Source organism: Equus asinus, chromosome 13 (assembly GCF_041296235.1).
Source record: "Equus asinus isolate D_3611 breed Donkey chromosome 13, EquAss-T2T_v2, whole genome shotgun sequence".
NCBI lineage: Eukaryota > Metazoa > Chordata > Mammalia > Perissodactyla > Equidae > Equus > Equus asinus.
The window spans coordinates 4613588-4735483 of NC_091802.1; the positions used below are offsets into that span (position 1 = coordinate 4613588).

At 39.1% G+C, this 121896-nt stretch overlaps 1 protein-coding gene, 1 non-coding gene and 1 pseudogene across 2 annotated transcripts; all 3 read right to left on the bottom strand.

The window, feature by feature from the left end:
* Positions 1–23428: 23428 nt before the first annotated feature.
* On the bottom strand, positions 23429–23500 carry TRNAW-CCA (transfer RNA tryptophan (anticodon CCA)). The gene has a single exon. It is a non-coding gene; the product is annotated as a tRNA-Trp (tRNA).
* A 17553-nt stretch (positions 23501–41053) lies between these two features.
* Positions 41054–80345, bottom strand: ZNF624 (zinc finger protein 624). The gene is given in 7 exon segments (XM_014864216.3): positions 41054–44791; positions 44793–46897; positions 53656–53751; positions 54499–54625; positions 64037–64102; positions 66071–66159; positions 80230–80345. Coding segments are annotated over 6 exon segments (2586 nt in total). The 5' UTR covers positions 66158–66159; positions 80230–80345; the 3' UTR covers positions 41054–44686.
* A 9110-nt stretch (positions 80346–89455) lies between these two features.
* Positions 89456–117632, bottom strand: LOC106845731 (zinc finger protein 624-like; annotated as a pseudogene).
* Between the last annotated feature and the right edge of the window lie 4264 nt (positions 117633–121896).

The window sequence follows — 121896 nt, forward strand, 5'->3', positions numbered from 1 at the left end:
TACATCAAAAAGATTATACACCATGATCAAGTGGGATTTATACCAGGGACACAGGGATGGTTCAACATCCGCAAGTCAATCAACGTGATACACTACATCAACAAAATGAAAAACAAAAACCACATGATCATCTCAATAGACGCAGAGAAAGCATTCGACAAGATCCAACACCCATTTATGATAAAAACCCTCAGTAAAATGGGTATAGAAGGAAAGTACCTCAACATAATAAAGGCCATATATGATAGACCCACAGCCAACATCATACTCAATGGACAAAAGCTGAAAGCCATCCCTCTGAGGACAGGAACAAGACAAGGGTGCCCACTTTCACCACTCCTATTCAACATAGTACTGGAGGTGCTGGCCAGAGCAATTCGGCAGGAAAAAAAAATAAAAGGAATCCAAATAGGTAACGAAGAAGTAAAACTCGCGTTGTTTGCAGACGACATGATCTTATACATAGAAAACCCCAAAGAATCCACAGAAAAACTATTAGAAATAATCAACAACTACAGCAAAGTAGCAGGGTATAAAATTAACGTGCATAAATCAGTAGCATTTCTATACACTAACAATAAACTAACAGAAAAAGAACTCAAGAACTCTATCCCATTCACAATCGCAACGAAAAGAATAAAATACCTTGGGATAAACTTAACCAAGGAAGTGAAGGATCTATACAATGAAAACTACAAGACTTTCTTGAAAGAAATTGACGATGACATAAAGAGATGGAAAGACATTCCTTGCACATGGATTGGAAGAATAAACATAGTTAAAATGTCCATACTACCCAAAGCAATATACAGATTCAATGCTATCCCAATCAGAATCCCAAGAACATTCTTCACAGAAATTCAACAAACAATCCTAAAATTCATATGGGGGAACAAAAGACCACGAATTGCTAAAGCAATCTTGAGCAAGAAAAACAAAGCCGGCGGAATCACAATCCCTGATTTCAAAACATACTACAAAGCTACAGTGATCAAAACAGCATGGTACTGGTACAAAAACAGGTGCACAGATCAATGGAACAGAATTGAAAGCCCAGAGATAAAACCACACATCTATGGACAGCTAATCTTCGACAAAGGAGCAGAGGGCCTACAATGGAGAAAAGAAAGTCTCTTCAACAAATGGTGCTGGGAAAACTGGACAGCCACATGCAAAAGATTGAAAATCGACCATTCTTTTTCACCACACACCAAAATAAACTCAAAATGGATCAAAGACCTAAAGATTAGGCCTGAGACAATAAGTCTTTTGGAAGAGAATATAGGTAGTACACTCTTTGACATCAGTTTCAAAAGAATCTTTTCGGACACTGTAACTCCTCAGTTGAGGGAAACAATAGAAAGAATAAACAAATGGGACTTCATCAGACTAAAGAGCTTCTTCAAGGCAAGGGAAAACAGAATTGAAACAAAAAAACAGCTCACTAATTGGGAAAAAATATTTACAAGCCACTTATCCGACAAAGGGTTAATCTCCATAATATACAAAGAACTCACACTGCTTAACAACAAAAAAACAAACAACCCGATCAAAAAATGGGCAGAGGACATGAACAGACATTTCTCAAAAGAAGATATGAATATGGCCAATAGACACATGAAAAGATGTTCATCATCGCTAATCATCAGGGAAATGCAAATCAAAACTACACTAAGATATCACCTTACCCCCGTTAGATTGGCAAAAACATCCAAAACCAAGAACGACAAATGTTGGAGAGGTTGTGGAGAAAGAGGAACCCTCATACACTGTTGGTGGGAATGCAAACTGGTACAGCCACTATGGAAAACAGTATGGAGATTTCTCAAAAAGTTAAAAATAGAAATACCCTATGACCCAGCCATCCCATTACTGGGTATCTATCCTAAGAACCTGATATCAGATATCTCAAGAGTCCGTTGCACCCCTATGTTCATCGCAGCATTATTTACAATAGCCAAGACGTGGAACCAGCCTACATGCCCAGAAACTGATGATTGGATAAAGAAGATGTGGTATATATACACAATGGAATACTACTCAGCCATAAAAAAAGACGAAATTGGCCCATTCACAACAATGTGGATGGACCTCGAGGGCATTATGTTAAGCGAAATAAGTCAGTCAGAGAAAGACGAACTCTATATGACTCCACTCATAGGTGGAAATTAGTATATTGAGAAGGAGATCTGATCGGTGGTTACCAGGGAAAAGGGGGGGTGGGGGGAGGGCACGGAGGGGGTAGTGGTGTACCCACAACATGACTAACAAAAATGTACAACTGAAATTTCACAAGCCTGTAATCCATCATAACATTAATAAAAAAAAAAAAAAAAAAAAAAAAAAAAAAAAAAAAAAAAGCGCAGTGAGTTACAAGAGAACACAGATATAAAACTAAATGAAACCAGGAAACTGATATATGAACAAAATGAGACTGTCAACAGATAGAAACCATAAAAACAGAAATTCTGGAGTTGAAGATTACAATAACTGAACTGAAAATTTCACTAGAGAGCTTCAACAGCAGACTTGCTAAAGCAGAAGAAAGAATCAAAGACCTTGAAGAGAGGTCATTTGAAATTATACAGTCAGAGGAGCAATATGAAAAAAAATGAAAAAGGGAAGAAAGCCTAAAGGACTCATGGGACGTCAATAAGAGAACATATGCACATGGGAGTCCCAGAAGGAGAAGAGAGAGAGGGGAAGAAAGCTTATTTAAAGAAATAATGGCCCAAACTTTCCCAAATCTGGGAAGGGAAATGGACATCCAGTTCATTAAGCCCAAAGGATCCCAAATAGGATGATCCCAAAGCCTATGATGTTTCCCAAGAAACATTATAATCAAATAGTCAAAATTCAAAAACAGAGAATTTTGAAATCAGCAAGAAAGAAGCATTTTGTCCTGTACAAGGGAGCTCCCAGAAGACTGTCAGTGGATTTTTCAGCAGAAACTTTGCAGGCCAGAAGGGGGTGGGATGATATATTCACAGTTTTGAAAGAAAATAACTGCCAACCAAGAATACTGTAACTGGGAAAAGTATCCTTCAGAAACGAGGAGACGTAAAGACTTCTCCAGACAAACAGAGCTGGGGGAATTCATCATCACTCTACCTGCCTCACAAGAAATGCTAAAGGGAGCTCTTCAAATTGTAAAAACAGGACACTAAATAACACAACCGTATGAGAGTAAAAAACTCACTGGTAAATAGAAAGACAAATACAGAATGCTTTAATACTGTAGTCTGTTGTTGGTGCTGTCAATTGATTCTGACTCCTAGTGACCCTGTGTATGGCAGAGTGGAACCCTGCCTGGTCTTTTTGCGCCATCCTCTCACCTTCTGGCTCTATATCAGACAGTGCTCTGCTGCTATTGATAGGGTTTTCATGACCAATTTTTCGGGACTGAGTGTCCAGGTTCTTCTTCCTAGTCTGTCTTGGTCTGGAAGCTCTGCTGAAACCCGTCCACCATGGGTGACCCTGTTGGTATTTGAAATACTGGTGGCAGAGCTTCCAGCATCACAGCAACACACAGTCACCACAGAACGACAACCAACAGACAGGTGGTGTGGTTCCCTGACCAGGAAATGAACCCAGGCCACAGTGGGGAGAGTGCCAAACTTAACCACTAGACCACCAGGGGTGGCTGTAATGCTGTACTAGTGGTGTGTAGATCACTTAATTTAAATTTTTTCCCAATTTTATTGATATGCAATTGACATATAGCATTTTATTAATTTAGGGTACAACATAATGATTTGATATAGGAATAGATTGAGAAATGATCACCATAAGCTTAATTAACATCTATCACATCACACAGTTACAATTTTTTTCTTGTGATGAGAACTTTTAAGATCTACCCTCTTAGCAAGTTTCAAATATACAATACAGGATGCTGTGCATCACATCCCCAGAAGTTATTTATCTTACCGCTGAAAATCTGTACCCTTTGACCATTTTCACCCATTTTCCCCACCCCATACTCGCTGCCTCTGGCAACCACCTATTTATTCTCCGTTTCTGTGAGTTTGGTTTTTTCCTTTTTAAATTTCACATATAAGTGAGATAACACAGTATTTATCTTTCTCTGTCTGACTTATTTCATTTAAGCATAATGCCCTTAAGATCTATCCACGTTGTTATAAATGGCAAAAATTTCCTTTCTGATGGCTGAATAATATTCCATTGTGGGTGTATGCATATATATTTCAATCACATTCTTTTTATCCATTCATGTGTCAATGGACACTTTTTCCATCTCTTGTCTGTTGTGAATAATGCTGCAGCTAATAATCCCAATACCATTGCAGATACCTCTTCAAGAGAGTGATTTCAATTCCTTTGGATGTACACCCAGACGCGGAATTGCTGGGTCATACGGGACTTCTATTTTTACTTTTTTATTTTTTAATTAGTTAATTTGCTGAGGCAGAGTCACCCTGAGCTAACATCTGTGCCAATCTTCCTCTATTTTGTCTATGGGATGCCACCACGCCATGGCCGCTCACAAGCGGTGTAGGTCTGTGCCTGGGAACCAAACCTGGGCCACTGAAGCGAAGCGCACCAAACTTGACCACTAGGCCACAGGGCTGGCCCCTCTATTTTTAATGTTTTGAGGAACCTCCATACTGTTTTCCATAGTGGCTGCACCAGTTTACATTCCTACTAACAGTGCCCAAGGGTTCCCTTTTCTCCACATCCTTGTCAACACTTGTTAATGTCTTATCTTCTTGATGACAGTATTTCCAACAGGTGTGAGGTGATATCTCACTGTGGTTTTGATTTGCATTTCCCTGGCGATTGGTGACGTTGAGCACCTTTTCTTATACTTACTGGGTGTTTGTGTGTCTTCTTTGGGAAAATATCTGTTTGGTTCCTCTGCCCAGTTTTTGATCGGATTGTTTTTGAGTTTTTTTGCTATTGAGTTGTATGATTTCTTTCTCTATTTTGGATATTAACCTCTTACCAGATAAATGATTTGCAATATTTTCTCCCATTCTGTAGTTTGCCTTTTTATTTTGTTGGTGGTTTCCTCTGCTGTGCGGAGCTTTTTAGTTTGATGTAGTCCCACTTATTTATTTTTGCCTTTGTTGCCTGCTTTTGGTGTTAAATATAAAAAATGGTTGCCATGACCAATGTCAAGGAGCTTATTGTCTGTGTTTTCTTCTGGGTGCTTTGTGGCTTCAGGTCATACATTCAAGTCTTTAATCCATTTCCAGTTGATTTTTGTGTATGTTGTAAGGGAGCAGTCCAGTTTTCCCAATACCATTTGTTGAAGAGACTGTCCTTTCCCCTTTGTATATTCTTGGCTCCTTTTTCTGACCATATGTGTATTGGTTTATTTTTGGGCTCTCTCTCCTCTTCCATTGATCCATGTGTCTGTTTTTGTGCCAGGACCATAGCTTTTGTTACTATGACTTTGTAATATCGTTTGAAATCAGGAAGCATGATGCCTCCAACAATCCTTCAAAAGTCAACTCAAATGCCCCACCTTCGTCTTCCAATGCTTCACATTGCTCTAATGCACCCCTGATCATGTTTAAACCCCTAAAATGTTCATCTACGATCTCAAGGCGTCCAAGATGAGGGCTCTTCAATTCTATCCACTCACTGCTGCTCCTATCATCAATTCCAGGCTGTGCCTCTGTGGTTATACATCTGCCAGGAATGTCCTTTTGACTCTCAAGGCAGGGTCTGATGGACCCTCTGGGCCCCTCTCTCTCATTGCTGTTTGTGAGTCTCCGGGTCTATTTTCTCCATCCCACCCCCAGCCAGAGAGCTTCCCAGGATCAGAGGCTGAGCTGCGTCCTTCAGCCTTATCCTCTATCATCCTGAGCCAGCCCTGGCCCCCTTGAAGCAGTGATCTCTTTTTGGGCTGTTCTAGTTTATTGGATACCAGAGATTGGCTGAACTGTGTGGCCTCAGGTGTGTCCTACAGCAATCTGAGCCTTAGTTCTGTAAAATTGTGTTGTTTATTTTCATATCTCAGAGATGTCTCAGGATGAAATGGCACCCCATCATTTTCTTCTTCTGTCATGTCCCTGGAGAGGGAAGCAGCTGTGAGATTCCTCTCTCCCAGGAAGGGCCCCTCTCTAGAATTCAGTTAATTTACATTTATGCCCTCAGCTCTCTGATGGATGTTAAAGTGGTGATTTTGTAACAAAAGTGTAACTCTCTTGCTGCTTTCTATATCCTATCTGGAAGCAGTTCAACTTTGGAACTCTTTGATTAACTTAATACAAAAAATTTTGTTAAAACGTTTCAGATTTATCAAAATATTTTACATATAATTATATATATGAATTACTAAAAATGTAGATCAATTTGTAGGGCAGAACTTGTGGTAACTTCCATTTATGGTGAGTTCAATTACTGTTTTTGACCACGGTTTTCAGAAATGTATCTCTGAGATTATTTTGAAGTACAATCTAGGGTCGGAAAAATGTCCGTCATCCGATGTGAAACTGTGGGGCAGAGACTTTTAGGAATACAGCCCAGTAAGAAACAACAAATTAAGAAGCAGTGCAGAGCGATAAGGTCCGGGACAGGGAAGGTGGTCCGAATGGGCCAGGCAGGAGCCGACATCCTCTGGGTGGTGAGACCACGCTGGGTGTGTGGGAAATTCTGGGGTGTGTGGTAGCAGCGCCAACAAGATCGCATCTCATTCTCGGAGAGAAGGGGCTTCCTCCAGCGCAGGTATAACTTCTTCAGGACCAGTTCCGAGGATATTTCACCGGACACCTTGGATGATTCCATAAGGCCGAGTGGAGGCCCATCCTTAGAAGAAGGCCCAGATCTTTCCACCAGAAAGGAGGAAGGTTTGCCGATTGGGACAACTTCATTCTCTGGTGTTCACTTTTTCCTCTCCAGAGCACTGAGCCAAGTTTATTTCATTCTCCCTTTTTCAGCTGAATTCCTCTGGTCTTTGTTTCCTGCTGTTCGATGGGTCTTAGGAAATTTCTTCCAGAAGTTGAGGAGTGGAAGATTTTTACTCCAGGAAGATTTCTGTTCCTGACTGGTGGCACGTTGCACTGAATCCTTGATCCCTGCAGCCTTTCAGCCCAGGGCAGCCATCAGCACCCAGGCGCCCTGGACCTTGCATCCGTCAGACAGCCCCAGGTGGACCTGGACAGAGCATGGCCGCAGGTGAGTTAGAGCAGGGCGGCAGCACTCCAGCCAGGGCTCACATGGATGGATCAGGCAGGGGTGCACGAGAAACCCCAGACCTGAGCCTACACCTCAGAAGGGCAGACTGGGTAGGGGAGAGGGCCTGCTCAGCAGAGTGCACGCTGAGGGCGTGTGAGGCGGGGGGCAGCGGGATGAGCCACCTGCACAGCTCACCTTCCCCCTAACCCTCTAACCAGAGCCTGTCCCAAGGATATGCTTTTTATTAAATTTTTTTTTTTTCGCTGAGGAAGATTTGCCTTGAGCTAACATCCGTTGCCAGTCTTCCTTTATTTTGTATGTGGGTTGCCCTCACAGCATGGCTACTGGTAAATGGAGAGGTGTAGCTCTGTGCCAGGGACCCAACTGCGGTCAATTTCAGAGCTCGTGGAACTTAACCACCCAGGCCACCAGGGCTGGCCCTTTCTTTTTTTAAAGATTCCCCATGAACTAACATCTGTTGCCAAGCTTCCTCTTTTATCTTTCTCCCCAAAGCTCCAGTGCATGGTAGTATACCTTAGTTGCCAGTCTTCTAGTTCTTGCACGTTGGCCTCTGCCACAGCATGGCAACTGACAGACAGGTGGTGTGGTTCTGCGACCGGCAATGAACGCTGACCACCAAAGCTGAGAGCGTGGAACCTCAACCACTAGGCCATCAGGACCGCCCAGGGCGGGCTTTTACCCCCTGCCTGCGCCCACCTGGCGGCCAGTCCCAGCCTAGGCTCCGCTTGCGCCACAATGGGTCGTTTGTGACGTCGTGCGTTCCCCTCCCCACGTGATCCCATCCCCGAGAGTTTTGCACAAAATTCCTCCGCCGGGCTCTTTGCCCAGAGCGACTCTTCCCTCGACGGCCCTTCCCCTTCCAGCCGGCCCTCGGGTCACCCCGCCACGCCTGTCCTTTATCCCTTTTGGAATCAGACGTCAGTGCCACCGCTGGCAGAGGGGTAGCTCCTCCAGCCGGTTTAGCAGCGCCAAGCGGCCTCCCACGGGCCTCCTGCCTCCCGAGGCCCAGGGCGCGGGCTTGAGCCCGAGTCCAGGAGCTGCCCGGCGTCCCCGTGCACGGTGGGGGGCGGGGCTCCCCCTCTGACCACGCCCCTCCGGAGGCCCCGCCCAAGTGCGGGCACGCGGTTTCTATGGTGACGGCAAACAAGCCTCAGGCCGCCTGTGGCTTTAAGAACCCAGCCCCGCCACCCCTTAGTCCCGCCACCCCTTAGTCCCGCCAATAAGGTGATCAAGACTGACGGCACAGATGCCCACATGGAGTGACCTGGAACACCGAGAAACCGCCCGAGTAGGGCCAGGCCAGGGAGGGGCTGCCTGGGAGCCCAGGACAAGGAAACGTGAACTCTGGGGACCCGGCGTGCAGCCCTCAAGAACAGGCAGTGGCAACTGGCGAACCTGGGCTTGAGATCTAAGGAAGACGATGAGCAGCAGGACCCCGGTGTTACGTGGGCCCAGGCAGCAGAGGTGGGGGAAGGAGGACGCCAGGAGTGACAGGGGCTCATTCCTCAAGCAGGACCTTGTAGCCCTTCCCTGGGCCGCAGGCCGCCTGCATAGGAGGGGCTCTCCCAGGCTGGGGGTGTGAGCTGTGGACCCAGTGCTGCCAGGAGCAGGGTCCCGGGACCCACGCATTGCAGGGGGGTGCCGGGCACAGACTTTCAGTTTATACATCCACTAGTGAAAGGGCTAAGTAGCTGTCGAATTCTCTATTAAGGAAACAGCGCCTCCATCCCCCTCAGTCCATTTCCTTCTCTCACGGGAAACCATTTTCATAGTTTGGCGCTTCTTTTTTTCTGAGCGCCCCCACGTTGATTTCACCTCCTGTTGTTTTGCCTGCTGCCTGAGACCTGGAATCTGTATATTTCTCTCTCTCATATACACACACACTCGGGACAAATGTGTCGTTTACTGAATGTAGAAAGGAATCGGAGGACGGCTGCTGCCCATTGCCGTGTCTGAAAGGTGCTTTGGAAACAGAAAGCAAAACTCTGACCCTGGAGACAGAGATTCTCCAGGAAATCTGTGAGCGAGAAAGACGCCCAGGCAAGAATAGAGTGCGGTGTGCATGAACGTGGGGAATAAAAGATCGCTTAATGCAATTTGTTTGCCTTGTATTATATTTATGTCTATTATTTATTATTTCTATTTATTTCCTCTATTATATTTATTATATTCTATTATATTTATTCTGTAAAGCGTTGTCTTTCTTCCTTTCAGCCTTGATTTTCATGATGGGCATTTTCCTTTCCATCCTAACTGGCTGGTAGAGCGTAGCTTGTAATTGCTTTGGGGGAAGGGTGTTCTGGTACCACCAGTTGCTGCTGCTCAGCTGGTAAGGCTTTTTTGATGATCCGTTGGTTTTTGCTGCTCCATCAAATATTTCACTTTGCTTTCTCTGTGACCAAGCTGCCTGATTGGCATTTCTCTTCCATTTGTTGTATTGGCTTTCAAAAATCTCGAAGGATCGGTGCAAGATGCTTACGATAGAATAGCATCTTCAAAATGCCCGAAGGACTGCTTAGCCACCAACGGTGTCATAAGCTTTAGACTCAGTAGAAGGAAAATATTCAGAGCAAGTGTCACACAGTGTCACGGAGGTGGGAGGAGTGAAGTTTTGAACATGCAGAGACCTCTTTGCAGGGTGTACTTAGGTAATTCATTACTCTTCAGAAATATAAATCTTGTACTTGGACTTCAGTAAATTTCAAACTATTATGATTTTATAGTGCATTTTGAGTTCTTGCTCCACAGAAATACCAAATCATTTCTCTGAAAATGGGCTTTCTGTGGCCATTGCTGTTGTCTGCTCCCATACTTTGTTCTTCGATGTATGTGGCAGTTTCTGAGCAGTTATAGTTTAATGCTTTGTCATAGCTGCTGCCTGATGCTGGCAGACACTGAGACCAGAACACTAATTTTTCCCACATTTTCTGCTCACAGAGCCAGCACAGCTTTTTTCTTTTTTTCCTATTTTATTGAGGTTCATTTTTAATGTTTGGCCTTCTTGAGAAACATATCTCATTTAAGTTTTTTTTAAGTCATAGGTGTTTTTTCTTTTGTTTGTTTTCTCACAGGGGAAGATGCACCCTAAGCTAGCATCTGTTGTCAATCTTCTTCCACTTTTCTTCCTTCCACCTCACCCCCCAAAGCCCTACTACATAGTTGTGTATTTGTAAGTTCTCCTGGTTCTCCTGTGTGAGCCACGGCCACAGCATGGCTACTGACAGAGGAGCAGAGTGGCCCTGCGCCTGGGAACTGAACCTGGGCCACTGAAGTGAAGCGCGCCAAACTTTAACCACTAGGCCATCAGGCCTGACTTTTTTTTTTAATTGGAAGTAATCTCTCTCCCCAATAGTCATTTGGTTACATAAATGGCAGTAGTTTTGCTTCATGATATGGATTCAGCTGCTGCAATGCCCAGTCACTCCATATTGTTTGCTCTGATTTCCTTTCGATGTAAACATGTAACAAAAGTGTCCGAACGTCCATTTGCTCTAAGTTTATAACAGCCGCAACTTGCTGACCACCACGGAGGGTCCTCTTCCACACCTCAAAATGAGAGTTCTGGAGGCAAAAGGGTTTTGTTTCTTTCAGCGGGATCTTATTTTTCCCTGCACACATTTCCTCTTTTATAATATATCTGTGGCCCCTGATGACTATATTTTAATGTGTGTCTGCATCTGCGTGTCACTATGTGGTGAATACAAACTTTTCTTCACATCTCATGTATAGATATCTGAATTTAACTGTATACGCATTCTCATAATTATCTGTTCTTTCTTCATATGGCAGGAGATGAATTTTAATAGAATGAGTGGACTTTGCCTTATCATTTGCAATCTGAGCCGAAGCTGGATGAACCTTAGTGTGACATGTAAACAAGTGAAGACCTCTAGAGGATCTTCCGTGTGCAGCTTCATTTGAACCGTGAGAAGAGTGAGCATGTACCAGGCATTTTGGCAGATACTCTCCTCATGTACTTTATCTCTTCTTCCTCGTAATGACCTCATAAAGCCAGTATTACTCCCATTCCATTCACAACAAAGCGGAGATGCTGAGCAGGTCCCACAGAAAGTTGGAATTAGGGTCTGAGATGACAGGAACTCAGGCAAAAAAGATTCCAGATATTGTGCAGTATGCTTGGGGATGCACAGCTGAGAGTTCCCCAGGATGCTGGGGCCGCAGGAAGACAGAGCTGGCTGGGCAGCTCATGAGTGGCTTGAAGTTCCACACTGAGTTTCATCCTCAGGCCCAGGCTGCTGCTCGTCTGCTGAGCTAGATTCTATCTTTTTGTGTGTGTGTGATGAAGATTGTTGCTGAGCTAACATCTGTTGCCAATCTTCCTCTTTTTGCTGAGGAAGTTTAGCCTTGAGCTACTATCTGTGCCAATCTTCCTCTATTTTGTAAATGGGATGCTGCCACAGCATGGCTTGATGAGTGATGTGTAGGTCTGCACCCGGGATCCTAACCTGCGAACCCTGGGCCACCAAAGTGGAGCACACGAACTTAACCACTGCGCCACTGGGCCCCCCACTAGATTCCATCTTCACTTTCAGTTTCATTGGGGCATAATAAACTCAGGCAGTGTGTCATCTGAGAAGCAAAATAAACTCCCTAAATCTCCAAGGTATCCTTTCACCCAGATCCAGAACCTTCAGAATTCCAACAGAAACAAAGTCAACCCTATTTCAGACCATGAGCCAAGAGCTTTAGGGCAACCAAGAAGTTTTCATGACGGTAGTTCCGTTGTGCACTAACTGTGTTATGTGAGCACTCATGCAGCAGTCCTGCACGGACCTTGTGCTTGCTGGCAAACCCACTCCCAGGCAACTTGCCATGAGCGGAATGCCCGTCCGGCTCCAGCTAGTTAAGTTCAACCAACATCCATTCGACTTCTCAATTTTTCCTCTCTTCAACACCTCCCATTTATTCCAGGGGGATTCACAGCTCCCCCCTTATACTAGGGGGCCTGCACTGGCACTTCCTCTGTAGTGCTGCGTGCTCTTGAACGTGCATCTCTCTTAGAGGATATTTTAAGCTCTTGGAATTTAGAGGTGTGTCTTACCAACACTGAGTGCCGTACAGGGCTGATGGTCAGGGTGCAACTGCATAAGTGATATTTCTGGTTTCTATAAACAACCTTTTTCTTTGTGCACAAGAGACACCTGCTGCCCAACTCAGTTTGAGGAGATGATGCCATGTGGCGTGTGTTGTAAGAAAATTGAGAAAAGTCACTGTGTCTTCAGCCAGCAGGCTTGCAACTCAAAGCCCTGCGGTAGCAACTGTGCTATTTTCTGCAAGGAATGGAAAGAAAGAGGGAAAGGATGGGCGTGCTATACGAGTCCACCGATGCTGCTCAGGTCTTCGAGGTGGGGCAGGAGGCTCATGGCCCAGGGTTGGTGACCTCCCCTGAGGTAACACTTGAAGGGTGATCCTGGGAAAGGAAGGCACCCTCCTGGAGCCTTATTAACCTGCAAGGAGAAGAAGTTCAAGTTTTGAAGTACCCCAATACGACAAATGAAAGCCCCAAAACAGCAGCTGAAATCCAAGGAAGCAGGTGTCAGCGCCTGGCACCTTCTGCCAGGTGTCACAGGAGGAGCACCAGGGCCGGGCACTCTACCCCTCCCCCACAGTCCCACCCACAGCTTCCGGGGTTAACGGACGCCAAGGGGTGAACTGCTGTCACCACACGTGTCACTGCCTCTGTCTGCAAATTGGAGGAAAGACAAGGGGACTGTCTTGATTAACAGAAGTAATCCCCAAATCACAAAGGACACATATTCAGAAAGACAGGCATCTATTTGCAGGGCCCACGCCCTGTTCCCCCACTTCCCCATATTAATGCAAAGAAGGAGAGAAAATGAAAAGTCCTTCCTTTACACATTAAAATAGCAACTCTTCAGAGACCTTCCACAGGCCTTGTGTAGAACCAAACTAGAATGGAGTCACTCATGTCAAGGACAAAATGGAGATGGTCGACGCAGGCACATAAAGGAAACTGAACCTAACCTTACAGGAATTGACAGATCTCGGAAATCAGCAGAGTTCACCAGCCAATCCCCAAATGCCAAGTCCGTTCACGCCATCTCTGGACTTCCCCTGACTCAGCTACCCGGATCCAAGTAAGAAAGAAGACTGCTGGGCCACCGATCAGCTGCAGAAGCCGAATATCTTGTGCATTTATCCCAGGAAAATCCCGTGGTCCGTGAGCAACTTGGAACTCACTGCTCCCATAGCCTTGAGTTTCCTGGCTTGCCGGTCGAAAGCCTTGCAATAAACTTGTGCTTCTGCTTTGTTTTATTCAGTGTGCAGAGCCTGTTTTTGGACACTCTCCTATCTTGTCTCTGACTCTCAGAGCTCTGCATGTACGACTATCTGGCTCTGAATGTAGGGAAACAGAGGCCCAGACAGGCAGCGGATAACTGCCCGGGGGCGCACGGCTGCTGGGAGGCCCTGCAACGCCTGCTCCCGCCCCTGCTTCCTCCCTCCCGAAGGAGTCACCTCTCTGGAGGGGCTGCCTGGGCGCAGAGATCTCTCTTGTTCCCAGAGTCCTGCGGGGGAGCTTGGAACGTATTTTCTAACGGAAAAAAGGTTAGGTAGAGAAGTTTGTTAGTCACAGCTAACCCACGTGGGGAAGGGTTTGTTTCTCGAAAATGGATAAGACAGTAGAAGTATCACAGAACCCTCCACCGAGAGGTGAGGCCAGCGCAGAGGGTAAAAGCCAAGGAAAAGAGGAAGGTTTCCTGAGATGCTTGGTTACAATCGTAAACCAGCCCGGCCCTGAGCGTGGCCCTTCCCCAGCTCGGGGCCCGGAGCTTGCTGAGCAGCGGCTGCTCCCGGAGCTGCACCAGCCCCGAGTCTGCGGAGGCCGAGGCCTGGGGGAGAGTTCTTCGGGCTTCATATTCCGTGTGGAAGAATCGCAAGCCTCCACCTCCTTCCTCACCAGCTGAGACTTTCTCACACCCAGGCCACTGCTCCGAGGCAGAGCGTCTCCAGGTGCCTCAGGTGACCCAAAGGACAAGGGGAGGCCCTCTCCCCACCCTTCAGGAGGACACCACAGAGCTCTGGCTGCAGGTCCTGGTGTTTTCACAACAAATCTACCAACTGTGGACAGGTCACGGCTCGACTCTCTGAGGACTCAGCGCTAAAGACCCAAGACGCACCAGGGGAGTTGGCTCAAGGTTCACTCGCAGAGGAAGAATTAGAATAAGAGCTGCCGTGGGGAGGAAGAACGCAGCGCAGGGCACTGAGGGCGCACTGGCCGGACCCTTCTGGCCCAGGAGGACTTTTTAAAGCTTTCAGCCTTCCATGTCTGACCCGATAATATCTAAACATTTATACTCAGAAATGGACTTACAGACATGAATATTGTGGTAAAGAGAAAAGGAATGATCTCTGGGGAATTAACAGCAAAATTTTAGGGCTACACTTAACATTACAGGAATAAAATTACATAGAAATTTGATTTATTAATAAAAGACTATACTTCACATTTTAAAAATTAAAAAGAATAAGTATCCACAAATGTAAGGGTAATTTAATGCTTGCTGTCTTAAAGCAGATCTTCAAGTAGGCTATTTATCCCCAAAGACAAATTAAGAAACTTTCTTCATTATTCTGGATATACAGCCCACATTGGAAAACGTCTGTGTTAGGTTTTTCAAATAAAGGAAAATAAACCCTTCAAACAGTTTAGTGGAAGTTGGGAAGCGCGCTTACTCAGTCCCCTTCAAAAGGAGTAACCCTCGGGCCCGCCTGTCCATTCTCAGTATGACTCTAACGAATCCTCCTATATTTATCTCCCATCCAAAAGCGTTTTTCTTCCTTTAATTATATCTTTCGCCTGTTTCCCGGGTCTGGGACTGCCCATCATAGGGCAGGATCATTTTTACGGCTTGTGGTTCGTCCTGCACCAAACTGTCCTCTGATGGAATCACGAGTTTCACCCGGTCCTGGAACGTTGGCGTGAACCAAGTTCCCTCACAGTCTGGCCAGAAATGGAGGCCAGGACATTTTGGTAACTTAGCATTATTTTCATATGATGGAAGGTTTTTTCCTTGTGCAAATTCTCTATATTCAGGTCTTTTGACAATTTATGCTATTTGCGTCTGGTCAATGCATCAATGGTAAAACAAACAAAGCCGACAGGTGTTTCATGACCTCTGATGCTTGGTGGCTGAACTCACTGGTGATTCCGTCGTCCTCGGCAGCCCGCGTCGCTTTCTCTGTGCAGCCGGGAGCTGACTGCGTGCCATCTGGCTGCTCGTCCCACTTGTCACTGATTTCCGCTGCAGCCCGGCTGGAAGGCAGTAACCAGGGTGGCCGCGCTGCCGGCATCGCCCGCACCGCCCGCACGGACGCTCAGGGGCTGTTCCGGCCTCGGCCGCCAGAGGGCGCGCGTGCGCGGGAGGGGCCGTAGTGCTGCAGGCGACCTGGCTGCCGGTTAACGACCCGGCGGCAGACGGGGGCCGCGCCCACCTCTCAGCGCCCCCGCAGCACGACGCCCCTCCCCCGCACGCGCGCCCTCTGGCGGCCGAGGCCGGAACAGCTGCTGAGCGTCCGTCCGGGCGCTGCGGGCCCCGCGGCCACCCTGGTCCCTGCCTTCCAGCCGGGCTGCAGCGGAAATCAGTGCGCGATTACCGCCAGGATAGGACCACCAGATTCACCAAAAAATAGACCAAAGATTGCACGGGACATGCTAATACTAAAAAGGGACTGGTTGCTAATGTGCGATTGGAATTTAACTGGGCGCCTTGTATTTTATCTGACGAGCCTAGCATCAGGGACGTCTAATCTAAAAACGTCTAACAGGAAAATTACGTAGTTTGGGGGTCTCTGGATGCCCCCGTGATGTGCTGTTTTATTTTTCCATACCCAGTGCCTGCTGCCAAGTGCTCTGGAAATAGTAACTCATCGGATCCTCAGAACAAGCCACATTTCCCCCATTCCACAGTTGAGGAAATGGAGCTACTGGCAGTTCTGGGTTGAATGGCAGCCTCTTCCTAGGTACCCCACAAGGCTCTGAAAGGCCTGGATCCATGCCCTTCAGGTCCCAGTCCACATTCCTCCTGTCCAGCTGCTTTTTCCACCAGCCAGGTGCCCCTGTGGGCATCGCCCTCTGGGGCTCAGCAGTGGGCAGAGTCCCTGCTCCGTGGGGGTGGGGAGCCCCGGGTGCAGACCGACAAGCCTACACACGAGCCTGCTTCCGGCTTTGACAGTAGAAGAAACCAAAGCAGGTGGCGTGACAGTGATGGGAGGTCCCAGGGCTCTATTAAGGGGGATGGTCAGGGAAGGCCTCTGAGGAAGGCCTGAGAGACAGACAGGAGCCACTGGGCAGACTCCGGAATTCGTTCTGTGTCCTATGGGAGTCATTCATTGACAGTCAGAATTGGCAGTGCCATGATCAGATAATTGTCTGTCTCTTCAGTAAAAGGTGTTGGGAGAATTATCCCCACGCCGAAGAATGAAAGTGGACCCCTATCTTACACCAGAAACAAAAATCAGCTCAAAATGGATTAAAGACTTGAATGTAAGACCTGAAACCATAAAACTCCCATAAGAAAATGTAGGCAATAAGCTCCTTGACGTAGGTCTTGGCAATGACTTTTTTGGATTTGACACCAAAAGCAAAGGTAAGAAAAGTAAAAATAAACCAGTGGGACTACATCAAACTAAAAAGCTTCTGCACAGCAAAGAAAACCATCAACAAATGAAAAAGCAACTTAGAGAATGGGAGAAGATATTTGCAAACCACATATGTGATAATGAATTAATATCCAAAGTATGCAAGGGACTCAATAGCAGAAAAACAAACAACCCAATTAAAAAATGGGAAAAGGATCTGAATAGTCATTTTTCCAAAGAAGATATTAAAACATCAACAGGTACATGAAAAGGTGCTCAACATCACTAATTATCAGGGAAATGCAAATCAAAACCACAATGAGATATCACCTCACTCCTGTTAGAAAGGCTATTATAAAAAAGACAAGAGGTAACAAGTGTTGGCAAGGATGTAGAGAAAAGAGAACCCTAGTCCACTGTTGGTAGGAATGTAAACTGGTTCAGCCACTGTGGAAAACAGTATGGAGGTTTCTAAAAAAATTAAAAATAGAACTCTCATATGATCCAGGAACACCACTTTTGAGTATTTATCCAAAGGAAACAAAATCATTATCTTGAAGAGTTATCTGTACGCCCATTTTCATTGCAGTGTTATTCACAATAGCCAACATATGGAACCAGCCTAAATGTCTGTCGATGAATGAATGGATAAAGAAAACGTGGTATATATATGGAATATTATTCAGCCTTAAAAAAGAAGGAAATTCTGCCATTTGCAACAACATGGATGGACCTTGGGGGTGGCATTATTCTAAGTGAAATAAGCCAGACAAAGACAAATACTGCCTGGTATCATTTATATGTAGGATCCTTAAAAAATAACAAATGAACTCGTAGAGACAGAGAATAGAATGGTGGTTGCCTGAGGCTAGGGAGTGTGGGAAATAGGGAGAGGCTGGTAAAAGGGTACAAATTTTCAGTTATAGGATGAATAAGGTCTGGGGATCTGATGTATAATATGGTGACTATAGTTTATAACACTGTATTATGTAATTGAAATTTGCTGAGAGTAGAAAAGTGTTTTCACCAAGAAAAATAAACAGTAAATATGTGAGGTGATGAGTGTGTTAACTATATATTTGACGTTGATACAATAGTTTTATATATCCTATTGTCCATATTGTAGTTTTGTCAAATGACTTAAAATGTCTTTTTTTTCTCTGTACGGTACAGGATCTGGTCTACTTTTCATTACCCAGTGTCTTTTACTCCTTTAGACTAGGGTATTTCCACAACTTTTCTGTGTCAGTTATGACATGGCATGTTTTAGTAATGCACACCCCTCTTCTCATTTTTTAAAAGAAGTTTGCACAGTTTGGATTTATCTTGTGTCACTCATAATTAGGTTCAATTTATTCGTTCTCAGTTGAAAGACGATATGGGTGATCCTGTGTCTTTTTCAGGGTTTGACAACTGGAAGTGAAAGGTGGCGGCATAGCCCATCTAAAATATGCCACTTTGACATATTTTGAGCTAAAGGCACTTGAAAAACGGCACTCTGATGCCCTTTACCTCCTGAAAGCAGGAGATAAAAGTCCCATGTGACCGATGGCCTCCCTGTACCAGGAGGAAAGAGACATTGTCATCACCACAGACTGGCTCAGAGAATTCTGCACAAACAGACCTTGTGAAAGTAATTTTTATCCTCTGGTAGCCTTGCCTTATATTTACTTTTCCACGATTGCCTCTGTTTGTTCAACCTAGAAAAACAGCATTTAGGATTTGTCACTTCTTTGGATCTTCATTTTTTCTGAGAGCATCAGTGTCATGTAAAACTTAAATTGAATGAATTTGTATGCTTTTCCTCTGTTAATCTCTCTCATGTCAATTTAATTCTCAAGTCCAGCCAAAGACTCTAAGAGGGCAGAGGTGAAGGTTTGTCTCCCCTACAGAGGTGCACAGTGTCCATCTGTCCATCAGGGTCATTGATAAAAAGAAAAAAAATCCTTGGTAATAATTTTGATTACCTAGTGAAGGTTTTATCCCATATCTATAATATACGATTGGTGTTTTTGCCCCTGCAACCAGTCAGAAGCGTGCGGAGAGATACTTCCAGACAATGCAAACATCCTGCTCCTCAGTATAATTTCCTCCTAGTTTCCTAATGTTTAACATTCATGGATGATTCTTGCTTGATCAATTTTCACTATAATGATGGCAAAATGACAAATTTCCAACACCAGCCATCTCCCCATCTTTACACGTTGGCCCTTGGTATTGTCCTTTAAGCAGGAGTCATCCCACATTTATCATCTATATACCTATTTATTATCTGGTAATCATCGCTATTTAATTATTTCTCTGCTCGGATTGTCCTGGCTGGGGCTACTAGGCACCCCTTTAAGCTGATTTGCTTCTTTGTGACATACCAAATAGTTTTTGTTTGTTTGTTTGTTTTTCTTAATAGTTTTTTGCTGTGTCTCTGAAGAGAATGTTCCAGGGTTGTCTAGTCTCTACTGTGATCCAGCCCTGAAATCAGCCACACTTTGTGTTATGGACTGAATTGTGTACCCCCCTAAATTCATATGTCGAACCCTAACCCACAATGTGACTATATTTAAGGAAGAAATTAAGGTTAAATGAGGTCATAAGAGGGAAGTGCTACTCCCATAGGATTGGTGTCCTTATAAGAAGAGGAAGAGACACCAGAGATCTCTGTGCACACACACAGGAAAGCCATCTGAGGACACAGCAAGAAGGCAGCCATCTGCAAGGCAGGAAAAGAGGCCTCACCAGAAACCAACACTGCTGGCACCTCGATCTAAGAGCCTTGACTTATTAGTGCGGAATATTAGAGACCATGATCTGGTCACTAGGTGTGCTCATTGCCAGTGGGGTGTCCTTGCCTGTCTTCCCTTATAGTGGATAGAGCTAGGAAATACATACACATATATGCAAATATTCATGCACATAAGCATACACGAATTTGTATAGATGTGCACATGTGCATGTAAACTCTGCATTTGTTTAGATTTGTAGAGATTTACGAGCGCATACACTACAGCTGCCACTTTAAGACATAGATATCAGGCAGCCAAAGTGAGTCAGGAGGCAGGTAGATCACCATATAGAATTGGCAAAAAAATGTAGTGGCTGAGAAACTGTTACATGATTGAGGTCCTCACCCGTATAGAGAGTACCAAAGGGTCCTGCGAAGAGATTGAAGAGAGCTTCTAAACTTTTGGAGAGAGTTTCACAAAGGAAAGGGGGTGGGGAAGTTGCTTGCCCTGTAGTTCAAACTCAGTGAGAGAGGCTTTCACAGGCCACCTGGACAGCTTGATATGTGTCCCAGGAGTTCGAGGTCTCAGTGGCCTGATGTATACCTTTGCCTAAGAAACGTAAGGGGCAAGAGATGATGAAGTTGAAAGAAGGTGTCTGCACACCTTTGGGAGGCAAGTCTAGGGGCAAAAGATGCATGAGTTCCTCTCATGGTCTAGACACGACCCTTGTGCATGGGGTCCTCTTAGGTGCTGTCCACAGGGCTGCCTGGAGGGCTGATCCGATCTCCTAGAAGATAATGCTTGGTGTTGACCCAGTAAAGAGCAACCAGCTGAAATAAAAATATATTCATCAGGGCTAAGTGAAAAGCAGCACTGAGGGAGTCTCAGAATTCCACCGAAGTGCCAGCGAGAAACAGCCCTGCGGATGACACCAATGACCATGTAGACTCTGCTGTTTATCCTCCCAGCCCTGCTCTGACTCTGAAGGGGCCAGAGACGTGGTTAGCGATCTGTGGGAGGAGAGGTGGAGGCGCAAGACCAGGAGGGAAGGGGCCATAACCTTAACTCTTGTTCAGACACTTGACTATTACATAGGATGGATGTTGTAATCACAGCCTGGGGAGTGTTTCTTATCACAAAGTGACCAGAAAACTCATGGGAATTGTCTCTCACTCTCTTCACACCTGCTTAGCTCCCTCACCCATGAGAAGGAGGACTAGCAAACTGAGCATATTTTTAAGGGATGATATAAAACAAAGTTACTTTATGGTGCCATCTCACATTTGTACTTGTTTAGAATGTCCTCTGAAACACTGGGTTCCATTTGCTTCCAATTCAAACTCCTTGGAGATGAAAGGCAGTTGGCTTGGCATCTGTCAGGAGAGCATCCCTCTGGCTGGAGGAACAGGTCACGTGTCCCAGGCTGGCAGGAGCTAAGGAAGCACCCTCAGTTGGAGGGACAATGGGTCAACAAAATATATCAAATTCTGTGTCTGCAGCAAGGCTCTGCCATCTTCAAATTTTACCTTTTTTTTTTTTTTAAATACAGCAATATAGTCAGTTTGGTATGGAGCAGGAATGTGCTAGTAGATTAATAGAACAGAATAATCTATAGGAACTTTTAAAATTTTGAAAGATATTTGATGTATTGATGCAGGTGGGATTAACCTCTGAAATTAAGTGTAAGGTAATTTTTCTATCTTTTCCTTTCTCCTCATGTCTACCTTTCCTTTCTAAGAAGTGATACTTTGCCCACAAAAAATACCCTTGCCCCAGTTTTTCTAAAAATGCATGCTAATTTTGTTTTCTCAATGGTTGGGAGAACAAGTGCTTATTCATCTGAAATAAATGAGCTGAGGGTTAAAAGTGATGACTGAAAATCTGCTTTAATAATAAAAAGGAGATTGTAATGGTAAAATATTGTCTGGCAAGTAGACTTTTTAAAATTTGCTTTATGAATATATAGGAAGAGAATTTTATCAATTCACATAAGAAACTTGAAAGACATCATTAAAATTTTAAAATTAAAAAAGTTCAAATAGAACCAATTTTTAAGCTATAAGATCCACAAAAGAGATTCTTTAAAGGTAAAATTCTTTTTTCTTTTAAAGATTGGTACCTGAGCTAACATCTGTTGCCAATCTTCTTCTTCTTCTTTTTTGCTCTTTCTCCCCAAAGCCCCCCAGTGCATAGCTGTATATTCTAGCTGTAGGTCCTTCTGCTTCTGCTATATGGGACGCCGCCTCAGCATGGCCTGATGTCTGTGCCCAGGATCCGAACCAGCGAAACCCTGGGCCGCCCAAGTAGAACATGTGAACCTAACCACTCGGCCATGGGGCCGGCCCTGAAATGTAAAATTCTTGAAAGGTGGGAGAATCTAAGGGATTTCAGAGTATTTGTTTGGCATTAAATTAAAATATTAATTATAGAAGATTTAAGTGAATAGAAAGGTGTTGTTTCTGCCCTAGCCAAGGAGGCAAGATCCATTTAAGACATTCAAATTAAAACTCACACTGAAACGTGGGATCTCTAGTTTACCGCTGATTTCATGGTGGTTGTTCATTGTGTTTCACTGGTTCACGCAGCAGCAAGGGAACCATACAAGAGAGGAGGGAAAAATGACACTGCAATAAAGCCCTAGGAGACAGCTCCTGAGCACTGGAAATGGGGATGGGAGATGCACCCTCGACCTGCCCTCCAGCTAACGGATCTGGGAAGGGATTTGACCCCCAGCAACGAGCAGAGAACAGGACCGAGCGTTAGCCACATTTCCCATCTGTTGCCTCACGCTGAGTCTAAACAAATTTCGGAGGATGAGTAAGAGATAAAAGCAAGTTGTTCGTGTTTCTAATCCTGCAGAACTAGGAAAACGGAATAGTTCCCGGTAGAAGAAAACACCATTGCAAATGATGGAAGGGTTCAGAAAAAAGATATGAGGCATCCTTCGAAACATGGCCTCTGAAATGAGGCGTGAAAAGCCGCATAGAACAACTGGCTGAGTTTAAAAGAGAGGAGAATAAAACATGGCAACACCTTAAAGAAACTAAAATTGCAATGGTAAAATCACAGTGCACTCTGTCGAGGGGCGAGCAGAGCTGAAGTTGCAGAAAATGGAATCCCAGATGGTGGAGAAACCTGAGAAGATACCCCAAAAGGCAGGGAAAACGTGAAGACAGAGGAAACATTTTCAGAGGAGATGAGAGATGCAGAGTATAGAGACGCATAATTATCCATCCATTTGATGGTACTTATTCACCATATAGAAGGGTAAATGACATTCCTGGAAAAAGTCTAGAACAAAAGGAACAGAAGCAATATTGAAAAATATACTAGAGAAATTCTCTAAACTGGCTGAATGAAAAATAATCTTTTATAATTATCTTAATTTCCTCTGTTCTCCTATATAGCTTTAAGGATGTGAGCAATGCAATGTAATAGAGGCTTTTTGAGCAAAGGCTAACCAATCTCATAGGTTAAAAATAACTCACTGAGTTTTCATTTTAATTTGCATTTCTCTTAAAAGAAAAGATTTCTTTTCACGTTTAAAAATAACATTTCATCTTCCAATAAGTGTTTTGTTCTATACTTGTTTCCAATGATGTTGTTAGTCTTTTATTATTATTTTTTAAATAGCTTTTCTCGTGAGACGTTTTGCGACAGGAGGAAGGGGCTGAAGTGCACGGGGAAGGAGACAGGGCAGCAGTTCCCGCGGAATTGCCCAGGCTGGAAAGCAGCGCCTCGTGGCGTTTCCTAGATCATCTTCTTCAGATCCGAAAATGACACTGCCCATTTGTCCTCAAGCTCCTCCGACCTCTGCTGCAAAGGAGCAAGGAAGGAGCAGGAGGATGGCCAGGTGTTCTTGCAGGTGGAAATTACAAGTGGCCCAGACCTAGTTCGGTAGGTGGGAAAACGGAGAGCCTTGACCCCGACGTGACTTGAACACGCAACCTTCTGATCTGGAGTCAGACGCGCTACCATTGCGCCACGAGGTCGCCGATGCAGGACCACTTTTCATCTTTTAAGGCTCTTTCGTCCTGCACGTTCCAGTCGCTTCCCTGCCTTTGTTTTTCGTGTGAACTTCTGGTTAAAGAGAAAGAAAGTGAATGGGCGGGGGGCTCGGTTGAGCGAGCCCGAGGGGACCCGCGCCGCGCAGCCCGGCGCCCAGGGGCCCCCGCCCGCAGCGGGAGCGGCGCTCGGCCCGGCCGGAGGGAGGCGAGCTGCAGCGGGCGCGGCGGCCCGGGGGGCGGGGCGGGCCGGGTCTCCGCCGTCCCGGAGCCGCCGAGCTGCGGGCTCCAACCGACTTCGCGGGCGGGGACCGGGCGGGGCTCATCCCGGCCGTGAGGCCAGACGGCTGCGGAGGAGGCGGCTGGAACACCTCACCCCGGCTCCGCGCGGGGAAGCCAGGGTTGGGAGGATGGAGTTCTTGTCCCCACGGACATGACTGAAGGGGGGCGGGGCGGGGGACAAGACTGCGGTCACGCTTAGGTAGTGACTTTGAAACAGCATAGGAAGAGAATGTCCACGAGACCCCCCATCCCCCCACCCCCGTTATAAAACTGAAACTCATTTTTGAAAACTTGGACATTATAGAAAAGTGTAATAAAAATTAAAATCAATAACCCCACCACCCACTGTAAGCATTTTGATGTATTTCTTTCCAGATTTCCTTCCTCCCAGGTATACACAGGTGTCCAACTATGTTTGTTAAACCTTTTTTTACCGTATAGCACAGTTACAGGAAACTGCACAGAACATAGATACAGCTTAATGAAGTAGCACAAGGCGAACACCGTTGCCGCCACCAGCCCAGCTGGGCAGCGCTGAACCTCTCAGTCGCCCCCAAAGCCTCCGGCTGTCCGCACCCGGCGTCCTCCCCCAGCAGCAGCCACTCCCGACCTTATGGAAAGAGCTTCTTCGCTTTTCTTTATAGTTTTGTTACCCAAATGTGCATCCGTAAACACTGTAGTTTCATTTTGTCTGATGTGTAGTCAGTTTTAATCTGGTGGTTCCTCCTCCATCCCTCTTTCCCTCACATCCTCCCGTCGCCCTAGCGAAATGATGCTGTGCCTGGCTCAGCACAGCGGATCAGGAGGTTCGTGTTGTCAGCCGGTTTTATTACCGGTGGTATTAACTTGGATGGTTTAGTAAATATGGAGTCTGCCGAGTTCCTCCACTGTAAAGCTACTATTTCCCCTTTGTAATTAATATTTTGGGGTAAATGCTTGTGACTTTGCAAACGTCCTGTTTCTCCTCAAACTTGCACCCACTAATTTTAGCATCCGTCTTGCCTGCAACAGTTATTACTGCGGTGTTTGCCTCATGGTGATTTTCTATTTCCCTCGTTCCTTATACATTTCTCATCTAATTCTGTAAGGAAGAGCTGGTTGTTCTCTCCTATTTACTTATATATTGTATATTCAATTATTTGCATCAATACAAACTCATGGATAATTTTTAATTCTATAGGTTTAATCCATAGAATATAATTTTTTATATTGTTTCTGAAATTGTTCTGGGTTTGGCCATTATAAGCTCCTTCAGACTGGTTTATGTATCCTTTTGACATGCCCCTATCCTCTTGTTAGCATTTCCTTACTTTCTGGTACAAGATGGTCCAGGCTTATCTTGTATTTTCCCTGCACCAGCCCTGGAGTCAACCATTTCTTTAAGGAGCCCTAGTTGCTGTTATCGGAGAATGGTGTTTAGAAATCAAGATCTGGATGTTAAGTGTGCTCGTTCCAATGTGGTGTTATTCCTCTTTTCCTCATTTGTTGCTTCTCTCTCTGACACTGAGAAACCCAGGTCTCATTAGCTGTAATGTGTCTATTTATTATAAATATATGGATATGTATGTGTATATATGAATGTGTATATATACACGTGTGCACATATATGGATACGTGTGTCAGAATTACTAACCCATATATCTGTAAGAAAAGACTTACGAAGAGGATGACATTATGTGACCAGTTCTTTTTGTTTTTAGCTTTTGTCTTTAGCTTTACAGTCAAAATATTGTTTTGCAAAGTTATTTACATTAGTTCTCTTGTCTGAGCTCTTCACTCTTGGTTACGTTATTCATTCGTAATACAGTTAGGCTGTTACTTTTGTATTCCATTTCAGGTTCACACCTGCACACACAGCCTGATTGGTTTTCATTATTTTCTTTAAATTTTCGCGTATGTAAAATAGTACCATAATTCAGAGCTATATAAAAGGGTACGCTAGAAACCATGCCACTCCCTCGTCATCTCTGTTACCTAGACCCATCTCGTCCTTCCTCCCACCCTTCACCAACCACCCCTGTAGGTAACTAATATTTCATTTTCTGGTTGATCCTTCCTGCACTCTTTTGCACAAATGAGCAAATACATAGTTATTTTCTTACATCTCCTTCTTTCTTCCATAAAGGATAGCATACTATAATTACTCTTTTGCATTTTGCTTTTCTTCTTTCTCTTTACCAGTTTATCCTGGAAATCACTCCGTGTCAGCTCATTGAGATTTTCCTCAACTTCTTTTTTTTACAAATACATAGTATTTCATGATGTGGATGTAAGCATAACTTACTCACTACTTTCTTGTAGTTTTGGCATAATGTTTTCAAGGTTCATCCATGTTGCAGCATATATCAATGCTTCATTCCCTTTCATTGCTGAATAATATTCCATTGTATGGACATACTGCATTCTGTTTATCCATTTGGTAAAATTAAAATCTACCAAAAAATCAAGTGGAGACTTTTTCAAATCAAGTGGAAACCAGATACTCCACCTTCACAGAGTTTGCTCTTTTTTGATTGCTGAAGGCTGTAGTAGTCCATTTCTCAATGACTTTCTCAAATTATTTTTGCAAAGACTCTATTTCTTGTTGTGTGTGGTGCCTGAAGTGTCTCTGTTCCTTAGCTTGTTTTTAGCTAGTGTTGTGACAGAGATTTCCTTGAATTCCAGGTTTATTTAAAGAAACAACAACAGCAGCAATGCAACTCTCCTGTTCTTTTCAGATTTGCTCTGTGCTGGGCCCTCCTTCAACAGTTAGCCAGGCTTGTGCTAAGCCTGGGGATAGCCCAAGGCGAAATCTCTTCTGAGTATGTTTCTTGCTGTCAGCATGCATGAGGCTTTCTGAATTCCCCTGTATATACAGCACTTTCAAATGCCCTCATTTCCCAAAGAAACTCTCCCCAGATTTTGCTCCTGGGCCTCAGGTGGTCCAGGAAAGGGATGGGACAAAGGCAAATAAAAACGCCACAAAGTTTTCCTACTGCTTTGAAGTCACCCCTTTCTGGATTCAGCATCTACCTGGTTGCTGCAAACCTTTGACTGTTTTCCAGAGTTTCTGACAAATCTGGTTCTGACCCTTTCTGCTTGTTTTCTGATGTTTCTGCGTGGGGATGAGAGCTTGCACGTTCCTACTCAGCCATTTTGCTGATGTCACCCATCTGCCTTTAAAGAATATTTTCTCTGCCTATAGAATGCTAGTTTGGAAGCCTTCTATTCTTTTATATTTTAAAGATGTTACTTCTTTGTCTTCTATCTTGCTTAGCTTTTAGTTGATAATATAATGTCTTTCTACTTTTTATTTTCAGCAGACCATGATTTGCTAAACATATTGATCTTTGTAGCTTTTTGGGGATGGCTAAGCTTGCTGAATTTGTGGGTTGACATCTTTCAACAAATTTGGAAATTTCTCAATATTTGCAGTTCTAGAATTTCCACTTGATTTTTTGTACATTTTAATTTTGTTTTGAAATACTCTATCCCAGCTTTTTATCAATTGTCACCCTCTTTTCTTCTATTCTTTTAAACATATGAATCATAGCAATTTTGACTGCTAACTCCAACTTCTGGGTCATTTCTGGATTTGTTTCTATTGAGTGTTCTCTCTCTTTACTATTATTCAACTATTTTTCCATTTTGTGCATGTTGATTAAATTTTTATGTTTTTCTGGGCAATGTGGATGATAAACATAAATTGTAGAGGTTCTGAATGTTATTTTCCTCTAAAGACTGTTGTTTTATTCTGGCAGACAATTCAGTTATTAGTGGATCATCTAAATCTGGTCAAAGACTGGTTTTAGGTTTTATTAAGGTGTGTCTATTTTAGTTTTGTCTTTATCCCTTGGGCATAGCCCTTATTCTTATAGCATGGACTTACTCCTATGGCGTGGGCTTTTTGGGATCTCAATGCCCAGGGTGTTCATCAAAGTCTATTCTTCTGGCTGGGCCCAAATTGCATCATGTTTCATCACAGTGTACCCTCCAAAATCTTCACCCACTTTTCAGGCTCCCCAAAACTGCTCTCTGCCAGCCCTCTTGGAGTCTAATCTCTTACAGATGCAGCCCAGCAGTTGGCCATGGCCCACGGGCAATTTTTCACACGCATTTCTGAAGTGCCCTCTCGGTAGCTCCCCCTACTCTGTCACCATGCCTCTTAAATCCAAATTACAACCGCTGAACTTTGAGCTTTGATCTTTGCTTTCTCTCTCCAGTGAGATGCTGTTCCCTTTTGGGCTCCAACTCCCTGCACTGGTTTAAAAAGTGTTACCAGGTGAAAGCCTAGGAAAATGTGGGCCTCAACTAATATGCTTTCCTTTTACCAAAGATCACAAATCAAAGTGGTTGCCACACTGGGGGGTGTGGGAGTAGGGAGAGGCTGGTAAAAGGGTACAAATTTTCAGTTTTAAGATGAATAAGGTCTGGGGATCTAATGTATAATACAGTGACTATAGTTGATAACACTGTATTGTGTAATTGAAATTTGCTAAGAGAGTAGAACTTAAATATTCTCAGCAAAAAAAAATTAAATAAATATGTGAGGTGACGGATGAGTTGATTAACTCCATAGGGGAAATTGTTTCCCCCATGTGTATGTATACCATTTCATCATGTTGTACCCTTTAAATATCTTATAGTTTTATTTGTCAATTATACCTCAACAAAGCTGAAAAACAAAGGATCACAACTCTGAATTAATTGTTGTCCCTTGCCTCCAGTTTTTAAGTAATATTTTGTCCAGGTGTTATTGTTGATGCCAGCTACTCCATTGTTGCCCGCACCAGAAATCCCTAGTTATATTTTTTCCAATATCTTATTGTGAAAAATCTCTAACATACATCCAAGCTGAAAGACTGGGGCTTTGGGGAGAAGAGGAAGAAAAGAAAAAAAGAAAAAAAGAAGATTGGCAGCAGATGTTAGCGCAGGTGCCAATCTTTAAAAAAAAAAGAAAGTGAAAATTAAAACCACAATGAGCTATCACTACAAGCTCACCAGAACAAAGACCGACAACACCGAATAGTGAGGATGTGGTACAACCAGAACTCTCAGACGCTGGTAGAACATAAAATGAAGTTTCTTATGAACTAAGCGTATATCCACCCAACCATCAGTAATCCATTCCTGAGTATTTACCTGAGATAAATGACATTAAATGTCCACAAAAACACTTATACACAAATAATCATGGAAGCTTAATTAATCATGACCCCAAAAGTGGAAACAGTCTGGGTGTCCACATATGCTTTTAATGAAATAATGTATTACATACTTTTATCAATTTTTTTCACTTAAAACTGTTCAAAAATTATAAAATATTCTTCCATAATAATTTATAATGTCTTGATGGCCATTTAATGGATTTCAATATTTTACTCAACTAAGGACTTGGTTTTAATCATTAAAGTTGTTTTTTTTTCTCATTTTGACTATTAAAGTAATTATAATATAATAGTCTCATCTGGTTGTTTACAAACAGGAATCACCTTTATTTATTCAATAAATAAAATATTTAAAAGAGTAGTGAAATACCACGGGTTTTATATACAGCCCAGGTAAGGATAGGAGAGTGGAGTAGAGCCTGGGCCGGAAGGGTTTTGGTGGAGGAAAAATCCAGGACTAGGCCCAGGCAGGGGAAAACAGAAGTCCCGTCTGCGGCTGTGGTGGTAACACATCCTCACCCTCCCATCCACCCAGAGATTCATTCTGAGGGTGTAAATGGAGAGCCTCATGTGGTCACACATGTGCACAATGGGGGGGTCCATTTGTCCTTTTTTGTACCAGCTCGTGGAGTCCTGATGCCTCTATAAAATAAGTCTGCTTATCTTCTGGACTCAACATCATACTCCTGCTAATAAGGTCATATATAGATGGGAAAGAGGAGAAAGTCCAATATTATGTGAATGTGGTTTATTACGGCATTGGTTGGGAGAGAGTAGAATTGGTGAGAGGACGTGGAAAATTATATTTGGAGTCCTAAAATCTTTGTGATTCTGAGTCAGTTGCATCTGGGACATTATCCAGTTATGATGTGGGGAAGAGCATGTGGCCAGTGGCATCTCCTGATATTCTTCCAGTCAAGTGGTCTCTGCTTCCCGTGTTCCTATCACTAAGTGCCTTGTCATCTATTTGTCAACTGAAATAAAGAATTTTGATAAATGAAGGAGTTTATTTGATAATCAAGAAGGAGGCACTCGAGCCTGAGAAGCAGTTCAGCAGAGTGCTCTGAAGGAACTGCTCTGAGGTCTATAGGTCTGAGAGCAGCTTATATATATTTTTTTACACAGCAGTGTCCATGCAGAAAGGGGCTTACACATCAAATGTCAAAGGGTATCTGTTTATCCATGACAGGGTACATCTGGTTCTTCTTTAGATTATACATTAAAGATAAAATTAACAGGAACTTCTTGGTTATACATCAAATAAATCCTGGAATGTGGATGCTATCTGTTTGTGGAGGGAAGCAAGTACCAGGGACACTAATCATTCTCTCAAAACAAAAACAAATGCAGCTAGGGGATATGAGAGCCAGGAACCCTTTCTCTCTCGTTGCGGATCTTTTCCAGCTGGCGTCTTCAGTCATGCCATGCTTCAGTCATTCTGACGCAGGCTTACGATGACCTGCAAGGCTGCTTCACAGTACTGCATAGATTTTTCATTGACTCTAAGCCAACACAGCTTGCCTGCTAGTTTTGCTTTCTAGACCGGGGAGTGGGGTCCCAATTATTGTTCACATTTTCACGCTGTATTAGTACCGGGAGGCTACTGGGGTTCTCTTGGGAACAACTTTTGCTGTTTCCAGCCTTGTGACTTCAACAGAAACATGCCATCCATGCTGACCTTTTTGGACAAGTTAATCATATCCAGAGGTGTAATAGGTGGTGGCCCAAAAAGGAAATCTGAGAGGTTTAGAGAAAGCTCTTCCCTCAAGCATTTCTCATACAAAAAATTCCTGTTTTGGAAATCGTTAGATCAATTCCCTTTTACTCATGAAGGTGTTCTTCTTCTCCCAAAGGCTCTTTGGACATAAGAGTGGTGATCTCAATGTCGCCATTCACTTTAGAGAAGGAGCTTGGGAACAATGGGAATTCCAGGAATGTCCTGGGGGATTTTCCAGGAGCAAGCTCTTATAGAATTGGTCAGAGCTGGCCACAGACATCATTTTCTTATTCCTTTTGCTCTGCATCAACCCCAGCTTCACTGATCACTTATCCCCACTGGACAGAGAGCTCCCAGAGAGTGAGAAAGGGATAAAGGACCTCAAGTCTGTGGTGTGGATTCAGCTTTCACCTGATTACACTCTAACTTCCTTCCCTTCCTCCTTGGAAAGCCATGAGCATGGGCCACATAGAAAAGCCACTTGAGGGAGACAACAGTTTTTCCCTCAGAAAACATGAGTCCAGAATCTGCCAAGGAATTTCTCACCTAAGGAAAAGAGCAATGATACTGTCACACTAGTCTTCTTCTCACATTTCTAGATATACCTGGGTTTTCCTGGAATACCTACTACCGAGGGATGCAGAACATCAGGATTTTCTACATAGTAATATCACCCTAAGTGACAGCATGATCTTCTGCTCATATAAAGGGGTTAGGAGAAATTCCTGGTGCAAATGAGATGGTAGGGGTTGAAAGTTTTCTCTCAAAGATTTGGATTCTGCTCACCTCAATTATTTTGCTATTCTCAAAAGCTCATTTCCTTCTTCCAGAGATTTTTACATGGAAAGAATAAAGTTCCTTTTCCAATTTCTATGAGACACAAAAATTCTCAAGCTTAGAGGAGGCAGTGTCAAAACAGCAATTATTACAAAGGATGTAATTGCCCAATGCTGGCAAAGATGTGGGGTAGGAGGCACTCTCATATACCACTGGTGAGAGTCCAAAATTTTTGGAAGTCATTTGGCATGCGTATTAAAAGGTCTTATCAATATGTGTGCTTTGCCTCCAAAATTCCGGTCAAAATTTTTATGACCCCATGGAAACAATTAAGGATGTTTGCAAAGATTTTCCTGTAGGGTTATCAAAATTGTGTTTATAATAGTGGGTTCCCCAACAAGCTGACTCTGAGACGGAAATTTGCAGGGAGGTTTTTGGGATCAAAAGCTATGGAAGAGATGGGGCTGGCCCCGTGGCCGAGTGGTTAAGTTCGCGCGCTCCGCTGCAGGCGGCCCAGTGTTTCGTTGGTTCGAATCCTGGGCGCGGACATGACACTGCTCATCAAACCACGCTGAGGCAGCGTCCCACATGCCACAACTAGAAGGACCCACAACGAAGAATATACAACTATGTACCGGGGGGCTTTGGGGAGAAAAAGGAAAAAATAAAAAAAAAAATCTTTAAAAAAAAAAAAAAGCTATGGAAGAGAAGAGAAGGAAGCAGGCTTGGGTAGAGAGAAGTTGGGCAGCTATACAGTCTCAGTAAAAGCGTTGACTGACACACGAAGAGCTCCAGAGCTGAGATGGCCCTTCAAAATTGCCTCAACTTTGAGAGGATGGGCAAGATCTTTGCTCCTCTGTTAACCAGTCACTGGATGTGGGCTGTCCCAAGAATGGGGTGTGCTTTTGGGCGAGGTGACTCTCTTAAACTGAGGACTGCCAACCAGCAGCATTTCTAGCAAACAGAGAATAAATTCTTCAGTTCTGAAAGGAGGGACTGGATGCACAGGCAGTGTCCATGACAGTCCACACCTTTCACCACTTGGGTTCAATTCTTCCTCTAAGTTTTGGGAGAAGCAATGCTAGGATTCTGGTGGGCCTCTTTTCCTGGAAGAAACTTATAAGAGGGATGATTACAGCCTCCCATCCCCCTGCAGCTGGTCTTAGGACTACAAATTATATTCACTGTTGCCCTCCTCTAATATCCATTCTAGATGCTCCTCAACCTCCGCCAGCACGTCTACTGGTCTTGATGGCTAACCAGGTGGCATGACTCAGACACTCATCCCTGAGGCCCTGCTCCCTGTGTGCTTCTCAGGCTATGACTGCTGTGCTGATTTATTTTCTACCAAAATGGGTAAGAATCCTCTTGGTACTCTAGCACCATGGTGAATTACCTAGGTGCCAAAAATATTCCTCCCTTCTTCCACTGTGTAACAATAGCCCTACCTTCTAATGATCGGGGTCAAATGTCCCTGTCATGATGGTGACTCCTCTTCTTGCTGGCTGGCCTCCTGGCAGCAGCTGTCATTTGCATCTCAAAAGGACTATTGAGGTGTTTCCTGAATAAATTGTTCTGCCTTGGGAATCAAGCCCTCTAACCCTGCAGTGCCCAGGTTTGTGGGATAGAGGAGCACAGATTCCTCAGTTGAGTCACTGGGAGCGGTGGTAAGCAAAGTCTCTCCTGCTTCTACTCCTTGCTTCCCAGTCTATACACTCTCTCTACCAGGAACACAACCATATAAAGGTAGTTGATTTAAAGTATAGACTGCACTATGAGGACGGTGCCCCATCCTCATAAAATATTGCCTCCAGGATGGTGCTTCAGGTGTGCCTTCAACAGGCCATTCTATCTCCAAAAATCTATCAGCCTGGCAGCTTCTGGGGGATGTGGTATGTGATACTATGACTAGTGGATCCCATGATAACATCGCACTCCTTTCCCACCTCTGATGTAAAGCAGGTTCCTTAGTTTGATATGATGTTATATGGGACCCCAGGCCAGTGAATCAAACATTCGATAAACCCCAAGACAGTGAGTGGTTTTGTTGGAGGCCTTGCAAGCACGAAAGGCAAACATACACCTAGAGTGTGGGTTGATTCCAGTCATATGACTTGCTGCAGCTTCCAGAATAGAAGGGGTCCAATGTGGCCAACATGCCACCAAGTGGCTGACTGGTCTCCTAGTGGGATGGTAACTATACTGGGGACTTAGCACTGGGGACTCTGTTGCTGGAAGGTTGGACATTCAGCAGTTGCAGTAACTAAGTCTTGGAAAGGGGCAGTCTACATCGTTGGGCAAATGCATAGCTTCTATCTCTGCCACCGTGGCTACTCCACTCATGTTTCTATTGTGTCAGCACTGAGTGACCAACGGCAGAAGCTGACTGATATCAAATAAGATCTTTGACAGAAATGAAGTGTAAGAGGTGAGCTTCACATTTACCTGGCTTTTCCTCGGTGAGCAATTTCTAGTTTGAGTTGAGGCAGAAAAAAACACTCTTACTGTCAGACTTTAGGGGTGTCACTGGAAAGGTCACCATCCTAGAGGAGATAGCTGTAAAATTTACATAAAATTTCCCGCCAAATCTTTAGCTGACTCCAAAGCTTTGCCTGGTGAAAATAAGAGAAATCCTGTAAAAAGCATTTCCTGAGAGACTAAATGGATGAGCTGATTTCAGCAGCTGTCTGACACTGGAAAGACAGAGATGACAGTTCAAGGTCAAGCCCCACCAAGTTAGAGGGGTTGGTAAACACCCTGAGTTTTCCACTGAGATTCCAGAAGAACCAAGGGTGAAACTGAAATAGACCAACTTTAACTCAGTCTAAAGTTAATCATAAATGGGATCAGGGCGATCCACTAGTGCTCTAGCTCTAAAATAAAACTCCATCCTCTTTCGAGGAGATAAATCAGGGACCCCTAGAGTGTCTTCATTTATAACGTCTGGCACCAAATGAAACATTAGAAGGCGTGCTAAAAAAATCAGCTGACCAGACTGCAAGAAAAACAACAGACATAGGAACAGATCCAGAAGTGATTCAGCTACTATAGTTAACAGTCGAGGACTTTAAAATAAATATTAATATATAAAAAGAGCAGAGAATTTCAGCAGATACCTAAAATCCACAAGAGAAAAATTCCAAAAATAAAAAATATGACTAAAATTAAGAATTCAAAACGTGGGTTTAACAGCAGATTAAAAAACAGCAGAATAGATATTAGTTAATGGAAAGGCAGGTCAGTAGAAAGTATCTAGTTTGATGCGCAGAGAGAAAAAAGGCTAGGAAATACATAAAACCTTTAGAGAGACCTGGAACATGGTGAAAGGTCTACCCTATATATAATAAGAGTCCTAGATTAAGGGAGAGAGGAAATGGGGCAGAAGCAATATTTAAAGAAACACTGGTTGAGAATTTTCCCACACTGATGAAAGATATAGAAAAGTCTTAAGAAGCTCTACAAACTCTAAATACAATTAAAAAAAAAAGCCCCACACCTAGGCACATCACATTAAAAGTTATGAAAATCAAGGGTAAAGGTAAAATCTTAAAAGTAGGTAGAGAAAAATACAAACAAGAACTCAACACATAATTGATTTTTTACATAGAAACTCTGGAAGCTAGAAGAAAATGGAATGCCATTTCATTTTAGGTGGTGAAAGAAAAAAAAAACGAAAACCAAAATGCCAGCCTAGAACCCTAATACAGGTGAAGATATCCTTCCTAAATGAATGCAAAATAAAGCTATTTCAGATAAAGATAACGCATTGGACTACTATGACAAACACCGAAAGGAATTAACTAGGAAGAAGGAAAACGATCCTAGTTGGAACGAGGAACTTAAGGAAGGAAAGAAGAACAGTAGAATAGGTAAATATGTGAGTAAATATAAATAAACATTGCTTAAAACAATAATAGTTATAATATCTTTTAGAATTTAAAACATACATAAAAGAGCCAGCCCGGATACACTAGCAGTTAAAGTTCGGCACACTCCCCTTCGGAGGCCCAGGTTCTGTTCCCAGGTGCAGAACCACATCACTCGTCTGTCAGTAGCCATGCTGTGGCCATAGCTCACACAGAAGAACCAGAAGTACTTACAACTATACACAACTATGTACTGGGCTTTGAGGGCAGGGGGAAAGGGAAAAAAAAGGAGGGAGATTGGCAACAGATGTTCGCTTAGGGTGAATCTCCCCCTGCAAAAAAAAAAAAAAAGACACGTAGGAATAAAATGTATGACAACAATAGAACAAAAGGCAAGGAATAAATGGAATTAAACTGTTAGGTTTGTTTTCATTGCTTTGAAATGTAAAAATATTAATTTCAAGAGTGCTCCAATGAGCCAAAGAGTCATAGGAAATTTTAAAGGCAACGATTTTCAGACATTTCAGCATCAGGACACCCTTAGAATTTAAAAAATTGTTGAGGAAACCAAAGAGCTTTTATTTATATAGGTTATATCTATTGATACTTACTGTATTTGAAATTAAAATTAGAAAAATTAAAACTATTAATTTATTAAAAATACAATAACTACATGATATTGAAAAAATATTTTAATAAAAATAATTTCAAAACTAAAAACTACTGCGAAGGGTGGTATTGTTTTAAACTTTTGAAAATCTCTTTAATGTCTGGCTGTGTTAGTTTGCTGGGGCTGCCATAAGAAAAGACCACAGACTCGGTGGCTTAAACAACAGGAATTTATTTTCTCACAGTTCTGGAGGATAGAAGCTCAAGATCAAGGTGCCTGCAGGGGTGGTTTCTCCTGAGGCCTCTCTCCTTGCTTGCTGGCAGCCACCCTCTTGCTGCGTCTTCACATGGCTGTCCCTCCATGTGTGTGCACCCCCGGTGTCTCTTGGTGCATCCAAAGTTTCTCTTCTTGTAAGGACCCCAGTCAGACTGTATTAAGGCCCACTCTAACTTGTGGGCCTCATTTAACTTGTCACCTCTTTAAAGACCTTATCTCCAAATAGAGTCACATTCTGGGGTATTGGGAGTTAGGGTTTCAACATATGAATTTTGCGGGGACACAATTCAGTCAATAACAATGGCTTAATAAAATGTAGGTGAATTCTCAGATCTCCTTCTGAATTAAGTCTTTTGCAATATCACATGTCATGCAGCTTCTGAAAAAGACCAGTCTGCACTCATGAGAAAAATGAGAATGAGAAAGATAAATAATGTCTTAGAATGATTATGAAAACAGTTTTGAGGACCACTGCTCTAGGGTAACCAATGAAATAATGACTATATAATTAAATGGAATAGAGTAGAAAATGAGACAATGAAAATATTTTACTAATCCAAAGGAAAGCAAGAAAGGAGAAGTAAAAGAAGAAACTGATAAAACAAGTAGAAAATAAATAAAATGACAGACTTACACCCAAACATATTAGTAATTACATTAAATGAAAATAGGTTAAACACTCTAATTAAAATACAAAGATTGTTAGACAAGATAAAAATAAGACCTAAATATATACTGCTTACAAGAGACCCATTTTAAGTATAAGGACACAGATAAGGTGAAAGTAAGAGTGGGGAAAGATAAGTACCATGTGCTGTGTTTGTTCTTGCTGCATAACACGTTAATGCAAACAGTAGCTTAAAACAGTAACTATTCATTAGCTCACAGTTCTGTAGATCAGCAGTCCAAGCATGGCAATGGCTGGATTCTCTGCTCAGGTCTCAAAGGCTGAAATCAAGGAGTCAAGTGAGTTGAGACTTGTCTGAAGGCTGGGGAAAAATCCACTTCAACTTGTTAGCAAAATTCAGTTCCTGGAAGTTATAGGACTGAGGTCCCTGTTTCCTTGCTGGCTATCAGTCACAAACTGCTCTCAGTTTCTAAAGGATGCCCATGTTCCTTGTCACATAGCCCCTTTATTTTCAAAGCCAGAAATGAAGAATGTCACTCACATTGAATCCCCTTCATACATCAAATCTCTTTCACCAGAAAGAGTCCCATACTTTTTAAGGTCTCACATATTAGGTCTGGCCCACTGAGTGTAATTTTCCTATTTTGAGTCAACTGATTTGGGACCTTGATGATATCTGTAAAATCCCTTCACAAAAGCACTAGATTAGTGTTTGATTGAATAACTGGGAACTGCTTGAATACCAGGGGCTGGGAATCTAAGGACCATTTTAGAATTCTGCCTACCACGTCATGCAAACACTAACCAAAAGAAAATTGTTCTGGCTATATTCATATCAGAAAAAGTCGAATTTATGGCAAAAAATTTACTAGAGACAAGAAGAATACATAATATTGATAAAAGGGTCAACTCAACAAGAAGATATAACAATCCTAAATTTATATGCATTGAGTAATCTGGCTTCAAGATATATAAAGCAAACATTGATAGAAATCAAAGAAAAAGATAAATCAACAATCATAGGTGGAGATTTGAAGACACCATTCTTAGTGGCTGATAGAACAAGCAGAAAAATCAGTAAGAATACAGAAGATTTGAAGAACAGTATCAATCAATTTGGTCTAACTAATATTTGTAGAACATTACATCTAACTGCAGAAATTTCAAGTGAAAATTCTTATTTCCACACTGTTTTCATGTGAACATGGAGCATTTACCAAAACAGACCGCTGGCTGGGCCATAAAGTCAGTATCAGTGAATTTCTAATGATTGAAATAATGCAGTGTGTTCTTCGGCCACAGTGGAATTAAGCTGGAAATCTATAATAAATAAATAGAAAATTCACAAATTCCTTAAAATTAAGTAACACACTTACAAATAACCCAAGGGTCAAGGTAGAAATGATAATGGAGCTTAGAAAATATTTTTAACTGAATGACAATAAAAATACAATATATCAAAATCTGTAGACAGAAAAATTAACTCAAAACAGATCATAGGCCTATATATAAAATCTAAAATCATACAACTTCTAGAAGGAAGCATAGGAGAAAAAACTTCAGGACCTTAGGGTAAGTGAAGATTTCTTTGATCGGATCCAAAAAGCATGACCCATAAAAAAGAAATGTTAAACTGATACCCTCCAAAATCAGAAATGTCTGCTCTTTAAAAGACACCATTAATAAAAGTAAAATGGGAAGCCAAAGGCCAGGAGAAAATGTTTACAACACATAGATCCGACAAAGGACTTGTATGCAGACTACACAATTATCATCACCATCTAATTTAAATAGGCAAAAAATTTAAACAGATACTTCAAAAAGGAGAGATACAAATGGCCGTTAAACAATGAAAAATGTTCAACATCATTAATCATCAGAGAAAAGCAAACTAAAACCACGATGAAGCACTGCTACACACATTAGGGAAGCTAAAATCAAAGACTGACGATACTACAAGTTGACAAGGCGAGAAGTAACTGAGACACTCATACATTGTTGCTGGGTTGCAAAATGGTATAAATACTTTGGAAAGCAACTTGGCAGTTTCTTATAAAGTTATACATACATTTACCATGTGTTCCACCAATTCCATTTGTATACTATAAATGAAAATGTCTATACAAAAACTTGTACATGCAAGTTCACAGCGGGTTTATTCATAATAGCCCCAAAGTGGGAAGAATCCAAATGTCCACCAACAGCTGAATGAATAAACTGTGATATATTAAAACAACGGAATGCCACTCATCCATAAAAGGGAATGAAGCCCTGACACACACATGAATGAATCTCAAAACTTATGCTGAGTGAAAGAAGGTAGATACAGAACAGTATATACTATATAATTTCATTTATATGAAAATCTAGAAAAGGCAATTCTAATATATAATGACAGAAAGCAGATTAATGGTTTCTTGGAGTCAGAGGTGGAGTGAATTGTCTGGGGAAGGATACAGGAAAATTTGGGGGTGATGAAAATGTTCTGTATCTTGATTTTGGTGATGGTTACACAGGTCTGTAAACTTGCCAAAACTCAGCAAAATGTAAAGTTAAATTTGGCACAACATATTATATGTAAATTATGTCTCATAAAGGTGATAGAAAATCTCTATTGGATGCAGCTAAATAGGAACTTATAGAGAAATTTAGATTGTTAAATATTAGCAAAAAAGAAAGGGTGAAAATCAATTATCTAAGATTTCAAGAAGCTAGAAAAAGAACAGCAAGTCAAATTTAAATAAAGTAGAAAGAAGGAAATAGAAGAGCATGAATCCATGAAAAAAATTAGCTATATAATAATTGAGGGTTTTTACAAAAGATTAATACAGTGTTACACTCCTACGAAGCCTAATCAAGAAAACAGAGAGAGTACACAAATTACCAATACCAAAACTGAAAAGGGAACACCACCTTAGATCCTACAGATAATAAAAATATAAGCAGCAGATATTATGAATTATTTAAACCCAATGCTTAGATATTTCAATGAAAAGATGTGGACAAGTTAAAAAAACTTACTGAAACTGACACAGAGATAGAATATCTCAATAGGCCTATATCTATCAAAGTAATTGAATCTATAATTTAAAAGTTTCCTACAAAGAAAACTCCTGGCTCAGATGGCTTTACTGTTGATTTTTACAGAAAACATTTATGGAAAAAATAATACCAATACCAATAATACCAATCTTACACAAACTCTTCGAGAGGGAGAAAAAAAAAGTAATTCTCAATTTATTTTATGAGCCCAGCATTATTCTGACACTAAACCCTGACAAGGCTACTATGAGAAAGAAAAAACATAAGACAATCTGGAGGTAGACATAAAATCCTGTATAAAAATGTAAAAATCTAATTCAACAATCTATTAAAAATATAATATATAATGACCAAGTGGAATCTATTCCAGGAATGCAAGGTTGCCTTAACATTCGAAAATCAATCCATATAGATAAACTTTGGGAACATCTTAGTAGGTGAAATGTCAGTCACAAAAGAACAAATGTTTATATGAGGTACCTAAAACTAGTCAAATTCACAGAGACATAATGTAGGATGGTAGTTTCCAGAGGCTAAAAGGAGGGGGCAGTGAGTTTCAGCTTAGAAAGACTTTGAAGAGTTTTGGATATGGATAGTGGTGATGACTACCCAGCAATATGAACATACTTACCACCACTGAACTGTACACTTAAGACTGGTTAAAATGGTACATTATGTTATGTGTATTTTACCACAATTTTTAAAATAAATTAATCCATATAATTCTACCACATTAACAGAATGAGAAAAACCAAATGGTCATCTCGATAGTTGCAAAATACGTATTTGATGAAATTCAACACCTGTCCACAATAACAAATTTCAGCAAACCAGGATTTGAAAGGATCTTCCTTAATCTGATAGAGATGATCTACTAACAAGTGTATACCTCACATCATACCTAATAGTAAAAGGTTTAGGATTTTCCTTTAGATTCTGGGAAAAAGGCAAGGATGTCTACAATCACTACTTCTGGAGGTCCTAGCCAGTGCAATAAAGCAAGAAAAAAATGGCATCAATATTGGAAAGGGTGAAGTAAAAAAGATTTTACTTTACTGCAGGTGACATATTGTGTGCACAGAAAGTCCAAAAGAAAGAACAAATTATTATAATTAACAACTGAATTTAGCAAAGTCTTATAAGATATAAGGTCAATTTTTAAAAAATAGGCTACATTTATAATAGTATATTATATATACTTAATATACTATCATATTATATATACTATTATATATATTATATATATTAGCAAAAGTCAGAAAATGAAATTTAAGATAATAGCACATAACATCAAAACATCAAGTACATTACCGAACAAATTGTTCAAAACTTCCATACTGAAAAAATACAAAAATTGCTGAAATGAAAAGATGTGTACAAATGAAAAGGTGTAGCATGCTCATAAATTGGATGTCTCAATATTGTTAGTGTCCATTCTTCCAAAATTAATCTATATTATTTGATGTAATGCTCATTAAAATTTCTACTTTTGGTGTGCAGTAATTGAAAAAAAATCATTCAAAAATGTACGAAAATACCAAATAAGGACCTAGAATTGTAGTGACAATTTTGAAAAAGAACAAAATTAGAACACATATACCACCACATACCAAGACTCACTATAAATCTGTTTTCACTAAGAACATTTGCTGTTCAAAAGAACAATGGGAGAGAATAATCTAGAAATAAGACCTCACATAATATGATCATATGACTTATCATAAGGGTACCACTGCAACTCAAGGGGGAGGGGAGAAAATGGTCTTTTCAGTAAATGATGTTAAATAAATTGTATATTTTTATGGAAAATATTAGTTTTGACCTCTACCCCACACCATACATAAAAATTAATTTCAGGTGGATTGTAGATCTATAGGTGAAAGGTAAAACAGTAGACACGCAGAAGAAAATGTAGGAAAATATCCTTATGACTTTGCGTTAGGGAAAGATTTCTTAAACCGGGCACCAAAAGCACTAATCATAAAAGAAAAGATTGATGAATTATTCATTAAAGTTAAAGACTTATATTCATCAAAGAAAATCATGTAGAGAGTGAAAAGGCAAGTTGCAGATGGAGAGATGACACTTGTAATACATGCATCTAAAAACTACCTTGTATCCAGAATATATAAAGAATCCTACAAATGAACAGAGTTCTCAATTAAAAAATGAGCAAAAGTCTTGAACGGGCACTTCTCCAAAAAAGGATATTCAAAAAGCCAACAAGCACCTAAACAGGGACTCAACATCATTACCCACTAAAGAAATGCAAATTAAACATTAAACCTATAATGAGATACCACTACACGCTGGAACCAAATTTTGGCACCTTACCACTCCATTGAAACTGCTCTGGTAAAGATGGCCTGTGTCATCTCCATCCTCTAACCCAATGGACACTTTTAAATTCTTATGTCATTTGAACCGGCTGACCATGCTCTTTTTGAAATGCTTGGCTCTAAGGCAGGGATAGGAGGCAGAGTTTAAGTGTGGTGAGGGTTAGGAGGTAAAAGGAGCTGACAAGAGAGTTGGCGTCAAGTCATGTCAACTATTTGACAGCAGGGTTTCTGAAGGGTAGTATGTCAAAGTCTGATATTCAAACTGTCCAATCAGAAAGTGGTACATTATATCCAAAGAAGATAAGCCTCTTGGTAATGGTTAATAAATTTCCCCCTCCTAATATTCAACACTTATCCTAGCATTGTGGGAGGGGGTCTTTGATTTTCTTTCCTTAAATCTCTCCTGAAGCGTAGCTCATCATGTCATGTCTCATCCTTTTCGGATATCAGGCCACTGGTCTGTTAGGGCCTTCTGGTATTAGGGTCACAACCTCTGGACTCACATTTTGACTCCAAGACTCTTAGTATTCCCGAACTTCCAAGACTTCATTTATGGACTCGGGAGTCCTTGGCTGTTTCCCCTCTCTATACTCCATCATGCAGTGTCCTGTGAGGCTGTACACTGACCTTTCCACCACCGTGACTTTTCCTTTGGTGCCATGTTAAAAGTGGAACTTCTCTCTGAGGCTTGCAGTCTTCTGGTTTATAGACTAGACACAAGTTCCAGATATTCTTGGATATGTTTTTCATCTATGTGAAATTTCTATTGCCTTCTCCAAATGAAACTGAGAGGGTGAGGGGAGGAAGGTGCTGTGTAACTTCTTTGGAATCTGGGCAGCATCAGAACCAATTCCCATGCTCTTAGCGCCATGACCACTCCTCCCCAGCCAATGTATATCCAGTCCCTAGGGTAATTCCTGGTACATAATGAATATCTAATAAATGTACTCCACAAGAAAAATAGTTTTTCTTATTTATATAAATATTACACGCTCATTAGAAAGGAAACCTTAAAAATACAGAAAAGTCGAACAAAACCAAACACCAGATACTCAACAACTCTGAAACCATCTCATTAACGTTTTGGAGACCATCCCTGCATTCATGACTCTCAGAGGTTCACACAGTTTTACACCATACATGCTGCACTTACATTTGTCTATTTCCCCCTTATCTCCCTACCTTTCCTATTCTCCCTCCCTTAAAGGCAACCAACAACCTAGTGTATATTCTTCTATACTTGTTTCCATGCTCATCTAATCACATACACACATATAAACACAAATGTGTGTGATCATTAACAAAAATGACATCTTGTACATACATCTCTGTCATCAAGCAATTACTTATTAAAAAATTCTGGAAATACCTTGAAGTCAACTAGCGTGGATATAACTCATTTTAAAAATTACTCTCATGCTGTTCCATGGTATGGATATATCATAATTTATTCAACCATTCCCCTATTAATGGACATTCACTTTATCTCCAGTTGAGTTTCTTCTTTGCCTCTATAAACAATACTTCAACAAACATCCTTATTTATGTGTATTCTTATGTACTGATGCTGTTATTTCAGTGGGGCAGATTCCCAAAAGCGAGACTGCTGGGTCAAAGCATTTTTATTTTAAACTTTTATTTAAAAACTTTAAATATATATTGCTGGATTGCTGGTGGAAATATGTCGATATAACCTTTTTGTAAGAGTACATGGCTTCCCAAACCCCACTAGCAAAAGATCTCAATTATTTCCAACTCCATGAAGTAGAAGCAACATCTTATTTGTCATTTTAATTTGTCTTTCCCTGAGTACTATTTAGGCTCATAATATTTCCATAGGTTAATGGCCATTTGGAGTTGCTCTTATATGAATAGCTATCCAGTCCAGATGGATTAAAGACTTCAATGTAAAAAATAAAATTATCTGCATCTTAGATATAAGTTTAGGAGACTATGTACAACCTAGGCATTAAGGAGACCCTTTTAACTAAAGGGTAAATCAAGAATCTAAAAAGAAAAGATGTAAACATTTTACTATAGAAAATTAAAATATGTTGTGACTTCTTTAACTATATAAAAAGTATAAAGACAAATGCTACATTAAGAAAAACATTTGCAACACACATGACAAAGGATTAATATCTCAAATACATAAAGAGCACCTCCAGATTTTTAAGAAATACAAACCAACAGAAAAATAGGCAAAAAAATACATGCAATGCATTGAAGATAATCTGTTAAATGAATAAAATATGCAATGTGGATGAAGCCCTTCATTTGTCCATTATTTTCTCTTAAATCACTTTTCTTGTAACTTCTAAGATTTAATATGACTAACTGCTTTTCCACATTCTTATGTTTATAAAGTGTCTCTTCAATGAGTATTTTCTGGTGAATGGCTCCTGAAAGTTTTTGCACATTGATAAAGTATATAGTTTATAAGATTCTTCTTGCGGAGCTGACATCTGGATAAATGATTTATTCTCTATACTAATTGAGTTTCTCTCTGATGTATTCTTTGATGTACAGTAAGGCTTGAACTACTCCTAAAGGCTTTTTCACATTCATTACATTTATAGGGTTTTTCTCCAGTATGCATTCTCAGATGTACAGTAAAGTCTGAGTTAGTTCTGAAGGCTTTTCCACATTCCTCACATTTATAGGGCCTCTCCCCAGTATGAATTCTCTGATGTAGAGTTAGTTGTGATAGAGTAATACAGCCTTTTCCACACTCCTTACAAGTATAGGGTTTTTCTCCAGTATGCGTTCTCCAATGCACTGTAAGGTATGAACCCCTCCTGAAGGCTTTTCCACAGACATCACATTTATAGGGTTTCTCTCCACTATGGATTTTCTGATGTTCTGTGACATGTACCATCTGGCTAAATGCTTTGCCACAGTCATTACATTTAAATGGTTTCTCTCCAGTGTGTGTTCTCTGATGGGTATTAAAGCCTGAGTTACTTGTGAAAACTTTCCCACATTCATTACATTTATAGGGTTTTTCTCCAGTATGCCTTCTTTGATGCACAGTAAGCTGTGATGTATTAGTGAAAGCTTTCTCACATTCATTACATTTATATGGTTTTTCTCCAGTATGGGTCCTTTGATGTACAATAAGGTATGACTTAGTCCTGAAGGATTTTCCACAATCATAGCATTTATAGGGTTTCACTCCAGTATGAATTTTCTGATGCTCCTTGAGATTTACCATTTTGGTAAATGCCCTTTCACAGTCAGTACATTTATATGGTTTCTCTCCAGTATGAATTCTCTGATGTACAGTTAAGTGTGATTTTATTCTGAAAGATTCCCCACATTCATTACATAGATAAGGCTTTTCTTCAGTATGAATTCGCTGATGTATAATTAGAGATGAAGAACGCATGAAGGCCTTTCCACATTCATTACATTTATAAGGTTTCTCTCCTGTATGCATTCTGTGGTGTACAGTAAGGCATGAATAATTAATAAATGCTTTCCCACATTCATTACATTTATAGGGTTTTTCTCCTGTATGAATTCTCTGATGTTCTGTGAAATTTGCTATACGATTGAATGCTTTCCCACATTCATTACATTCATAGGGTTTTTCCCCAGTATGAGTTCTTACATGCACAATAAGGCTTGAATTACTTCTATAGGCTTTTCCACATTCATTACATCTAAAGGGTTTCTCTCCAGTATGAATTCTCTGATGAACATTAAAAATTGTGGTATTCTTGAAAGATTTCCCACACTCGTTGCATTTATACGGTTTCTCTTCAGTATGGGTCTTCTGATGTACACTAAGATATGATTTATTCCGAAAGGCTTTTCCACAATCATTACATTTGTAGGGTTTCTCTCCATTGTGAGTTTCCTGATGTCTTGCAAGTTTTGATTTATCACTAAAAGCTTTCCCACATTCACTACATTTATAAGGCTTCTCTCCAGTTTGAATTCTCTGGTGTTGATTAAGGCGAGCACACTGGCTAAAAGATTTTCCACAGACATTGCATTGATAAGGTTTCTCCTTAGTATGAATTCTCTGATGTACCATAAGTGATGAAGAAGCAATGAAGGCCTTTCCACATTCATTACATTTATAGGGTTTTTCTCCAGTGTGAATTTTTTTATGTTGACTAAGATATGAAGGCTGGCTGAACATTTTCCCACATTCACTACATTCATAAGGTTTTTCTTTAGTGTGAGTTCTCTGATGTTGAATGAGTAATGACCTATAACGAAAGGCCTTTTCACATGTACTACATTTATAGGGTTTTTCTTTATTATTGGTTTTTTTCTCTAAAGTAACTTCTGAAGTAGGCCTTGTGGCTTTGTTGCCTTCTGTATCATTGCAAATTTTCTTCCCCAAATGGGTATCTGTAATCATATCTAAATTCTCTGTGAAATTCTCCTCATGGGTTTGGCATTTGCTGTAAGGCTCTTCTGTGATAACTGTTGGCTCTGAAAAAAGAATAGATATAAAGCCTCTCTGACCAGTGGGAGCTTTCTTGCGTGGAACTATTCTTTGACTCAGATGACTCTCCTGACTATTTTGCAATCTCAGTATTCTGTTATTCCATTTCCATAATCCTGCCATTTTGGAGTCCCACAGATCATTTTCTGTGAGTTTCTCTACTATGGTTTTCTGTGATAAATCTTCAGAAATATCCTCTGTTGTTACAGCATTCTTGGTTGCAGGTTTTGTTTCCAACTCTAGGGGAAAAAAGAGAAAAATCAAAAACCTATTTTCTAAGTTGGGGAGAGCTCACTAAATAGGATAAAAAAATGGAAACTTGGGCTGATGATGAATATATGGTTTTAACTGCTTGCAAATTGGCCTTGTTTTCTAGGAAGGAGGAGGTAGGGTTAAGGGAGACTGGTTGAACAAAGAACCAAAGTAGTAAATTCAAGTAGTTTTCCTTCTATTAAAAAAAGTTCACTCATAGTAACCCTCCTAGAATCTAAGTTTCTCAAGTATTTCTTCCTGTTCTCACTCCCTTTAGAGTCAACTTTTTTAGAGAGCATTCTTCATAAGTTGTGACTACTTCCGTGCCTCCCATTTACTCCACAAACCAGACATTTGTCCCCAATCATACTTTCTTTCTCTTTGTTCTTTCTTTGTTCCCTACCTTTTTTTATGTGTGAGGATTTTCTCAAATGTCCCTGTCTTAGTAGCTTATTTAAGTATTTTTATGTACCCTTTTGTAGAACTTCTATGGAGAAAGACACTGATTTTTCAGAAAGAGGCTGAACAACAAACCAGTCCAAATTAATATTTGTAGTTATTTATATTTTAAATAGTGATACTTATTATTTTCAAAGGTAGTTTTGCAACCTTTTTATGGGTCTTAAGAACATTCCTGAACATGTGTCAAAAATTCCCTTTAAAAAAGTTATACTGTGGTGTGGTGGTCTTACAACTTGTTTTCACATGCAATTTAATATTTTACTCTTTTTTTTTGTTTGTTTGTTTTTTAAAAGATTTTATTTTTTCCTTTTTCTCCCCAAAGCCCCCTGGTACATAGTTGTATATTTTTTGTTGTGGGTCCTTCTAGTTGTGGCATGTGGGATGCTGCCTCAGCGTGGTTTGATGAGCAGTGTCATGTCCGCGCCCAGGATTCGAACCAACGAAACACTGGGCTGCCTGCAGCAGAGCGTGCGAACTTAACCGCTTGGCCACGGGGCCAGCCCCCTCTTTTTTTTTTTTGAGGAAGATTCACCCTGAGCTAACATCCATTGCCAATCCTCCTCTTTTTTTTTTTTTGGTGCTTGAGGAAGATTAGCCCTGAGCTAACATCTGTGTCAATCTTCCTCTACCCTGTATGTGGGATGCCTCCACAGCATGGCTGATGAGTGGAGTAGGTCCATACCTCGGATCGAAACCTGTGAACCCAGGCCACTGAAGTAGAGTACGTGGAACTTTAACCACTTGGCCACAGGGCTGGCCCCCTAATATATTACTTTTCAAAACACTTTTATACTTCTTCTAAATTTCTAATTTATTTTCAGATAATTATGTCCAAATGTTTAAAAAAACAACTGAAAAAACCTTTTGTGGATAGTAAAATGGTTTTATGACTTTAAAACTCAAGGTAAGTAGAACTTTCAATGGATTCACAGGGCTAGACAAAGATTCGAATTCAGGGCCACCAAAGAAGACAACCCTAGAACTCAAGGACTAAAACTTAGCTCATTTAAACGTCTAACTGAATTAAGGTGACTGAGAATTGTTAGAGCTCCTATCCTAGCAGACTACCAAAATCAAACACTAACCCTCTGTAGAAAAAGAATACATACCCAGAACCTCAAATTACTGTTATAGGTTTTCATATCAATGCCTGACAATGAAAAATAATAGGCGTACAAGGAGACAAAAGTCACATGAGAAAAAAATCAAGAGGAAAGAAAAAGATAAGAGAAACAGATTTGCAACGTACTCAGATAACTGAGGTCTCAGACATGAACTTCTAAAATAATCATGATTAGTATATTCAAGAGAATAAGGCAAGATTAACAATTTCACCAAATTATTGGAAAGTATAAAATAAGAACCAAGTGGTAATTCCAGAACTAGAAAATAAGAACTCAAAGGATAGGCTAAAAGCACAGAGAGACAGACAGAGAGAAAAGACAGACAGTGGTAACAAAATGGAAAATAGGTTAGTAGAAAATATCCATATTGAAGTACAGAATGATGAAAAATCAAAAACATTATTTTAAAAAGCATAAGAGACATACAGGATAGAGTGAAAAGGTCTATCATAGGTGTAAAAAGAGCCCTAGAAAGCTAGAAAGAGAAGCGAGAGAGAATGGGACAAAAACAAATTCAAAGAAATAATGTCCCCAAATTTTTCAAAATAGATGAAAAAGATCAAGTCACAAATTTTAGAAGCCAAAAGAATCCTGAGCAGAAGAAATATAAGGAAACTATACTAAGGCATATAGTAGTAAAACTGTTGAAAAGTAAAATCTTAAAAGCACCAGAGGAAAAAATTACAGATTCCCTTCAGAGAGTGACAATTAAATCAGAGGCTGCAAACTACAGCCACATCTGGTCCACAACATGTTTTTGTATGGCCAGCAAGATAAGAATGCTTTTTATATTTTTAAATGGTTGAAAAATATATTAAAAGAATAATATATTGCAACACATTAAAATCATATTACATTCAAATTTCAGTGTTCATAAATGAAGCTGTAGTGGAACACAACCATACTCTCTGGTTAACATATTGTCTATGAATGCTTTTGTGCTACAATAGTAGAATGGAGCAGTTGCAACAGAGACATTACAGCTCCACAAAGGCTTAAATATCCACTGTCTTGCTTTTTTACGGAAAAAGTTTGCTGACTCCTGAATTAGACAGACGGTTGACTTCTCAACAGATTCTATGAAAACAGAAAAGAATGGAATGATACCTTCAAAATGCTTAAAGAATATAACTGTCAACTTGGAATTCTAAACATACCAAAAATATTCTTCAAAAATGAAGATTAAATAAAGACAACTTTAGGTAAAAAAGAAAAATGGAGAGAATATGATCCCAGCAGATCTGAATGAAAGAAAATATTAAAGGGTATTCTTTAAGTAGAAGAAAAATAATCCTAGGAAGAAGCTCAGAAATGAAGGAAAAAACGAAGAGAAAGAGAGGTAAAAATATAGGTAATCCAAATGAATATCAACTGCATACAATATCAATAATGATGTCTTATGAGATTTGACATATATATAGAATTAAAATACATAACTTCAATAACATGTACTTGAGGTTAAATGGAATAAGTTGCTCTAAGATCCTCGTATTGTTTGGGAAGAAGGAAAATCTGTATTCGACTACTGAATCAAGGATGCATGCTTTAGTCCCAAAGTTAATCACTAAACAAAAAATTTAAAAATTTATAATTACCAAGTGATTAGAGGGGAAAACAGAAAAATAAAAGATGATAAATCTAAAAGAAGGCAAGAATGGGGAAAAAAGAATACAGAACAGGCAAGATACTTTCACAGTTAGATGGTGGACAAACATTATGTAATTGTATTGTGTACAAATGGACTAAATACAAACAAAAATCAAACAATATGCTACTTATAAGGGAAACACAAAATATAAGGATATATAAAAGATGACAGTGAGCAGATGAAAAAAGGGATACCATATAAACAATAACCAAAATAATGATGCTACAGTAATATTAATATCAGGCAAAACAACAAAAACCATTAAGAACAATAAAGAAGACATTTCCTAATGATAAAAGGTCCAATTTACCAGAAAGATATAACAGTTTTAACTTTGTATCTACCTAAGAACACAGAATCAAAATACATACAGCAAAAATTAAAAGAATTAAAATGACAGACAAATCTACAGTCATAGTGGGAGACTCTACAAAATCTTTCCCAATAACTGACAGAATAAGCTGACAATCAGTAAGTACACAGATTTCAGCAACACAATTAACAAACCTGACATATCTAGAATAGCACTCAATACCTACAGACTACATATTTTTCCAAGTGCACACAAAATACTTATAAAATCGGCCATGTTGTAAAGCAAATTTTAAGAAATTTGCAAAGACTGAAATCATACACAGTATGCTATCTGATCACATAGAATTTATGTTAACAAGATTACTAGAAAATCCCAATATGGCACAAAATTAAGAGAAATACTTCTAAGTAACCTGAGGGCCAAAGACATCACAATGGAAATTATCAAATACTTTGAACTCAATAATTATGAAGGTGCTACATTAAAAAAAATGTGTGGTACAGTCTTGATAGCTTCAAACACATTAGAAAAAAAAAAGAATGGCTGAAAACCAATGATATAAGTATCCAACTCAAGAAGTTAGAAAAGATCAGCAAATTAAACCCTAAGAAGGTAAAAAATAATGAAATAGAAGAAAGTAAAGAAAGAAATCCAAATACACAATAGAAAAGATAAAAAGTTATTCTTTAAAAACCAAATAAGACTGATTAAAATAAAAGAGAGAAGACACGAAAAATTAATATCAGAAATGAAAAGGGAGATATCACTTCAGATCCATGTAGACATTTAAAAGATAAACAGGGGCCGGCCAGTAGCCTAGAGGTTGAGTTCTCCATGCTCCGCTTTGGTGGCCCAGGTTTGGTTCCTGGGTGTAGACCTACAGCACTCATCAGTGGCCATGCTGTGACGGCAACCCACATACAAAATAGAGGAAGACTGGCACAGACACACAGCACAGGGTGAATCTTCTTCAAGCAAAACGAGGAAGATTGGCAACAGATGTTAGCTCAGGGCGAATCTTCCTCAGGAAAAAAAAAAAGATAAACAGAGGATAGTGTGCCAAAAAATTAAATTTTAGGTTAAATGGAACAATTCCTAGATAAATGTAATTTACTAAACTCAAACAAAAAGAAATAGGAAATATGAATAGTCCTATAACTACAAAAGGAATAGAAGCTGTAATTAAACACCTTCCACAATAAAAGCTTCAGGCCACATGGCTTTCCTGGTGAATTCTAGACACCCTAAAATATGTAACTTTCCCTGTCTCACGTCTCTTTCTTGTCTTCACTATAAGCTGATGGCTTTGATTCATATTTCACTGAGAATACAGAAGCTATCAGAATGCCTCAATCTTCTTGCCACCAGTTGACCCATATCTGCATCCATCTTCTCCATCTTTCCTAGTGTTACACAGAGGAGCTGGCCTCCTCGTCTATCAAAGGTAAATCCCTCCTTTTCCATTCTAGACTTTATCCCCTTTCACCTCCTCAGACGCTTTAGTTCTCCAGTGATCCCATCTTTGTCCTGCAACATCAATTTCTCCCTCTCCATTGGGGCATCATTCCTATCAGCACTCAAGCATGCCATAAAATCTCCCATCTCAAAAATAAAACATAAGAGTTTTTTTCTTGATTCCTTACTTTCCTCTAGCCACTGCCCCATTTCTCTTTCCCTCTTCATGGTGAGGGGAAACTCTTCTTTAAAGAGTCATCTAAAATTATCCCCAATGTCTACTTTTCACTCACTCTTTTAAAAATATAAAATATTTGATATATAAAAAGAATATATGTAACACATATGCAAGTTAGGAATGGCATCATCATAAAATGAAAACTCAAATGAACTAGAATCTATTTCTTTCTTTCCATTTCCACTACCATCCCCCTAATCAATTACTATTACCTCTTGCCTAGACTATTTTAACAACCTCTCAACTGATTACCTGCTTTATGCCCTTAAATTCAATTTCCATAAAGTGGGTTATTTCCTAAAAATTCTTGATTAAAATCTTTTGGTGCCTTCACACTCTGATTAAAATCCAAACCCCTTACCATTGTCTACAAAGCCCTGAACAGGCAGTCTCCTGTCCAACTCTCTAATCTTATTCTATACCAGCCTCCCTCTCACCTACGCTCAGTCACAGCCACTTCCTTTGATTTACAGAACACACTACATTATTTTCTGTATCAGGTCCTTTGCATTGCTGTTCCCTTTGCCTGGAATGCTCCCCTTCTCCTCTTCCCTTGGTGGGCTTCTCTGGATCCTTCAAGTTTCAGCTTAACTGTCACCGTCTCAGAAGCCTTCCCTTACCACACTATCTGAAGGAGGCACCCTCAACCTCATCCCAGTCACTCTTTCATATCCCCTTGTTTAGCTCACAGCTAAGTTATTACAACCACTACTTTAGCTTGTGTTTGTTTATTTACTTGTTAATTATCTATTTCTCAAAATTTAATCTTCATGAGAGCAGGGACCTGGTACATCTTACTCACTGCCGTAGACCTCGTACCTAATCCAGTTCAGTCTACGGATGTTCACTAAATATTGATTAAAGAAATAAATAGTGTTTTGATTCTCAACTGATTTCTTGTTTGTCTTCTCGATTAGTTAAGCACATGGAGGAAAGGAGGAGGGTTCCCCTAAAGTTTCAGCAGGCTCGCAGGTGAAGAAAGTTAAATAATGAGTCAATAGGTTTAGCTTAGAAGAATTCAGTGGTGACGCTTAAGAAAGCATTTTCAGGACAATTAATGAAGGAAGAGATATCAGAAAATGGTTAAACAAATGAGAAAAATTTAAAGTTAACTGGAGAAGATAGAACTGAAAGGGATATTTTATGCATATTTGAATGAAGAAGGAATGAAGGAGTAATTATGAGAATCATGTCCTGAAGAAAGCAAAGTAGGATGGGATGGGAACCAAAAGCAGAGGACGGAGAGAGGGGGAGAGGGAGCCAGAGGAAGCCCGAGAGGGAGAGGGAAAGGGAGGAGGAAGGGATGGAGGGAAGGAAGGAGGGCGGGAAGGCGGGAGGAAAGAAGGGAAGGAGATGCAGGGAGAGAAGAAGAGAGGGGGAGAATCTTTTCCTCTGAGGTAGATTTGAGCAAAGATATCCCCCAAAATATTTCAGATGTTCTGCTCCATCCATGACCTATTAACTTGAAATAAATCCCATCCTTCTGGTTCTTATCAACCCACCTGGATAGGGCGTTCTTGAAATTTCTCTCACTACCACCCATGGTCCTTTTCCGTCCTCCAAATGAGATATCATGTCTGGTTTGGAAACTGCAAGCCCTGTTTGGAGAAAAATGAATAGGATTTGACTGTGCCTATGAGCAGAAACTATTGCCAAACTCAGGCTCAGTTCTTAATATTCTGTGCAGAGTGGCTATTACAGGAAGTTTTAGAGATGTGCTTTCCAACACAGTCGCCAATAGCCACATGTGTCTATTTAAATTTGAATTTAAACTAGTTAGAATTACATAAAATTTAAAATTCAGTTCTTCAGTTGGGCTATCCAGATTTCAAGTGCTCAACAGCCACAAGTGGCTGGTGCCTGCCATATTAGATACAGATACAGAACATTCCCATCACAGCAGAACATTCTACTGTACAGTGGTGTTACAGAGAATTACAAAGCTATCTCAAAGAAACTCAACACTATGATCTCAGGTTCGCTGTGGTATTAGATCATGGGAAAAAAGTGAGTTTAGAAAGAAAATGAACGTATTTGTTCCTTTCTTTCTAGAGGCATGGATAACTTTCATTTATGGAAGTAACTAGAAAAAACTTTTAGTTCTAAATCTGGGGGATTGTCAACAATCTCGAAGATTCCAATGGAATATGTATTTTTCACTCTAAAATGACAGACCATTTAGTTAAGAGCAAGGAATAGCACAACTCCCAACAATATGCCCCTAAGATTATGAGACTTTAATGCCTACACTCTGACCCAAAATTCAGTTAAGTACTTTATAGGCTCTACATCTTCAGAAAACCTGGTCAAATGGGCAGATACACGCACACAGAAGTTATCCTTACCCAGTGAGACAAGATTTCTATAATTCTCTAGCATCACATCCTTGTGCAGGTTCCTCTGTGTAGGGTCCATCAACCTCCACTCTTCCAATGTGAAGTCTATAGCCACATCTTTAAATGTCACTGATTCCTAAAATAAATGCATTGTGATCACCCAGGGACTATACAATTAGACCTGTTAGGCAGAGTGATACATACAAAATGGGGGAAGAACACCAGAAATCAGAATCACCAAACGACTATGGAGTCAACCAGTTCAACCCTGCAAGGACGTATGAATCTCTCCAGGGACGAGAACTTAAAACCACAGGAGGTTTTCAAAGTTTTAACTGATGCTAGGACTTTTTTCAGACTAATTCAAATCTGGCTTTCTGTAACTTCTCAATATTAGTCCTACTATATTATCTGGCATCAAACAGCATGGTTTCTTCCTTCCTTAGAAAGTCTTTAAAATTACTTGACAACAGCTAGTAGTTTCCACCCAAATCATCTTTTCTCCCTCAAAACCCTGCCTTATCTATAATATCAACTCGTTTACAGTTCCAATCTGTAAAATATAGCTTAACAGAAGATACAGTTTATCATTCAGATTGTAGATATGGAAAATTATAAGCTCTCTGAGAAAGAAAAATAAGAAATCATAGGACTCTGGGGAACTTCGTTGGTCAGGATATGAAATATACATGTGCTTGTATAAAAAAATGGAAGAATGAACCATAAAATTTTTTTAAATGGTTACGTAGTGGAGGAAGGAGGAAATAAGAGTGCAGAGGACTGGAACGGAAGCTGGACCCCTTGAATATTTTTTGTTTTGCGGATTTAACTTTTGAGCCATGTAAATACTTTATAATATGATAAAAGAAAAATTAAACTTAAAGAAAGCAATCTGTAAAAATTAAAAGTAAAATGAAACCAGCTGGTATCACATACATTCATCAGAGAGGAACTATTTTGAGTGACTTTAAAATACAGTAATTTTTCCTTATATTCTTTGTGACATATACCCTGAGGAGAAATAGAACTGCAAAAAACAAAAAGAACACATTTTCAGTAAAAAATCATATTGTTGGTGGTAGTGATGGAAATGCTATTTTGTAACTGTTGTGTGCGTAGTTTTGGATAAAGCAAATTAGTATAGGGATGTCAATGACAGCTAATAAATTTGACATGGGAGAAAGAAGATATAAATGTAATATTGATGAGATTATATAAAAACTCCACACATCCAAATCTGAACTGGAAGTATCAGTATAAACTCATGCAGTATTTTATTTTTCAGGAAAAATCCCATATTTCCTAGCTTTGTCTACTGAAAAGGCCTAGAAACAATAACCGAGGAGGCAGCATTATGCAAGCCAGACTGTGGCCTCTAAATATTACTTCCCACTAAAATGAACCAGGGCTGAGAACTTTCTGTCATACCCAAAAGCAAGGAAGCTATCAAAGACTACTAGGATTATGTCTAAGACATAGGAGACAACTTGAAGAGCCTCCCACTGGCCAATTATGGGACAATTTGAGCATCAATAAGGATAACAATCACAACGGATTTCAAAAACATCTAATACATTTAAAATTGTGATTTCACAATAACTACTATTTTTGCAGGATGCCTGGAAACTGGTAAATAAAGAGAAAGAAGCAATCTTTTGTCCTTCTTTTCCTATGCAAACGATATATATAGTTTGTATAGTAGTCAAATGTGATCAGAACGTCGATGAGGGGAGGTTTCTCTTTATGCAGGTACTCCAGCTAATACATGAAGAAGGAACAAAAGAATTAGAACATCACCATTTTGCAACCTCTAGTGAATTAAAGGATCATTGGTGGCTGCTAATTCACCATAGAAGCCTCACTTAGGCATTATGTACCTTCTGGTGGTATATACCAGAAATATGAAATACTACTGCTAAAAACATTTAAAAAAAATCAAAGTCTGAATCTGATCAAGCCTCTAGATCTAACTAACAATATAAAGGAAATATAGTGGACAAAGGAGCATGTTAAATAACCCCATGGCAATATTTACAATCAGTAAAATCTATATTGTGTGAAATTCCAAATCAATGTTGTCCAATAGAAATATAACGTAAGTCACATACACAATTTTAAATTTTGTAGTAGCCATATTAAAAATAACAAGAAACAAGTGAAACTAGTTTTAATTATATCTTTTATTTAGCATAATATATACAAAATATTATAATTTCAATAAGCAGTCAATATAAAAATTGTTAAGAAATACTTTACATTAATTTTTGTACTAAGTCTTTGAAATAGGACAGGTATTTTAAATTTACAGTAGATCTCAATTTGGCCTAGTCATATTTCAGATGCTCAATAGCCACATGTGGCTAGTGCCTACTGTACTGGACAACACCCCTCTGAAGTACAAATTCCTTGGTTTCTTCAATAAATGATTACAAGGGGAAAAAACGAGGGACGAGAAAACTCTAGATTAAAAGTGACCTAAGAGACAATATTAACTAATTATAACGTAGGAATCAACTGGGGAAACAAATACCAACTCAATACTTGATAATATTACGGCTTATTAATTTTTTAGCTGTAATAATGGTAATATACTTACTATTAAAAAATCTGTTATAGACATAATTTCTGAAACATTTATAGATGAAATTATATAATGTCTTATATTTTCTTCAAAATAATTAGTGAGGGAGGGTAGTATTATAGATGAAATATGATTGTTTGTGGGTCGATAATTGTTGAAGATGGGCAATAGATTCAACAGGATTCATCAAACTACTCTGTCTACTTTTGTATAAGCATAGTGCATATTATTTGTCAGGTACTCGTGTAAAGGCTTTTTATATGCAGTAATGACTGAAGCCTTACACTAAGGAAGGTCCTATTTACAGATAAGGAAAGTGAGGCATGGAGAGGTCAGGTGCTTTGCCTAAGTTCACAGAAGAGGCAAAATCTACATTCAAATCCAGGTAGTTTGGATCCAGAAGTCAAGCTCATAATCACCATACTCTATGATTTAGTAAACTCAGAGCCCTGATTAGCTGACTAACCAGGCAAAGGTCTCAAGTTAGATCAAATTTGGCTAAGATCTGCTCTATATCAGAAGAAACAGATTTCCTCTGGAGCGTTTTTCGGCCGTATAGGTATGTGTGCTTGTCAAATAGTTTAAACCTCTTTATTTGGACCTCAAAGTTTGTGAAACATGTTTTATATAATTCTGCTAATAATAAAACACGGCTAATGTGAGAGATAATGACAATTCATAAACTTTACTGTTAAACACTTCACACATAACTCAAATTATAATGAACTTACTGGGTTTGTTTTCTTTTTCCACCAAGAGCTAAGGCCCAGGAAACATCTAAGAAGGCCCTCAGCTTTCACTTGTGGCTTACTTTGAGGTTCTGTGCAAGCAAGAAGTGAAGTTTAAAGCAGAGTTGTAAACTTCCTGCCTAAGAGCACAAAGAATGCCCAACACATACAAAAGCCTTTTGGCAAATGCTGGAAGACTTCTTGGTTTAAGACATTTAAGGAAAACTATGTCCAATCATTAACCACTATGTTAACCACAGACTTCAGTGGCTGTATACAACAAAGAATACAAACTTTGCTGAATTAGTCCAGTAAAGTCACTAAATACACAAAGTAGCAGCAGCAGCAACAACAACAAACTGCAATAACCAACCCTAGAGTGGGAAGAATCTGATTTCCAGAGTTTCCACATTGTACTATTTAAAATATCAGGTTTTCAACAAAAAATTACCAGACATGCAAAGAAATAGGAAAGCACGGACCATAAACAGTAAAAAAAAAAGCAGTCAATGGATGTTGTCCCCAAGGAAGCCAAGGGATTGTACTTACTAAATAAGACATTAAATCAGCTATTATAAATATGTTCAAAGATCTAAAGAAAACCAGGTATAAAGAATTAAAGAAAATTAGGAGAATGACAGCTCATTAAATAGAAATTCTGGAGTTGAAAAAATACAATAAGTGAAATGAAAAATACACTAGAGGGATGAGCCAGCTATCTCACTACTGGGTATATACCCAAAGAACTTGAAATCAACAATTCAAAGAGACTTATGCACCCCTATGTTCATTGCAGCATTACTCACTATAACCAAGAAGTGGAAGCAACCCAAGTGCCCATCAACTGATGATTGGATAAAGAAGATGCGGTATATATATACAATGGACTACTACTCAGCTGCAAAAAAAAAAATCATCCCATTCACAACCAACGGATGAACCTTGAGGGCATCATGTTAAGTGAAATAAGCCAGACAGAGAAAGACAAACACCATATGATTTCACTCATATGCGGAATACAAACAAACTTACAGACAAAGAGAATAAATTAGTGATTACTGGAGTGGGGGGTGAAGGGTGGGCACAAAGGGTGAAGGGCCATACTTATATGGTATCTAACAGACAATAATGTACAACTGAAATCTCACTATGCTATAAGCTATTATGACCACAATAAAAAAAAGAAAAGGAAAAGAAAAATACACCAGAGGGGTTCAGTGAAAGGAGATAGCAAATTGAACAGAGGTATGGTATGAAAGTTTGTGTTTCCCCAAACTGGCATGTTTACATCCTAATGCCCCATGTGATGGTATTAGGAAGTGGGGCCTTTGGGAGGTGGTTAAGTTATGATGGAGAACCCTCATGAATGGAATTAGTGCCCTATAAAAGAGGCTCCAGAGAGATCCCTAGCCCCTTCCGTTACATGAGGATACAATGAGAAGTCTGTGACCCAGAAGAGAGTTCTCACCTGACCATGCTAGCACACTGTCTTGGACTTCCAGTCTCCAGAACTGTAAGAAATAAATTTCTGTTGTTTAAAAGCTACCCAGCCTACTGTATTTTGCTAAAGAAGCTCAAATGGACTAAGATAAGCAGGCAGAAAATTGAAGACAGATCAATTGAGATTATCCAGACTGAGGAACAGAAGCAAAGAAAGGATAAAATAATAGTATAGAGGAGGGGGAAGGGAATGGAGCTATATTTGAGCAAAGATTTATATACTATTAAAATTAAGTTGGCATTAATCTGAAATACATTGTTTTATGTCAAGATGTTAATTGTAATCCCTAGGGAAACAACTAAAGTAATAACTCAAAAAATATTGTGAAAGAAGCAAGAAGGGTTAATCAAATGGGATATTAGAAAATATCTAACATACATAAAAATCAGTAAAGGAGGAAGAAACAAATGAAAAAAGATGTAAGGCATAGAGAAAACAAATAGCAAAATGGCAGATATAAATTCTACCTTATCAGTCATTAAGCTAAAAGTAAATATACTGAACACTATAATCAAAATGAAGATATTGGCAGAAAGAAGTTTTCTTAAAATGATACAAATATATGCTGTGTACAGAAGACACTTTAAATTCAAAGACACAAATAGGTTGAATGTAAAAGGATGGAAAAATGTACTATGTGAACAGTACACAAAAGAGAGAGTAGTAATATTAATAATAGACAAAAATTGTTACTAGAAACAAAGAAAGATATTTTATAATGACAAAATGGTTAATGTATCAGCAAGACATAACAAATCTAAACATATATTCATCTAACAAAAGAACCTCAAAACACAGGAAGCAAGCTTTTACAGCATTGAAAACACAAAAAGACAATTCAACAATAACAGTTGGAGACTTCAATATCCCATTTTCAATAATGGGTAGAACAAGGCAGAAAATCAAGAAGGAAACGGAGGACTTGAAGAATACAATAAACTAGATCTAACAGACATCCATACAACACTGAGACAGCCAATAACAGCAGAACACACATTCTTCCCAAGTGTACATGGAGTATTCTCCAGGACTGACTACAGGTTAGGCCACAAAACAAGTACTAATAAATTTTAAAAGACTGAAATCGTACTTTGTATGATTTCGGATCACAATGGAATGAAACTACAAATCAATAAGAAAGAAAACTAGAAAACTCACAAATACGTAGAAATTAAACCACCGACTCAAACAGCCAATGGGTCAAAGAAGAAATCACAAGGGAATTTAAAAAATACTTTGAGACAAATGAAAATGAACCACTATAGATTAAAACTTGTGGGATACAGTGAAAACAGTGCTCAGAGGGAAATGTATACTTGTAAATGCCTATATCAAAATAAGATATCAAAAAAGATATCAAATCAATAACCTAAATTTATACCCCAAGGAACTATTCTTCTTAAGGAAGAACTACATTTTTTTTAAAAAGCAGAATAAAATAATAAATATTAGAACGGAAATAAACAAAAGAGAGAAGAGAAAAACAACAGAGAAAATCAACAAAAGCAAAAGTTGGTTCTTTGGAAAGATTACAAAAATGACAAACCCTTAGTTAGACTGACTAAGAAAAAACAGAGAAGACTCAAACTACTAAAATGAGTAATGAAAAAGAAGACATTACTACTGATCTTAAGAAATAAATGGATTATAAGGGAATACTATGAACAACTATATGCTAAGAAATTAGATAACCTAGAGGAAATGGACAGATTTCTAAGAAGACACAACTACCAAAACTGACTCAAGAAGACAGAAAATCTGAATAGATCTATAATAAGTAAACTTCCCACAAATAAAAGCCCAGCCTCAAATAGCTTCACTGGTGAATTCTACCAAACATTTTAAGAAGAATTAATGCCGATCTTTCACTAACCCTTCCAAAAAATAGAAGGGAATTCCCAACTCCTTCTATGAGGTCAGTATTACCAAAACTAGACAAAGTGTCACAAGAACCCTATAGATCCCTATCTCTTATAAATATGGACATAAAATCCTCAACAAAATACCAGCAAACTGAGTCTAGCAACAAATAAAGCATAATATACACTACAGCCAAATGAGATTTATCCCAGGAATACAAAGTTGATTTAATACATCAAAATCAATCACTACCATATTAATAGGATAAAGAACAAAACCCACTCAATCATCTCAATAGACTCATAAAAAGTATCCAACAAAATTCAAGAAACTAGAAATAGAATCAAACTTTATCAAGATGAAAAAGACCATCTATGAAAACCCAAATCATACTTAATGGTGAATGGCCATATGTATTCCCCCTGAGATTACAAACAAGACAAAGATGTCCTCTCTCCTCACTTCTGTTCAATACTGTACTGTGAATTTTAGCAAGGGAAATTAATAAGAAAAAAATCTATAAGGTATCCAGATCAGAAATGAAGAAATAAATATCTGTTTGCAAAAAACATAATTTCTGTTTACAGACCACATTATCTTGCATATAGAAAACCCTAAAGAATCTAGACACAAACACATGCAAAAAAACCTATTAGAACTAAATAAACTAGTTCAGCAAGGTTCAGGGTACAAGATCAATATACGTAACTCAATTATTTCTATACACTAGCAACAAACATTCCAAAAATAAACTAAGAAAAAGGGGCCAGCCCCGTGGCCAAGTGGTTAAGTTCGCACGCTCTGCTTCAGCGGCCAGGGGTTTCACTGGTTCAGATCCTGGGCACGGACATGGCACCACTCATCAGGACATACTGAGGTGGCGTCCCACATAGCACAACCACAGGCACTCACAACTAGAATATACGACTATGTACTGGGGGGCTTTGGGGAGAAGAAGAATCAAAAAAGAAGAATGGCAACAGTTGTTACCTCAGGTGCCAATCTTTAAAAAAAAAAAGAAAAAAATCCATTAAAAATAGCAAAAAACATAAAACACTTAGGAAGGAATTACCCAAAGATGTATGAGACCTGTACACTGAAAACTATAAAACATCACTGAAAGAAAATGAAGAATACCTAAATAAACAGGAAGACATCCCATATTCTTTCTATTGGAAAACTTCATACCGTTAAGATAGCAATACTCCTCATATTGACCAACAGATTCAACACAAGCCCTGTGAAAATTCCATCTGCCTTTTTTGGGTAGGAATAGAAATGTTAAAAAATATTATTAAAATATTGGTTCTACTCAGATTAAAAATTAAACAAAGCTAAATTCAGTACTTATGAACAGGATGCAGAATTTAAGGAAGAGCCAGACTGAAGATTAATCTTTTGCCAAGGAACCCCTCTGTCAGAAGAATAAAAATAAACCACATGAATTATTCATCATGTCAAAAATTATGGCATTTTCCTAAGGTTCAGGATTCAAAGTCTGAAATTTGAATATATTTACCTTAAAATTTTAAAGCCTAAATTGTCATATATTAAAGAACAATTTTAAGAATCATTGGTCCAGTACTAAATTTCCAAAAAAGTAGGCGTAAGACTGAATCTCAGAATGTATTTTCTCATAAAAACAAAGAAAAAAACACCTCAGTTTTACATAAAACATTTTTGGAATAAAACCAATCTTCAAAGCATAATTTTTTTTTCTTTTTGGTGAGGAAGGATTGGCCCTGAGCTGACATCTGTGCCAATCTTCCTCTATTTTGTATGCGGGTGGCCACCACAGCATGGATTGATGAGTGGTGTAGGTCTGAGCCTGGGATCCCAACCCGCGAAACTGGTCTGCCAAAGTGAAGTGTGCTGAACTTAACCACTATACTACTGGGCCAGTCCCTTCAAAGTATAATTTTCAAAAATGTAAAAAGATAATTCTAAAAAAAGGAAGATAAAGGGGTTGAATTTCTCCTATATAAATTTTTTTTTTTAAATTATAATTCTCCTAAGGTATAGTCAATACATGTCAAAGATTTACTTAAGTCATTAATGAGAGATTAGCATCTGGACAAAGCTGGTTCAAAGGAGATACAAGAAACAGATGAATAGATAGTGGAAAAAAGAATGCATGCGTAAGATTGAAAATTAGATAGAAATCTGGTAAATGACCTACAGGACAATAAAACCATAACTTTTGGGATTCTCTTTTCTCCTAGGTAGAAATAATTTGCAACTTTTCAATCTTCTGTAAGTTAACATCTAACTTGGGTTTGGATATTAATCAATAACAAATAGTAAGTCAAATCATGTAACCTTCCCTGCTACATCAGACGACCCTTCGACAGGCTGGTTAGACAAGGGCATAACATGACACTGAAAGGGCATAAATTTACCGTTTGCCTTATTTCTAAGTTTTGGATAATGTTTCTTAACACAATTCAGACATTTTTGACTTTGATTTTTTCTGGAAAAATCAGGCGGATTCTGTACTCACAAATAAGTAAGCTTAATAAATGTAATGCAATGAAAAAACTTAAACCAATTTAAACTCATCTTAAGAATATTGCCACCAATGTCCATGTATTCTTGATATTTTTAATGGTATTGGGTCTTACATTGTGAAGCAAGACTCAGACTGTGTGATATAGGATACATTATCATTAGCAATTATGATATGACTGTCAAATTAGGGCTGCCACCACTGAGAGAAATGAAATCTGTCAAATTAATGTCACCATACCTGGGGTTACGCCACCTATTAAGCAAAATGGTATTCACTGAGAAGTTGAAATGAACTGGGAACATTAAGAATAGGGACAGTAAAAGAGGTGCTTTTGCTTTATTCCCCTTACATACAAAGCTAAGTTTTACCTTTACCAATTCTGGTTCTTCTGCCTGAAGGTGAAGATCTTCCTCTGGCTGGGAAACTTCAGGACCCTGAGGGGATACAGGATAAGATCACTCAGTGATAGGCTGCCTAGGACCTACAGCAGAGCCTCAACAAGCACCACGAGTCCACTGTGGATGCGGTGTACATGGGATGACCTCTTTTACTGTTTTATTTACGGGTGAAATTAAGGTCCCACAGTAACATCCAATCATAATCTTCTTTCACTTCTTTGAGACAATAACACACACACAAGACTGAGAAAGATATAACTGCACAATTTTTAAAGAAGGCTTTTAACAAAGAACCTATCAAAACAAAAATAAACTTACAATAAGGGGCCTTCAAATGCTATATAATTCTTCTTTTTCATATGGGGATGAAATCTATTTCTCAGAGATTATCTATCTTGCTCAAGAATAATATTTAAAACCTGCTAACACCATCTGTTTTCTACAGTTGAAAAATCATTACAGTGTTTGGGGGTGGGAGGACATGTCTCAGTAGCCATCCAGGAGCTATTTTAGGGATCTCTCATAACATTGTTTTCTTCCAAACTTTAGAAACTATATCTCTATGAGGGCCCGATTTTATAAGTGAAATGAAATTTTACTATACCTTCTAGCAGTACTTATCAATTTTAGAATAAAATCTAAAATGTTGAGAAATTGTTATCTCTAAACAATTGTTCTCTAAAACATTGAGAAAATGTTATGTTATTTCTCTTCTCCCAAATTCTTCTTTAAAAAAATACAAATATTCAGCTTCCAGAAAATTAATGATGATGTAAAGGATGGGTTTGATCAGGCTAATACTAGACAAACACTTTGGATCTACTGGAAGTACAACATTTTGGTTTTTATTTATCATTTCAAGGGTATGTTTTAAGAACTATTTATATGTTCTTTATTCTGGCTACAAAGAATAAAAGATCACTACTACAGGTTTTTATAGATCATTACTATAACAAATTACATTTATTGGTATTACCTTTCTTCTGAATCTCCTATTTCAAAAAGTCACTGCTAAAACATAGCTTTTATCAAATTAATACCCTTCTCAAACACACCCAAACACACACACATACATATTTACACTTAAATGTCTTCAGAGAAACACTAAAAGATTCAGCTTAAATATCTAATTTCCAGTCCTATCTTTTTTCCATCTTAAATCACTAGCTCACCCACTGTTCTCTGCCTCAGGGCCTTGCCCTCAAATTCTCTTCTCACCTGAAGAACTCTCACAATACTTAATGACAATTTAAATCCGACTTGCTAATTGGGTACCAGCTTAAATCTAACTATCCTCATGAACTTTCTGTGACCAATTTAGCCCATACTAATGTCCCAGTTCTTTCCTTACATAGCACTCATCATCCTTATCATACCGCTCAGCAACTGTCATTCACCTAAATAAATCATGTAACTATTTCTTTTGTATGCCTTACCTCAATGAGACTGTAAGCTCCCTACAGCCAAGCACTGTGTCTTACACATCTTCTTTCTCTCCATGTCATCTATTAAGCTTGATCACTTCTTAATGGGTAGAAAAGAGGAGATCACTGAGAGTGGGTACAAGGGGAATGGTCCCTATGAATTAAGGGTGTGTGTGTATGCGTGTGTGTGTGTGTGTACATGTATTTGGTCCCCAAATTTCCTAAACAAAATTTCCAATTGGAAAATATTCCATTCTACTATCCCATAAATAACTGATTTCCTGAGAACAATACAAATTTAACATGATAAGTAAATTTCCCAGACTGCTTATCATGTCTAAAGATAGCCCAGATACTTTTCAAAAGATCATGTATCTTGATATCTGGTTCAATATGTATAGTGAATCTTCCTATAGGTTACAAGCTTTATGAAGATAAACCCAATATTTATGGGTCAAACAATTGGATTCAGTTACCAGAAGGAGTGTAGGTGAGATAGAGAAGTCACAAGACTTCAGGAAAAGTAGACATGCTCTTAAACCAAGACAAGAGGTGAGAATTAGAGGAAACCCCAACTTACCAGAGGTCCAACTGAAAAAACCACAGCAGCCATAATCTCTTCCTCTGGGTTCCCCTCTCTGGAAAAAGTGGAGACCTGCAAAGACATATCTGAGAAAGAGAAATAAGCCATGAAAACCAATCCTGCCTCGGAAACTTCAGACTCACCAAGTTGGAACCCTGACACTACGACTAAGCATGATCTCTCTAAAGAACACAAGATTAACCTCCAAGATCAGTGAGGGGAAAGGATTCTTACTCCTGAAGATCTTGAGATTTTAATACCATTAAATGCAGTCACAGCTATCAGGTCAGACACTGTACAAGGACCTTTTAAAATGCTTTCTCATTTGATCTTCACATCAACCTAATGGGAATTACATCCCCATTTTATAGCTGAAGAATTGGAGGCTTAGAAAAATTAAACTATTTACCCAAGGCCATGCATGGCTCCAAATCAGTCTAATTCCAATGTCCACACCTGTTCTACTAAATCAATTTGCTGTGCGAAGTGAGAGAAAATAATTCAACCTTTCTTTGCCATAATCATTACTCATCTACCAATGAAATATTCCCAAACTCTCTTTTTCCTGTATTTCCTGTGAGGAGTCAATTTGTTAAAATGTTAAGAGACCTCAGCTTCATATAAAGAGAACACAAAAACTTCCAGACTTCAAAGATATTATAAGAAACCTTGACGTGCTTCCCTCAATCTCATACTCAGATCTTTTTCTAGCCTTTCTATATCAGTCAAACTCAAACAAAAAGGAACTAGGGATAACAATAATAATGTAAGAGAAAGTGGAATTCAATGCACAAAGCATTAGGCAATAGTCCTTTGCCTAATGAAAAGTTATATGCCTAATAAAGGTTTTACACTGTGGAGAAATAGGGTGGCAGAGATCTTGTTCAGGTATCCCTAGGCACTGATTCTGCTTTTCTACCTTTCGTGAAGGATATGGCCTTACTGATGTTGAGTTTAGTTCAAAAACAACAACAGCCTCATGTTTGTAAACATTCTCTTAGCAAGTGCATAGTTGCAGAATGATGTTGCAAGACATATAAAAGGGCTGTGGCACAGTAAGAATTGAGCTTTCCAGATATTGTGAAATCCTACCATTTAATGACAGTTTCCCAGGCAGTTTGACACTCTCACCACCCAGTAGGACCTTTGAGGTCCCAAAGAATCTATGCTGAATTATGCCAAATCTGTGTCTGCATTATATGGACAATTTGCTTCCATTAAGAATCCACATCCAAGAGCTTTTATTCAAAAATGTAGTCTGAAGATCAGGAGCACCAACATCACTGAGAGCTTGTGAGAAATGCAAAATCTCAGGCCTAACTCTAGAACCTACTGAATGAGAATCAACCATTTTTTTTTTACAGATTGGCACCTGAGCTAACATCTGTTGCCAATATACTCTTCCTCTTCTTCTTCTTCTTTCCTAAGCCTCCAAGTACATAGTTCTATATTCTAGTTGTGAGTACCTCTGGCTGTGCTATGCGGGATGCCGCCTCAGTATGGCCTGATGAGCCATGCCATGTCCGCGCCCAGGATCCAAACTGGCAAAACCCTGGGCTGCCAAAGCAGAGAGTGCAAACTTAACCACTCGGCCATGAGGCTGGCCCTGAGAATCAACCTTTTAACAAGATCCCTCACTGATTCATATGCACACATTAAAGTTTAAGACACACTGATCTAAAATAGATCATGTCAACAAATTGGACAACCTAGAAGAAATGGATAAATTCCTAGAAACAGATAACCCAACATGATTGAATCATGAAGAAACAGAAAATCTAACAGATCAATTACTACTAAGGAGATTGAATCCGTAATCAAAAACCTCCAAACAGGGGTTGGCCCCATGGCCTAGTGGTTAAGTTCTGCATGCTCCACTTCGGTGGCCAGGGTTTGCTTCCTGGGTGTGGACCTATACCACTCGTCAGCAGCCGTGTCACGGCAGTGACCCATATACAAAATAGAGGAAGACTGGCATAGATGTTAGGTCAGGGTGAATCTCCCTCAGCAAAACAAAACAAAACAAAATCCCCAAACAAAAAAAGTCCAGGACCCAGATGGCTTCACTGGTGAATTCAACCAACACTTATAGAAGAATACCAATTCTTCTCAAACTCTTCCAAAAAACTAAAGAGAAGGGGACACTTCCTAAGTCATTTTACGAGGCCAACATCACCTTGATACCAAAACCAGACAAGAACAATACAAAAAAAGAAAATTACAGGCCAATATTGCTGAGGAACATAGATGCAAAAATCCTCAATGAAATACTAGCAAATCAAATACAACAACACATTAAAAAGATTGTACTCCAAAATCAAGTGGAATTTATTCCAGGGATACAAGGATGGGTCAACATTTGCAAATCAATCAACAGAATACACCACATTAACAAAATGAAGACTAAAAACCACCTCATCATCTCAATAGATGCAGAAAAAGCATTCACTGAGGTTCAGCATCCATTTATGATAAAAACTCTGAACAAAATGGGTATAGAAGGAAAGTATCTCAACATAATAAAGGTCATATATGACAAACCCACAGCTAACATTATACTCAACACTGAAAAACTGAAAGTTACCCCTTTAAGAAACGGAACAAGACAAGGATGCCCACTTTCACCAGTCTTGTTCAACAAAGTATCAGAAGTCCTAGCCAGAGTAATTAGGCAAGAAAATGAAATAAAAGGGATCCAAATTGTAGAGGAAGACGTAAAACTGTCAATATTTGCAGATAATATTTTATATATAGAAAACCATAAAGAATCCACCAAAAAACTATTAGAAGTAATAAATGAATACAGTAAAGTTATAGGTTACAAAACCAATATACAAAAATCAGTTGTCTTTCTATATACTAATAATGAACTAGCAGAAAAAGAAGTCAAGAAAACAAACCCATTTACAATGGTAAGAAAAAGAATCAAATAGAGCATCATGGCTGAGTAAGTCGTTCCCTTTGTCTCTCCTCTCTAAGCTACAACCAGTCAGACATCCAGTGACCAAAAAAGGACTCCCTGCTCAACACATCAGAACGTCTGAGCAATCCATGCACCTATACATCTGAAGGTGGGTGGACTAGACCTCCAGGAGGCAGAGGAACTAGGGAAGCAGCCCTTTCCCTCTCTTCTGGTTGGAAGCGATCCAAAATGTGGATTGTAAAACTGGTGTGCATGCCAGTGACCACAGGTTACAAGGGCAAACACAGCACTTGTGGCTTGGCCCCTGTTCCCAACCCCTAGCAGTGGTGGGTGGTGCACACGTCCTGAGGCTCTGGGACCTGGCCCTCTCCCCTTTCCCTAGCAATGGCACTGGTCTTTCCAGCAGTGGGGACTACATCCAAGGCATGAATTTCCCTGGCAGTAGTGGGGTCCCCTGATCGAAGGTTTCAGAGTAGGCCACCAGTTCATGCACCAGTGCCAGCAACCAGAGGCTGTGGACTCTGCTCCTCCCAGTGATGGTGGATGACACACACATCCTGAGGCTTCAGGACATAGAGTGGAGCCAGCCACCTGGCCTTTTCCCCTTCCCTGGCAGTGGTGTTGGTCTTTTCAGTGGTGGGGACTATATCCAAGGCATAAATTTCCCCGGCAGGAGCAGAGTGCCCTGACCTGAGGTCTCAAAAAGCATACTGGCAGGTGCCAGTGACCAGAGAATGCAGGGCCAGCAACAACACTTGTGGCTAAGGCCCTATTCCTCCCCTAGCATTGGCAGGTGGCACCTGTGATCTGAGGCTTCAGGAACCACAGTAGAACCTGAGACCCAGCACCCAGTGGTGGAACTCCCAAGACTGACTCTGTCTGCAGCAGGGGCTGTATACAAGAACCTGGGACCCCAACAGAGACACCTGCAAACCCAGTGTCCCCTGGCAGCAGTGCCACCAGCACCTCCAGATAACCCAGGAGCAGAAGTGCACATGGTGCACAGGGAAGCAGCACCTGGGCCCACAGAGAGCCCGTGGAGACCAAGTGAGAGAACATGAGACCCAAGAAACCCCAGAAGCAGCGGAAGTGCTCAAGGCTGGTGACCCTGGGGGCAACACCTGAGACTGCAGCAACATTGAAAGCAGCAAGGCACCAGCAACCTCAGAGGCAGAAGCAGCACAAGGAGGGCACTGATGACAACTGTAGCAGAGTGGAGGGTGGAAAGTGAAGGCTCTCAGATACAACCAGAAGCAGCTCAGAACCAAAGTAACCAAAGCTGTACCCAAATAAGACAGGTGGTTACTACCACAAATACACCAGCAGAGGATCAACTCATCAAACAGCATGAAAAACTACAGTAACACAACAGACCAGAAGGAGAATCACAGTTCTCCAGAAACCAAACTTGAAGTCACAGAAGATTACAATATGACTGACAGAGAATCCAAAATAGCTGTCATAAAGAAACTCAACAGGTTACAAGAAAGCTCAGAGAGACAGTTCAATGGGCTGAGGAATAAAATTAATGAACAGAAGGAGTACTTCACCACAGAGATTGAAGCTCTAAAAAAAACCAAACAGAAATTCTGGATATAAAGGACACAATTAATGAGATAAAAAATAATGTAGAAAGCATAAAAAATACAGCAGATCTAATGGAGGAGAGAACCAGTGAGCTTGAAGATAGAAATCTAGAGATGATTGAGATGGAGAAGAGAGGACTAAGATTTTTTAAAAATGAAGAAATTCTTTGAGAAATATCTAACTCAATTAGGAAAAGTAACATATAGGTATCCCAGAAGAGTGGGCAAAAGGAACAGAGAGCTTATTCAAAGAAATAATAGCTGAGAACTTTCCAAACCTGGGGGAAGAACTGGACATGCAAGTACATGAAGCTAACAGAACTCATAATTACATCAATGCAAAAAGACCCTCTCCAAAGCATATAATATTAAAACTTTCAAAAGTCAATGACAAAGAAAAAATATTAAAGGCAGCAAAAGAGAAGAAAATAACCTACAAAGGAACCCCCCACCAGGCTTTTGGAAGATTTCTCAGCAGAAACCTTACAGGCTAGGAGAGAGATGAATGATATAGTCAAAATACTGAAAGACAAAATCTATCCACCAAGAATACTCTATCCAGTGAAATTATCCTTCAGATATGACAGAGAAATAAAAGCTTTTGAAGAAAAGCAAATGCTGAGGGAGTTCATTGCCACTAGACCTGCCTTACAAGAAATGATGAAGGGAGCCCTCCTACCTGAAAAAAAAAGGGGGGAAGGATCAAAAATATTTCAGCAAGGTGAGAAATACACAAAATCAGAAAATTGCAGCTCTATATCCGAATAGGTTTGCAAACAATTATAAAACAAAGGATAAAGGTAAAGAAAGAGTCCAAAACAACTATAACCACTTCAATTTGGTAACAAACTCACAACACAAAAAAGAATAATTTGTGACAACAAAAACATAAAAAAGGAAGAGGAAAGGGATGGAACCTGCATAGGCTAATGGAGATAACAGAGTATCAGAAAATGGACTATCTCATCTATGAGATCTTTTATATAAACCTCATGGTGACCACAAAACAAAAAAATCAGAGCAGGATCACAAATCATAAACAAAGAGAAAACTGGGAAAACCATCACAGAAAACCACCAAACTGAAATGGCAGACAGAACTACAAGGGAAAAGAAACAATGGAAATATAGAACAACCAGAAAATAAAAGACAAAATGGCAGTACTAAGCCCTTATATATCAATAATCACTCTAAATGTAAACAGACTGAATTCACCAAAAGACAAAGAGAGGCTGGATGAATTACAAAACAAGACCCAACAATATGCTGCCTCCAGGAAACACATCACACCTCTAAAAACACACAGAGGCTAAGAGTGAAGGGATGGAAGATGATACTCCAGGCAAATGGCAAGCAAAAGAAAGCAGGTGTTGCCATACTTATATCAGACAAAGCAGACTCAAGATAAAAAAGAAAACGAGAGACAAAGGTGGCCATTATATAACAATAAAAGGGACATTTCACCAAGAAGACGTAACACTTATTAATATATATATGCACCTAACACAGAAGCACTAATGTACACAAAACAAACATTAACAGACCTACAGGGAGAAATTGACAGCAACACAACAATAGTAGCGGACCTCAACACCCTATTTACATCACTGGAGAGATCATCCAGACAGAAAGTCAACAAGGAAATAGAGGCTTTAAATGAAACATTAGATCAGATGGATTTAATAGACATATATTGAACATTTCATCCCAAAACAGCAAAATACACATTCTTCTCAAGTGCACATGGAACATTCTCAAAGACAGACCATATGTTGGGAAACAAAGCAAGCCTCAATAAATTTAAGAAGACTGAAATCATATCAAGCATCTTTTCTGATCACAACGCTATGAAACTAGAAATCAACTACAAGAAAAAAGCTAGAAAAGTCACAAATATGTGGCGAGTAAACAACATATTATTGAACAACTGTTGGATCAACGAAGAAATCAATGGAGAAAACAAAAAATACTTAGAGACAAATGAAAATGAAAACACAACATACCAAAACCTGTGGGATGCAGCAAACATGGTACTAAGAGTAAAACATATAGCAAAACAGGCCTACCTCAACAAACAAGAAAAATCTCAAATAAACAAGCATACCCTATACCTAAAAGAACCAGAAAAGGAAGAACAAATAAAACCCAAAGTCAGTAGAAGGAAGGAAATAATAAAAACCAGAGCAGAAATAAATGAAATAGAGACTAAAAAAACAAATAGGCAGCATCAATGAAACTAAGAGTTGGTTCTTTGAAAAGATAAACAAAATTGACAAACCCTTGGCCAGAGTGACTAACAAAAAAAGAGAGATGCCTCAAATAAATAAAAAGGGAGAGGAGAAATTACAACAGACACCACAAAAATCCAAAGGATTATAAGAGAATACTATGAAAAGCTATATGCCAACAAACTGGATAACCAAGAAGAAATGGATAAATTCTTAGAATCACACAACCTCCCAAAACTGAATCAAGAAAAAATAGAGAACCTGAAGAGACCAATGAGAAGCAAAGAGACTGCAACATTAATCAACCTCCCCCCAACCCCAAAAGTCCAGGACCAGATGGCTTCTCCAGTGAATTCTACCAAACATTCAAAGAAAATTTAATTCCTATCCTTCTCAAACTAGTTAAAAAAACTGAAGAGGGTGGGATGCTTCCTAACTCATTTTACGAGGCCAATATTACCCTAAGACCAAAACCAGACAAGAACAACAACAAAAAAAGGAAAGTTACAGGCCAGTATCACTGATGAACACAGACGCAAAACTCCTCAACAAAATATTAGCAAATCAAATATAACAATAGATTAAAAGGGCCATACACCACAACCAGGTGGAAATTAGTCCAGGGACGCAGGGATGGTTCAACATCAGCAAATCAATGTGATACACCACACTAACAAAATGAAGAATAAAAATCACATGATCATCTCATTAGATGCAGAGACAGCATTTGACAAGATCCAACATCCATTTATGATAAAAACTCTAAACAAAATGGGTATAGAAGGAAATATTTGAACATAATAAAGGCTATATCTGAAAAACCCACAGCCAACATCATACTCAATGTAGAAAAACTGAAAGCCATTCCTCTGAGAATAGGAACGAGATAAGGATGCTCACTCTCACCACCCTTATTCAACATTGTATCGGAAGTTTTAGCCAGAACAATTAGGCAAGAAAAAGAAATAAAGGGGATCCCAGTTGGAAAGGAAGAAGTGAAACTGTCACAATTTCAGGTGACATGATTCTATATATAGAAAATTCTAAAGAATTCACCAAAAAACTATTAGAAATAATCAACAAATACAATAAAGTTACAGGATATAAAATCAACATACAAAAATCAGTTGCATTTCTATCCACTAATAATGAACTAGCAGAAAGAGAAGTCAAGAATACAATCCCATTTACAATTGCAACAAGAACAATAAAATACTGAAGAATAAATTTAAACAGTGAGGCAAAAGACCTATACACTGAAAACTGTAAGAAGTTATTGAAAGAAATTGAAGAAGACATAAAGAAATGGAAAGATATTCCATGCACATGGACTGGAAGAATAAACATAGTTAAACTGTCCATATTTCCTAAAGCAATCTACAGATTCAGTGCAATCCCAATCAGAATCCCAGTGACATTCTTCATGGAAACAGAACAAAGAATACTAAAATCTATCTGGAATAACCAAAGGCCCTGAATAGCCAAAACAATCCTGAGAAAAAAAGAACAAAGTTGGAGGTATCACACTCCCTGAATTCAAATTATACTACAAAGCTATAGCAATCAAAACACCATGGTACTGGCAGAAAAATAGACACTCAGATCAATGGAACAGAACTGAGAGCCCAGAAATAAAACCATACATCTATGGACAGCTAATCTTTGACAAGGAAGCCAAGAAAAAACGATGGACAAAGGAAAGTCTGTTCAATAAATGGTGTTGGGAAAACTGGACAGCTACATGCAAAAGAATGAAAGTAGACCATTATCTTACACCATACACAAAAATTAACTCAAAATGGGTTAAAGACCTGAATGTAAGACCTGAAACCACAAAAACACTTAGAAGAAAATATAGACAGTACACTCTTTGACACAGGTCTTAGCAGTATCTTTTCAAATACGATGTCTACTTGGGCAAGTAAAACAAAAGAAAAAATAAACAAATGGGACAACATCAGACTAAAAAGCTTCTGCACAGTAAAGGAAACCATGAACAAAACGAAAAGATAACTCACCAACTGGAAGAAAAAAATTTGCAAATCATATATCCAACATGAGGCTAACTTCCAAAACATATAAACAACTCATAAAACTCAACAAAAAAAAGTGAACAACCTAATCAAAAAATGGGCAGAGGATATGAACAGACATTTTTCCAAAGAAGATATATAGATAGTGAAGGGGCACATGAAAAGATGTTCAACATCACTAATCATTAGGGAAACGCAAATCAAAACTACAATCATCTATCACCTCACACCTGTCAGAATGGCTATATTAACAAGACAAAAAATAACAAGCGTTGGAGAGGATGTGGAGAAAAGGGAACCCTCCTACACTGCTGGTGGGAATGCAAACTGGTACAGCCACTATGGAAAACAGTATGGAGATTCCTCAAAAAATTAAAAATAGAACTACCATATGATCCAGCTATTCCACATACGGGTATTTATCCGAAGAACAGGAAAACACTAATATGAAAAGATACACACACGTCTGTGATCACTGCAGCATTATTTACAATAGCCAAGGTTGGGAAACAACCTAAGTGCCCATTGATGATGAATGGATAAGGAAGATATGGTGTCTTTATACAACGGACTACTACTCAGCCATAAAAAAGATGAATTATTGCCATTTGTGACAACATAGTTGGACCTTAAGGATATTATGCTAAGCAAAATAAGTCAGACGGAGATAGACAAATACCATATGATTTCACTCATATGTGAAAGATAAACAAGAACAAGAACAAAGAAACACATAGATAGAACAGATTGGTGGTTACCACACAGGAATCGGGAGTAAGGGAAAGTGAAAGGGGTAAAGTGAGACATTTGTATGGTGACAGATGGAAACTAGACTTTTGGTGATGAACACAATGTAGTCCACACAGAAGTGGAAACATAATGATGTACACCTGAAATTTATATAATGTCATAAACCAATGTTACCTTAATTAAAAAGAAAAAGAAAAAAATCACACACACACAAAAGAAAATGTGGTATATATAGACATACAATGGAATATTATTCAGCCATACAAAGAAGGAAATCCTTGCATTTGTAACAACATGGATGGGCCTTAAGAGCATTAGGCTAAGTGAAATAAGTCAGACAGAGAAAGACAAATACGGTATGACTTCACTTACATGTGGAATCAAAAAGCAAACTCCAAACTCACAGAACAGAGAACAGATTGGTGGTTACTGGCGGGGGGTGGGGGGGGGGGGTGCAGTGCGGATGAAATGGATGTAGGAAGTCAAAAGGCACAAACTTACACTCACAAAATATATAAGTCCTGGGGATGTCATGGACAGCATGGTGACTATAATTAATAATACTGTACTGCACACTTGCAAGTTGCTAAGAGAGTAGATCTTAAAAGTTCTCATCATGAGAAAAAAAATGTGTAACTATGTGTGGTGTTGGATGTTAACTAGACTTATGGTGGTGATCACTTCACAATATATACATATATTGAATCATTATGTTGTACACTTGAATCTAATATAATGTTATATGTCAATTATATCTCAATTTTTAAAAATGATGTAATAAATATTTCTGTGCATGAAAAAAGAAATAAAGCTCTCACTACAAATAAAATAAAATAAATCATCATTGCAGGCTATATTCCAGGATATTTGAGCCAAAGTTTATAATAATAAAGAGAAAATGGAGACACCTAAATTTGGGATCAACACTGTAATTTAAATGCATAGTTTGGTATGACAACATATAGTAGGATCCATGGAAGTTGGTGGAAAGAAGAAAAACAGCACTCATATTAGAATACAATAAAAACAAACAAAGACAATGAATATTACTAACAGAGAAAGGCCATAAGTTTATGATGAAACAGAAAAGATATGAATAATAAAAAATAGAATATTTATGCACAAATATGAGTTAACTGGTTGGTAGCCAATCAAATAATACAAATATATGAGCCATGATGCTAGATATATGACCATCCACTAAACCAGCAGGGACATCTAGGCACCATTTCCCCTCCCCCTTCTCCTTACATGAGGATGTGGCCTTGCTGATGGCGAGTTTGGTTCGAGAACCAGGGGTACCTGATGAATGATATTTCCTTATACAAAATGGTACAGATTGTTCATATAAACTCTTCCAGAGCGGTAATATTAGCTTCAGATATAAAAAGGCAGTGACATAGCAAGTTTTGAGTTTTTCAGAAACCCTACGTTGTGCAAAAAGTGTTACCAGCAGTTGCATGGCCCCTCATTAGGGACTGTGTTATGCTTAAACATGCTGCATCTGCTCCTGACCTTAATGGGCACCTTGCTTCCCACAAGATTCAGTAGTTTTTGCTCAATAAACACAGCAGAACTTAATCTAAGCTTGTGCCAATCAGAAGCTCATCCGAAATGATACTTGCAGTAATTAACCACTATCCTCTGAAAAACAAGAATGATAATACATAAAGCAAGGCTGTTATAAATTCAAAGAAAAGGTGAGATAGAAATTAAACAGATATGACTATATTGTAATTTATACTCAAAGATCATTTTTAAGCATTTATGGAGCATTTGCTAAAATTAATCATATATCATAAAGACCACTGACCACAAAGAAAATCTCAATCAAAAAGAAGAAATTGAATACACTACATTCTCTAAACATGATGCAACAGAATTACAAATGTAAAAGGAAGCCTGAAGGGAGGGGAAAAAACCCTATCACCTGGAAATTTAAATAGACCCTCCTGAGTAGTTATTGTCAAACAGAGAACTTTAAATTATAACTGCTAGTGAATTAAAAAATGAGAGTATTATAGATTAAAAACACATGGGTTGCTGTCAAAGCTTTAAGGAGATTAAATTTATATCCCTAAATACTCTCAAGTAAAATTATCAAAAAGAATGAAAATATTAAACATTCAACTAAAGAAGAAAAATAATTAACAAGTAAGCCATAAGGACGAAATAATAAAGAAAGAAACTAATGACTAAGAAGACAATCAAACAAAAATAGCTAACGAAGGCAGAGCTGATCCTTCTAAATAATGAAATATATAAGCCACTGGCAGTCAAAAAAGAAAATTGCCAATAACCAAAAATAGAAACAAGAAAGGGCCTACAACGGATAAAATGTCTTAAAATTGTATGCCAATAAAAATAAAATTTCCTAAAGAAGAATTTGTTTAAAACTTTTCTAAAACTGACTCAATCAGCAGAAAACTTAAGTAGGCCGATGTAGCAGAGACTGCTAACTGCCTTCCAACAGCCAGTCTCCCCCTTCTGCTTGACAGAGGCTTAAAGTCTCGGCTGGCCACAAAGCCACCCACCGAGAGACATTTCCCAGCCTCCTTGCAGGCAAGTGTGCCCACGTCACTGAATTATAGCAAACGGGATCTGAATAAAAGAGATGCATGCAACTTTCAGGTCACATCTTTAAAAGGGAGTGGTTTGCCCTTCACTTCTTCATTTCCCCTTCCAGTGGCCTTTCAGAATGTACAGTATGAGAAGGAGCCAGCTTCCACCAGAGGGAGGACAGCATCCCCTAGCGGGTGGTAGAGCAAAAAATTGCATGGAACCTGGGTTTCCAGATGACCTAATGGACCAGAGCTGCCTAGCCCCACCCACCCTCATCACTGCCAGCCACCTACCAATTCAGACTTTTATATGAGAAAGAAAGAAATGGTCTTTCTTGGTCAAACCACTTGGAATATGATAAAGCTGCAAAGTTAATTTCCTAACTAAGAGAGTGAACGGTCATGAAAGAAAAATTTAAAGATATCAGGTAAGCAGGGGAGAGCAGGGTTTAGTTAAATCGAGAAAACGTGAACATCTTAAGCACGTAGAGTAGTTTGTTCCATGACACTGGGGTTTCACTAGGCACAATGAAAAGGTTTTGGTGGAAGAGAAAGAATAAGAAGTTGAGGGAGGAAAACACAGTGTAGAGATAAGACTTAAAGAAAGAATAATCTGAGAGGATTCCTATATTGAAGTCTCAAGTGCTGACCCCAAGTTAAGAAGTCCAGCTTTACAAGGTTGGAAAGCAAAAATGGGCTAAGAGGAATAATAAAAACCATTTTCCCCAAACACAAAGGGAGACCACCAAAGAGCAACTGAGGACATTTTCAATTTCCTGGAACTGTATCTTTAAAACTCATTAAGAACGCCAAGTCATCATTTCTTTTTAAATTTGTAGAGAGTAATAAACTCCTCCTTGGTAATAAGCCATATAGATAATACCAGTCAAATACCTTTAACAACCAAACCGTGCAATAAACATCTTTTTCCTTTCATAATCAGAATAAACAACGCTATTTAACATTCAATATACTCAGTTGGATCTCCACTGTGTGAAAATAATGCATCGAGAAAAAGACTGCGAGTAAGCCAGACTTTACTGAGACCTAGGCCTGTGATATTTATCCTTCTTTCTACTTTTCCATACTTTCCAAGGAGACAAGTACCCACATATACATAGGAGTTTGGTATAGGAATAAAATTCCAGAGTGGCTGTCCACACCCCCAGGTGCTAATTTTGGTTTGGCTACTGCGTTAACATGATTATAGGCAAGTCTCTGGACCACAGTCAATCAGCTAAGTTGCTAGCAAATGAGGCTAACCACATTCTATGTGACTGCTTTCGCCTTTGACAATACGCAGAAAATATCTAGGCCGGTGTTTCCCCCCAGTCATAACTTCCTAGGTATTTTTTCTGGATGTTGTGACTTCACTCAAGCCCTGTCCTGCCAAGCTTTGCAGAAGTATCGAGACTTCAGGAGAAACTTCACCTGCTGTGGCTCCTAAGCCACGTAGTGGCGTTTAAACTACGAAGGGAGCAGTTCTTGCTGAGAACGTCAGCGCCGTGGACCAGGCCAGCGTTTCCCAACCAGCGCAAGGAGACCCCTGTCACGTCGGGGAGAAAGCAGTGATTTAAAAGTGACGATCTGAAATGCCGGAAAATGAGCCGGCAAGGAAAAGCTGCCTCGGTGACCCAAGACAGGAGAACGTCCCCCTGTCAGGTCACCGGATAGGAAACCCAGTTCCATCCCTGCCGGTTCCGCAGCCGGGACGGAGGTTCTCCTCCTCTGGCTTCGCCCTCTCTGCCTAACTGCCCTTCTCCGGCCTCTCGGGGGTCCGCCCTCCCTCCATCAGAGGCGCGGGACTGGGAGGAGGAGGATGGCCCAGGGGCGCCCCAGCCCAGGCTCCGGTGCTCCCAACCCCAGCCCCGCGAGCCCGCCGCCGAGGGCATCCGCCGCTTTCGAGAGAAGCCGGGGGCGGGGGAGGCCCAGCCCCAATCGCCTCTCGGGGTGGGCGGGCCCGCTCAGGGACAGGGGCTCTGGAGGGAACGGCCACGCCCCGGACGCCGCCGGGAGCCAAGCGCCGAGGGAGGGGCGGCGGGGAACCGAGGCCTGGCGCCCGGGGCAACGAATACCTGGCGGCCGAACTGAGGACAACTGAGGGCATTCGCAGAGCAGGGCGGGAACGCTTCCAGCAATGGCGCCGGCTCGGCTGGGCCGGCCGCCAGGCACGCCAGTGCGCCTGCGCAGCCGGGCGTCGGAACTACAGCCCCCAGAATCCCCAGCGCCTGAGGTGGGAGTTTTTTCTTTGATTTTTCCCCCCTTCACTTTGTCTGAACATATGAGGGAATTGTCTGTGTTTATCGATAGTTTGGGTGACCTGAGAAATCCAGGGGCCGCCCTGAGGACGAGTGGTTAAGTTCAGGCGCTCCGCTTCCCCGGCCCAGGGTTTCACCGGTTAGGATCCTCGGAGGGGACATGGCACTGCTCATCAGGACATGCTGAGGCAACCTGCCACACAGCACAACCAGAAGGACCTACAACCAGAGTATACAACTATGTACTGGCGGCTCAGGGGAGAAGAAGAAGAAATAAAACAAAAAAGATTGTCAACAGATGTTGGCTCAAGTGCCAATCTAAAAAAAACAAAAGGACTTAGCATCATCGCCCCACATAAAAAAAAATCCAGTCAAATTGAGAGACCATAACTTTGTGTCAAGCACTAGCCACACAAAGAAAAATGACACACCCCTTGCCTTGAAACATTTCCGTGTGACTAAAGAAATAAAGGGAGTGAGAGAACAGATAGTCCTCCTGTAACTTAGTTAAAACCCCAGATGCAGGCAGAGTCGGCAAGTGTGCTTCCACGCTTTTGCTTGTTTTTTACTCAACTTCTTGACCCAAATATTCATAATGCCTTCATTATAATTTCTGAGTCTTTCAACCAGAGATTCCTTCCTTGGCTCATCCTAATAATAATAATAATATTTATTAAAAGATAATTATTATTTTAAAGCATAGCTTCCTATGCCTCAATTCCATGGTTTTAATGCCCGAATGATGCCGGCCCTGATATCAGTTCCCCTACATTAAAGCCAGCATATATGGGGTGAAAGCCAAAGCACTCTTTCCCTGCTTACTCCCTGGCTCCAGAATCCACTATCTGCCATGGAGACAGACACAGCCAAGGACAGCCACCTGGATTTGTTATCTCCTTCTCCTCCTCCCAAGGGTGAATGCAGGCTGGCGGGAAAGCTCTGACCAGCAAGGCCGCTGACGCTACAAGCAGCCACATTCCTCACAAACCTTTAAAACCCCTCTTTTGGGGAGATGAGATAAAACGAGACAAATTTGAGGGCTCACTCTCGTCTCCTGGCTGATATCATCCGAAATAAAATCCCTTTCCTTGCCATAAGCCTGGCATTCTAGTTTTTATTTGGCCCCTCTTGTCTGGTGGATGAAGAACCTATGTTTGTAGGTGGTAACACAAAGACCATATTCTCCACAGTTAGTCAAACAGAGTCCTCAAGACTCCAGAGCAGCTTCCCTCAATGAGCGGGTTTCCTCCCTAATCCATTCCTCCTCTGTGTGCCTTGGATTCTCTGCCGCTTTGATTGTGTATGAGGCCCACTTAGGGTCAGTGGCCTCCAGATGGGGATCTGCAGGCAAATATTAAGCTCAGTGAAACTGAACGCAGTGCAAAACTGAGCTCTTGAGATCTCAAAGAGCCAATGGATGTCTTTGGGGAAAGTGTGACATAACCCAGTGACCCCTGAACTATCACAGGAGAAATTCAAGTGGGAGATTGAACTTATGGAGATAACAAACACATATCTGAAATGAAAAATATACTGGATTGGATTAAAAGCAGATTGGACACTGAAAAAGAAAAGATTAGTGAATTCAAAGACATAGGAATAGAAACTGTCCAAAATGAAACATAAGGAGAAAGACGATGGAGAATGAACAGAGCACCAGTGAGTTATGGAACAATATGAAGTAGCCTAATTATGTGTAATTACAATCCTAGAAGGAGAAGTGAGAGTGGGGGAGTAGAAAAATATTTAAAGAAATAATGGCTATTTTCAAAATTTGATGAAAATTACAAACCCACAGATCCAAGCAGCTCAACGAAATTCAAAGAAAAGACATGAAGAAAACCACACCAAGGCATATCATAATCAAATTGCTACAAACTGGTAATAAAGGAAAATCTTAACAGCTGGAGGAGAAAAGATCTGCATATATTGGGGAACAAAGATAATTACTTCTCATCAGAAAAAAAAAAAAGCCAGAAGGTAGTGAATCAACACATTTAAAGTACTGAAAGAAAAAACCAATCAGCCCAGAAATTTATACCCATCAAAAGATTTTTCATAAATGAAGGTGAACCAGTGATTTGGTAGTGGGATGAGATGGAGTAGACACACTTCTCCTATACCTCCCACTAAGTACAGCTAAAAACCCTTGATATTATCTATAAAACAAATATAAGACTCAGAAAGTTAGACAGAAGGCAGGCCAGCTAGGGACTGTGCTAAGACACAGTGGTGAATTTCCCAGATTTTCTTTTTGCATCATATATCCTGGCCTGGGTGTTGGAGAAGCTGACAACCTAAAATGCCAATGAGTGCAGGTTAAAAAAAAAAGCCCTAAATAAAGCCTGTTGTCTCCAGCCAAAGGACCAAGAAAAGGGCAACCTAGCATGACAGAAAACCCTTAAGAAAATAACCACTCAACTCCAGGCAAAAACTGTGGATCCCACCTCATCCCCATCAGCAAAGGCTGAGTGGGGAACCTTTACTTCCACCCTCCCCTGACTGTAATGAGGTTCCCCTTGTCCCTGCAGGGGTGATGTCAGAGAAGGGAGTGTGAGGAGCTGGGACTTTCATTCACGCCTGGTAATATTGAGCTTCCCCACGCACGGTGTCAGTGGCAGCCATGTGAAGCAGTAGTAGAATGCCTCTCCCTTCCTGACAAAGTGTTGTCAGTGGTGGTGGCCTAGTGGGGAGCCTGAAATTTTACTCCTGCCCAGCGGTAACAAGAAATTCCCCTCCCAGACCTGTCAATAGAGGCTAGGTAACTTAAGATGTCTACTCCTACCAAATAACCAGGTGGTGGTGACCTTCTTTCTCCCACCAGAGTGGTGTCAGGGGAGCCCTGCTAAAACACGATTTAAATAAAAATTCAGAGTCTCATAACATGATACTCAAAGTGTCCTCTAATTTGGCAAAAAACATAAATCTGCAGAGTCAAGAAGCTACGAAAATGCCAAGCAGGATAAATACAAGGAAATCCAGCCTAAGACAGATAATAATCAAACTCCTGAGAGCTAAAGACAAAGAAGAATCCTGCAAGCAGCAAGTGAGAAAGGACACCATACCAGTAACAGAAAATTGAATGACAGTAGATTTCTCATCAGAAACCACAGAGGCCAGAAGGAGATGGGGCAACATTTTTTTTAAGTGCTGAAAGAAAGTAACTGACAACTCAGAACCCAAGTTTGATTAGTGACAATGCAGAAAAACTCTTTCTATTATGTTTCTGCCCTTGTACTGCAATTTAAAGATACATTGGTTCCCTGATATCAAACTATACTACAAAGTCATAGTAATCTAAATGTATGGTACTGACACAAAAGCAGACACACAGATCAATGGAACAGAATAGACAGCCCAGATATAAACCCACATGTATAGGGTCAATTAACTTAGGAAGAAGGAGCCAAGAATACACAATGGGGAAAAGAGAGTATCTTCAATAAGTGATGTTAGAAAAACTGGACAGGCATATGAAAAAGGATGAAACTGGACCACTATTTTACACTATACACAAATATAAACTCAAAATGGATTAAAGATTTAAATGTAAGACCTGAAACCATAAAACTAGAAGACAACAAAGGCAGTAAGCTCTTTGAGATCAGTCTTAGCAATATTTTTTTGGATATGTCTCCTCAGGAAAGGGCAAGAAAGGCAAAAATAAACAAATGGGACTACATCAAACTAAAAAGGTTTTTGCACAGTGAAGGAAACCATCATCAAAACAAAAAGGCAACCTACTGAATGGGAGAAGGTATCTGCAAATGATATATCTGATAAGGATTAATATCCAAAATATATAAAAACTCATACAACTTAATATCAAAAAAAGAAACAATCTAATTAAAAAATGAGCAGAGAACCTGCATAGATGTTTTCCCAAAGCAGACACACAGATGGCCAACAGGCATATGAAAAGATGCTCAACAAGCATCACTAATCATCAAGGAAATGCAAACCAAAACCACAATGAGATATCACCTCACACTGTCAGAATGGCTATTATCAAAAAATAAACAAAAAACAACAAGTGTTGGCGAGGATGTAGAGAAAAAGGAATGCTTGTGCACTGTTGGTGGGATTGTAAATTGGTGCAGCCACCTGGGAAATCAGTATGGAGGTTATTCAAAAAATTAAAAATAGAAGTACCATATGGTCCAGCAATTCCACTTCTGGGTATTTATCCAAAGAAAACAAAAATGCTAATTCAAAAGGACATGCGTGCCCCTATGTTCATTGCAGTATTATAGTATTTACAATAGCCAAGATATGGAAGCTAAGTGTCCAGTGATAGAAGAATGGATAAAGAATATATATATATATATATATACACCCATATATATACACACACACAAAATGGAATATTACTCAGCCATAGAAAGAATGAAGTCTTGCCATTTGTGACAACATGGATGGACCTAGAGTGTATTATGCTAAGTGAAATAAGTCAGACAAAGAAAGATAAATACTGTATGACTTCACTTACATGTGGAATCTTAAAAAAAAGCCTAACAAAACAAAACAGGAACAGACTCATAGATACAGGGAACAAACTGGTGGTTACCAATGGGGGGGTGCGATGCTGTGGGTGAAATAGGTGAAGGGTATTAAGAGGTACAAACTTCCAGTTATAAAATAAGTCACAGGGATGTAATGTAGGACATAGGGAATATGGTCAATAATAGTATAATAACTTTTTATGGTGACAGAAGGTAACTGGACATCATGGTGAGCATTTCATCATGTATATAAATATTGAATCACTATGTTGTACATCTGAAACTAATATAATATTATATGTCAATTATACTTCAATAAAAAATAAAGATGCGTTGGAACAAAAAAATATATTGCTTGATATAAATTTGCTAAATTCTCCCTGGCGATGAACCAAAAATTATTTGATGATAACTCTCAATAATTTAAAGCAGAGAAACTGGAAGAAGCAGCTAAAAATGAAAGAATGAGAAACAGCATGGGTTAAAATAGATGATCTGGAAAAAAAAATATATCCCCAGTATGCAATGTATAGTCTGGCAAGTGCCTCCTGGTTGCAATGGGGACAGATAGTCTTTATTTGAAGATATATAGATGCTAAGACAGAGCACAAAGCGGTTCTTCAGGCACAGAAGGATCAGAAGGACTGTCCTCTTGCACCCTGGAAATCAGAGCTGCTTCAGAATATTTATAACCAAGAAAACCTTGGATGCTCGCTTGCTGCAGGGAGGACGAGCTGGTTTCCCAGAGTGGGTACTAGCCTTTCACGATGTAAGGTGTCAGACAATGGGGATCAATCTTTTATGGTTTTTGTAGAAAATACATACTTTTTGTGCCATACAAATCAGTTACAGTCAAAATTCAAAGCTTCCTTCGACCCATTTCTGTAGGAATAACAAGCTTCCACGTTAGCTCAAGATTAGGAGTTCACACAATAGTGAATTATCAGACTCCATTTTCAGACTATTTTGCCACATTTGTTGGGTGGTGGTGTCATCACAATCCAAGTATATTCTTAAGGAGGAATATTTCACATAATCAGAGCTATAGAAAACCAACCTGGTCATCATCTTCATGGCCTACCAAAATGCAATTTGTGACCGTTTAAAACTTGGTGGTTCCAGTATTTTTCAAGTCAAAGAAACACTTTTAAAAGGATTACATACTTAAGACTTTACAACCTTGAAATTGTTTCCACGTGATTGTTGTTAGCGTTAAAAAAAATCTTATAGAAATTGCGTTCTTAACACAATTCACTGAAAAAGGTGACATGGCAATCCTCAGCCACTTTATTTTCTAGAGTATTTCTCTACTTTGGTTAATGACATGTATACCATGTCCTACTTTTTTAAATGTACATCCAAAGCCATATTTTCAAGTCTTTTGTATAGTACCAAGGTTTTTGAGTAAGATAATGGGAGAAATTTATTTCAAAAAAATCTTTCTCTAGTTTGACTGGAATTAGAATTTAAAAAAATGTTTATATATTTTTATTTGCATAATTTTCTCTTTACTCAGACATTGTGGCCCTTTAACAAGACTCTTGAACTTAATAAAAATAGTCTCTAAGAATTCCATATTTTGTGTAAAGTTAGAATGAGATCATTTTAAGTTAAATCAATTCTTGCGCTAATGCAAACTGTTGCTGCCTTTAGGCATAATTTAACAAAACTAGCTTGTATGTGCTGGGCATTATCATGACCTTCAGTTATTGACCCAATATGGTTCTAAGAGCTTAGAGGAAGCAATAGTGGGGATGATTTTAAACGAATCTTTTTTAAGAGAGCACACATTATAAACACATCGTAAGTGAAATACAGTATCTAAGTTTTAATCCATCTTCAAATGTGTCCAAATATTTTCCAGACTTGCTTGTATTGAGCTTTTGTTTTAGATGGAATAGCATGAGAAAATCTTTAAACTTAGCGCTTTGTGTGTTCTTTGTTTCCTCAGGGTGGCCAGTATTTTGACTTATTTACCCTGCTTGAAAGCCATTTGAGATGTGTAGTGCTATTCTAAAGAAGTGGTTCGAATTTTTTTTGTTTCTGGCGTAAGTTTATATAACTTAGTGTTAATGTCTCGATGCATACATAAAGATAAAATGCAGCTTCTTTTAAGATCCTCTTTTTAATCGAGCTCTCCCATATCTGTTAAAATATTGTAAAAAGTAGACGTAGTTCCTCCTGCAGCTCTACTGCCTGCTGCCAATTGGTTTTATTTAAACCCACTGCCAATATTTATTTCTCTGTGTTTTGGAGGAAGTAATTTTGGGGAGAGAGTTTATTGTGTTAGAGAGCAAGAGCAACTACTAATTTAAAAGCTTTCCCTTTTAAGCGGAAAAGCACACCGTGAAAAACATTCCTGCGAATCTTGACAAGTACTTATCCGCTTCACCATTATTAAACCCATCATTTAAAAAAGTTTACATGCCTTCTCCTTTTGAAGAAAAAAGGATGATTTTTATTGTATAAAGCAGTGTCTTATGTATTTTGAAATGCCATTGTTTGAATTTCAATCTTTAGCTGATATTTGATATCTCACGTATCCTGATCTTGGATGTTAGGTATGCTTCAGAGATTTTTGGAAAGGATATTTTTCCCAAAGGATGTTTCTCCCTAGGCAATGATCAAAATATCAATGTTTGGTTCATTGTGTAAAGTTATGAATATTTTTGTCTAGGTTTTATTTCTGCTCTTTATTGAAAACAAATTCATTAGCCAAAAAGAAAAAAACACTCTGAGAAGAACGTTCTTTGATAAGAGTACTATTTAATATTTGGGCTTATTCAGGTTTCTGTACTAAGTACTCTGATTCCCTGAGCTAATTGTTCAATTTACATGTTATCATATAGATATATATTTATACAAAACTTATTTCAAAAGTAGTACATTGAAAATAGACTGGTAATTTGGTGACTTTTTCTTCAGAAAATTCTGCATTTGACATCTTCACTTTTTCTAAAGTATCTGTACACTGGAAATAGTGCTATTCCAAGTGTGTTTTTAATGTGACTTTATATCTTTTTTAATATTGCACATACATTGTATTTTTGTTTTATGGTAGTAATAAAAATGTAAACATATTTTGTATAAAATGTCTGTGTACAGAACAGGAAAATTTCATAGAAACAAGAGAATAAGTGGCACAATTATTTTTCTTTAGAAAATATCTATAATTTGTTTTAGTGAAATGTCATGTACCTACATATTTAACATTTTGTAATTTAAAATCTTTTGTTTTGACATTGCTTATGATACTTCATAGACTTACCATTTAATACGCTTTTTAACCTAATTCATCAAATTCTAAAATGTATTATACAGACAAAATAAATTGTGAATTAAAAAAATCAAGGTAACAAACTGTTCAATAAAATATATGTTCTCTTGCTTTATAGGTAAATATATTTTTGTACCTCCTCAGAGTTTTGTGTCAGAATATGGTGGTGTCGGGAGACCTACTGCAGCCCACTCACTTATGTCACCCTGGCTATGGCTCACACCTCCAAAGGCCTGCACTTCCAAACTGAGTCCTCCCCTACTGACCGAAAGCTGTCCCCTTGCCTCAGACTTATAGGTTTGTACATAGTAGCAAGTTTCGCTCTGATGCCGAAGCTGAGGTCCGGGGTACCTAGAGCATTATCTAGAAAGAGGAAGAACAGGCTCCAGTTGACATATTCCCTTGGCCCCATAGACTCCTCAGCCGGTGGAGACAGTTACAGGTGGAGGAGGACCAGAATGGGGCCCTTGCAAGGCTCAGGGCTCAGACAGGAGCCCTTCGTCCCAGATAGAAAGGCAGGACTGCCTGAGAGAGTGTAGGACAGGTTATGAGTGAAGCGGGTCACAAAGAGGTCTTCCAGAGTTTTGGTAACCTTCTATTTTGTGTCCTGGAGTTTTCACAAGTGTTTGTTTTCGAATTATTTGTTAGAGTCAACACCTTTCATATACTTTTCTGTGTGAGTACTTTTGATTAAAAGTATAAGAAAATTGGAGTATACCAAGACGCAAGCTTCACATTTACGTAAAACATTTGCTTTTTGTCTCTGGTCCAGAGCTAGGGCCCATTTTGAGTTATTGTTTCCTAAGTTCCTCCTGCTTACCCATGACACTCACACAGCTGCCTTTATTATAACAGTGAGAACATCACAGAATACAGAAAAAAATATCCACCAACTAGTTTGGATGGGACTGAGCTGTTATTACAAAGTAATCAAAGCAGTAGAGGACGGTAGAAAGGCCCTGAAGGAGCACTGGAAGTGACGTAGGTTTCTATGCAACTGTGACACCCTCATAACCTAGTTAACTATTTATATAACTATGAAACTAGCTATAATCAGAAAAACAGAGCATAGACGTAATAATATTGAAAATTGTGTAAATCTAATATGTGGAAAGTTATATAAAAGATATAAGAACCAATGAAAAGACATAATATGTTCCTATATAGAAAGGCTAAATATAGATTTAAGAGGAGAAAAAACTTACAATAAAAAGGCAAACGTCAGCCTATGAAAAAATATTTGTATTAAATGTTATATGGTTAATATCTTTATTATAAACATTTAAACAAAATAAGAAAAGTAGTAATATTTGAATACATAAATGAGCAATGATATGACCACTGAGGACAAATGAAAATAAAGGCAAGCATGAATTCTTTCCCTGCCTACTAATTAGTCCAAACCAAGAGAAATTTGGTCACCTCAGGCCAGCGTTCCTCTCCTACAGTGGCTAGTTCCACATTTCCACAAAAACAAACAACCCGGAATTTATCTCCAAAAACGTCGATAATCATTTTATGTATTTACTTAAGTTCTCTTGGGGAAGGGGTTATATCAGAGAGTGAAACATCTGAAAGATTGACTTTAATATTTTTTCTCCAAAAGTTGTCCTTCTCAGCAGCTGCTTTTGCTTTTCTATCCTCCCAAATAACTTCCCTCCCCTAAGACTCATCAGGAAGGAGGGCTCTGCTCTCCTCCTTCAATACCTCCTCTTCAACATTATGTACTTATACATACCTTTCAAAACGGTTAAAGTTGAACAACTTTTGACAAAACAAAAACCTGGGACATAAATGCGGGCACCTAATGTCTTTCAAACACACTCTTGGAGATGTTCAATTCAACTCCCCATGTCAAACTGTTGCTGGCTCTTAGTTAATACCAGCCTTGATATTGGTTCCCCTACAGTGAAGCCCCCATACATGGGTTAAAACTAAAAGCACACATTCCAGTTCCCTGGGTCTTTAGTTCCACTCACATGTAAATGTTTGTTTCTTTAACCTCTGACCCCCTGAGCCTTACAACCAAACAGAAGTTACAAATTGTTTAAGTCCAGATGGCCTCAGGCTGGGCTCCCACTAAAGTTGTGGCTGATCCCAGGAATTTGAAGTCCTTTCACAGAGGAACTAACGTCCAGAGAATATCAAGAAACTGAAGCTTCCCAGGCCCAACTCCTCGGCTTCCTGACATCAGAGTCTACCTTCCACCATGGAGATAAACAGCCAAGGACACTCATCTGAGAAATCCTTTGTCTCCTCCGCTGGAAGCAGCCCCAGACACAGGCTGATGGGAAAATGCTGACCAAGAAGTCCATGGTCCCCCCCCTCTACCTGAAACCCCAGATAAAAGCCTCTACCCATTTCTTAATGGGGAGCAAGCAACTTTTGGGGCACTAGCCCTTGCTTTGCTCCCTCTGCCAGGCAAAATAACACCTTCCTTTTTCACCCAAGACTCTGTTTTTGTTATTTGCATTGGCATTGGGATCAGAGACTGAACTTTTGGTAACAAAACTAAAAAGAGAAAAGTTGACATTCTGGTATGTTGAGAGTTTACTGAAAATATCATCTTCATATGTTTACAATGGCATTGTAAAGTGCTGAAACTATTTTGGAAGGAAAGTTTAAAAAATCATAGCACAGTTAATTTTCATTTCTGAGACTACCTTAAGAAAACAATGAAAATATAGTAAGGTGTACATATATGTACAAAGATGCTAATGCTATTCTGAATCCATGATATCCATTACTGAAAAACTAGAACTAAACACTGAACAGGAGAATGAAAAATCTGAAGAATCAATTGAGGAAGAACACTTTTAATGAGGCATATCTTTTGGATTTCCTGAGTTTTGTATATATGCACTTATTACTGATTCAAAAAATTTCCAAAGATAATAGATTCTGGAAAAAATCTTCTGAAGAGTATCTGGAATAGAATATTAAAATGGATATATTGGTGAAAACGTCAAGATGATAGATGTCAGATAACAAAGAAAAGCATCCAATAAAATGTAAATTTTAAAAATAGGCGGCCAAGAATTGATTAGATGACTCCTAAAGTTTCCTCCTCTGCAAGAGTATAAACTGGTTGAGAGTTGGAGAATACAAAAAGACTTTTGAGGATCTCTCAGAGTATTTGACATGCATTCTCTGCAACTGAAGGCTACATAGACTGATGTCTGACCTCTTCTTAAGAAGTCCAAAGGGTAAGAAATGAAGTATGCGTATTCTCTGGTGTTCTCTGAGAACGGACATTATATGGCATCTTGCATTTTGTACATTCATACTCCTTGATGTGCTTTCTGATGTATAGTAAGGCTTAAGCTACACCTGAAAGCTTTTTCACATTCATTACATTTATCAAGTTTTTCTCCAGTGTGTACTCTACGACATACAATAAAGTCAGAATTAGTCCTGAAAGCTTTTCCACATTCCTTCCATATTAGGGCTTCTCACCAGTGTGAACTCTCCAGTGAAGGATAAGCTGTGATACACTGACAAGACTTTTCCCACATTTCTTACACATATAAGGCTTCTCTCCAGTATGTGTTCTCACATGGACCATAAGGCGATAACCTCTTCTGAAGACTTTTCCACATTCATCACATCTATGAGATTTCTCCCCAGTATGAATTTTCTGATGTTCTATAACATCTATCATCCCACTGTCATTACATTTAAATGGGTCCTCCCCAGTATGTATTCTTTGATGGGCATGAAGGCCTGAATTGCTTGTGAAGACTTTACCACATTCACTGCATTTATAAGGCTTCTCACCAGTATGAGTTTGCTTATGCAGAATAAGCTGTGACATGTTAGTGAAAGCTTTCCTACGTTCATTACATTTATGTGGTTTTTCTCCAGTATGGGTCCTCTGACATACCATAAGGTATGAGTTACTCCTGAAAGATTTCCCACAATTGGTAATTTACATGGTTTCAATCCAGTGTGAATTTTCTGATGTTGTGAGATTTACCATTTGAATGAATGCTTTCTCACATTCAGTACATCTGTATGCTTTCTCTCCATTATGAATTCTCTGATGAACAGTTAGGTATGATTTTAGCCTGAATGATTTCTCACCTTCACTACACTGGTAATATTTTTCTTCCATATGAATTCACTGATGTATAATAAGAGATGAGGAATGCAAGAAGCTCTTTCCACATTCATTGCATTTATATGGTTTGTCTCCAGGATGACTTCTCTGATGTACAGTAAGGCTTGATTTATTTTTAATGGCTTCCCCACATTCATTACATCGATATGGTTTTTCTCCTGTATGAATTCTCTGATGTTCTATGAGGTTTACTGTATGACTAAATGATTTGCCACATTCACTACATTCATAGGGTTTCTCTCCAGTAGGCACTCCAACATGCAGAGTAAGGTTGAGTTACTTCTGAAGGCTCCTCCACATTCACTATATCTACAGGGCTTCTCTCCAGTGTGAATTCTCTGACGTACTGTAAAATCTGGGCTACATCTGAATGCCTTCCCACATTCAGTGCATTTATATGGCTTTTCTTCAGAATGGGTCCTCATATGTACAGTAAGGTATGTGTTATTACTAAAAGCTTTCCCACAATTGCTACATTTGTAGGGCTTCTCTCCAGTGTGAATTCCTTGATGTTTTGTAAGTTCTGATGTCTGACTCACCGCTTTGCCACCTTCATGACATATACCAGGTTTCTCTCCAGTATGAATTCTCAGATGTTGAGTAAAGTGTGCATATTGGCTGAAGGCTTTTCCACAGACAGTGCACTCATAAGGTTTCTCTTCAGTATGAACTTGCTGATGTACGATTAAAGTTGAGGAGACAATGACGGCTTTCCCACATTCACAAGTTTTATACGGTTTTTCCCCACTATGAATTTTTTTATGTTGATTAAGATATGCAGGTTGACTGAAAACTTTCCCATATCCATCACATTCATATGGTTCCTCTTTATTATGAATTCTCTGATGTTGAATAAGTGACAAACTAAAACTAAAAGCTCTTCCCCATATATTACACTTATAAGGTTTCCCTTTACCATTAATTTTCTTATCTATTTTAAGTCATGAGGCCTACCTCACATCCTTGTTGCTGTTAGCAGTCTTGCAAATTTTCTTGCCCAAGTAGGTTCCTGATTGAATAATCAGCTCTGAGTTTTCTTTCCAACTTTGTCCATCTAGATTACTTCTGTGATGACTGTCTTCTGTAAGACTTCTCTGTTCTTTAAAGAGAGTAGACTTCAACCAGAAGTCACTTTCTTCAGTGAGAGTTTCCCCTTGGGTAATTATTCTTTTATTCAAATTATCACAAAAATTTTGTCTCAATAACCTGTAATATCTTGTCCTGGATTCTCCTAAACTAGGATCCTGAGGATCATTTTTTATTAGTCTTTCCATTATGGTCCCTTGCATGTTCCTTCTTCAGAAATATCTGCTGTTGGAACAGGATGCTTGGTTTCAGGTTTGGTCTTCCAGTCTGAAAGAGATGGAAAAAAAAAAGATTATTTCCAATGTAAGGGGGAAAGATAACTGCTGTAGTATAAACCTGATGGTTAAATGAAAAAGATCAACTTTCTACTGCAGAATTATTAATAAAATGATTTCTGACCATTTGTTTAAAGCACACAAACATCACAATAATTTTGTTGTTGTTGTTGAGGAAAATTGGCCCTGAGCTAACATTCATTGCCAATCTTCCTCTTTTTGCTTGAGGAAGACTGTCCATGAGCTAACATCTGTGCCAATCTTCCTCTATTTTGTATGTGGGACGCCACCACAGCATGGCTTACTGAGTAGTGTGTAGGTCTGTGCCTGGGATCCAAACCCATGAATCCCAGGCTGCCAAAGTGGAGTACGTGAACTTAACCACTATACCACTGAACCGGCCCCCACAATAAATTTTTATTTTATTAGCTTTTGTTTCCACATCCATCTACACTATGGAATATTGTATATCCATAAAGTATTTTTAAAAGTCTCAAGTATTATACTAGATATTTTAGGGGGATTTTTATAAGATAAAAGCAAGATATGAAGGTGTGTAATATATGATTCCATTTCTGTAAAACAATGAACCAACTTCCTCATATGTGAATATTTACATATGTGTATATGACTACAGAGAAAAATAAGTGAGAATATATATGTTTGTTAACACAGATTGCCTGAGGTGAGGAGAGGGGGAATAATAAAGGGAGAGCCTATCGCAAGAGGAAAAGAAAACTAAAGACTCTACTAGGACAAATAGTAAATGATTGGTGAGTTTATTTAAAATTAAGTGTATTTATGTAAATAAGGGTTTAAAAGATTAAATTCATTTTTAGCTAATGAAACTTATTTTACCAATATTGCCGTTTTAAAACATATTTTGACAGTATATTTATTTTACATTTTAGCAGCTTTTACTTTATGCATAAAATCCTCTGTTTTATTCACATTTTATACAACTTATATACTTAGAATTACAGCTATAGTGCAAAACATTTATAACTGTAATGTAGATTTAGGATCCAAAGGAAAGAAAATGATCGATTTAATTAGCTAACTTAGAAAAGAAAAAATTTTAATGCATGAAAGTTTATAAAATTACCTAGAGTCCATAAAAGTTATCAGTATATGAACTAATGACTAGAAACATTTTTTATGAACAATTTGCATTAAGACAATTCCCTCAGAGTTGGAAGAGACAAAAATTCATGATTATAGTGCCAGATAAGCAGAGTAGATGTGGAAGCATGAAAATAAATTAGAAATTTAAAAAAGCAAAAATTCTTCAAAATGCAAAAGAAAAAGCTTTTTAAAGATAAATAAAAGGCTGTAGAAGTTCTCCATAATGCATACAAATGACAACTCTTAAAAATAATGATTGAAAATATTCATTTACAACAAATTTATTTGACCATTTATCCGAGGGCTGTTCATCCAAGGACTGTAGTCAGATTTATTTACTTTTTGTTTTCCTTACCAAAGCTGATATTTTGAGAACAGAAACTATGTGTTATGCAGTTTATTATCCACACTGACTACTTAGTAGAGTGATGGATAACAAATGAATGAAAGAAAGAATGAATGATTTGAACCCCTCCTCCCAACACACTTCCGCATACAGAAATGCACAGGGAATGAGGCACATCCTCAAAGGAGAGTGGTGTCAAAGGGTAATCAATAGAGTTTTCACAGGGGAGTGGAATAAAAAGGGATTTGTAGTGAAAAATATTATTTAAGGGGCCAGCCCTGTGGTCAAGTGGTTAAGTTTGTGCCCTCTGCTTCGGCGGCCCAGGGTTTCGCTAGTTCGGATCCTGGGCGTGAACCCAGCACTGCTCATCAGGCCATGCTGAGGCAGCGTCCCACATAGCACAACTAGAAGGACCTGCAACTAGAATATATAACTATGTACTGGGGGGCTTTGGGGACAAGAAGAAGGAAAAAAAAGAAAAGATTGGCAACAGATGTTAGCTTAGTTGCCAATGTTTAAAAAAAATTTTTTTTAAATAGTCATTTAATACATTCTGAGATTAGAAAATGAGCAAATGCAAATCTTCTGTGGCAGTCCCAGTTCTCTTATATTTCCCACTGATGAAAATTAGCCAAATGCAAGCCCACAATTTAAAAATTACCAAACAAGAAAACAAGCCCCTGTGAGTGAAAATAAGCAGAAACATGAAACAGCAGAAAATGTATCCCCCAAAACTTCAGATACAGAGCTTATCTGCTACCAAACTTAAAATAACTATGTTGAAAATGTTTAAAGGCATCAAAGGTTAAATGAAAAATATTAGCAAGAAACAACAAAACATGAAAACCCACCAGGAAAGTTTAAAAAAGAATCATATAGATCTTTTAGAAATAAAATAAGAAAGAAGTTTAAATATCACAGACGAGTCATATACACAATTACACATTAAGTACCACATGAGGAAACTGTATGTTTGTTTTAAAATTTGTTTAGATTTGCTGTCTTTTAGATTCCTAATGGAATTATCTGGTATCTTCTTCAGCAACTTAGGGGTAATATATTTTATTATTTTTTAATCAAGAAAGGCCAGGGTCTAAATACAGTTTTCCATTATGAAGAAGATAGAGAATTCAAAATAACAGATTAAAAAAATGGCTCAGCTGAAGCAGGAAAGGTGTAGTTTAGAGACCGTAAAAGTCTGCCCATTTAGATGACTTCCTCTAGCAATGTTTGGAAGTCCAAGATGAAATAAAATACAGGAAAAAGTAACTCAGGTTTTGTGAGTCATATAGAGAAAGAACAGAGGAATAAAGACATATAAGGGGCTGGGACAATTTTGAAGAAAGAGCTAGTCATGTGGTAACACAGACCAGACAGGATGGCTGGGAAGGCACGGGGAGACAGAACAGGCTGGGGAGTCATAGGAGGGCCAGCGACTATGGCGAGAGCAAAGAGCAGATTAACCAGCATAGCAACAGTAAGGAGGTAGTAAGAACGGTGGAGTAATACGTTTGATATCATGCAGAATGAGCTGTTTTTAGTAATTACCTGATCCAAAATGTGTGCAAGTGAAGGGCAGTACAGATTAGTTGATACTAACTGATGGCTCTTTGACTAAGAATGTCAAAGAACTAAAATCACTAAGAAAATCCTAAGTGCGTCATGGAGATTTTTCTGCATTAATGATGGGGGAACAGGATTACAACCAGATGAGGAGAAATTCACGACTATGAGAGAACAATGGTCTAAAGAGGCATACTGGAGCAAGAAGTAGGCTGAGGCTGAGCTGCCTTCTTTTCTCAAAGAGGGAAGGGAAAGTCAGTGAAGATGGCTTTAGGAAAAACTTGTCACCTTGAAGAGCTACACACGAGTGAAAAAGAAAATGATGGAGGGGGAGGGAAAAAACGACCATCCTCCTCATTCCCAAACAGGAGAGGTCATTAGAAGGATTCACTCATTCAGCAAATATTAACTGAATGCCTACAATGTGACAGACAGTATCTAAGCGGTAGGAATAGAGTAATGAACAAAACGAACAAAGATCCTGCCCTCATGAGCTTACAGCCCAGGGGACAGAGTCCAAAAATAAATGTGCGAGAAGGAATATATCTAGTATGGCAGAAGGTGATAAGGGCTGTGCAGAAAAATAAAGGAGGCTAAGAAAATATGGAGTGGTCAGGAGGGGCAAGGCATTGCTGTTTTAAATAGAATGGTCAAGGAAGGCCTGACAAGGTGACGTTTAAGCAGAGATCTGTAGGAAGTGAGGGAGGCAACAATGCACATATCTGTGTCCCAGGCAGAGAGAGCAAATGGAAAGGCCTGGAGATAGGTGTCTGCTCAGCATTGAATATGAGAAGAGCCAGAGTTAGAAAAGATTTGAAGAAAAATGAGTGTTCTGAGAAGGCAGTCTGAGGGAGGGCTTGTGCAAAGGTAGGAGATGAAGATAGCGAAGATGAAGAAAGCAGAGGAATAAGAAGTAAGCATATGCCAACGACTCGTGACAGGAAAGAAATGGTTAAAAGAACAGGAGATAGGGATATTAACCAGCCAAAACTTTCCAAATGAGTATTTGGGGAGGTAGAGCTGCTAGAACACCTTTCACTCCACAATTAGGCATAGTTAGGTCTAGATGCTACAAATGCCCCATTTCTAGTAGGAGATGGAGGAACTGACCAGTGGCCTAGGTTGCAGAAATTTCAAGGCAAGTATGAGAAAATATGGAGATTGACACACTTGAAATAAGCAATAGACACATGAGGAACTGAAGAAAATTAAAATGGATTAGAGTAGAAGGACCTTGAAAATTAGGCAAAGGAAAATTCTCGGGCAATGAAACAATGTGGCATGATGTGTGCAAGACTGGAGTAAGGCAAATCAGAACTAGTGAGACCCCTTAAAAAGCTGTTGCAATAAAGCAGGCATGAAAGAAATAAGGCCTGGAGTGATGGAAGTGGAAATACGAGCAAGGAAGAATCCAAGAAACATTTTTAAAGAAAATACAAAGAGGTTGATTAACAAAGTGAATTCAAGTGAGGAATGAAATAAGATTAAAAAGGGCACCATGGATTCTAGAGCTTTTTTGTTGTTTTTTTGAGGAAGAGTAGCTCTGAGCTAAGATCTGCTGCTAATCCTCCTCTTTTTGCTGAGGAAGACTGGCCCTAAGCTAACATCCTTGCCCATCTTCCTCTACTTTATACGTGGGACGCCTACCACAGCATGGCTTGCCAAGTGGTGCCATGTCTGCCCCCGGGATCCCACCAGCGAACCCCAGGCTGCTGAAGCTGAACGTGCGAACTTAACCGCTGCGCCACCGGGCCAGCCCTGGATTCTAGTTTTGAAGAGTAAAACAACAGTGGTACCACTGACAAAAGGGGAAATTAAGATTGGAGCCAAGTGTTGCTTGCTTGCTTTCTTTGTTTTTTTTTCTTTCACCCAAAGTGGAAGACAGAACAAATTAAAGGAAGAGGTTATACTTAATACGATCATATTTAAATATTTTGAGTTTGAAGAAGTGAGAAATGAAACTGGGGGTACTCAATAGAGAGTATAATTTGGACAAAGTCTAGACCTGGACTTTGGTGGCACTGATAAAGAAAGTGTAATTAAAACTTCCTGGATAGATAGATGGCTGTCTCTAGAAAGGCAGTGTGATATGAACTCTAGGTCCGAATTGCCTGGGGTGAAATTCCATCTCTGCCTCTAATTAGGCAAGTTAATTTTTCTGTGCCACCATTTTCTTATCTATAAAATGAAATACAATCAGAGAGTTGTTATGAGAATTCAAATGTAAAATGGTATTTGTATTTCCTAATATTATTATTACTATTAGGACAGAGAAGAGTGAGAGGCCAGGCCAGTGGGCTTAGGAAAGGGGTAACAAAGGGCTGGGCGGAGAAAAAAATACAAACAAAAAACACTTAGAAGAAGGAAATGAGTAGGAATAGTAAAGTGTTTCAAGAAGGCATAAATAATCTAAATGTTCACAATTGGAGAATGATTAAATTATAGTACATAAAAACAATGGAGGGGCTGCCCGATGGCGCAGCAGTTAAGTGCACACGTTCTGTTTCGGCGGCCCGGGGTTTGCCGGTTTGGATCCCGGGTGCGGACATGGCACCACTTGGCAAGCCATGCTGTGGTAGGCGTCCCACATAGAAAGCAGAGGAAGATGGGCATGGATGTTAGCTCAGGGCCAGTCTTCCTCAGCAAAAAGAGGAGGATTGGCAGCAGTTAGCTCAGGGCTAATCTTCCCCCGCCCCCCAAAAAAGGAATTTTTAGAATTTTTAAAAATGACTAGAAAAATGTTTACACAGGAAATTATATGTATTATATAAAGTGAGAAAAGCAGATTTGACTGAAAAGTCTGCTCCCATACTTTGAAATGAAAACTATGCTCCCATACTTTATACTATTTTTTATTAAATACAAACATATCTATATCTATAAAGTATGTATCATTAGTGATATCTGTTATTCATGCATAGAAAAAAGTATGGAAATATACACATCATACTACTGAAGCAGTTACTGTTGAGCTGAGGAATTATAAGTGATTTAAAAACTTATTATTTGCATTTGTGTAATCAGATAAAAGTAGCTGGAAAGAGAAGAGCAGTAAAACAGTGACACAGGATGCAAAAAGTTGAAGAAAAGGTCAAAGGCTTTTGGTTGAAAAGTGATGACCTTTAAGACGGATCAGTTTTAGCATAGTTGCAAGGAAAAATTAAATACAGAGCAAGAAAATGAATAGGAGTTCAAAAACCAGAAATGTGGGTCTGGCCCTGTAGTCAAGTGGTTAAGTTTGCTCACTCTGCTTCGGCAGCCCAGAGTGTCACCAGTTCAGATCCTGGGCATGGACCTAGCACTGCTCATCAAGCCACGCTGAGGCCGCATCCCACATAGCACAACTAGAAGGACCTACAACTAGAATATACAACTATGTACTGGGGGGCTTTGGCGAGAAGAAGAAAAAAAAAAGATTGGCAACAGATGTTAGCTCGGGGCCAATCATCAAGAAAAAAACAAACACACCAGAAATGTGAATACAAATGACAAGCTTAAGAAGTCTGACACTAAAAGATATTTTTTAAAAAAGTTAGAAAAGATCAATTAGAAAAAAGTTTTTTAAAAAAGTCACAAAATTTCTTTGCATGTCTGAATGCACAAGGGACAGTACTCCTGGAATAGGATCAGACTGAGGATTCTGATGAGAGTCGAGCCCCAGGGAAGGCAGCACAGGATGAGATACAGTCAAGTAAAGCATGTCAAATATAAAAAGATCCCTTTCCTGTGAAATAGCTTTGACAAAAATGAACTAAAACAAAATTTCAAAAGATTTTTTTTTTTGAGGAACATTAGCCCTGAGGTAACATCTGCTGCCAATCCTCCTCTTTTTGCTGAGGAAGATTGGCCCTGAGCTAACATCTGTGCCCATCTTCCTATACTTTATACATGGGATACCTGCCACAGCATGGCTTGGTAAGTGGTGGTAGGTCCGTGCCCGGGATCTGGGCCTGTGAACCCTGGGCCGCTGAAGCAGAGCACACAAACTTAACTGTTATACCACCGGGCTGGCCCCTTCAAAAAATAATTTTTAAAGACCAATTGAGGGTATTATTTTCAATGAATCTTAACATCCTGGTTCTCATTTACTTACCAGTTTCCTTAAATCCGTCTCACCACCATCCCAGGTTCTTTTCCTTCCTCCAATTGGGAGATCATGTCTGGTTTGGAAACTGCAAGTCCTGTTCAGGAAAAAGGAAACGTGACTTCACCATGTTGGTGACAAAAAGCCATTCCAGAATTCATTGAGGTCATCAATCTTTTGGAAGGCAAGGCCAATAAAGGGAGTTCCATATGATTACAAAAGTACTTGGGGAAGGCTTACATCTATGCTCCCAAGAATAGTGACATATACTGCATCACAGAATAAATCTGGGTTGAACCACGCGCCCCCCCCCCACCCCAGCCCCCACCAAGAAAAGGGCAGAATAGAAGGATCTTAAAAGAGATTTTAGAAGAGAGAGTTCTAAGTCTGGGAGACTAGACTATCCTCAGGTTTAGGTTTCAAGATAGGCCAATGAAAATACAAATTTTTCACTCTACAAAGAGTAGAGTTTTTACCTGGAAATGGGGATAAAGTTAGTCCACAAAGGGTCCATAAGAAATCATAAATCCCTGAACCATAAAGATCCATTTGGTCCAATAGATGGAGAGTCACAGAAGAGAAATTTCTTGCCCAGAGAAGCCAGTTCCCGTAGGTCTCTAGCATTACATCCTTGTGAAGATTCCTTTGTGCAGGGTCCATTAACTTCCATTCTTCCCAAGTGAAGTCTACTGCCACATCCTTGAACGTCAGTGATTCCTAAACATTAAATACATTGGGATAACACCAAATTATCTATTACATAGCCCACTGGGAAGAAAACTATAGTACTGAAAGGGAGATTCATGTAACAGAAAATCCTTACTTCGGATGGGAGCTTACAGGTCATTCAGTCCAACTTCTAAGAGGATATTTCAACATCCTCAGCAAGCATTCATCTAATCTCGGCCTGAACTGCTCCAGGAATTAAAACTCATTATTTCCCGAGGCAGTGTATTCCATTTTCAGAAGCCTTTCACAGTTAGCATAAATTTTTACAATATGAAGAAAAATCTGCCTTCAAGTAACATTTAACTATTGGTTTATTATTTGAAACCAAAAAGCATAAGTTTCTTCCTTCACTGGAGAGTTCTTAAAGGGTTTTAGAACTTATTAAACATATAATGTACACAAGAATGTCTATAAAAATCACTATAAATTGAACAATAGTGTATTCCTACCCATCTTAAGAAATAAAACATTACCAATATCTCTGAAGTCTCCTGTGTGTCTTCCTGGATCTCATCCTTGCAGGAGTAATAAGCTTTCCTAAATGTTGTGTTAAACATTTCCTCGCTTTTCTTTATAGTTTAACCAAACATATATATATTTCTAAATGATACACTGTTTAGTTTTGCTTCTATTTGAATATTATATAAATAAATTGTGTTGTATATATTCTTGCTTGCTTTGGTAAATAATATGTTATTTAGATTCATCCATGTTGATGCATGGAACTGTAGTTATTAATTTTCACTCCTCAGTTGTATTATATTTTATGAATATATCACAATATATTTATTCATTCTATTATTGATGACATTTGACTTGTTTCCAGGTTTCTGATATTATAAACAGTGCTGCTATGAAGATTTTTGTTTCCTCTTCAGTGAAATTCCCATGAGCTTTGCTCTTTTTTTTTCTTATTGGATTCCTTGTCTTTTTCTTACTGATTCATTGAAGTGGTGCTGGAACCAGGTTGTGGGTGGAGCTGTAAGGATTTTGAGGAGAATGTCAGTGAAAGCCTGACGTCACCTTAAAGAGACCATAGTAGAAGCATGATGGTCTTTGAGGAGGCTGCCTATGAGGCTTAAAGGAAAGTGAGAAAGTGGTTTTGGAAACTGGAGGAAAAGGGATTCTTGTTACGCAGTGGCAGAAGGTTTAGCGACACCACTACTTGCAGTGATGTGGCAAGTAGAATTTGTACTTAATGAACTTGATGATCTAGCTAAAGAGATTTCCAGGAAGAATGTTGAAATGCCTCCCAGTTTTTTTCTTGCTGCTTATACTAAAATGCAATAAGAAAGAGGTAAACTAAAGGAAGGAATGCTAGACGTGAAGGAGCCAAGAACTGAAGATTTTGAAAACTCCCAGCCTCTCCATGCAGCAAATGATGTCACAATTAAGGAATGGATTAAGATCAAATCCAGGACATTATCACAAAGACATAGCCTAAAGATAAAGCTTAAGGTGTGACTGTATGATCATTTGTTAAAATCTCAGGAAGATCTAAAGGTAGTACCTCTGAAAATCCTTCAGTCAAACAATAAGACTTCTAATAAGTTTTAAGGCTATTGTCCCTTAGCAGTTTCAGTAGAGGCCCATAGTAGAAAAGGGCTTATCTTTAAGAGATTTGTGTGTGTGGATATTGTCTAATGGAGTGAATCCAATGCAACTTAGAGGAGAACCACAGAGTTTTTAAGATAATTATATTTGTAGAAACGTCACCAGATTGGACTGAAAAAGAAAGAGACAACTACCTGCATGGTCTACACCTGGGAAGTGCTTTTATTTCCCTGCCCCCATGGTTTATCTCTGCGTATGCTGCCCTTCAGGAGGGTCTTGGATTTTTACAGGGCCTTTTTGGCCCTAGGCCTCGTGTCCTGTTTCCTGTTCTCTGTTAAAACTCAGGTTGCAGGGTATGAGGTCCCGGTGTGTAAACAACTTAGAGCAAATGCCAGTTTCAGTGCTTTCTTATTCTATCAGGTTCATCTTTATTTTGAGATTTTCTTGCTTTTGTATATATTTCATCTAGCATTTTTAGTTAAGCTGTATTCGGAGGAGATTTTGTAAATATCCTGTTTGTCATGTTATCTCCCAAGAGAGTTCTTAATTTGAAGATCACCAAAAAATATCTCCCAAATTTTCTTTGTGTCACAAAATGTAGCTCATGCGTACTGCCAGAATTCTTGGATTTCTAATCTCCAGGATAAATTGGATGTATTTTCATTACAAATGGTATACGGATTCTAGGTGTTTATTTCCTCTATCTCCTGTGTCTGCACCAAAATGACAGTAAAAACAAACAAGAGAATCAATACACAAGGACTGAAAAAAAGAAGAAAGAAGGCAAAAACAGAAAAGCCTCTAATCTGGGGAAAACTGAGTAATAACTGAGACATGAAAAAAAGTCAGTAAATAACTTCAGGTGAATAAAATGTTGGACAAGAAAGGCAACACACAATCACAGTAGAGTATCTATTACACAAATATAAGAAAATTCCAATTAATGATTTTTTTCCCAAATGGTAACAAAACTATGTTGAGAAGAGAGGAGAAGGAAGGTAGAGTGAAGTAGTATAAGAGGGCTAAAACTGATAGATCAAGAAAAGAATGGCATCAGCATATTAATTAGAAATACGGACATACATGAAAAAAACAGTTAAAAGAGTTGAAAGCACAGAAAAATGCTGGGTTTTGGTTTATAAGCCTTTTAGTACTATTTGATTTTTCAATTATGTGTATATGTTATGAAATGAAAATAAAAATTAATTGCAAAAAGACACAGTTCATTCATTAGTTCCACATATATTTATTGAGCTCTACTATGTCTCAACACTGTGCTAAGCACGGGCATACAATAATATAATCCATCATTAAGGAACTTACAGTTTATAATGAGGCAGGCAGAAGACAACCCTGACCAAGGGAAACTGGCAAGGAATGGCCGAGGGGTAAAACCTGATGGCAAGAAGCAAGAGCACAGAGAGAGCATTTCAAGTTTAGTGTCACTGATGGTGTCTGAGGTTGAGAGACTGAGTAAAATAAGAAATGAAAGGCCTCCACTGGCTTTAACAACAGAGAGATGGTTGTTGACTTTGGTGGGTAGTTTTGGTGGAATGGTAGGACTGGAAAACTGCAGATGACAGAGGGATGAACTGGAATAAGGAAGGGTAGTCATCTTTTCTAAGAAGGGTAGCTGAGAAGGAAAGGAGAACGACAAAATAGTAGCTGACAGTATTGTCACGATGGAGCTTTTGTTTTAAGATGGAAGAGATCTGAGTATGCTTAAACTCTAATGAGAACAGTAGTGAAGGGCAAGAGTAGAAGCAAGAAAACCAGTCAAGAGGCTATTTCATGATTCCAGACAGGAAGTAACGTCAGCTTGGACTAGGATGATCACATTGGTGATGGAGAAAAGTAGCTGAATTATATTTTAGAGGTAAATCAATCAAAATTTGAAATAGATTGATTTGTCGGATACTGAATAAGAATGTATCAAGAATTCATTCAATAAATATGAGTGCCTATTAACTTTAGGCCCTTTAATAGGGGCTGAGTATAGTGAAGAAACAAACTAAACAGGAAAATTTTCCTATTCTCATGGAGTAAACATCTACTTCCAAAATGGATCCAAGGTAGTGTGTCACAAGCAGATGATATCAAAAGAGCTAATTTGTCTTCTGGATCTCATACTGAGCTATAACTGTATAAAGTTATCCTGCCCCTATATAACTCTCCTTAAGGCACAAAACAAGCACAGCACAGACGGAAGGTGAGTGACTTTAAACTCACTTTAAAGTATCTCCCAATATCTTTTGAAAACATGATTGTTGGTGAAACACTCATAAAAGATCTAGTCATTCCAGGATCTCAATTCAATTTTTTAGGATTTCCTTTTTTTCCTCACTAACATACAGCGATTATTCCTTCCAGTCATCTGTTCCATCAAGGTCAAGAGAAACAACATATCCAACAAATATAATTTATTCATAAAGCATAAAGAGTACTGAACTGAGCACCAAGTTTTCGGAGAGAATTTGAGGACCTGATCTTTTGCTCCGGAGTAAAACTCTTATCAAAGACTTTCGGCCATCCCAGAATGGGATTAACTCATGCACATGTGCAAACTAATGCTATTGTAGAAAAGTACATAAAGCATAAATGTAAAATGTAACGAATAATTATTTAGTCATTACTTATGTAATCACCAACCAAGTAAAAAATCTGAAACTTAGTAGCTTAAAACAACATAAGTTTATTATCGTCCAGTTTTAGAGGTCAGTAGTCCTAAAATCAAGGTGTCACTAAAGCTGCATTACTTCTTCCAAAAGTCTTATATAATCAAAAACAAATTTAAAAAAAAAGGCAATCCCTAAAATACCAAAAACAACGTGAGAGAAATGAACCTAACTGGATACCACTCAGAAAAGAACGACTCCATCCGTCCTCACTACAAAGTATTTTGATTATAAATCCTCAGAGGGATAAACTTTAAGGACAGAGAGAACTGCAAAATAATCTTAACCTTATTCAATAATCTTATTAAATTAATATATATTTTGAAACTATTATAAGTATATTTTAGGACAAAGTAAGTAAGTACATTAATGTTGTTAGGGAATGAAAATTTCAGCATAAGAAAAAAGACATAAGTATAAAACTGAAGACATTAAGTTAAAACTATAATTTAAAATTTGAATTAGAACTATCAGTGTGAACTCAGTGATCTGGTTTTCTTCTTCTTAAAAATATACATTTCATATCTCTGTCTGAAGAGGCCTAGATGCAATGGCAACCCGGTGGCAATGAATACTCTTAGCACCCAGGAAAGCAGTAGGATATATATAAAAATTTGTGATATATACTAGCAATAACCATTTATAAAATGAACTTTTAGAAAGGTTCAATTTCTATAGGTACAAAAACTATAAAACACATAGCAATAAACAACGACATTTATACGAAATAGGCTATAACACTTTTTTAAAGGACATTCAAAACCTGAACAATGGAAATCCATACCATGCTCCTAGATGGGAAGACACGATGTATATCAATTGTCTCTAAATGGATCTATAAATCCGGTTATAATGGCATACTTTGTAGAACCTGATAAGTTGATTGTAAAGTTCTTCTGGTGAAGTCAATGTGTTAGAGCAGTCAAGAAATTCCTGAAAAAGAAAATACAGGTGACATACTGTACCAGATATCTCAAAGTGCTTTAAATCTCTATTAATTAAAATAGTGTGATCCTGGTGCACAAATGTACAGATAAATCAGTCAAGCACAATAAAGAGTACAGAAATAGTACCAGTTATTTTGATCAATTTGTTTTATAATAAAGGCAGCACTTCAAATAACCGGGGAAAACATGAATCATTTGAAACATGTTACAGAGGCATTTGGCTACTCATTGGAAAAACAGATCTTTACCTCACTGATCTCTAAAAATATATTCCAGGCAAATGTACAAATGAATCCATAAAAATACTAAATGAAAACAGAGGAATTGCTTCATAAATTTGAGCAGGAAAGTCCTTTGTAAAAATGACCCAATCACAACAAAAAGAATAAAATATCTAGGAACGAACTGAACCAAGGAGATGAAAGACCTATACAATAAGACATTATTGAAAGAAATTGATGATGACATAAAGAAATGGAAAGCTATTCCATGCACATGGATTGGAAGACTAAATATAGTTAAAATGTCCACACTACCTAAAGCAATCTACAGATTCAATGCAATCCCAATCAGAATCCCAACGACATTCTTCATGGAAATAAAACAAAGAATCCTACAATTCATATGGGGCAACAAAAGACCCTGAATAGCTAAAGCAATCCTGAGAAAAAGGAACAAACCTGGAGGCATCACAATCCCTGACTTCAAAATACACTACAAAGCTATAGTAATCAAAACAGCATGGTACTGGAACAAAAACAGACACACAGATCAATGGAATGGAACGGAAAGCCCAGAAATAAAACTGCACATCTACGGACAGCTAATCTTCGACAAAGGAGCTAAGAACATACAATGGGGAAAGGAAAGTCTCTTCAATAAATAGTGCTGGGAAAACTGGAAAGCCACACGCAAAAGAATGAAAGTAGACCATTATCTTTTGCCATACACAAAAATTAACTCAAAATGGGCTAAAGACCTGAATGTAAGACCTGAAACCATAAAACTCCTTGAAGAAAATATAGGCAGTACACTCTTTGACATGAGTCAGAAGGATCTTTTCGAATACTTTGTCTACTTGGTCAAGGGAAACAAAAGAAAAAATAAACAAGTGGGACTTTATCAGACTACAGAGCTTCTGCAAGGCAAAGGAAACCAGGAACAAAATGAAACAACAACCCACCAACTGGGAGAAACTATTTGCAAATCATATATCCGACAAGGGGTTAATCTCCCAAATACATAACAAACTCACACAACTGAACAAGAAAAAAACAAACAACCCAATCAATAAATGGGCAGAGGATATGGACAGACATTTTTCCAAAGAAGATACACAGATGGCCAATAGGCACACGAGAAGATGTCTGACATCACTAATCATCAGGGAAATGCAAATCAAAACTACACTAAGATATCACCTTACACCTGTCAGAATGGCTGTAATTACCAAGACAAAAAATAACAAATGTTGGAGAGGATGTGAAGAAAAGGGAACCCTCATACAGTGCTGGTGGGAATGCAAACTGGTGCAGCCACTATGGAAAACTGTATGGAGATTTCTCAAAAAATTAAAAATAGCAATACCATATGACCCAGCTATTCCACTACCGGGTATTTATCCAAAGAACTTGAAATCAACAAGTCAAAGTAACATATGCACCCCTGTGTTTGTTGCAGCACTATTCACAATAGCCAAGACATGGAAACAATCCAAGTGCCCGTCGACTGATGATTGGATAAAGAAGATGTGGTATATATACACACAATGGAATACTACTCAGCTATAAAAAAAAGACAAAACTGTCCCATTCGCAAAACATGGATGGACCTTGAGGGCATCATGTTAAGCGAAACAAGCCAGATAGAGAAAAACAAACACCATATGATTTCACTCATATGTGGAAGATAAACTAACACATGGACAAAGAGAACAGATTAGTGGTTGGTTGCCAGAGGGGAAGAGGGTTGGGGGTGGGCACAAGGGGTGACGGGGTGCACTTATAAGGTGATTGAGAAATAATAATGTACAACTGAAATTTCACGATGTTGTAGACTACTATGATTTCAATTTTAAAAATGACCCAAAATCCAGAAAATTACTTTTCCACTGGGAGATACAGATACACATATGGAAATAGATATCTCCCCAAAGATATACACACATTTATCTTTTCCTTACTGTCCTAGAGACGTCTTTATGCATAAAAACTAATAAATATAAAAAGATGCTCATTAAGGTGGTAGAAATGGGTACTCTCATTCCCATTCACTAATGGTGAGAATGTAATTGTACTATCTTTTGAAGGGCATTTTTGAAGATTTTTAATTTTTTTTTATTTTTCCTTTTTCTCCCAAAGACCCCTGGTACATAGTTGTACATTCTTAGTTGTGGGCCTAGTTGTGGCATGTGGGACGCCGCCTCAGCATGGCCTGATGAGCGGTGCCATGTCCGCGCCCAGGATTCAAACCAGTGAAACCCTGGCCGCCTAAGCTGAGTGCACAAACTTAACCACTCGGCCACAGGGCTGGACCTTGAAGAGCATTTTTGAAGAAGCTATCAAAATCTTTAACATGAAAATTTTATGATCTATACCACATTAACACAAATTTGTAAAATATTTTTGCAAGAATTCTTGCTGTAGCAGCGTGTGTAAAAGCAAGTATGTCATCCATTAAAAGAGGAATGGATGAGTAAATTATGGTACAATCATATGATGCAGTACACAACTGTTTAAAAGAACAAGGGTGCACCTATTCATATTCACACACACACAAGCAGGATAAAAATACCAAAGGTCGTATCGCCAAACTTGCTGACAATGGTTTCTTCAGTCCCGCCCAGACTGAAGGAATGAGAGCAGACTTCATTCTTTACTTTATAAATGTCTACATTATTTAATGAAAACCAAAACTGCTGTTTAAAAACAGAAAAAGGCACAACCAACCTCAGAAAAAATTGATAAATGCAGAGCAGCCATAACGTCTTCCTTTGGGACCTCGTCTTCGAAGGGCAGAGTCCTGAGAAGACATTTACCTGAAGGTGATAACAAACACGAAATCAGGTCTACCTTGAAAATCCCAGACACTCTGCACTGGAAATCCTGACGTATCAATTCGGATGAGTGTGACATCAGCAGGTCCCCCCACCTCACAAGAGCTGCTACATTTCCTCACAGACCACCGAGAGGGGCATCCTGGTCCTTGCTGCCAGCAGTCTTGACACTTTCACTGTTTTACTAGAGGCCAGCGACATCCACAAAACAGAGATATGCTCTGGAAATCAGAACACAGGCACAAGAAAGAGAGGAAATAAGTGCTGAGTGCCAGCCTTGTTTGAGGGAACTATATTAAGATTTACAACTATCATCACATTTAATTTTTACTTCAACCTCATACAGAAGATATAATTTTGCACTCTTTCAGGATAAGGAAACTGAGGCTGACAGGGATTATGTCCCCAATCTCTGGGATTAGTAATGCAGCTGATGAATTGTGGTGACAGGATATGAAACGAGACCTAATACCCATGCTTTCACCACTACACCGTTCACCTCTGTCTACAACTCACCACACGAAGATGATCACATATTTACCACTTTCCCCCCCTGTCATTTAATGGAGAAATAAGTTCCCTCCCTTTTGAGAAACATATGAAGAATCAATTTATTAAATATTGGGGCCAGCTCCGTGGCCAGTGGTTAAGTTCGCGGGCTCCGCTGCAGCGGCCCAGGGTTCGGATCCTGGACGCGGACATGGCACCGCTCGTCAGGCCACGCTGAGGCGCGTCGCACGTCCCACAACTAGAAGGACCTGCAACTAGGATATACAACTATGTACGGGGTGTTTGGGGAAAGAAAGCAGAAAAAAAAGTTTATTAAATATTTAGAAAATTTTAGCTTCACATGTAGGAAACCTGCTCCATCTTATTCTGTTCTCTTGAATATATAACACAATATAACATAATATTTATCTGTAACTTGAATTAAATATGTTTGAACTGGCTTGTAAAACCATGTGTAATCCTTTCAAGTTCTAGTGTTTGTAATTTACTAAGGTTTTCTTTGCGCTAAATATGTAATAAATTTTGTGTATGTTTCATGAATGCTCAAAAAGGTGTATTCTCTGCATGTATCAAAAAATTCAAGATACCTATTTATATTTACAGTTTTGGCCTTATTAAATATAGTATTTAAGCTCTCTACATCCTTATTTTTTAAACCAAATTTATGTCATAGACTAATAGAAGAGACTATCTCCCACAGGAGCTATGGCTATTTTCTTTGTATGTCAGATAACTTCTGCTTTATATATTTTGAAGCTATTCAGTGCATCTAAGAGTATAGTATCTTAATTATTGATTACATATTCTATTAGTAGGGGTCTTTTAATATAGTATATTGTTTTAAATTCTATAATATCTGATATTACCACTGCCACTCCTAATTTTTTTTTCCTGTTTGGCTGATAGTGAATATCTGTAGCTATCATTTTATGTTTTAGGGGAAGTAAGGAAAGGACCTATCTTTAACAATTTAATTCATAACAGGAAATAAAAATAACAAATAAATGTCTGAAAAGATGTTCAATATCATTAATAGTCAAATACATGCAAATCAAAACAAGATATCATCAACTGGAAAAATTATAAAGTTTGGTAACATCAGATTTGGCAAGGCAGTAGGTAGCTACACATTCTGTAAACCGGTTAGAGTCACTTTCAGGGAAATTTGGCAATATTTATTAAAACCAAACATGAACTTGCAGTTCTACCTCCAGAGAAATCTTACCTCTGGAGACATGCTATCTGTAGAGAAACATTATCCTATGTTCACTGCAGCTTTGTTTGTACTAGAGGGAAAATGGAAACAGCCTAAATATCAATAGGAGAATGACTAAATAAAAGTGTGATATAGTCACACAGTGAAGCACTACAGTGTACCTGAAAGAAATAAACTAAAATTATATGTCTCAACACGGATAGATCACAAAAGTACTCTGAAAACAAAAACAAGCTGCAAATTAGACACAGTATAATACAGTTTTGTAAAAATATCCTTATGTACCATTACATGTTTTTCAGAGTCAGTGAGTATATGGACAAGTATTTTTAAAACTTTTTATTATAGAAAATTTTAAGTATACATTTAAGAGTTGAATGAATAATCTAATAAACCTCCATGTACCCAGCATTCAGCTTCAACAATAACATTTTGCCAATTTTGTTTTATCTACGCCTTCCCCATTATTTTTGTAAGACATTATGTCATTTCACTTAATACCTGAGAATGAATCTTTTAACTATAAGGATTTAAAATTTTAAAAATATAATCACTATGCCATTCTCTACATCTAACAAAACCAATAATTCTTAATACCATTCTCTTAATCATCTTAGTAACACCGTAATATCTCTTCCTGATTGTCTCAAAGCTATCTTTTTACAGTTGGTTACTCAAATCCAAACAAGGTTCACACACTGAGTTTGGTTTTTTTTGTTTGTTTGTTTGTTTGTTTTTTTGGAGGAAGATTAGCCCTCAGCTAACTACTGCCAGTCCTCCTCTTTTTGCTGAGGAAGCCTGGCTCTGAGCTAACATCCGTGCCCATCTTCCTCTAGTTTATACGTGGGACGCCTACCACAGCATGGCTGCCAAGCAGTGCCATGTCCACACCCGGGATCCGAACCAGCGAACCCCGGGCCGCCGAGAAGCGGAACGTGCGAACTTAACCGCTGCGCCACCGGGCCGGCCCCGAGTTTGGTTTTTTATGTCTCTCAAACCTCATTTATTCTGTCATCATCCCTTCTTCCTTTTTTTCTCCCTTGACATTGACTTCTTGGAGAGAAAGTGTCATCTGTACTGTAGAATGTCCCACTTTGGGATCTGGGTAATATTGTTTTTTCCTATTGTTTAATTTGTTCCTTTGTCCTCTAACATTTCTTGTAAACTGGTAACTGGGTCTAGAGGCTTGATTAGATTCAGGTTCAATTTTTTAGACGAGAATACTTCATAGGTGCTGCTATGTGCTTCCTATTGCAGATCACAAAGCTCATTTCTGCTTACATACTCCAGTGACAACAGTGGTTACCCACGGAGGAAGGATGAGGAATTGATGTTAGGGGCAGTGATCAAAGGAGTCTTTAGCTTTATCCGTAATGCTTGGGAGTTTTGTTTTTATTTAATTGAAAACTGATTTATACATTATTTGTTTCTTGTATAAAATTTAATAATTAATGAAAGAAAATGGCAAAAAATAGACAACGGGAAAAGCAATGTCCAATAAACATAAAAAGACAGTACCAGCAATCATCAGTGAAATGAAAATGAACTCTGAATTTCATTAATAATTAATAAAAAGTCTGACAATACCAAATGTGGCAGGAATGTGGTAAAAACAAGCATTCTCATACACTGCTGGTGAGTATAACTGCTAAAGACAAAAAACCCATAAATTGGTATAAACACTGTGGGGACAATTTGACAGTATTATAGATAATACAAACTTAAAATCGTATGCTGTTTGACTTGGTTATTCCGTGTCTTGATTCTGCCAATGCCTGGAAGTGATGTGGGCTAAGTTTCGGGGCTTTGGCTAACTTTATTTTAAATAGGGCAAACCATTCAACTTGTTTCTTTTTTCTCTTCGAACATAGGAAGACTCCATTGCCATCCTGTAAACGCCGAGCTACTTTCTGACACGTGTCAAATACTTTCCCAGGATTATTTCAGGGGAGTTGTAACTTTACAAATTTTGGTTTCTTCAAGCAAGATGACCAAGATTCGCTGAAGTATAAGCAGCTTGGGGATCTTATCAGGCAGAAACTTCACTTGTGATTCCTAAACCTGAAATGCTTTGTAAAATACAAGAGATCATGCCCTTGCTGTGGTCTTCACGGCCACAGTCCGGTCTAGCAATTCCCAACCGCTGCAGTCCTACTATTATGTCAGGGGACAGAGTAGAGATTTAAAATGAGTATCTGAATGGCCTCTGCATAAAAAGAGCGTACAAAACAGTGACTTGATTAAGGCTACAGAGAGGAGCACGCCGGCCTGGTAGGCAGCTCAGGTCTGCAGACGAGAAACCCACTGCGCAAGGCACGCACCGCCCCCAGCACTTCTCAGAAGCCGGGGCGAGAGTCTCCCCTCGGCCTCCTCCTCTTCTCCGGGTCTGGAGGCGACCTGCGGGGGTCCGTACAGTCAGGGGCCGGGCTCTCCGGGGAGCGGCTGCAGCCCGCTGGGTAGGCGCGGGACACACCCAGCAGCCGGGCTCGCGGATCCCCGGAGCGTGGTCGGCCACACCGCCGGACCAGCGCCTCAGCCCCGCTCTCGTTTCAAGGGCGGGTCCGCCGAGGGCGGGAGGCCCCGCCCCGAGCCCCGCCGGTGGCCGCGGCCACAAGTACCGGGCGGCCCGCCCCGTTTCCCCGAGGGCGTCCGCAGAGGGCGCGCCGCCGGCCGCGGGGACGCCCAGTGCGCGTGCGCAGCCCGAGCGCCCCACTCCCGCCTGGGCGGCCAGCTTCGCTTTACTTTTCGTTTAGGGCGCTGACTGGTTTGATGAGCTCCGCAGACGTCTGTTGTGTTGGATGCTCCGTGGGCGTGGCGAACGCAGAGGAAACTGGCACAGACTTAGTGAAGAGCGACTAGGAAAGCCTGAAAATATGGGCAGGTGACTTAGAAGCACAGGTAGAGGGTGGTCCGCGGGGAGGACAGGTGGGCCTCCAGGAACTTAGCTAAAGCGCTCCGTTCCGGGGGCCGTGTTGGGACAGGGGGGCCATGCCTTTGCTCGTGTTTCCTTCAGATCCTAGAATGAAAGTCCAACCCTGCGTTCATCCTGTGTCTCTGCAGCAGGACTTCCTTCCTTGGCTGTTCGGCCCAATATTATCCCGTGTGCTCCCCCAATTCTGTTCTCAATGCCCAGACAGTATTTTCCGTCTTGTTGGTCAAGTTGAGAACCTTTGAGTACTTTAAAGCTGGCTCCCCTTAAGCATGAGAATGTTCCCTCTCATCTAATCCCACGCCAGCCCGAGGTCCACAGGTTCTCCCACCTTGGTGATAGTTTGTGTCTGACTCTTCGTTTAGGTCCCATCTCATGTCTTAAAGGAGATTTCTTTGGTGCTCTCTTTTGCTCTGTCTGTTCCTTGCACGATGACCCACTCCCGTGTCATCAACAGCCTTATGCTGATGACTCCCAAACTGCTATTTGAACTCAAACTAAACTCGTGAGCTCTAGATACATAATGATTAACGTGTATAGAACTTATTATGAGCCAGGCACAGTTCTAAGCACTTTACATACATTAATTCATGGAATTCTCACAACCTATGAAGTATGTATGCATTATTCTTCCATTTTTCAGATTAGGTGGTACAGAGAGGTTACTTACCTGCTCAAGACCTCTCCAAACTCCTCAAAGCGAACCTGTTCCAAAGTGAACTCAGTGTCTGCTAGACATGTTTCTCCATTTTATTTATTCCAGTCAATGATATTATTAAATGGGGGCAGAGGAAACTTGTTTTTACATGGATGTACCTACTAGATGATTGTGAACAATATGCCGCCTGCTGAGATTATAACCTTAAAACGTTATTGCTTGTAGGTAGGGTTCTGGAGTCACAGAAAAGTTTTTCATATTTATTACCTTTGGAAAGATTTTCTTCTCTATCTTCCTTATAAATAAAGTATTTTCTTACATTATATATAGAAAGACTTATATGTCATCTATAAGGGTTCTGTATTAGGATTCTCCAGAGAAACAGAACCAACAGGAGGTAAAACAGTTCCAGTAGGAATACACATGCACACACACATTGATTTTAAGGAACTGGCTTACACAATTATGGAGGCTGAGAGCTCCCAAGATCTGCAGTCGGCAAGCTAGAGACCCAGCCTGAGTCTGAAGGCCTGAGAACTAGGAGAGCCCAAGGGCAATTTTTCAGGTGAATGATTAGATCAGAATTCTTTTTGATCTTTATTCCATATGTGGATTCTTTCCTGTAGGCTCTGTAGTAAAATAAAGAAAAACTTACATCTGAAGCCTCTTTTCCAGTTTGAGGTTTCTTGTAAGAAATACAGTTCTACACAGATGATACCCCTTATTGTCTTGCTACCTTTTTAAAAGACTTCCTAGTTCCAGGATTTTTCTCAATGGATTACTGATAACATTGTTTATAAGTCTTCCCAGTCTTGGCCCTTGGGTTTTTTTCCTGCTTTAGAAAGTTCCTTAGATCTCTGTTGGGTAGATGATGGGGAATATAGTCTGTTCTCTGAGGGGTAGATGATGGGGGATCACCCTACTCTCTGATGGGTGGGAGAAGACAGACACTCTGGTTTGTTTGTATCTGACTTAATACAACTCCAGAAAATGTCTCATGTCCACCAAAAAGGGAGAGTAGTCCTATGAGACCTGTACATGTGAGCTTTTGAATTGTATACTTTTGACATGTGGTTAAGGTTGGTGAAATTAAGCTGCAAGCTATCTGTGTCTGTAAAAGAGACACATTTATCTTTACCTCGTTGTGTGTGTTTCAAATATTTTCCTACAGTTGTAGGGGATTAATAAATTAGGTTATAAACACTATTAAGGTAAAGGAATTCTGATTAATATAGAGAATAAGGGTTTTCATAAATCTAATATAAAGAAACTCTAGAATTCCCAGAGACTAAACTTCTAATCTGAATGTGCTAGTCTTTTAAGGGAAACAAAAATAAAACTTCTCATAGAAACACTAGTTTAGAGGGATTTTTTTTTTTTTTTGAGGAAGATTAGCCCTGAGCTAACATGTGCCACCAATCCTCCTCTTTGTGCTGAGGAAGACTGGCCCTGAGCTCACATCTGTGCCTATCTTCCTCTACTTTCTATGTGGGACGCTTACCACAGCATGGCTTGACAAGTGGTGCCATGTCCGCACCCGGGATCCGAACCAGCAAACCCTGGGCTACCAAAGCAGAATGTGTGCACTTAACCGCTGCGCCACTGGGCCGCCCCCTAGAGGGATTTTTATATAAGAATCCGAGTGCCCATAATCAAAGTGGATCTGTGAACAAGTCAGACTGGTTTGATAATTTTTGTTCAAAAAGAGCCATACATTTCTTCCTGAGTTTCATCAGTATGGAATATACTGTAAGCACGCATTCTACTCTTCCTAAGTCTTGGGTTTATTTTCTCATAGAAGGTTTAGTTAATCTAAACTTCTTATACTGATTTTACTTATCGACTAAGTTATATTACTTCCACGTGTTTAGGATTATGAAAAATTTTAAATTATGTGTTCAGTTCCATTGGATTATACTTATAACAAACTTTTTGAAGTAAACAGTAATTAGGTTGCTCTGTAGTTAGCTTATACACAGTTTCCAAAGGACTTTAGTTAATTTGAAGACCTAGAAGTGATAATAAAATTAATTGGATTTTGTAGCACGCGCACACACACACACACACACACACAGTTGCTGATCTGCTGACTAACCTCACTGGCATAAAGCAGCAGCTGGACCTTCAGTTGCTCTGCCTTCCTCTGGATTTTTCCTTTAGTTTCTGACTCCTGGGTTACAGGTGTGTGTTTAGCTCCATGATCAAGGGTCCTGACTTCTGTACGACACCCTCATCACCGAGGTCAGAGGGAACAAGAACAGACACCGGTTTCATTCAGTTCTTATGAGGTTCCAGCTCCTGCCCATGGAATCCCAACCTGTTTGTGATCTTCCCTTGTTTACTGCCTGTGGATTTCAAGCATCAGACACAGAGATGGCTTTGCAGAGCCTACTTACTCAGCCCCCACAATTCCCAGAGCAGGTCTCTTTTCAGACAGCAAGCAGCCTCCCCAGGAGAGGATGCATGGCTTTTTGGCTGACAGAAGAGTGTTCCTGTTACCTCCAGGAGAGATCATTGCTGGGATCCTGGGAACCATGTGCCTTGTCTCGATGGCCACAGTGGTAGCCATGATAGGCACAGTTATGCCCTCTATGTAATACTAGATTTTAAAAAGCTTTTCCGATAACAAATCACAGAAAGTAATGAAAGAAAAACCTGAAATGAGAGTTTGATGGCCTATTCTTCTAAGAAATCTGATTTTTTACATAAATAATCAAGAAGAAATGACTTTTCTGAATTCCTATCCATTGTCATGGATTGACCTCTTCTGTGAAAGCAGTTTCATTGAGAGGTGTGGATAACTAGCTCAACTTTCAACTAAAAGATTATGGATTCAGCAAACTGTAAATATAATTGTGCTTTCTACACTCAAATGACATTAAATCAGACAGTTGTGGGTCTTGAAAAATACATATATTTATAAGTTGAAAGACGAGCTTGAAGTCTTTCCAGTGACCTTTTTTTTCTTTTTCAGGGAAAGTTTTGTCCTGAGCTGACATATGTTGCCAATCTTCCTCTTTTTTTTTTTTCCCCTCCCCAAAGCCCCAGCACATGGTTATAAATCCTAGTTGTAAGTCCTTCTAGTTCTTCTATGTGAGCCGCCACCACAGCATGGCTACTGACAGATGGATGGTGTGGTTCCGCAACTGGTAAACGAACCCAGGCTGCCGAAGCAAAGAGCACCAAACATTGACCATTTTTCATGAAATGGAAATAACACTAAGATTGCAAAGTCTTATTATAATTTATATCATTTTTCCTAATAGCAAAAATGTATTCAAATGTACTCAATGTATAACATACACACTAAAAAGCTCAGAAATCATAACTCTACTACTCAATGATTTATCACAAAGTGAACACACCCTTGTAACTGTAACACAGTTCAAGAAAATAAAATGGAATAAAACTAGCAACTCAGAAGCCCCTCTTCTGGATCTCCTCAACCACTACCCATTCTATCTTGCCAAAGCTAACAATCATCTAGTTTTTAACACTACAGATTAGTATTGCCTGTGTTATAAATTTGTGTATTTAGAATCAAACAGTAGGAATTACTCTGTGTCTGGCTTCTTTTGCTCAGCATTATATTTTTGACATTCATCCATGTGGTTTCATGGAGTAATTCATTCATTTTCACTGCTCTGTGGTATTCTTTGTATGAATATATCACATTTATCAGTTCTGCTGTTGATGGACATGTGGTTTGTTTCCAGCTTGGGGCTACTAGCAATAAGGCAACTATGAACAATCTTGTTAGTTTCTTTTGGTACACACGCATAGATATTTTAGTTAAGTATAGACCTACAAATAAAATGGCTTGGTCATAGTGATTGCAAATGTTCAAATTTAATACATGTCACTAAAAAGTTTTCCAAAGATGTTTGACCAATATGCAATTCAACCACCAGTTTAACAGAGTTCTGTTACATATTCTCTCCTGTTGTCTTGATAGCCACAGTGGTAACCACAATAGTCATAACTATTCCCTTTATGCAATACTGGCTATTATTTGATTTTGTCAGTCTTTCTCATTGTAACTATTCTGGTTAGTGGGTGGTGGTACTTCATTTTTTTTCTTTGTTTTTAAAATTTTTATTTATTTATTTATTTGAGGAAGATTAGCCCTGAGCTAACATCTGCCGCCAATCCTCCTCTTTTTGCTGAGGAAGACTGGCCCTGAGCTAACATCTGTGCCCATCTTCCTGTTTTATGTGAGATGCCCATCATGGCATGGCTTAACAAGCAGGGCATAGGTCCGCACCTGGGATCTGAACTGGTGAACCCCAGGCCACCGAAGTGGAACGTGTGCACTTAACCCCTGTGCCACCAGGCCAGCCCCAGTATTTCATTTTTATTCATTTATATCTTTTAATTATTAAGAGGCTTGAGCACATTTTCATGTTTATTAAAAATGTATATATACTATTTTCTCAGGTATATACAATTTTTTCTACTGTGCTATCAATCTAAATGATTTTGAGGAATTAAAAAAATAAATTATTGACATAAATTGAGATTTTTTTCAGTTAAATGTGAAAATTTCTTCTCCCATTAAAAAAAAGAGTTTATTTTTAGATAATCTTTGGCTACTTAGACAGGTTTTAAGTAAGATAGAAAAAAGGTCATTTAACATAGTTGTATTATGTATATTTTTGTCTCATTTTTCTATATTATACAACAGGCCAAACTTTGGGTTATGTTAATATATCTGTTTGCTTAAAATTTCTTTATTTGGAAATAATCTGACAATTAGAGAAAAGACATCTTAGAAGTACAAAGGATATCCATGTTCCTTTAGTCAGATTCACTGATTGTTAACATTTTTATCCTGTTTATCATTTGCGCTCTCTCTATACACATATTTTTTCTGAATCATTTGAGAATAAATTGTATACATTATACTTCTTTACATCTAAATACTTCAATGTGCATTTCCCAATAATAAAGATATTATTTTACATAACCATGGTATGGTTATCCACTTCAGTAACTTTAACATTGATGCAATACTTTTATCCACTCTACTGCTTATATTCCAGTTTTAAAAAATTGAACCAATAATGTCCTTTATAGAATTTTCCATCTCATATAGGATCCAGGCAAGGATCATATATTATATTTAGTACTCACGTCTCTTTAGTCTCTTTCAATCTGGAATAGGTTATTTAGCCTTTCTTTGTCTTTTATGATCTTAACATTTAAAAAAATGCAGCCCTCTTGTTTTTAATAGTCTCACTTTGAGGTTTGTTGAATGTTTCGTGATTAGATTCCAGTGATGCATTCCCTACTATCACATAAGTTATGTTGTATCCTTCTCATGGCATCACATCTGAGGCAAACAACTGTTCCACAATTTGGAACACTGCCGGTATTCAAAAAGATATGTTATCTGATAGGTATATGAGGAAGCCCCTTCTCTTCTCACATTGCAGTCATGGTGATCTTTCAAAAATGAAAATTTGATTGTGCTACCCTCACTTACTAAAAATAACAATTCAAAGCTTCTCCCCTCCCTTCCATATCTATATTCTTCAAGATCAACTCCAAATTAACTTACAAGGCCCTACAAGATTTGCTCATTAATGCTCACTATATCCTCAGTTCTCAACACTGCTACTCTTGTTGTCTAAGTTCTAGGCATCAAGAGCTAAACCACACATAGGTCCTGTAATACACTATCTTGTACTCACACATTGTTCCCTCAGCCTAGAATATCATGTCCTCTCACCTAATGTCTCCACTGTACAATTCCTTCTCCTGGGGATTCAGGTGTGATGGCATCTTCTCAGCTTTTTAAGATGCCAACTTCTCTTACCATGAAAGGCTGGGTTGGGTGTCCTTGTGTTTCTGCAGTCTCTTATGCATTCCTATGTAACAGTACTTATCGTACCTTATTTCAATTGTCTGTTTACTTAGCTATATCTCTTATTGAGAGCAGAGTCTCTGTCTAAGTCATCATTTTATCCCTGGCATCCAGCACATAGTGCCTGCTGTGTAGTATAGTTGCTCAGAAGTACTTGGTGAACAATTCTGAATGTAGATAAGGAATAACCATAGGAGCAAGTTGCTAGAATGAAAAGAAGTGGTCATTAAGACTGAGGAATTCAAATAATTGTACGGATATTAGAGGCATTATCTACATAGCCTCTGACTTCAGTCAGGATGCTGTTAAGAGGAATGCCAAAAAATAGGAGGCAAAAAAAGCTTAGTGAATATGGAGAAGTGAGCAGCAGTCAGTAGGTGATGGTAAGAAGGAAGAGAAGTGGGAGAGTCAGAGGCATCAGCCTCAGGGAAGGTGTTTGGATATGACGATTGACAAGGAAGGTTTAAAAAAGGCAAGGATGCTATGCCATCTTCTACTAATCCTACAATATGTGGAAAGTGGGAGAGTGAGCTTCCTCTCCTGCAGAGCTGCAAAAGAGATGGTATTTCCTGGTCCTCACTTGAGGTCGGATTGGGGCATGTGACTTGTTTAGGGGAATACAATCATGAGTAGAAGTGAAGTATGGCAGTGCAAGACCCTCTAGATCCCTCCTTCCCTTCTAGCCTGGCAAAAGCAGTATCTGAGATGGTGGCTGCTTCATCAGCGTAGGTCCCTGAGTGACTATGATGAGGAGACCCTTGCTGCCAGCCCACAATGAACAGGTCACACAAACAAACTTCAAGAATTGGCATTCTAGTGAGAAGGCCAAGACAAGACAATTACATTGCAGTGGTTTGCTGACTTCACAATCTAGTTAAGGGATGGGGAAAATCTGAGATCTTTATCTGATCTCATTGTAGGGGGAAAATATCACATACCACCTCCTTTCTCTCACATATTTATCCCT